The following is a 144,179-nucleotide window of genomic DNA, read 5'->3' as shown; positions in this document are numbered from 1 at the left end:
TGAGAAAAGGGAAAGAAAGTCAGAAACTGTTTGTGGCCAGATTATGAACAACCTTGAACCTCAGGCTAAAAAAGTCCAAACTTTATCACATGAGCCACGGAGAGCCATGGAAGTTTCTTCAGCAGGGGAATGATGTCTCTGTGCAATCAGAATCAGGTTCCCACAAAAGGTAGAAGGGTTGCCCTGATTTCTCATCTTTGTCACGACTACAAGATTTATGTCAGAAGAGGAAGAAACGCCAGAAAGACGCAGAAGCCTGGAATTAACTGCCCAGGCCTGTATTTTGAAACAGGTGGCTCATCTTCCTTGAAAGAGGACAGTTCTCCAATCTTTTTGAGGAATTGTTCCAAGAAAGAGGAGCAGTAAAAGACTTCCACTCCCAGAGAGCATAGCTCTGCTCACATGTTCCAGTAAGTAATGTTCTCTGTACCAAATGAACAGAAAAATGTGCGTGATGGAATGAAAATCCGCACTGCCTGGCTACCCGTGGGCAGCCTTGGTTACTATGGAAAATTCCTGATTAAAGTCAGCAGAAGAATTTCCTAGCTAACAACTATTATTAATAGGAGCTTCAGCCTTGCGTTGACATTCAAGATTGGGTTCTTTAATATGTCATTGCACAAGCCAGGTGATTAAACTCCTATGTTTTTAAAAAGCAAACAGAATGCACCCACCTTCTCTAGGCTGACTACCCTTTTTAATAACCCACGCGGTCCTGCGCAGTTAGTATGAGAACAAAACTGCAACCATGAAATTATTTTAACAAGACCATAAAAAAAACAATTTGCTTGAGTGATGTTTAGCTAGAAGGGGGGGACCCACCCTCTCTCTAAACTAATTAAACTGTACTATATGTCCTTGTGTAGTTCCTGACATTTTTCTGGTTCACTCAGTTTGAATTGCTACATGGGGATCGGTGCCAAGCTCCCAAATGGCTAACTCAAAACAAAAGCAGGGTCTCCGGAGTATTCCTAGGCATCCAGCAAATTGAGGGAAAGTTATTTTGGGTTAATCAATGTACTTCAGTTGCAATCACATCTTGCCCCATAGAAAAGACGGAAAACAAGGACTCACTGTTTGAAGTGTAACACAGGGTGAACTAGGAAGTGACATTGACCTTGTTATGTTCTTCCTGTTTCATTATTTTATTTTCTTCTGAAAAATTACACCCTGCTTTGGATGAAGCCAAAAACAGTAGCCCCTCATGTTTCATTTCTCCCCCAACCCACTAGTTAAGTCTTTCCCACTCATACTGGCGATTACCAGAAGCCACTGGCAGCTTCCTTGAATGTCTTTACAGGCATGGAGTCTATTCTCAGCCTGGTAGGGACTAGACATTGATTAATGGCTGGGAGCTTTGGTTTCTGGCAAGACAGGCCTTCGTTTAAGCTGAGGAGGCCTTTGGGTGTTGGTCAGACTCTTGTCAAAGTCAAACTGGGAGGCACAATATGTGCCTTGGACACAGCACTGTCAGGCGTGTCTTAGTCTCTTGAGAAATGTGCCCCTGTGTATTGGGACCAATATCATGGCCTTACACTCCTTGAAACTAATGTTTACCAACCCCTTCAGGGTGTAGAGAAAATGTTTGCTTTTGAAAAGCTCTTTAACATTGATGAGGCAATCCTTTAAATTCCGAAGAACTGTGGAGCACAGATAAAACGCATAATTCAATTCATTTCCATTTAAAACAATATACAATGAACAACTGCCATGTGTGAGGTACTGATGGGGTACCATCCTTTGGGTGAACAAGATGAAACTGATAGAGGTGCTTCCTGACTTCAAAGAAATTAGACGGTCCTAATTTAAGGGAGGAATCAGTATGATAAATGGTAGAACTGCTCATAGTGATAAGCCCTAACATTTTCATTACGTTCTGCAATATGCAAAGTGCATGCATATAAGTGTATACACAGCTACAAGGCCATTCTTATCTCCTGGCAATGGATGCCAGTGGTCTCTGATTGTTCTCCCACTGGTTCATCCAACCTAGTAGGAAAAATATCGGCTGGACGCATGAGGTATTATGCAGGTGAAAACAATCAGGTTGTTGACTAAGAAAGTCTGGGGCTTTGGAGCCAAACTGAGATGTGAATCCTGGCTGTTCTAACTTAAAGCCCGTCAAATGAGAGACAGAATGCCCACCTCTAGGACCACTGAGAGATAGTTCCAAGATAAAATATTGTGGCCTCAATCCCTGGGACATGGACAGTTCTCAATGCCAGTCACGTCCCTCTCCATACTCGCTTTATCAATTCCAGGTGTGCCTTGTACAGAGGTGCTGGGCCATGCTTCAGCCCTGCCATGCTGTCGTCTACCTGGGCGCCCTGTCCTGTGCCATTGTACATCTTGTCTCCTGCCCCAGAGCTCCATGAAGAGTGTCATCTTGCCCTTTGCAAAACATATGCCTCTTTCTTTGTCTGGAGAAGGAGCTGCCGGGAAGGGAAGCTGCCGGCAAGAACAGCAACTCAAGTTGGGCTACTTCCTGTTTTGAAATCCAGGGACTTGCTTGCAGTCAAGGAAGCATTGTAGAGGCTTGAGGAAGATAGTTCCCAGCACCCCATGCAAAAAGGGCTGGTTGTGGCCTGTGGTTCGCAGGGCTGGAAGTGTGCTCTTGAGCCTACTTCTGGCTTAACAATATGCCCTCCCTTCATGGGGCTGCATTTTCTTAGAAATCCAAGATGCCAACAAGGGCAATGTTGGTGGCCTGATCTGGTACAGGAAAGCTAGCCTGATGGTATGTGTTCCTCTACCTTTGCTACTTAGTGTTTTCCTCCTTCCTTGTTCCCATGGAGAAAAAGAAGCAGAGCTTCTGGTGCACCTGGGGAGAACTCATGACTTACTCCCTGCAGCTTTCCAGAAGCACAGTGCCTGGCCCTCACCTCTGGCACCACAGTCGCTGCCCTCTTTCAAGCTGCATCATCTCTTATTTGAATGCCTACAATATCTCCTAGTCACTGTCCACATTCTTGCCTTCCTACAATACCTAGTCCATGCAACAGTATCATCTTTTCAGAATGCAGCTGTGACCCAGAGCTACCCAGAGCATGACACCGCCTGGCCGGCATGGCTGGTTGTGGGATGGCCTGTAATCTTAGCTAGTGAATAATTATAACTCTCACCTTTTAAGCACTTGCTGTGTGCCAGACATGGAGCAAAACCCCTGACAGCCAGCATCCCACTTCACCCTCACAATAATCCTATGAGGTCAGCACTATTATTATTAGAAGGGGTGAGTAGCTTGCCACAGGAATCTAGTGAGAAAACCGTCAGAACCTGAATTCAGTACTTTCTAACTCCAGAACCCCTGCTTATGATGAAATGTGAACGAAGACATAGAGCACCCCGTGGCTGTTCTCCCAACAACACTTTTCACTATGAATTGTATGTCTTCTAGTGAGGCCAGTGCTGTGGTGCCATATAGACAAAACCAAAAACAACATACAGGGACTAGGGGGGACCTGCTGAACAGCCTGGCTACCCAGGGCTTATCAGCAAGGTTGTCCTCCCTCCTACAAGCAAGGTAAGGCATATATGCCCCCTAACAGTAGTAGGCTTTTTTTTTTTCTGAATAAAAAGCCATCGCATTGTAGTAATCTGCTACATCTTGGTGGACTGATCAGTTTCTCCTCCTGAAATTGATCTGGACATTTATTTGCATTTATCCTGGGATGGAACCTCCTGCAAGATTCCTCTTTTTTGGTTTCCTATGAAGCATAATGGGCTTTACCACCATTACCCATATCCTCAGCACACTTAGCAGGCTGTCCCAAGAGAGGAAGAGTCCCGTCGTGCACTGGGCCATGAGTCTGGCGTCAGAAGGACCAGTGTGAAGAGCTGTGTAACTCCAACACAGCACAGGAGCTAGCTAAACCCATCTCTCAATGGGACAAGAACCCTACCTTTCAGGGCTGGAGGAGGGCTGCACTCATTTCTGTCCATGCTTAGCCAAGTGCCTGGCACGTACCCTCCTAAAGACTCAGTAAATTGTAGCTCTTTTTATTCATTGTTCTACTGAGAGGAAGAGTTGATTTTAAAGTCGTGATTATTGGTTTCATTAATTTATACCCCAAAATTCAAACACATGTTGCTGATATATAGGTAGCCCAGTCCTTCCACTTTTTGTCTCCCTTTCTTAATAAAAAAAAATTACTCCTCCTACAAAATGATCTCTAACACCACTGATAGGGTTTGGCTGTGTCCCCACCCAAATCTAATCTCACACTGTAGCTCCCATAATTCCCATGTGTTGTGGGAGGGAATCAGTGGGAGATAACTGAATCATGGGGGCAGTTACCCCCCTACAGTTCTCGTGGTAGTGAATAAGTCTCACGAGATCTGATGGTTTTATAAGGAGTTTCCACTTTCACTCGGCTCTCATTCTCTCTGCCTGCTGCCATGTAAGACCTGCCTTCTGCCTTCCGCCATGATTGTGAGGCCTTCCCAGCCACCTGGAACCTTAAACCTCTGAGTCCATTAAACCTCTTTTCTTTATAAATTACTCAGTCTTGGGAATGTCTTTGTTACCACTGATTTCTATTTTTTAAATTGGAAAATGCACATGACATCAGTAATTTCTCCCTATATAAAATCCCATGATGAGGTACTTAGAGGCACCAGAAATCACAGAGACAGAAAGCAGAATGGTGGTTGTCAGCGGCTGGAGGGAGGTGGAAATGGGGAGTTCTAGTTTAATGGGTACATAGTTTCAGTTTTACGGAATGAAAAGAATTATGGACATGGATGGTGGCGATGGTTGCACAATACTATGAATATATTCAATGGCACTAAACTGTATATATTAAACACAGTTAAGGTAGTAACATTTTATGTTATGTATATTTACCACAAATTTAAAAATTGGAAAAAATTCATTGTAGTTTTCTGATTATAAATTCAACATCCGGTCCAGGCACAGCAGCTCACATCTGTAATCCCAGTGCTTTGGGAGGCCAAGGGAGGAGGATCACTTGAGGCCAGAAGTTCAAGACCTGGTCGACATAGCAAGACTCTACAAAAAAAAAAAAAAAAAAAAAATTCAGCTTAGCCGGGCATGATGACATGTGCCCGTAGTCCCAGCTATTTGGTAAGCTAAAGAAGGAAGATTGCTTGAGCCCAGGAGTTCAAGGCTGCAGTGAGCTCTGATCATGCCATTGCACTCCAGCCTGAATATATAAAATACAAAATAAAGCATAATTCAATAACCATGTATTCCAGAAAATTTAGAAAAATCATAAGATCACTGAGAAAGTAATATGTCACTAACATTCTCATCCTACTACCTAAATAGTTACAATCAATGATTTGGTGTATTTCCTCAAAATTTTCTGTCTATGTATATTTATGTTTTTAAAAATAAATAGGATTATCTCATGTTAAAAAAAAGTAAGTCATTTCCAATTTAGGTGACAAAGAAAGTTTTACTTCTGAGCAGGGCACGGTGGCTCATGCCTGTAATCCCAGCACTTTGGGAGGCCGAGGCTGGTGGATCACAAGGTCAGGAGTTCAAGACTAGCCTGGCCAAGATGGTGAAATCCCATCTCTACTAAAAATACAAAAATTAGCTGGGTGTGGTCGTGGGCACCTGTAATCCCAGTTACTCAGGAGACTGAGGCAGAGAATTGCTTGAACACAGGAGGCGGAGGTTGCAGTACAGCTTGAGCGACGGAGCGAGACTCTGTCTCAAAAAAAAAAAAAAAGAAGGAAGGAAGTTTTATTTCTGAGACACAGTATACTTTTTCCTTATACAGTACAAATAATTTAGCACCATTTTTTTTTTCATATTTAAAGCATCATCATGTTTTCCTTTTTGTTGTGGCCACTGGGAAGCTCAATCTAAATGTGTGGCCAACTTTGATAAATGCCTAGAATCCTTTGTCTACTTGTTTGTGTCCTAACTGTGTCCTAACTTCCTTCCTGGTCTTAATCTAGTAAATCAATCTTTCCCTAATCCTGATTTGTTCTGTATGTATAGCTTTCTAGTTTATTGTTGTATTGTATTGTGCTATTGTACATACATAATATTATAGCTACTATTGTAAGCTCCACATGGAAAAGGGTCGATGATATATAAGTAGTCACTGGGAAGAAGATTCATCAACATTAAATATTCTTGTAATCTGTCACAATCACCTGATTAACCTGTCATCATCTGGTAAGCCCCAGGTGACAATGAAGCAGGGGAGGGGATGGCCAGTGTTTATATGTGTGTGGGGAACAGATAGAGACAGAGAGGCTTCAACCACCCTGTATAGAACTCCAGAGTCTGCTTGGGTTCCTGGTGGCAGTTTGTCACTTGAGAGAGTGTTTGCGAGCTTTATCTGCTGTCTCCTGATAAGCCTGGGTGACTCATTTGTCTCTGGCCTGTGCGTCTGTCACAGCTCCTGACCACTCCCTGGACTCCAGAATGGGCACCTTCGATCCACTTTCTACTGGGTCCCAGGGTCACTTTCTTTTTGTCTTCAGTACAAATGTGACCACATGACTCTCCTGCTTAAACCCTTCAGTGTTACCCACAAAGTACCCTTAAAAAATTCCTACTCTAATGCAGCCCTCTCATGTCATAATTGAGAAGAATGCAACCCAGAGATGTAAAGCAATTTAGTGGCACAGTCGGGACCAGAACTGAGGCTTCATTTCTTTGTTCATTCATTCCTCCATGCATACATTTATTTACTAAAAAAATTTAAGGACTAATAGGCATCAGGCACGTTGGAGGCTCCGGAGACACAGCAGTGAGTGACACACAGGGTCTACTGTCTTATGGCTCCCACGCGGGAGGGGCAGGATGCAGAAACAGATTGACGCAGAAATGAACAAGGTAATTTCAGATTGCTCTAAGGGTTATGAGACTTAAAAAAGGGGGCACCATGCTGGAGAGTGGGTTGGGGTGGGGAAGTGGAAGAGGCTTGAGGTAGGGTGGTCAGGGAGGCTCTCTAGTTGTGACATTTGAGCAGCGGCCAGCATTGGGAAGATCTGGGTCTGGGCATGCATATAAGGTCCTGAGGAGAGCACCCACTTGGCTCCTTCTAGCACTCTGAGGAGAAGGAGGGGGCAAGAGGGGAGTTCTGTAGCGGGGATGGCAGAGTCGAGTCTTGGAGAGCACCGGCAAGGTCTCCTGCTCTGTCATCACAACTGTGGTTTCCAAAACTCATCACAGGCTCAGGTGTGTTTTCAAGCTAAAGGCCTTTGGTTGAAAAGCAAGGAGAAAATGGAGAGCTGAGCCTTTCCTTCCATGCCCAGCCCAACCAAGTCACAGCCCTTCTCACTGGATCAAATTTACACCGAACGTTATTTTTAGTCTTCTCTCTCCAGCTCAATGAATGCACCCCACATGAAAGAGAAGATGAATTTCTCTTTGTGGTTGAGAAATGCTCACGTGTGAGAGCAGGAAAGAACACAAGCTTTGGAGAGAAGGAGAACGTGGTTGAAACCTCGGTCCTGAAACCTGGTGTGGTCTTTAAGCCAGGTTCCTCACCTTCTGCCCCACAGTGTCCCATCTGTCACTAAAATTAGTAAGGACTGGGGTTTATAGAGTGCTTCATGTTTTATAAATATTATCTCAGTTTATCTCCTAAGAACTCTCTAATGGTACTGTTATTTTCAAGCCCATTTTACTGACGGGGAAACTGAGACCCAGAGCAACGGACCTGAAGTTCAAGGCCAAGTGGTCCCACACCGAGGTCTACCCCAAAGTCTTCACCAGGATGCCGTATCATCTTGTGCATGGTACTGCCATTGGGAAGAATAAAAGAACTGGGGCTGGTAAAAGGCCCAGATTAGAGTCTGGGCCACTTCAGCAATGAATCCATCTTCTTTTTACTCTGAAGAACCAGACAGATGGGGCACAAGCAGGTGCCCCATGGCTGCAAATGTGAGGCAGTGCAGGGAGGTAAGACTGACTGGCTCACCAGGGTCCCCAACCCAGCAGCCTGATGCCCTGGTATTCCTCCTGCCTTCTGCCAAGGAAAAGAAAAATAGGTTTGACTTCTTTTCACTATAGTCGTGGTCCCCAGCCATGACCCTTTCCCCTAGATTTCACTGTTATTCAAAGACTACTCCGTCCCAGACAGAGCATGTCCCTCCTTTGGGCTCCCACTGCACCACGTACATCCTGTATCTCGGCCCTTATAAACCTGTATGGTAATTACTTTACTTGCCCAGGGCAAGAGTACAAACAGAGACCCACATATTATATGTCTAAATATTAAAAGTTATAAATCAAGCTAATGAACTGTTAAATAAAATATGTTCTAGCTGCATACCTTGACAAATATATCTGCCTAACAATCTGGAAGGCCGAGATTGAATTTAGAAATCTCAGATGCCTCAGCATTTTGTGCCTATCGGTGGTGACGTTCAAGACCCAATCTCCAGCCTCAGGCCCAACCCCTGCCCCACTCCTCTCCCCGCCTTGGTCTGTATCTGTGCTGAGATGGGCCTTGTGTAGGCAAAAACACCTGAGGGGGCCCCAGCCTCATGGCCAAGCCCCGTTGTCTAGTTCCCCTCCCAACCAACATCTACCCTTTGGCCACCAACAGGCTTCAAGTTTTGCACATGGGCAGCTTGCTCAGCCTTTGGGAGGACAGACCTGGGGAAGGAGTCCATGCAGTTTCTGGAAATAAGCTCATAGCTGTTTGGGCAAGGCATTCTAGTTCCCAGAATGTGTGCAGAGACCGTGATCGAAAACATTACTATCTAATAGAAGCATAATGTGACTCGGAAATGCAAGCCACATGTGTAATTTACATTATGGTTAATCTTTGAATAACACAGAGGTTAGTGGCAGTACCCCCCAATCACAGTCAAAACCAGCTTATAACATGACTTCCTTCAAACCTATCTACTAAGCAGGAGAATTGCTTGAGCTCAGGAGTTTGAGACCAGGCCTAGCAACGTAGCGAGACTCTGTCTCGACAAAAAAAAAAAATAAAGAAAAATTATCCGGGTGTGGTAGTGCAGCCTGTAGTTCCAGCTTTTTGGGAGGCTGAGGAGGAAGGATCACTTGAACCTGGGAGGTTGAGGCTACAGTGAGCTGTGATTACGCCACTGCACTCCAACCTGGGCCACAGAGCAAAACCCTGTCTCAAAAACAAAAAAACAAAAACGAAAACAAACTACTAATAGCCTACTGTTGACCAGAAGCCTTACCAATTAACACATATTTTGTATGTTATGCATATTATACACTGTATTCCTACAATAAAGCAAGCTAGAGAAAAGAAAATGTTATTAAAAAATCATAAAGAAGAGAAAATACATTTACTATTCATTAAGCGGAAGTGGATCAGCATAAAGGTCTCCATCCTTCTTGTCCTCAGGCTGAGTAGGCTGAGGAGGGGAGGGGGAGGAAGAGGAGGGGCTGATCTTGCTGTCTCAGGGGTGGCAGAGGTGGAAGAAAATTCATGGGTAAGTGGACCCAGGCAGTTCAACTGACACCCTGTGTTGTTCAAGGGTCAACTGTATACTAATAGCTCACTTTTTTTTTTTAAATAAAAAGAAGTGCTGGGTGCAGTGGCTCATGCCTATAATCCTAGCAATGTGAGAGGCCGAGGCGGGTGGATTGCCTGAGCTCAGGAGTTCGAGACCAGCCTGGGCAACATGGTGAAACCCCATCTCTATCAAAATACAAAAAATTAGCCGGGTGTGATGGCACATGCCTGTAGTCCCAGCTACTCAGGAGGCTGAGGCACAAGAATCGCTTGCGCCTGGAAGATGGAGATTGCAGTGAACCAAGATGGCGCCACTGGACTCCAGCCTGGGCGACAGAGGGAGGCTGTGTGTCTCAAAAAAAAAAAAAAAAAAAAAAAAGAAGAAGAAGAAAAGAAAAAAAAAGTAGGTGAATTTTAATTTTAGCAGTATATCTTATCTAACCCAATGTATCTAAAATATTAGTCCAATATGTAATCAGTGATAGAAATGTTACACTCTATTTTGTACTAATTTTGTTTTCTTTTTAAAAAACAATTTTAGGCCAGGGTGGTGGCTCACGCCTGTAATCCCGCACTCTGGGAGGCTGAGGTGGGTAGATCATTTGAAACCAGGAGTTTAAGACCAGCCTAGCCAACATGGCAAAAACCCATTTCTACTAAAACTATAAAAATTCACAGCTAGACGGCCAGGCACGGTGGCTCACACCTGTAATCCCAGCACTTTGGGAGGCCAAGGTGGCCGGATGACCTGAGGTTGGGAGTTTGAGACCAGCCTGAGCAACATGGAGAAACCTCACGTCTACTAAAAATACAAAATTAGTTGGGCATGGTGGCACATACCTGTAATCCCAGCTACTCAAGAGGTGGAGGCAGGAGAATTGCTTGAACCCGGGAGGCAGAGGTTGTGGTGAGCGGAGATCGCACCATTGCACTCCAGCCTGGGCAACAAGAACGAAACTCCGTTTCCAGAAAAAAAAAAAAAAAAAATCTAGCTGGGTATGGTGGTGCACACCTGTAATCCCAGCTCCCCAGGAGACTGAAGCAGGAGAATTGCTTGAACCCAGGAGGCAGAGGCTGCAGTGAGCCAAGATCACACTCCACTCCAGCCTGTGCGACAGAGTGAGACTCTGTCTGAAAAACAAAAACAAACAAAAAACCATAAAATTCACCGCTAACAGCACACAATGCAATGGATTTTAGTATATTCGCACAGTTGTACAACTATCACCACTACCTAATTTCAGAACCATTTCATCATCTCCAAATGAAGCTGTGTACCTGTGCGCAGTCATTCCCCATTCCCCTCAGCCCCTGACAACAACAAATTATTTTGTACTAAATCTTTTAAATCCAGTATGTGTTCTGCATTGACAGCACATCTCAGTTGGACTGGCCACATTTTGGGCGCTCAGTAGCTACCTGGGTGAGTGGCTGCCTTGTTTGGCAGTGTAGGTCTAGAACTTGCTACTGTGAGTATGATCTGTGGACAAGTAGGAGCTGTAGGATCTGCAGAATCTCAGGCCCCAACCTAGACAAAATCAGCATTTTAGCGAGGTCGCCAGGTGATGATCTGCACATTAGAGCTAAAGAGGCTGGCTGCTGTAGAAGGTTCCTGAGCACAGCCCTTTGACCTGCTGACTTGACCCAGAGAGGTCCAGAGCTGAACTGGGGGCAGGGTTGGGGTCCTCTTAAGGGTAGTTTTGCCAGACTCTTCCTACTGATCCACAATGCCTCCCCTTAAGACCCTTGACTTTGGGCAGAAAAGACCAGCACAACCTGAAAAAGGAGAATGCTGAGGGCTGGGTGAATAGGAACAGGCTTCCTAGGCAGTAGGAGTGGAGACATCTGTGAAAAGGAAAAAAGACAAGAAAGAGCATGATCACAGGGGCATAGCAGGCCAAGAGTCCCAGAGGCAGGTCTGGAACAGGAAGCTTTACAAAGGCTCTGGTTAGGATGGGAGATGGCGGTAAATAGTTTGTGCTGGTTTCTGGGCATGACCGGGTAAGTGTCTAGTCTTCGAGATAAGCACATGGGAGGCTTCTGAAGAGAGCTATATAGGGAAATTTCATACATTGAATTCTTGATCACAAGCCTTTACACTGTAAAATCAGAGCTGTGTCTCAACAGATTAAATTCACCAATGGTGTAAATTGGCATCTTGTACTGAGGGTAGAAGCCAGTCCCATAATGTGCTTTTCGCTGAGATTTCTCAGACATGCTAGAGGTGAGATCTTCTGCTAGAAGTTACTGTGTGGAAACTTCATTGTCTTTATCACTGACATCATGTATTCTTTTTGGTGGGGGAGAGAGAGAGCAGCTCTCTAGGTTCATTTCACTGTTGGCTCCAGCTAGACGAGAGTTGAATGGACAACAGCACCTTCAGGTGAAAAGGAGAGGCAGAAAGAAGCTAAAGTCTATGCAAATAAACACTATGCTTTTGCTTGATACATATATCTCCATTCATGTCCACCATGCCTCTCTCAGGTAAGTGTCATTACATCAGTCAGGAGGTGTTCAGCAGCAAGCAGTAGGACATCCGGGCTAACAAAGTGAGACCCCATCTCTACAAAAAAGTAAAATTAGCCAGGCATGGTGCATGCCTGTGGTCCTGGCTACTTGGGAGGCTGAGATGGGAGGCCTGAGCCTAGGAGGTCAAGGCTGCAGTAAGCTGAGATAGTGCCACTGCACTCCAGCCTGGGTAATAGAATGAGACCTTGCCTCAGAAAAACAAAAACAAAAACAAAAGACTATCAGCTCTCAAGTGAACTCATTACCATGGGGAAGGCACCAAGATGTTCATGAGGCATCTGACCATGACCCAAACACCTTCCCCTAGGCCCCATCTCCAATACTGGGGATTACATTTCAACATGAAATTAGGAGGGAATAAACATCCAGACCATATCATCCCCTCTTCCACTCTTTAAGTCCATGTATAAATTCATTTGGAAGGTATTGCCCCAGAAGCATGTCACTGCAAAGTAGAAGCAACAACAAGAAGAACAGTGCTGATAATACTATAGCTGAGAAGTGAAGTCATGCATGGGAAAAGCCCTATCCCAGCTCTGTGCCAGCTCTGAAGATCTAAACTCAGGGGACTCTCAGTCTGGCAGGGGAGCCATGAGAGAAACAGGTTATGACTGTGGAATCTGATCAGGGCAGCTCCGTAGTCAAACATAGGGTGCTTTTGGGTCTCGGAGGACTGGCACCTATCCTGAGATGGGGAAGTTTCTGGAGGAGGTGATGACTGAATCTTGAAATAAGAATCAGCCAAACAAAGAAAAGAAGGGCAATCCAGGCAAAAGGAATAGCGGGAGCAAAGACCTGGAAATAGGCAAGAACATGGTGTATGTGTGGACTGACATGTCCCTGGAACCAAAGAGGAAGGCTGTGGATGAGGCTGTGGGAGTAAGAAGCAAGTCAGTGAGGATGGTGGGCTTCATCCTGAAAGAATGGAGACACCGTGAAGGGCCTTAAGGAGAAATGTGACATGACCAGATGATTGGAGGGTGGATAGGAGCCCAGCGACTACTCTGTGCTATTGCCCACTAAGGAAAGAAGGAAACTCATATTTGCCCTCCTTCTCCAGGGTTTACTATCTCTGGAAATGACACTGCCATCTACCCAGTTGATCAAGTCAGGGACATCCTCCTTAACATCTGCCTCTCTCTTACCCTCAATATCACCAAGACTTACAGAGTCTGCATTCTCGGTATCTCTCCAACATGCTCATCCTACAACTTCTCCGCCATCATAATCTCCAATGGCCTCCTAATGTTCCCCTGCCTCCAACTTCTTCCTCTTCTAGCTATTCTCTACATCACAGCCATGGTCTTCCTAAAGTGCAGACTGAATCTTGGCATTTCTTAGCAGAAAAAAATTTTTTTAAAGCCCTTCAGTGTCTCCTGTGTCAGTCAGGATTCCTACTGCAATCAGAACTCTAACTATTTAAACAGAAAATAGATGTATAAAAAGGATATACAGCAGCACAGCAAATCATCAGAATTTTGTTTGTAAGCTCCTTTAGTTTGGCAAATGATGTGCCTTATGTTTCAGTCATCTGTTGTGTCATAAACCATCTCAAAATTTAGTGGCTTAAAACAACACCAATTGTATACCATGACTCAGGGCTGACAGGGCTCTGCTGGGCAGTTCTACTGGTCCTCAAGGTTTTGGCAGGAGCTGTAGCCTCCTGGAGGCTCAACTCAGCTGAGACAGCCCATTCTCATGACTGGTGGTTGGTCCTATCTGTCAGGTGGGAACTCAGCTGGGGCTGTCAACTGAGCTTCTCAGTTCTCCCTGTGGTCTTTCTATGTGGCATGTGCAGCTGGATTCTAAAAGGGAATATTCAAAGGGTGTGAAAATGAAAGCTGCAGATCTCCTATGGCCCCGCTTTGGAAGTTACATAGAAGCACTTCTGTTGCATTCTTTTAGTCAAAGCAAAGCAAGAGGGCCAGTTCAGATTCAAAATAGACTCAAGCAGCCATCTTTATATGAACCATCCCTTACTTGTATATCCTCCTAAATCACCTAGTAGGATACATAATAGGTGCTCAATAAAAATTTGATGGGGATCAATTTATTCAATTATTTATTTATTTAGAGATGGTGGCTGGAGTGCAGTGATGCAATCTCAGCTCATTGTGACCTCCACCTCCCAGGTTCAAGCAATTCTCCTGTCTCAGCCTCCCTAGTAGCTAGAACTACAGGCACCCGCCACCATGCCCAGCTAATTTTTTTGTATTTTTAGTAGAGACAGGGTTTTGCCATGTTGGCCAGGTTGGTCTGGAACCCTGACCTCAAGTGATCCACCCACCTCAGCCTCCCAAAGTGCTGGGATAACAGGCATGAGCCACCGCGTCCAGCCTGATTTAATCATTTGTTTATTCATTTATTTGGGAATAATTGACCATGAAATAGACCAGTAGTCTTGGAAAACACTATAAGGCAGCTAAATGCGCTGAAAAGAGTCCCCCAGACCTATGGTCAGACTTCATCTTAGTAAGTTGCTTAGTCTTTGGAACTCAGTTTCCTCATCAGTAAAATGGGGATAACTATGCCTACAGATGAGAGTGACAACACCCACCTCACAGGGTATTTCCAGATTTAATTGGTCATGTGTTCTAGCCCTACTTGTTCACTTTGAGGTGATATGACCCAGTAGAAGAAAAACTTACTCCCCAGAGAAACAAGTTTTATTTTGGTGGTGCCGGGGTGGGGGATCCTCTTGTGTTACTTTAGAGCATTTTCATTTGAAAGAGTTACAACACTACAAACAAACAAGACATAGACTTTTTGTTTTTTGAAGACAATTAATTGAAGAAAACGAATAATAGAGATTGCCTCTGGGGAACCAGGAATCAGAGATGGAAGGGAAACGCCTGCTTTACTCTGTACTTGTTGGCACTCTGTGAAGATTTTTCTTAAATGTCTCTCTCTCCAAACAGAGATTTCTCTTACATGTCTCTCTCTCCAAAAAGAGAGAGAGAGACAGAATTTAAACATGAGGAATTGAAATACTGTTGAAACCATTTCTTCTGGGTCACAGTAACTTCACTGAGCACATAGCTGTTTATTAATATAATTCACAGCCACAAAAAAAAGATGTAAATCACGTTTTCCCTATAACAAGGAGCCTTGAAAAGAGCACCCGGAGGGGAGCTCTGAGGCTTATCTCTCCACCCGTGTGGCAGTTTCCTCTCGGATCCTTGGGGTGCTTCTGCATTTGTTCATTAAATGCCTGCTCAGACTGGAGATGGCTCAGGCAATGTCTTGTCATTGCTGGACATGACATGTTCCATATACTGTCACAGCCTCCTTGCCACATGCCCCCTCGGTGGCCTTCACTTCTGTTTGGCTCAATCATTTAATTTGCAGATTCCAGACAGCCTAATTCCTAATCTTTCTCTAGCAAGATCGTGATATGGGATGCATTGGGAGTCAGTCAAGGACGGGAGGGGAAGTCTGGAAGAGGAATAGATGAAAGGAGGGCAGGGAGGGAGGAAAGAGGAAGGAAGAGGTGCTGATTCTTGCAATTTTCTAGAACCTCTCCAAAGTCTCTTTTCCTCCATGCCCCTTTCTCCCCTTGCCCTGGGATTCTCTAGTCCTCTCTGCCCTTGCAGTCTCCCGCTCCTGTGTACTGTACAAGCTGGTGTAGACTGAGAAATGTTACTCTGAAAGACAGAAAAGGAATTTTTTTTTAACATCTGCTTCATTCCCCAGCTCCCCACTGCCCAGCCACCAATACACACACACACACATTGAATGCCTCCACAGGTCCTCTCAGCTCTGGGAAAATGATGAACTATCCAATCATTCACTTCTCTAAGTCTCTACCACTCCATCCCTGTCACTCCAGATGAGAAATTCATATAAAGATGGCTTTGCTCAGAAAACAATGTTGCCTGTGGCCATTAAGAAAAAAAGGTCTGCCCACCCTGAAATGTTTATCATAGCTCCAGAGTTTTTCTTTTCTTAAATCTTTTTCTTTTTTGACTTAGGGCAAGGAGCGTCTGATGGCCACTTGGAGACTGGTTTAGCTCCAAGTGACAGCCAGACCCTCCTTGCCCCAAGTCAATACCGTCTTCATTGGTAGCTCTGTTATGGGTAAAACTGTGTCACCCAAAAAAATGTGTTGAAGCCCTGGCCCCCATACCTTGGAGTGTGACCTTCTTTGACAGTAGGGCTGTTGAAGATGTCCTTAGTTAAGATGAGGTCATACTGGAGGAGGGTGGGCCCTTAATCGAATATGACTGGTGCCTTCCCAGAAGTGGAGAAGAGACACATACATGCAGTCACATAAGGGAAGCACACCATATGACACCGGAGGAAGGGGCTGGAGTGATGCAGCTACAGGCCGGGGAACATCAAAGATCGCCAGCAAACCACCAGAAATGAGGAGAGGCAAGGAAGCATCTGCCCAGAGTTTCAGAGGAGCAGGGCCCTATTGCCACCATGATCTTCCAACCCTGGCCTCCAGAGCTGTGGGAGAATGCGTTGCCATTGTTTTCAGCCACCCAGTTTGTGGTACTTCGTTCTGGCAGCCCTAACAGGTTGATATAGCTTTCTGCTGTTGCCTTTGAAGCTACAGCTGGACAACAGTCTTTCAAAAGGAACTAGGGGTTTGATTTCAATGGGATGAATTTGATTTGAGTTTTGGGAGTGAAACACATGTGCTCTCACTGAATTCTAAAAAAGCCTGATTTCCTCTAAGTGTCCTATCAAAACTATAAAGACATTTGAAGATAAAACACACCTTCCTTTTCCTTATCCAAGAAAACCCCAAGTTCTCAGGATAACAGACACGGGAGGGTAGATCTCAGGAGACGGTGGACTGGTGCAGAATGTGGAATCCCGCTCCCACCGTGTGTGGTCTTGATGGAGTGTGTCAGTCAGGGTCCTGGAGGAAATGCCACTCACCGCAGACGGGTCAGGTGAAGAGAATTTAAGGAAGGGACCACATGCTGTGTGCTGTGGCTCCCACCTATCATCCCAGCTACTTGGGAGGCCAAGGTGGGAGGATCACATGAGCCCAGGAGTTCAAGGCTGTGGTGAGCTATGATTGCACCACTGCACTCCAGCCCGGGTGACAGAGTGAAACCCTATCTCTACTCTAAAATTAAAAAATAAATAAAAATAAAAAAAGAGGGAAGGGACCACACAGGTGCTGGGAGGATGAGGAAACAAACCAGGAATGATGAAGCATGCAAAGAAGAGCAACAGGGAGGAGCTGTTACCCGCTCCACAGCAGAGGGGACAGAGGGAGGAAACAGTGGGATTGCCATCTATCAGGCATTGCACTCATGGAAGGACCCAATGACTGGCAGACAGGTGGCATCTAACTAGGTGGGGGGGGGAAGAAAGACTTCAACTTCTCTCTTCTCCTGCTAGTGCCTCTCTTCTCCTGCTAGTGTCTTCTGGGCTTCCTGCTGGGTTCAGCGGGAAACCCAGAGGACAAGGAGCCCAGCACAAAGAGAGGGCAGAGAGAGCAAATTGAGAACTACTACAGCAAGCCATTCTCCATTCCGAACTAAGTATTTCCCTGACCAAATGCGAGTAAGAATACTGACTGCTAGGCTTGTGAGATGCCTATCGCTTGGTCATGAATTATAAGGGACCTAGCGCAATGCTGGGCAAAGAGGATTGTCCTGGAGAAACACCCAGTGAATAAACAATTAATGGGCTGAGTGGGTTTTCTTACAAGGCACACACATCATTCTTTTTTTCTAAAAAAAAAAAAAAAAAAAAAAAAAATTCTCCAATGATAGACTTGGATAAATTATGCCTCAACTCCATGTCATAAAAGGTACAGAGGGAATTGTACAGCATATTAGAGATAATTAACTCCAAGTTGAATCAGGGCTGCCAGAATTCAGGAAGGACTCTGAGAGTCAATCTCACCCTAAAAAGACACTGAGGCACATGTACAGAAAGGAAAATAGAAACCAATTAATTCAAAACATTTGGTACCTTGTAGCCTCAAGAGGTTTAGATGGAAGCACTTAGTGAGTGTGACTGAAATAGCAAGTACGTCCGGCTGCATGTGATAGATTGGTGAAAGCTGATTCAGCCACCATGTAGAGTACTGCGAAGTTGTGTCCATTTCTAGGAACTGTTGACTCAAGGGCAAAATGCAAGATGGAGCTTCATTAGGGCAGGTGGGTTTTGAAGGAGAGTTGACACAAAGGTTATTTTTTTCTCGGGGGAGTTGTTTTCCAATCTCTCCCCACTTTCAAGGAAGGGAATGGATAGAGCATCTACTGTGTGTTGACTATGAGCTGGAAGGCTCCTGCACACCACTTCGGCAAATCCTCACAGCAACCAGGAGAGCGAGAAGAGGCAACAGGCTCAGGGAAGGCAGGAGCCTTGCCCAAAGTCCCAGCAAAGCTAGGGGGCCCAAGAGGAATTCACACTTAGGTTGTTTTCACACGATACCATGTGATTTTTTTTCCTTTTCCTTTTCTTTTTCTTTCTTTCTTTCTTTTTTTCTTTTTTAGACAGGGTTTCACTCCATCATCCGGACTAGAGGGTAGTGTACAATCATAGCTCACTGCTGCAGCCTCAACCTCCTGGGCTCAAACAATCCTCCTGCCTCAGCATCATGAGTAGCTGGGACTACAGGCACAAACCACCAAGCCAGGGTGACTTTTAATTGTTTTTACACAGAGCAGGTCTCCTTATTTTCCCAGGCTGATCTCAAATTCCTGGGCACAAGTGATTCTCCCACCTCTGCCTCCCAAAGTGCTGAGATCACCGGTGTGAACCACCGCACCCAGCCCATGTGACTTTTTCCATCTCATCATGTGAGTCAAACCTCTTGGCTCCACTCTCAAGATATGGTCCTAACAAACTACAGAAACAATTTCACCACACTGGAAGAAAAACAAATATCAAACAACAATGGAAGAACAGAAAGAGGGATCCTGCAGGGAAATTCCAGTTCTGCCTCTGCCCCGTAGTTTGCTACCACCAGATTTCAATGGTTCTACCACACACATTTTTTGTTTTCTTTTTCACAGTTTAACATCTCAAAAATCAGAGTATATTTTACAATTGATGGCATGTCAGAGTTTAATTGACAGTTGTTATTCTTTCTTGATGGCACATTACACAATTGTGAGCTTTATCAAGTATTGTTGGTACATTTATGAAATATATTATTATCAGCTTCATTTTTTACAGATGAGGAACACAGACTGTTCACAAGCAAATCAGTGCTTCCCTGCCCATCTCTCTGACCTCACCTCCTCCTAAGACACCTGATTCTTTATTTTCTTTCTTTCTTTCTTTCCTTCCTCCCTCCCTCCCTCCCTCCCTTCCTTCCTTTCTTCCATCCTTCTTTCTTCCTTTCTTTCTTTCTTTTTTCAGTCTCACTCTGTTGCCCAGGCTCTGGGCTCACTGCAGCCTCCATCTCCTGGATTCAAGCAATTCTCCTGCCTCAGTCTTCTGAGTAGCTGGGATTACACGCACCTGCCATCATGCCCAGCTAATTTTTGTATTTTTGCGGAGACGGGGTTTCGCCATGTTGGCCAAGCTGGTCTTGAACTCCTGACCTCAGGTGATGCCCCTGCCTTGGCCTCCCAAAGTGCTGGGATTACAGGCGTGAGCCACTGCACCTGGCCAACACCTGATTCTTTCTATATTTGCCCTCTCTTCCTCCCTCTAACCACCATCTTGTTCCTATTTGTACTGGGCCCTGTGGGCTGCCTTGTTAACACTCTTTCCTTTTTCCCTCCTGGCCAACAGGATTCTGATTTGATAGAAGTGTCCACTGATCAAGATAGGTTATCTTACCCCGTATCAATTAGATACCCAATGTAATCATGGAAAATACCATTTCTCTCACTTGTGTAGTTCGGGCTGGGCTTGTGAGTCACTTGCGGTCTAAGGAAAAGTGTGCTGGGGACTCCTGGGGAAAGCTTCTTCTCTTTTAAAAAAGATACAGAAGTTTTCTTTGTTCCGCTAGGCACTGTTGTGTCTGGATGTGCCTGGCACTACAGGCACCATGAAGGGACCCAGTCTTGGGATGGGCAGAGACACAGAAGGAACCCAGGCCCTGATGATGTGGTGGAGCAGTGCTGTGTTCCCCATTTTCCACCCTTTTACTTGAGAACTCCCAGCTCAGTGAGATAAAAATGTGCTTATCGTAGAAGCCACCTTGAGTCTGCCTTCTCTGTGACTTTCAGCTGAAGGCCTCCCTCATTTACGGAAGGCCTCCTTATTTACAGGCAGCCTCAAGGCTTTCCACTCACTGTTTTTCTGCTTGACCCACTCCCCCTGGCTGGCTCCACCTCATTCTTTAAGTCCAACTCAGAGGTCACTCCTGTCACCTCCCTGTTGGATGTGCTCCCACCAGTCACTCCATCTCATTCTGTTCTGTTTCCCGCAGAGTCCATGGGACTAATTAAACTCATCTTGTTTAGGGACAGCACTTGACTCCCTCACACTAGAACATAGGCCCCAAGACAGCAGGGACACGTCTGTCTTATTCACTCCAGGACTCCAGGACTTAGTTTAGTGCCTGCCATGTAGTAGGCGCTCAATAAATCATCTCTGAGTGATCAAGAAGTGGACAGCTGGCATTATAAACCCAGACATTTTACATCTTGCTAGATACCACCTTTCAGAACTCTTTACCTCCCTGTTTTAGGATTCAGGCTCCTTGTTTCCCTAGCGAGGCCCTGCTCCTTAGCTCACAGATGCAACTTCCAGTGAATTCACCTCCCTGCCATTTCCCCATCAGCATCAGCATTCTCTCTTTGCAGGTGAACTCTTAAAAAAGAGACAACCAACACATAAGCAGCTGCCTGCCCTGCACTCCATTTCTCAGCTCAGGATTGATGGCTGTTTCCTCTAGACCAGAATCCTGGGCCCAGAATTGGAATGGCCTTATCATCCCTCTACTCCACCTTCTCGCTTTCTCTGCCAGTAGCCCCCACCTAATCTGCTGCGGAATTGGGGATGGGGGGCAATAGTTATGATGTGATGGCACCATGGATCCCAATAATTCCTCAGAAATTAGAAATTTAGGCTCAGGCAGGGGAAGTGATCTGGTCATAGGCAGTAGTTGGAAGACATGGGAAGAGAACCCAACTTTCCTCTCTCTCCAGGTTCCAGGATCTTTCCAGTAACCCGTTACTTCTTTTTAGATAGAGACACAGTAAACTGAAAGTTGTCATTACGTCCAAGGTGACCTACAGCATCTGCCTATGTTGCCCAGGCATGTCTTGGACTCCTGGGCTCAGTCCATCCTCCCACCTCTACTTCCCAAAGTGTTGGGATTACAGGCATGAGTCACCACGTCCAGCCCATGCGACTTCTCTCATCCCTTCATGTTAGTCAAACCTGTCAGCTGTTTCAATTCTGTGAGCCTCAACTTACTAATCTGCAGATTGAGGCACACAGCCATTTTCTTCACAGGGTGTGTGTGTGTTTGTGTGTGTGTAGGCGTGTGTATGTTTCTTAGAAGATCATGCAAGGGCTGATATAAAGGCCATAAAAACACTAAAGCAGCCTTTCCCCTAAGTTCAGGTTTGAGGGCCCATCTAAATCCAGCATTTTAAAATTTGACCCCTTATAAACACACGGCTTCATCCTTACCAAGATGCTTGGCCTGAGCATCTATCGTCTGCCGGCTTCCTCCTCCAGCCCATCTATCCCCATCCCCTGGACATCTGGTGCCTACAGCTGATCCATTAGCTGCCTTGCCTGCCCCAGAGCAGAGCGATCCAGGCCGCCATGAAATATTTAAGCAGCCCTGACAGCAGATAACTTACTCTGACTGGATTCTGCTTTGGCTGTGGGTTGGGTTACAGATGAGAAGCCCGACCAGCTAAGGCAGAGAAGTTAAAGGCCTGGTGCAGGGCTGCCCTTAAAATGGGAAATGGACACTGGAAAATAAATTGCAGCTAAGGATGCCACTTTTTTTTTTTTTTTTTTTTTTTTGAGACGGAGTCTCGCTCTGTCACCAGGCTGGAGGCCAGTGGCGCGATCTCGGTTCACTGCAACCTCCGCCTCTCTGGTTCAAGCAATTCTCCTGCTTCAGCCTCCCGAGTAGCTGAGACTACAGGCACGTGTCACCACGCCCAGCTTATTTTTGTATTTTTAGTAGAGATGGGGTTTCACCATGCTGGCCAGGACTAAGGATGCCACTTTTTAAACAAATACAAACTTTGCAAGCTCAAACTTGTTCCTGGCTTATAAAGAAGTAGCCAAGGTGTGAGAATCCATTCCTGACAGTAGGGAATTTCAGCCTTTAAAGGCATCAAAACATGAGTTCAAGTCAGCCTGGCTGCTTTCTAGCTATAGTCCTCTTGTGAGTAACTAAATTGTGCTGAGGGTCAGTTTCTTTATCTGTAAGTTGAGGAAAACCGCCGTTCTCCTCCAGCTTGCCATGAGACTTAAATGCAATAAGGTGTTTGGAGGTAGCTGACAGGTGTTTACATTATGTGAGTTCCCTCCTTCCACTCAATCAGGAGTTTCTTATCTGGGTCAGCCTTAGGAATGAGAGATAACTAGGTATCTGGATGGATATAGGATGACAGTTTAAGGGTCACCTGCACTGGAACCAAATTCACTTCATCTGGGCTGTTAGAACACACTCCAGACTCCTAGAATTTCTTTAACAGTGACTTCATTCCAAAAAAGGATCTGAGGCTCCAGAGTGCACTTACACATATCACTGTTAATAAAACAGGAGTCGGAGTAATAGCAGCTAATGTTTATAGGGCTTACTGTATAGCAGGTACTGTGGAAAGTGCCCTACCTCACATTGTTTTTCTTAAATACAGCACCCTGGCAAGCAGGCAGAAGGCTATCTGCTAAGCATTGATGGCCCTTTCTGGTTTTACTGCCAGAGCAACCCTGACTTCTAAGTCACGGTTGTAAAATGAATTGTTGCGATGGGGCCGAAAAAGGGGAAGTTTATACTAGAGAACTCTATAGTCCCAATAACAAAAATAATTTTTCCTGTAGGAGTCCCAACAGTAGAGGTGTTTTTAGAGCTGAGAGTTCATAACCACAAAACCTAAAGTCACCAGCTCCTACAGTGTAAGATCACGTGGCACCTTCCTTATCACCACCAGCTCTGACATTGGTGCAACGCATCTTACGCATTTTCTAATCCTTTTTATCATCTTTTCCAGCCAGTGTTATGATAAAGTCTCGCAAACAAAGCAAATGTTACCACGGCAAAGCCATTTGACCTATTGTCCTTGTGGCTCTCTCAGCAGGGGGACCCAGTAAGGCCAATTGTATCCCATAATAATCCATCAGGTTATCCAGTTGGCATGATGGGCACTCCCACTGCAGAAGAAAAGCATGTGGTTGAGTGTCCAAGGTCTCTCTGAGCTCCTTGGCAGTCCCTTCCCAAAGGGAAATACAGTGAAATTTAGAGGGAGCCCTCCTTCCCTGAAAGGAGGAAGGAAACACTCTGGGTGCTGTTGCTTTGGCTTGCTTCCTTTGAAGTGAGGTGCTGTCTAACCAGGCTCTTGGCTGGATGTTTGCTTTTCAGCCTCTTTGGCTGTGACTTCTGCGGGGTGAACATAGGATCTGTCTGTCCCACTTAGCGCAAGAAGCTGGTAGGATTTGGCAGACCCCAAAATGTGCCAGATTCCATCTACAAGGATGGATTCCACATTCTTCATCTCATGGAATCTTGACAGCTCTTCTGTGAGGCAGGCAGTACAATCCTCATTTGACAGATGAGGAATAAAGGAGGCTCAGAGAGATAGGTTGAGCTGCCCAAGCTCACACAGCAGGGAAGTGGCAGAGTCTGACTAGACCCAAGATCCCCTGACTCCAGCTGCAAGTTTCAGAGAGTAATGATGATGAAGTGCCTCACTGCACATAGGGAACGGGTGACAGAGCTGGGGAACCAAGTCCAGCACTCACCCCACTCCGCCCAGCACTCACCCTACTCCACCACACAACCTCCCCGCTTGCATTTGCCCGACGAATAAATATTTGCTGCCCACCTGCCACACACCAGGGGCTATTGGATGTCCTGAGGATGTAGCTATGAGCAAGTCAGGCAGGATCTGTGTGTCCCCAAGGAGCTCACCTTCTAGTGCGAGAGACAGACGATAAATAAGAAAGCTGGTAGGTTGACAAGGTTATTCTTGTTGGGATTATCTCATGGTGGAAATATGCAAGGGCTGGAGCAGGGGAAAAGGGCGGGGTATGTGGTCACTGCTTTAGACAGGAGGATCAGGAAAAGCTTCTATGAGGAGGTGACATTATCTGAGAACTGCAGGATATGTAGGAGCCAGTCATGGTAGGGAGAACAAGAAGGGCAAGAGCCTAGAGGTGAGATGTAGCTCACCCAGGACAGGGAATAACACAGGGCAATGTGGCCAGAAGGTCACAAATGAAGACCAGAAGGGCTCAAGATGAAGTTGGACAGAGGCTGGCAACAGATCTTGAGGATCACATAAAGGGGTTGAATATATTTTCCTAAGGGCATCACAGAGGCATTGAAGGGTTTAGGTATGGAGGTGACATGACCGGATTTGCATTTTAGAAAGATTATTCACTCTCTCTCTCTCTCTCTCTGTGTGTGTGTGTGTGTGTGTGTGTGTGTGTGTGTGTGTGTGTGTGTGTGTTGTATGTGTTTTAGAAAGAGGGGAGTGGGGAAGGGTTGCAGGATGGGGACCTGGGAAGCCAGTGGGGTGCTGTAGAAGCCCAGACACAGCTGAATGAGGGCAGTGGCAATGAGAAAGGAAGAATGGAGCAAATTTGGATCATGTTTAAAAGTAAAATAATGCAGACTTGTCAGCAGCTTAAAAGTGAGTAGCAAGGGAGGGGAGGTGTTCAGAATGACTTCCAGGCTCCTGGCTTGAGCAAACTGGGTGAAGAATAGGGCTAGTCTAAGGTCTACTGGAACAGGACTGTGTGGGAGGGCCTGGGTGAAGATTAAGAACGCTGTCCCAGGCTTGAGTCTTGAGTCCCACCCTCCAGCAGAAGCCCTGCCACCAGCAGCAAGATCCCTTCCCCCACAGAGCAGGCAGGACCAGCACCAAGATAACAATCCCCTCTGCCCAGAGGCTTCCGGGAACGCCAGCCAGCCAGGCCCTGCTGCAGCCAGGGCACTGCATGCTCTAGATTGGGTTCCTGGAAAAACTGTTCAATTATTGATAAGGAACTCTCCTGACATCACTGAAAGACAACAACCCTCTCTCCTTGCTGCCCTGCAGATCTGGGTTCCCGGCTTGGCAGCTGGAATATGACGGGGGCAGGGGCCAAAGCAACCCTTGAAATGCAGCCACAAGAAAACACTCAGCACACAAAAATAATAACAACGCTGTAATAACTTACATTTTCTGAACCCTTGCTATGTGCCAGGCAGGGTTCCAAGAAAGCTTGGAACCCCGGAATCTTGGAACTCTCCTTAAGAACTCTAAGATGGAGGTCCTATAATTATTCCCATGTTACACGTGGAAAAATTGAGGCAAAGGGAGGTTAAATAAATTGCCTCCTTAGGTCACCCAGCTTGGAAATGGTGCAGCAGTCTGGCTCCAAAGTCTGCGGTGTCCTCCGCTTCTCTGAACTGCTTCCAGGTAATAACCCAGGTGGGGAGGGGGAGCTAGTAGCAGAGAGGCCTATTTTACCTTTCTGCATTTGAAATAAATAAGTTAGATATTAGAATGCTGTGGGCAACATTGAACTAAACCCCTATTCAGTGCAAATATTCACCACTTTACTAACCCTCTGTGCAGTGAGGAATCTGCTCATACCTATTTTATAGAGGAGAAAACTAAGGTTAAGAGAGATGAGAGGTTTCACCAAAGACTGGGCAGCTTGGAAATAACTAACCTGAAATTTGAACCTTGGTCATTTAACACCAAGGGCAGTGAGTTCTGACTTTACTCCACATATAGGTATATGTATATACTGTGTATATAAATTACGCACATTCCCTGAAAAGAACACTGATGTTCCCACAGAGAGCACACATGCTACACGGTCCAACCTCATGTTATGATGACCATGTGAGTATTTCCATCCTCACAGAAAGCCCAGTGAAGGATCCACTCTGTAGCTAACACTCCAGCTGCTGACACCTTGCTTGTTTTCTGATCTTGGGTGGGTGCCTTTCTTTCTGTGACCTTAGAAGAGAGGAAGTTACACCCTAAACCTATTTCTCTAATCTTCCACCAATTTACTGCTTTGAAATATTCAATTACTTCCTTTTATTTTCTTGTCTTTGAAATTTGTTCAGTAGTCTGCCTTCTTCTCTTCCTTGCTGTCTTCCTTCTTCAGACAACCAACTTTTGCTGAGCACCTACTTAGCAGTACTGTGTTGCAGAAAGACCATCACAGTGGAGCAAAATAGGCCTATGATCAGATACCAGCTCTGTGGCCTTAGGCAAGTTCTTTCGCTCCTGCCAGCCTCAGCATCCTCATCTGTAAAATGGGCAGATCCTACAGTCTACTCCTCACGAGTTGCCACAAATAGAAAACAAAGCCACAGTTGTGCAAGTATCCGACCTGAAGCTTGGCGCATAATTGGTGCTCAGTACATGTTTGATGAACATTGAGACTTCAGGTGGGAAGGAAGAGAAGAAGAGTCAGACACAGGCCCTGCCCTTGAATAGGTTCCTGCCTACAAAGGGAGAGAGGCAGAAATAAATGAGGCAACCCGTGACAAGGTCATACAAAGGGGCAGATAAAGAGTCCTGAGGACTAACAGGAAGGAGAAATCCTTGTCATGAAAGTACCTTAGGTTCTACAGAACAACCTAGAAACACATTCCTGTGTCTCTCCCTCTCTCTGAGGGGTCAGGAGGATGTTTTTCTAGGCCAGATCTGAATCTGCCCTGAATCCTCAGCAAAATGGGGCACAAGGTGATGAGAAAAAGTGGAGATGACACTATCTGTGATTGAGGCCAGTGGCTTAGAAGCAGTAGAAAGCAACCCTTGGCTAGTTCCATCCGTGGGCAAGAGCCAGACATTCGGGTCTGCCTTGCGTCCTGGTTTTGCCACTTCCAAGCTATGTAACTTTTGGAAAAATGTCCCCCAACACCCCGAAGCCTCAGGCCCATCACCTGTAAAATACAACTAAGGACCGGTGCGGTGGCTCAGGCCTGTAATCCCAGCACTTTGGGAGACCGAAGCGGGTGGATCACCTAAGGTCGGAGTTCGAGAACAGCCTGGCCAACATGGTGAAACCCTATCTCTACTGAAATACACAACTCAGCGGGGTGTGGTGGCAGGTGCCTGTAATCCCAGCTACATGGGAGGCTGAGGCATGAGAATCGCTTGAACCCAGGAGGCAGAGGTTGCAGTGAGCTGAGATTGCACCACTGTACTCCAGCCTGGGTGACAGAGTGAGACTGTCTCAAAAACAAACAAACAAACAAACAAACAAACAAAAACTCACAATAGCTTCTATCTTCAGAGCCGTTATGAGGATTGATGGAAAGCACCGTATGCAAGCTCAGGGCATATGGAATCTATATAATAAGGACCAACTTTTAGCTTTTGTTCTCTTTTTGCTAAGTGGGGTGTGTTTGGGGCTCTTCTATGGCAGGTGCATTTTATTGGCCAATTAGAATTTTGGCAGCTCCATTTTAGAACAACGAAAGGGTAGGCCCTTGACAATTTTATGTTTTTACTGTTCAACAGAGGAAACTGTTTGAAATATATGTATTGAATTAATAGAGACAAGCAGGAGCCAGATCCCTGCATCCAATTTAGACGTGAGTTCAGCACAGCATCCATCTGACCCCATCTCATATTGAACAATGGGTTTAACGTAGACTTGAAGGGAGAATATCCATGAGTACTTGGCAGCAACCATCAAAGTGGGACGAGCCCTATGAGCAGGCCAGCACCATCAATTGATAGGTTCAGAGATTCACAAAGCATACACACACATACAGAGGCTCTGCTGGGCTCATTCATGCAGCCAGTTCATGCATATGGATAAAGTAACTGTTCAGCGGCCAATCAAGGGACAGCTCCTGAGCAGAAAAGGAAAGAGCATTATACAAGGGAAGCAGAACTCTATTTCAAATTCTCATCTGCCTCTTTCATCTCTCTGAGCCTCAGTTTCCTTATTTGTAAAAATGAGTAAAATATAACCAGGGTTGTCAGGAATATTAAATGATATGAAAATGGCCTGATACAGTACTTGGAATGTAGCGGGGGCTTAATAAATGCCCGCTAAATTGGAATCTGCTAAGGACTACAGAGACATAAAGATTTAACAAGTATTTATTGGTATTCTACAATATGTCAGCCTTGTGTCAGGTTCCGGGCATGTGGAAATGAGTAAAACATACCATTGTCGGGAGTCTACATCTTAGATCTGTATTTTCATTTTATTTGTGTATGTGGAACAGGCATACAGAAACATCAGGGAAGACACTACAGAAGAAATGAAGCAGGATTTGAAGGACGTGAAGGAATTTGCAATCAGAGTCACTCCTGATCTTGGAAGGTTCCCTTTGGCTATCTGTGGCATTTAAGAGTATAGCCATAGAGAAAACCTAGGTTGAGTACTAACTTCATTCTGAATAGGTAAAGAGCCCACATCCCTAGTATAGAGGGTTAGAGGTCATGCCAGCCTTCCAGCTCAGCCAGCACAAACCTAGTCTTAGCCCTGCCACCCGTCTCCACAATCCCAGAAACAGGTCACTATCACTGGGATTCCAAACTTGACTTTTCCTCTAAATCTGCAGTCCTGAGGGACAACAGCCTCTCTACGGTTCCAGTTGAGAAACAGGGTTTCAGAAATCTTCCCTTTGCCTCTCTAGACCCACAGTCTAGCCTCTTGCAAACAGCTCTGTGATTCTGGGAGCTCATTTCAGTGACCAGAATCAATGGTGCCCATTTGCTCTCTGGTTCTTGGTTGGGCTCAAACAACAGGGGGTGGGGCAGGAGATAGAAAGTGAGGTTGGAGTATTTATTCCCCTGCCTCCACTTGCTGGGCCACTATTGGTTGGCTGAGTCCCTCCACCAAAAGCTACAGATCCTGCACACCGGGCTCTCTATCTCAGGGTCCAGGTCAGCACTCTGTCTCTTGTCCCCTCAGGCCTAGGAGACTTGACAGCACTCAGCTATTACCAGCCCCAGGAAACTGCACCGTATCTTGTGGGTTGCCCATACCTTTGTAAATAGCTCCTTTATTAAACATTCCTCAAATCGCCTAATTTGAGCACGCCATCTGTTTCCTCCCAGCCCCTGACTGACACCTCCAGGTTCTCAGCCTGGAGACTGCTTTGCACTGTGCATATATTTTTCTGGACCAGTGGAAAATAAGGCTGCAAATTTGGCTGTGACAAGGTTGTCCTTCCAAATCTTTGCACATCCTGTTTGCTTTTCAATTTGGGCTGCTAATAAGAGTCACTTTTCCTCCCAGTCCTTAGGAAAAGTGATTTTTCTGGAGTAATCTGAAATCAGGAAGCTCAGAGATATGTGTGGACAAAATTCACATTAACTAAAGGAACCTATTCATCTACCACACACCATGATCTCAGGATGAATTTGAATTACACAATGCCAATCTTCCAGGACAAAGTCTGGCACAGAGTAGGTCCTCTTAACTTCATTAGATCGTATCATTGGCTTGACTTTACTCCCCAGTGATTCCCATGGATATTATCCCAAACATACACTCTGCTCTGTAGCCTTCTCATTTATACACCTGCAATGTATAGAAATGTAATTCACATTTTTGGAACTCCTAGTAGGTGCCAGGCACTTCAGGCAGTAAGGTAGAGGGTGGCAATTGGTACAGTGAATAGGCAGGCTTACCCTCCCCACTGCTTCCTTTATTCACTTACTAGCTTGTAGCCTGAACCCGTTACTTAGCACCCTCGTTAATGTCTTAGTTTCCCTATATGTAAAATACACATAATAATATTACCTACATCTTAGAGTCGCTGGGAGGATTAAGTGAATAAGATGTGTAAAGTGCTTATATACATGTATTATGATTATACCCATTATTTCATTTAATTCTCATAACCCTAGAGGTATGTGTGATTGTCACAAATGTGCAGGTCTATCTGACTACAAAGCCTGGTTTCAGCACACTGTCATTATGGCCAGAAGCAGCTGCCGTTACCAAAGCCGATCACAGTGCCCATGAAACAGGAAGCAGGCAAGGACCCTGTCTGTCCGGGCCCTCCACAATCCCAGCTAGTGGGAGATTATGTTGGGGAGCAGAATTCAAGGAGGGCTGTAACAAGTATATTAACAATGGCTGCTGTGTGTTGGGTGGGTACTCTGTGCCAGGAATCATGGGAAGCATTTTGTGTGTATTATCCCAATTTCAACTCACAATGATGCAGAGAGGAAACCATTATCAACTTCATTTTACGTGAGAAACTGGGGCACCAAGGTTTAAGTTACATGCCTAGGGTCACACATACAGAAAGTGGCCCTGGCAGGATTGAATCTTGGTCTCTCCACTCAGAATTTCATACTCTTAACCACCAAGAAAAGACAGAGTAGCCTGCTGCTCAACTGACAAAACAAGGATCCCACAGAAACCCGTCTAGGGATTCTGCACCGTGAACTCCATCCTAACATACACCTGGTTTGCATCCTTGCTGCAGCAGTGAGGAGTGCAGCGCGGTGCTGAGGCTGGCAAACGCAGCATCTGATGTAATCGATTGCATTACTGAATGTGCAGTAGCTCATGTTTTAAAAAGAGAAGAAAAAAGGAACGAAAAAAAGAAAAAAAAAAAAAACCTCTGTAGAAATGGTTGGAAGGCGGGGAGGCCCAGAACCCGGCCAGTTGAAAAGCAGCAGCTGGCATTACCAACGGCGATGGCAGTGCCCATCAAACAGGAAGCAGGCGAGGACCCTGGCTGCCCAGGTCCTCGCCAATCCCAGCCAGCCGGACAAGGAAGGCTGAGGGCACTCTGACAAGGCCCTTTCAGCCAGCTCCCTCAGCCAGGCCCAGCTGTACAAAGCAGGGTCACTGCCTCAGCGGAGACCATCTGGGGGACAACAGTTCCGGGATAGTCTGTCCTCTCTCTGTGTGCTCTGTCACCCCCAGGCTCCGCCTCAGCTGCTGCCCGCACCAGGCCAGCGGGAGACTTCCCCATTTCCTCCTTTAAAAGACTCACTCAGGAAGGAAAGAAGAGCAAAAAGCAACGGGTAAAATAAGGTTTAGCTTCAGGCAACACAAAAGGCAGTGAAATAAAGACAATTGTGTGTCACACCCAGTATGAAAGATACTGGGGCAAGGCTAATGAGTGGTGGCCCACACGAGAGAGAACGTCAATAAGATCTAGCAGCCGGTCGCCCCCACTGTTCAACGGCTTTTGCTAGGACCAACTGGACTGTGCCTGCAGTCTTCTGACAGTTTCAGGGACAAGCAGCCCAGGACGCCAATCCCAGCTCAGTCCCAGGTACCGGCATGCAGCCACCTCCGCCATACCCTGTGGCTCCGGCCCTGGGCACGGATGATTGAGCTAGAAGAGGTCAGCTGACCAAGAAAGACCAATCAGAAACCCACTCTTCCAGTGGGAACACCTGCCTCTCAACACCTCGAGGGGAGGACTCTTTTGTTTTGATGTTTGTTCCTCCCCGCCCTTTTTATCTATTTTGTGCACTGCTATATCTTAAATGCCTAAAATAAAACCCAGAACCTAGTAGTTGCTCAGTATATATTTAACTGAATGATGCTCTACACTTCAAGTCAGGATTCAGCCAACTGGTCTCCCTCGAACTGGAACTGAAATTCCCTTAACTGGGAAACTGGGGTAGTCCTGCTCTGCAAAATGGACTTCAGGGTGTGCAATGGGAAAAGAAGGAGGAGAATGAGCAAGAAGAATGGAGGCAGAGAGAGTGGTGACAGGCTTTCCAAATACATCCCAGTATCCTTATGATAATGTTCTTCCTTAAGTTAGCTGGAGTGGGTCTTCATATTTAAAACCAAGTCATTCTAGCCCAAACAGCATGTCTCCCTGAAATCCTTTCCCAAAAGGATTGGTGAAAAGTCCTGTGAACTCCTGAAATATTTTTAGCTTAGTGCACTTGGAGGCATGAGGCCCAACTTTAGTCCTTCCTCAAATACTTTGTCTGATTTGCCAACTGAGACACCTCAGAGGGAAAGTGATAGGGTGCCCAGTTCTGGGGCCTCACTGCCTGACCCCAATGCTGGCTCCTGCCCATCCTCCCTGAAACCCAACTCAGGTTATCTAACCCTTCTGAATTTCTTCCTTTGCAAAATGAAATTAGAATAGCATCCATCTCCATGACTTATTTTGAAAATATAAAGTGCTTTGTACAGTGTTTAGCACATGGTTAGTGCTAGATAAGTAATCATGTATCCAATACATTGAATAAGCAGGACTCATTAAAGCAACTTAATTTTTGTCTCCCATTTCTCTTTAAAACTCTTCATTGTGTTCAGTCCATTCTTTGCCCTAGAATGAGAATATGGACAGATCCTTGAGTTTTCTAATCATTGTTAAGTAATAAAACATCCTGTGGTCGCTTTAAATCAGGGATGTTGCTTCAATTCATTATTTACATTTTCTTCCCTCTTTCCCCTAAGGCCTGCTGCCAACAGAAACCTGTGGGTCTGGCTTTTCTGCTCCTCCACTAGCTTGCTAACCTATTTTCTGGTCCTTCCAAGAATCACATGGGGATAGAGAAAGGAGGCAAAGGGGATGGGGAAGTTCTTAATTGGATGGGACTATCAAAGACTGGCTTTGTCCTCTCTGAGTCTGATAGATGTTTTAAGTTGACAGTTTCCCCCCTGAATGCTCTAAAGGTTATTTGGGGAAAGCCCTGCTGCCCCACCAATGATTATAACTCCCTCGATGCAGGTGAGCTTTTTGTTTGCCCAGTAACTCGCCATTCCCCTTCCTGGCCTCTCTAGGTACTTCCTTCTGGACAGAATCCCTTTCCCAATGACCCCAGGCTGACATTCCTACTAGGAATGTAACACCCCCTTCCCCTGCCCTCCGCCTCATCTATCATTGCCCAACCATTGTAGGTCATGTCCCTACTTCCTCTCCTCTGCTGCCACCAATTATAGCTTCCTTAAGCCTGAGTCAGACCCCAGCCCACCACAATCCCCCAGTTACAAGGCACACAAAACAAGCTCTCTGGGAGTCACTAGGAACTAGGGCTAAGAGTGAAGGCACAAACTCCTTTTCCAAAGAAGTCTTCACAAAATCTTTCCGAAATTTCCACAACCCAATCCTTTTCTGTCTTCCAAAGAGGTGGCAAGCTTTGATAAATGTGCAACTGGTTTTTGCATTTTACTTTTGTAAATCCTGCACTCTTTGGCTGGCCTCAGCCCACCTGTGGCTTGCAGCAGCTGTCATACCTTGGTTCCTCAGCTAAAACTTCAATTTTAACTTCCCGTTACATTAATAATAAATCAACATGTGCACTTAACCTTTCAGAGCCCCAAATGTGGTCATATGCATTATCTTACCTATTCTGCACTGCAGCTCTATTGAGGTGGCAATTCTGCTCTCTCCATTTTTCAGATGAGGAAACTGAGGCATAGAGAGGTCAAGGAGCTTGTTCAAGATCACACGTCTGGGAGCTGAGAGTCAGATTTGCACCCATGTCTACCTGACTTCTTTTCACTGCCACAGATAACCTCTCAAGGGGAAAGATATATAAGGGCCCTGTACCCTTGCTCTGTGAGGCCTGGCACTTGGGCCTTGAGACTTCCATGGCCCCCAGGCCCTCCTGATTCAGGGGATGTCCCAGGAGATTCCCTGGAAAGGCAGCGGCCTCCTCAATACAGAGCTAAAATACAAACGTGAGACTTCCTTGAAGCGGATCGAGGCAGCCAGCCCTGTGACAGGCAGCTGAGTTCAGAGAACCAGCCAAAGAAAAGCCGTGTTTCCTTTGCACATAAAGCATCCATTCTCAGCCATGCACACTGGCACAGACACTCACAGACCAGAGCCTCAAAGGGCCGGACAAAGAAACAGACACAGGCAAGAGCAAAAGATTTTTTTTTCTTTTCTAAATGCAAAGCCCAGATAATACTCAACACATATATATAATTTTCATATGAGCTGAATTTTTTATAGAAAAGGCAGAGATTTCTTGTGCCAAAGTTTTGGGGGCAGATGGCTGGGGGGGTGTTTATAAAGACAGATTTATAGCCTATGGCCACTTCTTCACAGGCTGAAAATACCCCAGCTCTGTTTCCCCCATATTTCTCATTTTCCACCCATCTTCTCCTTTTCCCCTTTTCGTTTTTGATACCTTGCAGTGGCCAGCCCTGGCCAGCTACCTTTCAGTAACCACAGAGATGAGCTATTCAAACCTGCCTCAGGGCCCTATGGTCAGGTAGGGGAGACAGACAAGAAAAGCCAACAATGAAAATACAGAAGAGGGCTGGGCATGATGGCTCACGCCTGTAATCCCAGCACTTTGGGAGGCCAAGGCAGGTGGATCACCTGAGTGATCAGGAGTTCGAGACCAGCCTGACCAACATGGTGAAATCCTGTCTCTACTAAAAATGTAAAAATTAGCTGGACATGGTGGCAGACACTTGTAATCCCAGCTATGTGGGAGGCTGAGGTGGGAGAATCACTTGAACCCTGGAGGCGGAGGTTGCAGTGAGTGGAGATCACGTCATTGCACTCCAGCCTGGGTGACAGAGCAAGACTCTGTCTCAAAAAAAAAAAAAAAAAAAAAAAAGGAAAAGAAAAGAAAAAGAAAAAGACAAGACACGAATAGAGCAAAGGAAATATATAGAGAGTGGGGAGGGGGCAGGTGGGATCACAGGGGATTTTCACAATATGTTACCAATGGTACTAACTGACCAGAGAGAATGATTGCCTGACCCACTGGCATGGACTCCAGCCTTTACATGGGATTTGGTGACTATCAGCTCATGGTAGAATAAGAGAAAGCTTCATGGAGGAGGTGAAGACTGAGCTGAGTTGCAAAGGACACGTTTGTGAGGCAGGCATATTTGAGATGTGGCAGTTTCAGGCCAAGGGAAGAGTAAAGGCAGAGAGGCAGGAGAGAAAGTCCATTAGGGGATCTATCAGGACCTCTCCATCTCTGATCCCTCGGAGGCCCAGAGTGGTCAGTAGATATCTGTTGAATTAATAAAAGAATAATGCGTGAATGAATGAAGTGGAGAAAGTGTGGTTGGGAGGCATGGAGGGTGAGGCTGAAGGGCAGCAGGGAGGCAGTAAGATAGCTACCATTTATTGCAGTCTGAGATGTGCCAGAACTTTATACAAATTATATTATTCCCTCCTTCCCGTTGGGGCTAGCTAAATTGTTTATGTTGGATGAGTGAAGAACCTAGAGCAGTCCCAGGCACAGAGAGAGTGTTAGATAGGTATTAGTATTACCTCAGAGTTACAGATATGCGCGTTGAAACTCAGAGAAATAAGGTAACAGTTTGTACAGCCAGGTCTTTCTGACCCCAAATCTCATTCTTTTATCCCAAATCCTAGAGGAGAGTAGGGCCATTTAACTTACGTGAATTTCACTATACACATTTGGGGGTTTGGCGGGAAAGGAAATTTTAAGAATATGGGCCATTCTTCTCATCATGATTTATGCCATGGAGTAAATGTGGGGCAGAGTCTGAATCTAAAAAGGTTGCCTTCATTCCTCTCTGTTCCTTTGGGCTTCTCATGGCCAATGTGTGTAGGTGCCCACATGATTTCCATACAACAAGGTTCCTAAATGCAAGCCCACTACGTTATTGGGGCTCAATGAAAGAAATAGTGATGTATCTCGGCCAACCATGGACATTAAACAATCACTCTTCCTATATCATGCACAGTGATAGACAAGTTAAGAAATTTTCGAAGGTGATTTTTACACTATCAATGCGGTCCATGTTGTCTTTGGAATGTACTGGCCCCAGTGCAATTATGCCCAGGGCAGCCTCCAGGTTAGGAATGGCCAGCTAGTCTGTGGGTTAAAGACCCTTACCTCAGCAGCCATCTTCATGCTCTTTTGTGCTTGGAGTGCCAAGTGTCTTCTGATTCTCAATGGCCAAAGCATCCAGATTTTATCTGAAACCCAAGAGTGGTTTTCTCAGCTATGGGAACATGATGAAGACCAAATAGACCACACTCTGGTATTGTGGATGCCATCCCTTGGCTTTCCACCACCGTGGTCTTTCTGTAATTAATTTTTGGCTCCCAGAAATGAAGGCTCCATAACGGAGCTGGAAAGTTCTCTTCTGGGCAAGAAGGAGCTGCTGAGATGAGACCTTTCTCTTGACATCTGAACATCAGAACCTAATCAAGTATGAGGACCGCTGCTTGGACCCATATTTCTAAGGTGACTCAGCCTGACAAGGCGCTAAATAACATCCAAATATTATCCCACAGAGGGAGAAAGAAAGAAAAATAAAATCAGGCTACTTCATCATTTGTCTCTCATGAATGCATCTTATGAATATTTTCCTTTAAAAGACTAATCTGCTGAGGACTTGGAAGAACGTATTTGTGTGCATTCATTAAGTCTCCAACTTAGAGGCACATTCTGGGACTAATTATTTTTTAACTAACTAATCAGCATGTTTCATTCATAAATTGGGATTTATCAGTATAGCACATGAAAGGAGAGAACATATTATTATTTTAATTTGGTTAATATGCAAAAACGTGCTGTGTTTGTAATGACCTGCTTTCACTGAATAGACACAGCCTGGAAATAGTAGCAGCTTCCTCTAATGAGGGTTCTGGCTCCTGGCCCCAGCTGCTCGGCACTAGAAACTCAGTTTGCTCGCTGACCCGTCAGCGTTTGCGCTTCTCTGGTGAGGAGGCAGGAGTGATTTCCTCACAAGCAGAAAAACCAAAGGCCTTGTGTTTGTTCTGCTGATAGAACCAGTTACACCCGCTTTGTTAGTGGGAAGAAAAAGCATGGGGGTGGGGCGGAGAGTGGTGGTTGGAAGGGGTTATCACAAACACACACACACACGCACACACACACACACACACGCTCCCAGAGGCCCAACTCCATTAATGAGAGATTCCACCATAATCTAGTGATTCTTGTGTCTTCTTACTCTGTTGCGCCCATCATCCATGTACAGCTTGTCTACCATGCAAATAAGTCCTCTGTTCTGAAGTCCCTTGATAAAGGGATTTATTTACCAGCCTAAACTGGTTATCCCATTTGCTCGTGCAAATGTGTGGTTCCTCCTTGCCTCTGAGCTGTCACACACGCTGGTTTAGGGCCACCAAGCCAGGGCCTCAGGTTCACCCAGCCTGTCGGGAGCCTGGGTTATCTCCCAGACCCCTGCAAACATTCGGCCCAGCTGTGAACCTGAATCTTCTTGCCCCCCTGGCCGATGGCATTGCTCTGGCCTCACCTAGAAGGGCAATTGGGGCAGGAGTCGCCGCTGGCCTTTCTGTGACACACTGGAGCAGGGTCCAGCTGTATGTTTTCTGTCCAGCCCTGGTGCCAGCCTGCTGAGGTCTCCACCCAGATACATCCTGATGCGGCACATTTTAGAGCCAGGCACTGCTTTTGTGTTTTAAAGGAGGACATTTCCTCTTCTGTTTTTGTTTTGTTTTGTTTTGTTTTGTTTCACTGTAGAAGCTCTTTTTACATTCTGAAAGAAATACACATGCTCATTGTAGAAGATTTAGAAAAAGCAGAAAGCTATCCTTTAAATTAAATCTACAATCCCACTAGCAAGAGACTACTTGCATGCACACCGACATTTGGGGTGTTTGCTTCTGGCCCCTTGCGCCTGCAGCAGAACAGGTCTTCTCCAAGAGGGACAGTGACCTGGGCTTCCTCTATTTGTGAATCTCTGGGTGTGACGCAATGCTAAAACAGAATGAAAACCATTGTGCTGTATTTTAAATGTGTATACTCTTGATATATTGTGCACAGATATACTCTTGCCATTTATCATGTGACTCTTACAACAGTATATCTGTGACTGTGTGAAACAGTGTTTAGAGTATTCCTGTGATTATTGTATAACTGCATTTACAGGTCACATCCTAAGTCTCAATTAGTGAACATGAGACCTGGTCAAATGGCTCTCCTGGATTCCTTCCCATAACCCCGTGGGCATTTGTACTTACATCATATTGGAGATCATACTGCCTTCATATTTTTATATTCTCACTTAATATTATTTTGTTAACCTTTTTACAAGTTAATAAAAATTCTTCCACAACAAACTTTTAGTGGGTACTCAGCATTCTACTATGTAAACTTACTACCTGAGCTTTCACCCATTATTGAACATTTCAAATGGTTCCATTTTTTCACCATTATAAATAATACTGCATTAAACATCTTTCTGTGAAAATCTTTGCAACCTCTGGAGTTATTTCCTTTGGATGGACTCCTAAAAGGACAACTAATGGACCACAGGGTAGGAACATCTAAGAGTATCTTGTTTGATGTTGCTCGATTTGTTTCCAAATAGGTGCTACTGATTTATCCTGAAAGTTAGAACATTTACACTGTTTTAATTAGTCTCTAATTGCACAAGCAATTCACAGGAATACACTCTCCTTGTACAAAATTTAAGAAAGTAAGGCCTAAGTCTCTTTTAACCACCCCCTCCAATCTCTGAGGTAGCCACGGTTTTCAGCTTAGCAACAGTCCTCTAACAATGCATTTATTTAGTTATCTGTGTTCTTTTATAAAATTGCATTATCTATAAAGTATTAAAACCTCGCATACTTCTATAACCATAGAAAACAGTATTTTGTTATGACACACATAAATGGTGTTATAATGTATAAGTATTATGTGACTTGTTTATTGCCTTCTGCTCTCTGTCTTGGATCTCTTCCTTTGTACATATAAATCTACCTCATGCTGTCTAACTTTCCATATGTTTCCATGGACTACATGTAGCCTACATATTTGGATCCTCCCAATTTTTTCATGTTTACAAACAGTGATGCAATATTTACACTTTTACACAAGCGATTTGAATAAGATTTTTCTCTACTTGAAACCAAATGGTAGAATTTCTGGGTCATGGGATATGCACACTTTTAATTTTAATAGATGCCAAATTAGGCTGGGCATGGTGGCTCACACCTGTAATCCCAGCACTTTGGGAGGCTGAGGCGGGCAGATCACTTCAGGTCAGGAGTTTGAGACCTGCCTGGCCAACATGGGGAAACCCCACCTCTACTAAAAATGCAAAAATTAGCCAGGCATGGTGGTGCGCACCTGTAATCCCAGCTGCTCAGGAGGCTGAGGCAAGAGGATCACTTGAACCCAGGAGGAGGAGATTGCAGTGAGCTGAGATCGCGCCACTGCAGCCTGCGCAACAGAGCGAAATTCCATCAAAAAAAAAAAAAAAAAAAAAAAAAAAAAACCATAGAGGACATTTTAAATTACTTTTATTAGGAATATTCTAGAATGCGGTGGATTTGGGCCTAATTATCAAGGATGTAGTTCTAAAGTGTTCTATTATGTAGGACGTCACCCAAAGGTCTTTTCATGTCTTCATTCATTCCCTCCATCTCCATCTGCTCCAGGCCCAGGGTGGCCACTTACCTGGAGTACACAGTCAATGAATGTGGGTTAGGCACTTTCCCCTTCACCCAGCCCCACCCTTTCAGAGCCCCAACCTGACATCTGATTCCCTTCAGCACCTGCCAAGACCTTGCTCATCTTTCTAGATAGAGCTCACATGTCCCATCTTCTTGGAAGCCCTCCCTAGAGTGCAGGCTGTGTAAAGCAACCTCTCTTCAGTGTCCCCATGGCACCCTTATTTATTGGCTTGTCATGCTTATTGCAATTTGGAATTTAGTCATCTCTATTCTGTTAAAATGGACAGTCTTGGGCTTTCAATGGTGCAGCATTCGGGTGTCAGTCGATGAATGTGGACCACTGACTGAATGACAAATGTGCTTGAATGGCAGTTTGTCGGTTTCCAAAGGGAAGGGACCGAGCACATGCAGCTTTTTTTCATAGAGAGCTTAACAGAAAAAAGTCTGCAAAAACATTAGATGGCTAATAATGGACCCTTCGCGGTGACCATGATCTTAATAAAAATGATAAACAGTTGGTGAGTAAAGTAAATCACAAACTCTCACACGTACAAAAATTGAGAACCATATTCTCCTCTCTGGAACGTGTTTATACCACTTCTTGCTTCAATATTTCTTCATGAAATCTAGAAGCTTTTTATGCAACTTATTTTTTAAAATTCATCACAGGGAATGATAAACCGCAGCAAGAAAGCCACTCAAATAGTTGGAATATGGTGATTGTATTGTCATAAATCTCTGGGTAGTATCTCAATTATTAAAGCAAATGTATGAAAAAAAGACTGGAAATAAATATAACAAAATGTTAATGATGGTTGCTCCAGTGGGACTGGGTTGCTGTGCAAATTTCTTTTCTTCTTTTTATTTTTTTAAACTTTTGTGATTATTTTACCATGAACATAAATTCATTTTGTATTAATTTTCTATTTTTTTGGAGACAAGGTGTCACTGTGTCACTCAGCCTGGAGTGCAGGGGTGTAATCATGGCTCACTGCAGACTCAACCTCCAGGGTGCAAATGATCCTCCCACTTCAGCCACCTGAGTAGCTGGAACTACAGGCACACCACCATGCCCAGCTAATTTTTGTATTTTTCACAGAGACTGGGTTTTGCTGTGTTGTTCAAGCTGGTCTCGAACTCCTGGGCTCAAGCGATTCACCTGCCTTGGCCTCCCAAAGTGCTAGGATTTATAGGCTCGAGCCACCATGCCCAGCCATAAATAGAAATAACCAAAAATTTTTTCAGCAATTAATCAAGCTTCTAAGGAGAAAAGTTTACATACTCTGATTTGCATACATATATGACAGGATAAAATAATTCTAAGAGAACTAGTCAAAAATATCAACTTTCAGATTAGATAGTCACTCATTCAGGATTTACTGGGTACCCTGTGATGTGCCAGGGACTATACTGGGGGAAGGGGATATAGCACTAAACAAGTCAAGTGTTCTTCTCACCCTCAGGAAGCTCATAATTTAGTAAAAGCCACAAACTCAAATATCAACAGATGCTAGGCAGCAAGGGGAAAGCAGTGAAATCCACCAACAGGCCCATTCTCAGTATTTCCTAATATTTGCAGGTCCAGGGAAAGAATATAAATGGAAGCCCACTCAACATAGTCTAAATACTTACAAGCTCTAAATCAAGTTATCAAATTTAATTTAACTTTTTTTTTTTTTTTGAGATGAAGTTTTGCTCTTGTTGCCCAGGCTGGAGTGCAATGGTGTGATTTCGGCTCACTGCAACCTCCGCCTCCCGGGTTCAAGCGATTCTCCTGCCTCAGCCTCCCAAGTAGCTGGGATTACAGGCATGTACCACCATGCCCAGCTAGTTTTATGTTTTCAGTAGAGACAGGGTTTCTCCATGTTGGTCAGGCTGGTCTCAAACTCCCGACCTCAGGTGATCTGCCCACCTCGGCCTCTAAAAGTGCTGGGATTACAGGTGTGAGCCGTTGTGCCTGGCCAAATTGAAGTAATCTCTTATCTTGACAAATATACCTTTATAAGCACCCGGAAGGTCAAGTGCAAATTTAGAATTCTCCCTTGCCTGAAGATGATGACTTAGGAAAAACTGGTCCCCAGTCTAGGGTGCTCCCTCTTCAACACGCCATCTGCTCTTCTTCTCTTCTCATGTTTGACTCCATTTCACACAGCAGGGGGCTTTGCGCAGGTGGGTGGACACTCTGGCCCGCACATCCAAGCATCATCCTCTTCCTCACCAAATAATAATAATAATAATAATAATAATAATAATAATAAAACAGCTTTTCATTGCCACCCCTTGGGTCCCAGGGTGTGCACCCTGGCAGTGCTGGGTGAATTAACCAAGAAAATAGGTCTCTGCAGGCTCCAGAAGCAGGCTCGGCTAATTTGGGCTGGGCATTCAGGGTCTCTTGGTACCTGTAGTATAGTGTAGAGAGGCAATGCAGGCCTCTATTGGCTCCTCAGACTTCTTGCAGCATGGAGAAGGTCCAGGGTGGACCCTCTAAAGCAGGCCAAGGGCAGGGGCCCCACTTCTCTGGGCCTTTGGTCAACACCAAAGACTGGATAGAGACTATGGAGAACTGGAGAGCAAATGCCCCTTCTTACAACAGCAGCAGCTGCTCAACTCCAGACCCAAATTATCATACGTAGGAACATGTATCCAGATGGCCACATCTTATACTTTTTGAAGAAAAGACACAAATCTGGGTTTTCTTACGAAATTGCATAATTTTTATATGTTAGCAGGTAATAAGAATAAAAATGTAAATTACTCTGCAGGCCAAACTAAAAATATCTGTGAACCACCTGTCTGTGACTTCTATGGAAGGAAAGCAAATCAAAATTCTGTTTACATGTTGCTTGACCACCAGTTAGTTTTGAAAATGATATTCTCCAACTCATTAATGTCATTTGAGCCCATAAGTAAATGATGATGTCTCCATGGCTGTATATAGGTTTGAATTTCATGCATATCTTGTTCCCCAGCAGAAATCCAATTTACCTGGCACCTTCCAGTACTGATGTATGTCCCCATGAGCCATCAGAAAAGATCTGATGTATGGATCTACACATTTTTCTTCCCTGATGCTGACTTTGATCATGCTCTCCTCTCTAACCTTCCATGTTAACCTGCGCACAAAGCTCTCACTGCGCTGCACGTATCCTTTTACATGGTTGCTTAAATACCATTATCTCCTTACATGGCTGTTACTTTGAAAATTATCTCCATGTCCCCAGGGCCTACCACAGAGCCTGTCATGTGGTAGACACCTAGTACATTTTGTTTGCTCTGGAACTGAATTCATTGGTGTTTTGTTCTCCACGATGACCCACATCTCCCCAATCACAAATGAATAATAATTATAACTGATAGTTCTTGGACATTTGTTGTAGGCTAGGTGCTATGCTAAGAGCTTTGTACGTATTACCTCATATAATCCTTTCAACTAACTGCTCAAAAAATTTTATCCTCATTTTCCAGATGCTGAATCTGAGGTTCAGAAAGACAAAAAGACCTGCTCACAAGTCTCTCAGCTGGCAAATGGGAGAGGTGGGACTTGAGCCAACACTGCCTGCTCTGAAAGGTCTGTGTTCTTAACCAGGAAGTCAATGCTTCCCTAAATGTCCTTGAGCTCTTTTGGATAGTACACAGAGGAACTGTCTCTTATTTTGATTTCTAGACATTTGTTCCACTCAATATGCATTTATTTCAGTGTATATTAGGAAAAATAAATAACAGTAACTTCTTATGGCATATATTGATTTTTCATTTACATTAGTAATACAGAATTTTCCTCTTAACATTTACATAAGTTCTAAAATATTGAGTCCATTTATAAACAATGTTGGATGAATAATAAATATGATATGTAGTACAATAATACAATACAAATTATGTATCTAAGTATATACAAAGGACTAGGATTTGAAAAACACTGCCTCAGAAACCACCATATATGGGTTTAAAAGAAACACACACACAATGAAACTAATATTTAAACTCTCACCACTCTCACCTGGAACTTGCATTTCCAAGTTTGCAGAATGTTGCTTAAAAAAAATATTCCAGACCCTGCCTAATGAAGACTCCAAGCAGTCTCTAAATTTCTAACTTTGAAGCGTGTTTATTTCTTTTTCCTGTTTCTATTTCTGGAACTTAAATGGCTGAATGGATTTTTAAAAATTGCCTCTAAATAAAAAATGAGCCAGGGGCCTGGAGCTCTCTTCTGTCTCATTTGAACTCTGAGCAAATCGTGAATTACAACACCCCTGGTCATAGTGGTTTCTAACTACCGAGCTGCCAGCCTTTTAAATAACAGCAGCACAGAATTGTGGCCATAATGCTACCTATTTCCCTTGCTAAATTATTTATGCATTTATTATATTTTACATGGACTGCTGAACCTGAAGGTACTTCTTCGGGGGCCAGGTCATTTCAAGAAGCCCATTACTAAGAATCAACTCAACAACATTAGAAACCAGCACATCCAATTGTACGTGATATTGCTCATTAATATTCTATCATTACTGCCTCAGCAGTTGTTTTGGGTGGTGATAACTTTATGTGTGTGTGTGTGCATGCACTATACAAAAGCTTCAAGGCAATCCACTTCATTAAGAAGCTGTTTAACATTGAGGGTACATCAATAAAAACTAGCTTAATGCAATCGTGGAACTGTACCTAAGATGACTCGGCCAAATGAAGCTATTACCCGTATAATGTGTTTTACACAAGATGGAAATGGTTTACTAAGTTTATAAAATCACTCTCCAGGATTTACAGTGACTGATTTGCTGTAAGATCAGCAGTGTGATAGAAGTTTTATTTTAACAGTAACTTCACATATGCTCTTAGGAAATTGCTATATTTTCTTCCAAAAAAACACAAAACAGCAATGAAATAGAGAGCACTGTTTATCGAATGTTCCAAAGCATGCTTGTAATTCAACCTAACATTTAGTATTTGGACTTTTTTTGTGACTCGCATAGAAGAAGAAACACATTAATTAATTCAGCCTTAATTCAACAAACACTCATTAAAGACTTACTATGTGCTGGACACAATGCCGGGCCCAGGGAACACCAAAGAGAAAAGAAAAGAGTTCCTGACCTGATGGAGGAGCAACTCCAGTAGGTGGGAGCTAAATGGTCAATTCCATAATTGCCAATTATGCAGCTAAGTGTCTGTGCCAACCTAGGAGAACCTTCTGTTTGAAGGGCAGAGAAGGCCATGCATGCTTAAGTAGGAGCTCCCTGGGCAAACAAAGCAGGTGAGACCTACGGTAATTTTATGGTGGGCATACGATACACTTGTTGATTCCTCCAGAGCCTTTCCCTCCTCCTTTGCTAGCTGAGTCCTGATTTCGTTTATGTTTTAGGTTGAGCTCCTTTGATCTCAGGGAAGGTGGGTCCATGTCTGATCTAGATCAAGGAATGTGACCCAGCTCTGACCAAAAAGATGTAACAGGGAGTGAGCAAGTGGAAAAGGCCTTTCCTATTTCATCAGAGGAATGTTCATGATGAGAAACTCTAGGCTCTTTGCAGCCCTTTCCCTCTAGCTTCTGAATGCCTGTATGATGACAGGCACTGTGGCAGATTTCTTAAGACCTTGGAGGGAAGACCAAAAACCTCTACAGATTCCAACCCAGATCCCTGACATCACTGGCCTGCCAGCACCAGCAACCACACACCTCCAGCCTTCTTGGTGTGTGAGGGAAGTAACCTCCCATTGTTTAAGGCACTGTGTTACTTGCTGCAAATAGCATTCATGACTTACTGCAAGTTTGTGGAAACGCATGTTTTTCAGTGTGCTTGGAGCAATACACTTAAAGGGTTGCAAGAGATGATGCTGAGACGTCAAGCAGGTACCAGGCTGTTGAGGGCCCTGAGGCCACATTAAAGGAGTTTAGCAGTGCTTTCCAGGCAATGGGTCCTTTCCCAGTGGGATACATGAGATGACTGGAGGCAGCACACATATAAGGCAATGCACAGTCTTGAATCATACAACCAGACATTTAGCTCTGTCCCCATTCTCTTTCAGTCCTTCTAATTACATAAAGAAGATCTTTCAAAATTGGCCTAGGGTCTGGCCATGGTGGCTCACGTCTTAATCCCAACAGTTTGGGAGGCCAAGGTGGAAGGATCACTTGAGCCCAGGAGTTCAAGACCAGCCTGCGCAATATGGTGAGACTCTGCCTCTACAAAAAATTTAAAAAATTATTAGCCGGGCATGGTGATGCACACCTGTGGTTCCAGCTACTCGGGAGGTTGAGGTGAGAGGATGGCTTGAGCCTAGGAAGGGGAGGCTGCAGTGAGACAAGATGGGAGAGCCGTTGTACTCTCTCTGGGTGACAGAGACCCTGTCTGTTAAAAAACGGAAAAAAAAAATTGACTTAGGAAGTCTTTACTCTCTCCAACCTTATTAATCTTCCTTTTCAACAAAGAGAAATAATTTTGATAATTACCTTTTGGTTATAGCAAGTGGTAGTTGTTTTTCATTTTGGTTGGTGAATTAAGTTTCCTTGAATGTTTACTTATTCAAATTTTTTTAAAAGTGAGTCAACTTACTGAAAAATATTGAATAGGTGATAGTGCAGGAGCTACACCTACATGGCAAAACCGGCAACGCTGTAATGAAAAACACTGAAATTTGACAAATACAGTTGAGTACATCAGGGAGCCACTCAAAGTGTTTAAGCAATGGAGTGATGTAATTAGACTCCCCATTTACAAAGATTCAGTGGACGAGGCCAGACATTAAGCCTGAAAATGACTTTTGAAAAAAAAAAACCAAACAAATTTCAGATGAGAAATGACCAGACTTGAAGCAAAGCACGAGACAGGGAGAAAAGGAGATGCTAAAGCAGGAAAAGGAGGAAAACTTAGGGACCAACAGTAAAAGGATGGAGAGGGAGAGGGAGGAGTTTGGGATGATTCCACAGTTTGGCTTAGGTAACTGAAAGAATGAATCATGGCACCATTAAATGAGCTAGAGAAAATGGGAGGAGGACTAGGGCTGGAGGGAGGGTGATGGGTGCAGTGGGCCACATTGAATTGATGGCCTCTCATTAAACCCATATGGTGCTGTAGACCAATGGTTCTCAAAGTGTGTTCACCAAACCATCAGCATAGCCTGGAAACTTGCTAGAAATGCAAATTCTTGGCACCACCCATACTTATTGAATGAGAAATTCTAGTCTGGTTTCACTAGCTCTCTAGGTGATTCTGATGCATGATTAAATTCAAGGACCACTGAGCAGGAGACAGAAATCTGAGTCAAGATACCTGGAAAAATCAATCCTGGATTATTTCAGACAAGGCCTTTCCTTGGGCCTCAGTTTCCTCAGTTGCAAAATGAGGGATTGACTGCGCTATAAGATCTCCAGTAAGTCACCAAACCTCACTGGGTCTCAGTACTTTACACCTAAATTACCATCTCCCCCTTCTTCTTTAGTAATAGAACTCCAATTTTTAACTAAGTACTTGGGAGTCCAGAATAAATACTTTCCAATCTCTTTTGCCACCAGTTATGTGACTAAGTTATGACCGATGTGCAGAGAATGGAAGTAATGTGTGTGTCATCTGAAACGTTTCCTCAAAGAGAAGAGTTCTGTCCTTTTTCATCTTTTCCTCTGTCCTTTGGTCTGGAATGCAGACATGATGGCTGGAGCTTGATCAGCCATCTTGTATCATGAGGGAGAAATCATACTTGGAGGAGAGAAAAGCAATGAGTTAGAAGGAAGCTGGGTTTCTGATGACTCACTGAAACCACCCAATGGCTCTATGTTAACTCTTCGAAACTTCTTTAAAGTGTGAAAGGAAACATTTTATTCTAGCCATTTTTATTTTTTACTTTCTCTGCTCTTACATTATTGCTAGAAAATCCCTTGTACCTTATACTTTTATTTAAAAATACTATGAGAAAGCTGAATCAGACTATTTGGGGGCAGCGCCTAGGAATCTGCATTTGATGACCTCCCTGGGGAACTGATGAACTCTAAAGTTTGAGGTTGGGTGCCTAGGAATTAACTCATATTATTGTTTTATAGTAACATATATACACTCCAAGAACAAGGGAGTAAGAAATTTGGATATTAAAAAGATTATTTTGGTTTTTGTTTTTGCACATATTGATGACTTTCTTTGCACTTCTTTTGCTTAGGGGTTCAGAATTGAAACTCTTTGTAGTACAAATTCTGGCCATAAGGAAACCATCAGACAAACTGGACCAGTGCCTGTGAGCTTATGGCTATGTTAGGGCTAGGATTTTGATCCCTGACTCCCAACTATCCGACCTCTGGACCCTGCAGCTTCCCTGCAATCTCTGAAAAGTTACTTTTTTCCCAGTATTGCAGGTGAAAATCCTCCAGCCTAGCCACAAACTGTTACAGGGCAGCTGTTCAGCATCACGGCCACAGTTTTGATAGAGCAAGCGAAGTGTGTCCAGTCAAAACAGCAAAGGGTATTCTAGGCCCGCAGCCCGGCCACATAGGTGGCTGGAGCCACAAAAGAATCCAGCTCATCCCAAAGTGATGCGTGTCACAATCTGGAAGGTCAACTCCCTGCTCTAGCTCACCTAAATCTTTGCCAGCATACGACAATTTCAAGTAAGCATATCTGTGTCCTGGACCTTTCCAAACCATTTATTCAATAACAATGCATTGGAGGGACTGGCTTCACAACTCACTATCAAAATGGCTTGTTAACTATTCACTCTGTGTTAATAATACCTCAAATGGGAAGGTAGGAAGAAAATCACGTTTAAAATGCAGAGGGCTTAAACAGGTTGCAAAGCAACAAACAAAAGAAGAAAACACGACCCAGCATTAGTTGTAAAAAAAAAATTGGTTATTTCTAAGTAAATATGCATACTTTCCAATACTGAAAGAGAGTGAAGATCAGAAGTGGGGTTTAATAAAACCTGCTTTCACGACTTGGTTTTGTTTCTATCAAGCTTGCCTTATGGTAGTGAGCTTCCAGGTACTCTTGGAGAAGAGGATATTCCAAAGGTAATTTCACCTTTCTTTCTTCCCCTACCTTCAGAGGCCCTGCCTTTGAATATTATTATTATTTTTTTTAGTTTCATTAAAACATATATTCCACCACTACATCAGAATGCTTATTAACGTTGCCAGGCAAAGTAACTGCTGGGTATTAATCTCTTGGAGGCCTGGACTATATGCTTGTCCAGACTTGTTTTCTCAGTACAGCTCACTAACCAAAACCAACACCAAGGACACAGTGTCCTTCAATTCAATTACAAAAAGTTCCTGGGCCGCTAATTCTAAAAGGATCAAGTGCTTTACATATTTCTGCGTGCAATAAGCAGGGCTCATGTAATGAGCCTTTTTTGTATGCGTGTCATATTTGTATAATGTGCCCCTGTGTCTGATGTAAAGGAACTAAACAGGGCCACTGCCTTGTACAACTCCACTGGATGCATACACATACTAGTCTGTGGTGCCTTACGGAGTTGTACAGTGCACAACCAGGGCAACCTTGGGTAGTGGTTCTGATTGTTGGTCATTAGGTCTCTGGGGAGCTTGGGTGTGGGCTATTGGGAGAAGGCTGACAATGTATGCTTCAAGGAAAGTAGGGGGGACATTAGAGCTGGATTGGGGCAGAGTTCACCCTGTGTAATGATGGAGTGAGATTTATACTGCTTGCCAAGTTTAAAAAAGTCTGGTGAAGGAGATATTAATGCCCTGCTTCCTGGGAGGCTGTAGGTTCTGGGTGTGGTTGACCTCAACCCCCAGAGGGGGCTGGGCAGTAGCCAGCAGGTTACAGGCATTCCCCAGCCTACAATTTCTCTGAAGGTGTGTTAGCCCTCACTGTACTAGATAGGGATGGAGCTGTTTAATTTTTTTTTTTTTTTTTTTTTTAACTAGTAGCACCTTAACGTTTGGGCAGAACTTGCTTTCCCTGCAACCCAAAAACTTTCTGGTGAGCACACCTCATGAGAAGGGCTTTCTTCTGCCAGCAGAGTGCTCAAGCCAGCACTCACCTACATCTATACATCTATAGATCCTTTTGGAGATCCTAAATGGAGCTGCTGAATTGTTGTCATAGTTACCATGGGAAGTTTCTGAGGTCAGAATGTTTAAAAGGAGTGCAGCCCTGGGCTCTGGGTATCCTGGGTTCCTGAGTAGGCAACTGATGCAAAAAAAAAAAAAAAAAAAAAAAAACAGAAAGAAAGAAAATAATAGGTTTCCCCTTCCTTCTTCCATATTTCCAGTCCCTAAGCAAAAGTGTGATGTCTCAGTGGTCATCCTCGCTCCAAACCATCCCAAATCTACTGCCCACACCTGACTTAGCCTTAAAAGATTAGCCTGACCTGGCAGCACCTGACTGTGGCCCTGGGTGTCTCCACCTTTTATCAACCAAGACAAGTTCCTGGATTCCCTTGTGCAGGCAGCTGCTTCTAGGCAAAAGACACTTGCGAAGGAATTCCCTGCATTTAATGTGTTACAAAGGAAGTGACATTTTTGAACACCTCTGATATGGTTTGGCTCTGTGTCCCCACCCAAACCTTATCTCAAATTGTAATCCCTACGTGTAGAGAGAGGGAAGTGATTGGATCAAGGGGGCAGTTTCCCCATGCTGTTCTCTTGATAGTGAGTTCTCATGAGATCTGATGGTTTTACAAGTGTTTGACAGTTCTTCTTTCATTCTGGTCTCTCCTGCCGCCTTGTGAAGAAAGTGCTTGCTTCCCCTTCGCCTTCCGGCATGATTGTAAGTTTCCTGAGGCTTCCCCAGTCATGTGGAACTGTGAGTGAATTAAACCTCTTTCCTTTATAAATTACCCAGTCTTGAGTATTTCTTTATAGCAGTGTGAAAATGGACTAAGAAAACTTTTTAGGAGTCCAGCACTTCACATGTATCTCATGTAATTTACAAACTTAGCAAGAGAGGAAATATCATTCACATTTTATCTAGGAGGAACCAAGGGCTTATAGAGGTGATGCCCAGGTCTGCACATCTAGGAAGCAGCAGAGCTAGGATTCAAATTCAGGGCTGTTTGGTTCCAAAGGTGCTCTTTTTTCCAAGTCATGGCTGCCATTTTAGCCACTGATAATTAGTAGCTCTGAGGGACCCTCAACCATCTACTGGGCATGGAACATTCATTTGTTCATTCGATAAATGTGTTTTGAGTCTGCTCTGTGCCAGACGCTCTTCTGGCCACTGGGGACATAAAGATAAATCAGACACAACATCTGCCCTTAAGAAACTAACCTACTGACAACCAGCAGGAATTAAAAGAGAGGAATCTACAAGATATTAGAGAGAGGGCCAGTCAAGGAAACCATTCCGGAGGAAATGACACCTGACGGAACCAGCTAAGTTTCCAGGCATGTCCAGTTGTAGGGAATAAACAGCAGGTAAGACCCAATCTCTATGCTCAAAGAATCCATGGAAGAGTTACAGAGACACGACTCATGCTCATGATACAATGAAAGAGAATAAAATCACCAATTGAAGGCCCTCAGGTGTTCTACATGGAAGTGATGGAGGATTGACAGACTGAGGCAGAAGTTGAGACCATTAGAGGAAGGCTATGGAAATGAAATGGAAGTCACCTTTGTTCACACTATTCTTCATTAATCTTGGTATCTTATTTTTCCCTCTAGTTTTGCCAGTTACTTCTGGCTCTACCCTGATTTCTTTGTTCATTTTCCTTCCTGCTAAAGGAAAATACTCACTTATTTAACATCTTTAAAGCTGTGCTGAAAGCAAAGCATTATCCTAAGCCCTGATGGTGGTCATAGCATTGGAAATGTACAAAGATAAACAAGACATTAAAGCCCTCGAGTAGCAAACAAATAATGAAAAGTCTGATATGTGAGCTCCAAACCAAATGGCAAAAGGAAGAAAATAATTAATTCAGACTTGGAAACAGGGGTGAGGGGTGGGGGATGGGTGGTGGGTGGAAGGCGTGGTGGTGGGGTGGGGGACTGTCACCAGGAAAGACTTCATTGTTGCTGGTTTGTTCATTCACATTTTCAGGATTCATTCACTGATGTCTCCTATCTACAGTGTCTGCTCCTCAAAGAGCCCACAGTCCAGCACAGGTCTGGAAGACATAAACCATCACAATATAGTGTGAGAAATAAGCACGAGACCTAAACAGGGCTGTGGACGCTTATAAGAGAGAATTCAGAAGATACTGTTGGTGGCTTTTGAACTGATTCCTAAAAATAAATAGGAAATTACCAAAGGAGAAGAGTGGAAAAGGCATGTAAAAAGGCATTGAGAGTGTGTTTGGAGGGGACTGAGGCACTAAGATATATTACCCATTAGGTAGAAAGACTTGAATACCAGACTAACAAGTTTGGCCTTTATTTGGTATTGCGTGTAAGGTGTCCTAGAACGGGATGGTACGGGGGCTTAGCCGCAGACGCCTCAGCTGCATCTCTGTGCCTGTGAGACTGCACCACATGCGAGCCTAGCTGAATGGGAGAGTGGGAGGTGCGGGTGAGTGCTTGGAAGGTTAAGGGAGAGTCCCTCGTGAGGTCTACATTCTGGGCAAGGGCAAACGCAGTTCTAGGCATCGCACAGCTGCTGGGAAGACCCGCCTCCCCTTCCAGATCCCTCTGGGGCGGAGCTCAGGCCAGAGCACGTGACGCTTGGAGCACCACCTTTACTGTGGGCACTCTTCTCATTCATCCGCGGTTTCACGGGCCACCACTTCGATCTCCAACACCTTGACCGTATGCCTTCGTGAGCGAGGAATCCGTTCTCCTTGACACATCCCTATTGCTCCTCCTGCAAAGCCCAGTTAGGGAAGAGAAATATCAAAGGTGTCCCTTGCCCACACAAAAGATGGCGACCTGCTGCGCTCACTCTGGGTGGGGAGAGCGGGTTCCAGGAGCCCGGCCTCACTGGGCGAGGCGCAGACGGAAGAGGCGTCTCTGGAGGTAACTTTTCGACCTTCCTGGGAGTAGCTCTGAAGCAAGGGGGCGTGGTCTAGCCTGAGTTCTAACAGATGATTGGTCTTCCGGCAGGTAGGTGGGGTATGCGCGCTACCCCACCCCTCTCTCTTCGAACCGGAAGTGTCTCTGGGTCTTTCCAGCTGGTTGTCATTTCACTCGGCTCGGTCCTGAGGAGAAGGACTCAGCCGCGGCTGCGGGACCCGGGCACCGGGAGGCGGTGGCGGCGGCGGCGGCGGTAGCAGCAGCGGCGACAGCAGAGGAGGAAGAGAAGGAAGAAGGAAAGAAAAAGAAGAACCAGGAGGAGTCAACAACGACAGCGGGGACTGCGGGACCAGGGTAAAGCGGCGACGGCGGCGACGGCCCAGCAACCGTGAGGAGAAACAAAAGCCTTCTAAATTATAGTTTAAAAAAAATTCTGGGAGAAAGAGAGAGAAAGCCGAGGGGGGAGGCCCTTCTCCTTTAAAATAGCTACGGTAGTGGGTTTTTCCTTTTTTTCCTCTTTTTTCCCTCTCTGCGGAGAATCGAACTGAGGGAACTGAACAAACCGCCCCTGGGTCCCATGAGGGAAAAAAACCCCGGAGCCGCAGAGAGGGGAAGAGGCAGAAACCGCAGGACCTTCCAGGTCGCCCCCTCGGTCCCCGCACCCCCGGGCCGCCCGCTCACCCTCGTCGAGTCTCGCTAACCCCTCCTGATCGCGACCCCCACAAGAGGGAGAAACGGGTGTTTCCAACCCCTTTCATGGGGGAGAGGAAGCCGCGGGGAGCCCAGGAACAGCGACCGCAGCAAGATCTGCACCCGGAGCCTCAGGAACAGCCCCAGAGGCCAAAACTGCACCCTGTGAAAGAGCAGAAAACAGGACCAGGAACAGCAGAAACCTCCCTGCAATCATCTTTCCATTAGTCAATGCTGATTTCCTCTCCCGAAACCAGGAATTCACTTCCCACCCCAGATAACCTAATATAATCTATATATATAAATATATAATATATAATGTTCTTAAATTATTCCTGATTTTTTTTAACCAAGCTGCCAAGAAAAGAACGTATTCCCCTCTTAGCCCTATTCTAATTTTTATGTGAGTGAATCTAAACTGCTGAGGAAAACCATATGTGATTGTTAAATTATATATATCTATATTTTTACTCCGCGCAAGGCTTATTCTTCTACATCCATAGATGCTTGAGAAGCTCTGTTTTTGTCATTCATGTACATTTTCCTTTGGAAAAAGAAAGCGCCTATTTTACTAACCAAAGACTTGATTTTTACCCTCTTCATTTTTATTCCCTCCTAAAAATAAGCCCAATTGGATCCATGTCAATGTTTTAAGAGATTTTTTTAAGAGTTGTTTTTTTCTGTCAGAGACCAGAATTCCAAATCAGAACAATTTAAGGTGATAAGCTGCGATCTTTGAGCTAGCTATAAATAAGACATTTCAAGCAGGCAAGCAAACAACTTAAATTTTGGGTAGAGGAAAAAAAGGCGTGAGGCATCAGGTTGTCATTTTTTATTGTGAGATTCTGCTCCTAAAAATAATAAATGGGGGATTACGGGTTTGGAGTGCTAGTGCAAAGCAATACTGGGAATAAATCTGCTTTTCCAGTCAGATTCCATCCACATCTGCAGCCTCCACACCATCACCAAAATGCCACCCCCAGCCCTGCTGCTTTTATAAATAATAACACAGCTGCCAATGGCAGCAGTGCTGGGTCAGCTTGGCTTTTTCCTGCTCCAGCTACCCATAACATTCAGGATGAGATCTTGGGGTCAGAAAAAGCAAAAAGTCAGCAACAGGAACAGCAAGACCCTTTAGAAAAGCAGCAGCTTTCCCCAAGTCCAGGTCAGGAAGCTGGAATACTGCCTGAAACAGAGAAGGCAAAATCAGAAGAAAATCAAGGGGACAATTCTTCGGAAAATGGCAATGGGAAGGAGAAAATAAGAATCGAATCTCCAGTGTTGACAGGGTTTGACTATCAAGAAGCCACTGGGCTGGGTACTTCAACCCAACCCTTGACATCTAGTGCATCGTCTCTTACTGGTTTCAGTAACTGGTCAGCAGCGATAGCGCCTTCCTCCTCTACAATAATCAATGAAGATGCAAGTTTCTTTCACCAGGGAGGGGTCCCTGCTGCTTCGGCTAATAACGGTGCTCTGTTGTTTCAAAATTTTCCCCATCATGTCAGCCCTGGCTTTGGAGGCAGCTTCTCTCCTCAGATCGGGCCTCTCTCACAGCACCACCCACATCACCCTCATTTCCAGCATCATCACAGCCAGCATCAGCAGCAAAGGAGGTCTCCTGCCAGTCCCCATCCCCCACCCTTCACACATAGAAATGCTGCTTTTAACCAGCTGCCTCATTTGGCGAATAATCTTAACAAACCCCCCTCTCCATGGAGCAGCTACCAGAGTCCGTCACCAACACCCTCTTCTTCCTGGAGCCCGGGCGGTGGTGGATATGGTGGCTGGGGAGGTTCCCAAGGCCGAGATCACCGCAGAGGGCTGAATGGTGGAATAACGCCCCTGAACTCCATCTCGCCTTTGAAGAAAAATTTTGCAAGCAATCATATTCAACTCCAGAAGTATGCTCGCCCCAGCTCTGCCTTTGCACCTAAATCCTGGATGGAAGATAGCTTGAACAGGGCTGACAACATTTTTCCTTTTCCGGTAAGATTATGTTCCATTAATAGATTAGGATGAATAAGGAAATAGCATGGTGTGATATCTGTGTAACTAGAGTTTGAAGTGCCCGTATTCACATCAGAGCTTTTCTTAGATTGAAAATGATTCAATAACCAGACTTTATTTTAGCAGGAGTGTAATTGGAACAAAATATTCAGCTGTTTCTTTGGCAGTTTTCTAAATTGTAGCCTTAATCTTGTCATAGATAATTATGAATACCTAGTAGCTGGTGATGTAATAATTATTAACTCTAATACCTTTCTTGCCTGACATGAGAATCAGGGTCAGTTTTTTTCCCTACTTATTTAGATGAGAATAAATAATATATAGATATAAATGTATTTCATTGCAGAAACTAATGAATGTTCTCTGAAGTAACTATATAACTAAACAAATTTCTTTTGACACTGTAAGGTAGTGACTCACGGACAACCAGCTATTGAATTACAGTTTTCTCTCTGGTTGGTTGCATTTTAAAACTGGAAACTCTCTGAACCTTGTAGGTCTGAACAGCCTGAATTGATGGATTTGCCAATTCCTCTTAAACCTCTTCAAATTTTGGCCTACCTTGCATGAGTAAGGACAATCTAGTGAGAGAAATGATCTAAATGTTTTCTTCATCCCCATTTATTTTTGAACACTGTGAAACTGTTCATCTCAGAGTGACTCTTTATGCCTTTCACCCATTTGCTTATTTTCCAGTGTTAACATTGGAGGTATAGATAATTAAACCATTCCTAAAAATAGATCCAGGCAAAGATCATTTGTCTTTCTTGCTACCAGAATATCTTTATTCTGGCAAGAGTCATTGATGTTTTTGAATTAATGAGCAGCAAGTTAGGTTGATATGAACAAGATAAAGGGAATTTCATAGGTGGTTGAACATCAGATGCTCCACTAAATGTGTATACTTTGAGGGTATGATTGTATGTGTTTAGGAAATTTATAAGGGGTAAGAATCTAGCATTGAATCTAGTTTTCCCAGCAACCTCACAGGGTGAATTCTGTTATTATCCCGATTTTACGGATGCAGAAATTGAATATGAGAAATATATAATAACTTAGCCAAGGGTACACAGCTGGTCAGAGTACAAATTCTAAGTTAAAAAAAAAGACAAGGATTGAAAATATGTATACATACATGTGTGCACATACACATGTGCTATATAGCTAGAGGGTTACTTTAGAAATATTTCTGCAAAGGCTAAAACAGATTACAGAATTATTGCACTGTTCCCAAATATGATGTTAGCCCTAGCAGAATTATTTGTTTTAATTAATAATTGGCTGAGAGAGAGGGGAAGTTTGCTAAGAGAACCCTATGTCATTCCTTCCCTGAGGATTCAGGTGCAGTGCATCTTAAAATATGTGGGTATATTTAGTTTTTGACTTTTTAAAAATGATTTTTTTTTTCCTATCAAAAAGCTGTTGGCATTTGCTTTAAAGGGTTTCAGTTGTTAAAACCAAAGATCAGTTACTGTGCTTTAGTGGTCAGGTAAAAAGGCTGTTTAAGACATTGACAGTCCCATGAAGTCCGTTTTTAAAAAGTTGCCTTTGATATTCCTTTGAACATCAATTTAAAGAAAATGTAATGCAAAGATAAGTTTTATGAATTATTCTTATATTTGCTAATTTTAAAAAATGTAAGTTAACATTCAATACATTTTAACTGGATTAAGATTTGGCTCAAAATCAAAATAAGAAAAAATACACCTTTTTTTCTTATTTTGCTGCCATATGCTGGCACAATGAATTTATGTGGCCTCACGGTTTGGTTCCCATTCTCAGCTTACTGACTTTTGATAAAGATTGCTTTAGGAAAAATGAAAGGTTCAGACAATGAATAAAATATACATATATGCACATTAATATTTTTTGCCATTGGGCTAATAGAGTGTGTGTTATGTGTGAAGTCTTTTTGAACAGTTTCTTTGGAGATTAAGTTGATTTATGAAATAATAGACTAAGATTGATACTAAATACATTGTTAGAAACTAACTCTTCCCTTAGAATTGCTGTCTTTTATGTTGATTATGGGAAAAGGATGGGTCAGTGTACCTGACTTTCAAATATGGTAAGATTCAAAAATAAATTGTTAATTCTGCTCCCCATCCCCACCATTTGTAGCTCTGTGTGTGTGTGTGTGTGTGTGTGTGTGTGAGAGAGAGAGAGAGAGAGAGAGAGCACGCACACATGTTTGAGGAGAGAGAGCTAGCAGTGGGGTGATCTGAAAGTCACAAGAGAAATAAGTGGTTTGAAAAAAATATGACAAGAAACTCCTAATTGGGTTTTGAAAAAGTCTAAAGAAGTAAGTAAACTGACTACTGTTATTCTTACTTAAATGAATGCTGTTCTTTTTGCTTTTTAAAAACCAATAATTCTTGTGAATTAGTTATTTTTGAGAAAAAGTATCATTTTAAATTGGTATGAGTAACTTGGTTAAATTTGTCTTATTTAAATTTATAACTTATAGGCACATGCCTGTAAGTAATCCCAGCTACTTGGGAGGCTGAGGCAGGAGGATTGCATGAGCCCAGGAGTTTGGGACCAACCTGGGCAACATAGTGAGACCCCCGTCTCAAAAAAATAAATAATTTATAACTTAAACACTACTAATTTTAGGAAAGAAATTTTATAGATATTACCACTTCAATTTAATTACTATTAAAAAGAATTCCTTTCTTCTGCAATATTTCTCATAGGGACAAAAATAAAATAAAAAGAATTCCTTAGGTGTGATAGAGAGATCTTGAAACTTACCACAGACATTAAAGGATAGTGCTTATGTGAGTACATTATAATAATGGTATTCAATCAGAGGCCAGCACGTTATTGTTACATTAAAAGGAAATAATTTACCTGAAGTGTAACCGATAGTAGGCAATGTTTATTTTAATTTGAAATAAACCAGAATGATTTTTACATTTGTTTACTGCAGGTTTGGGTATATATAATGAATTAAAATTAATAACTTTTTAAATTCATAATCCCCCCCTCCCAATAACTGATAGGGGAAGACATTTTATTTGGAGGATTTTTGTATATTAAAATGTGTTTCTAAGTTATTTTTGCTTAGCTTAAAGCTTCATTACATGAATTCAGAGGGCATCCCTCAAATCCTGATTTTGTTTGTTTGTTTTTTTGAGACAGGGTCTCGCTTTGTCACTCAGGCTAGAGTGCAGTGGCATAATCACAGCTCACTGCAGCCTTGACCTCCCTGGGCTCAAGAGATCCTCCCACCTCAGCTTCCCCAGTAGCTAGGACTATAGGCACACACTACTATGTCCAGCTAATTTTTGTATTTAGAGACAGGGTTTCACCATGTTGTCCAGGCTGGTTTCAAACTCCTGGGCTCAAGCAATCCACTTGCCATGCTGAGACTACAGGTGTGAGCCACTGCACCTGGCCGAAATCCTGTTTTTAGACACAGCTAAAGTAATATGTATATAATAATAGCTAACATGTGGCTGGGTGTGGTAGCTCACGCCTGTAATCCCAGCACTTTGGGAGGCTGAGGTGGGCAGACCACTTGAGGTGAAGAGTTCAAGACCGGGTTGGCCAACATGGTGAAACCCTGTCTCTACTGAAAATACAAAAGTTAGCTGGGCGTCGTGGTGGGTGCCTGTAATCCCAGCTACTCCAGATGCTGAGGCAGAATGTCTTGATCCCCGGAGGCAGAGGTTGCAGTGAGCTGAGATCATGCCACTGCTTCCTAGCCTGGGGGACAGAGACTCCGTCTCAAAAAAAAAAAAAATCTAACATGCCTCCTGTGTTCTAAATGTTTTATGTGTATTGATTCATTTAATTCGTTCAACAATCCTATGAAGCAGAAATTATTATTTTTATTCACAGACAAGATTTGGCTGTTAATCATTAGACTACAGTGCCTCTTCACGTAATGATAATATGCCAGGGGGATAGTGGGTGCAGCTGGGACCGGAAGGGAGAGTGCCTCCCAGACGCATGTAAGATGAGAGGAAAAATTTTACAGTAATACATGATAATCAAAGGCTGATTGTAGATAGAGTATTGAAAGGGGAAAATAATTGAGTATACTTGTTTATCAACTTTAAATGTTAAACTTAGATAATATTTAGATCAATGCTTTTGTTTTACATTTTGAGCACATGTTATATACCAGGCACTGGGCTAGGTGCTTTCAAATATGTTATTTCGCTTCGTATGTAGGGTTTCTCAGCCCTGTGACGTCTGGTTTTATTGTCCCAATTTCAAAATGAAGGTCCATATTCATGTGACTACAGGCATGATTTGACCCTTACTGTAAGCGGAAAAAAAAATCCTGTCTTACCAAACATATCTTGGAATTCTGACATCCAAAGCAGATAATATATTGGGGCGCCTGCCAGTAATTATATTTGAATATAGCATTTCTTTGGAGGAGTGCCTAGATCTTCTGTCCTTACAGGAAAGTAAAGGAGAATTACTTAGTATATGTGCTGACATCCTCTTAACTGCAGCTCAATTATGTTGCCACTTTCATTAGCTAAGAGTCAGGTAGGAAGGAAAAAGACAAAATCTGTATGTCACAAAGACCATCCTAAAACTTGTTTGATAGGGAAACAAGTGTATAGATCTATAGATCCTCAAACTTATATACTGCATCTTATATTTGCAAACGGAACACCGCTGCAGTGCTTCAGTTCTGAAAGTCATGGTGGATTATTAAAATTGTCTAATGTGCAACCTCATTACATTTTCTTGTTTCTTAATACAGTATCGTTCCAAGAGAGATCTTTGCATAGGAAACATTTTTTTTGACTTAGAAAGGGAGAAACCAATTTTTTCACAGTAAAGTATGGGTCGGATGTTCTAGATCTAGCAGAATTGACATATTGGAAAAATCTTCCTCTTTGTAGAAGGCTGTTTAACTAGGTTAGATAGCTTTTCTGATGAAATTAAAACTAATTCCAGGGTAGAGTTTTTTTATTTTTTTTATATTCAGAGAAGCATGGCATATGATCAGCACATTGTTCCAGCACCTTTCAGGAAAAACCTGTTTATTGCAAGCCTAATGAATGTGGTTGTTGCTAATTGCAACTAGAAAGATGCTACTTACTTCATGAGTTTAAGTTTTTGAAAGTCATCCTTGTTGGTGTTCATAAGAAAGAAATGGGGAACGTAGTTTTTAAATTAATATATGCCTTGGTTTGGATTTGACAGTCTCAGTTTATTTTCCTTATGACTTTTTCTCTGTTTTGCTAGGAGGAAAATAAGCTTGATAATTCACTGTCATATTTTTTCAGTGCTGTATTGTACCTCAGTTTTTGGTCTCATTACACATAAGATAATGTGAATAATGTGTTTCTCTTTAAGGCAGAGAACCTATAATGTGAACGTTTTAACTTTTTGTGACAAAATTCATTTTATCTTATGTTTAATTGTTCAAAACTGCCTTGCAGAAATTAAAAGTACATTTTACCATGATAAATTTAGAGCAGTATATTTTTTAAAATTCGATTTTATTGTAGATTCCCATCCATTTTTTTCTCATCACATTTTATCTTACTGAAACAGAATGAGTTCCACCTTTAAGTTTTTAAAAAATACTTAGTAGATAGAAAGATAAAGGTCAACACCTTTATCTTTTCAATCAATTTCTGAAGGTGAAAAGTGAATAATTATTGAGAAAGGCAATTTTGTGAGCCCAAAAATGTAGAGTGAAGCATAGGCTGTGGACTCAGACTTAAGTTTGACTCTGAATTTGAATATAATTATTTACTATATGAAGCTGTTGTAAAAATAAGCAAAATGCCTATATAAAGCTTTAAAAATTTGTCTCTGAACTCTAATGAGCAGTGTGACCTTGAGTAAATCTTTTAAATTCCAGAAGAAAATACGGTATCAAGAAAATAATACCTGACCGGGCATGGTGGCTCACACCTGTAATCCTAGCACTTTGGGAGGCTGAGGCGGGTGGATCACTTGAGCCCAGGAATTTGAGACCAGGCCTGGGCAACATGGTCAGACCCCGTCTCTACAATAAATACAAAAACTTTTTCTAAAATATAATAATACCTAACAGTGAAGGGTAATGTGAAGCCCCTTATGTATGTGGCCATATTAGGTTGGTTAACTTTTTAAATTTAAAATATGGCTTTCTAAAATTGAATAAAGTTATGAAATTAGTTACAAATATAGCTGTGTTACTGTGAAATATTTTAGTCATGCTTATCTTGCTGTATATGCTTTATTGAATAAGCTATAGATGCAACCCCAGACAGATAAAATATTTAGCAGAATTGTCGATTTTCTTGAAGAGAAAGAGAAGTTTTCTAATTCAATATAAGCTTAAACTTTGATTAGCATTGACAGCCTGTTTCTTTCAGTATTTTGAAAGATTTTGGCTACAGTTGTTTTATTAAGAACTTTAGAACATGTGATTGCTTTTGCATACATTAGAGGAGACTACATTTTAATGGAGAATTTATGATTTTTCAGTAAGAGATATGAAAGGGTGCCATAGATTTGAATCGAGAATAGTTTGGCTTTTATCCTGGAATCAAGAGTTTTTAAAAAAAATATTGTAATATATTTAGCACACATTTATTGGAGCACCTACTATGTTATAGACTAGGCACAGGACTGTCGTAAAAAATAAATCAGTAACATGGTTTGTAATGTATTTTTGACCTGTGCTAATCTTTGAGTAAGACTGAACATGCATTTTTTTCTCTTAAACATTATAAACAAATTATCAGCTAGCCCAATAGTTTCATTTCATTTTAATCTATAAGTTGTTTAATCTTTAAGGTAAACTAACAGATTCAGTTTTAGCTATAACAAAAAATTGTATAAATGGCATTTCCAAACACTTTTATTAACATAGTCATTAATGTGTTTATAAATGTATGCTTATATTTGGAAATTTTAAATTTTTAGAAAATTTATGATTTTTTTGGAAAAATATTTGGAAAATGTAATTATCAATTATAAATACACACTTGTATAAGTTACCTGTATATTTATATATAACATGTGCTTATTTACATTCTATGACAAAATGGTACCACAAAAGGCAAACTTTAACTTGGATAGCAGAATTCTGGTCCCGTTACATGCCAAAGAAAAACTCCATCAGCTATCTGTAGGTGCTTATTCATGTTTACAAATGGAATTATTCAAGTTCAAAGCTCTAAGCTGTACAAGCACATTTTATATTGTAGGTATTTTGGTTGGGCAATTTCTATTTGCTGAAGATTTATCAGATGTATTCCAATCATTTTTTTGTAGACCAAAACTAAGTTATAATTAGTTCCTCAGTGTTATATATTTTAAGTCTATATTTATTTAAAAATACTGTGTAACAATTTAAATAATAATTCTTCCAGGTATTCTTGAGGAATGCATCTAGTCAATAGGATCATGGTACTAGTCAGTAAAATAGTTGCTGCCATTTTATTGTCTATGAGACCTTAAAACAATAAAACTCAATATAAGAATGTGACTCAGAATGTTCATATACTCTGAAAAAATGCTATTAGAAAAATATCTTAGTTAATGGAAGTCAGATCTGGGTTCCAGATATGGCTCGGCCACTCATTAGCTATGTGACCTAGGCAAGCTACACCACCTTCTGGGTCCTTTATTTTCTCATTTCTTTTGTCTGGTATTTTTGAGGATAAAATGAGATATGTCTAATGTTTGACTTCTAGAAGATTCTATTGTTTTAAGAAAGCAAGTCGTCAAACAGAAATATTAAGTCACAGTTTTATTCAAAGTATAGCACAATTTCTTAAAATCTGAAAACCCATGTATAACTGGTGTGTGATAATTTGAACTTAATTTTATTTTTTGAGACAAGGTTTCACTCTGTCGCTCAGACTGGAGTGCAGTAGTGCGATCTTGGTTCACTGCAACCACCACCTCCCAGGTTCAAGCAATTCTCGTTCCTCAGCCTCTCCAGTAGCTGGAACTACAGGCATGTGCCACCAGGCCCATCTAATTTTTGTACTTTTTAGTTCACCATGTTGGCCAGGCTGGTCTCGAACTCTTGACCTCAGGTGATCCACTCGCTTTGGCCTCTGGAAGTGCTAGGATTATAGGCGTGAGCCACCGCACCTGGCCTGAACTTAATTTAAAAAAAATAAAATACAATTCCTAAAGTCACTACACTTAAATAATGGTGGGACTGAGGCTAGATGACACACTGATTTTCTTGAACACTGCTGAAAGTGACCAACTGGTGATATCTTTTTTTCTCTGTTGGTAAAGCACCCCCTGACCCATGTCTTCTTAAATTTTTATTATGGAAAAATTTAAACATATTCCATGGTAGACAGAATAGTCTAGTGAACTCCCATGTACATGTCACCTGGCTTCAACAATTATCAGCTCCTGGACAATCCTGTTTCATCTATACCCTTAACCTTCTCTCTCCCCTTTTGTATTATTTTGAAGCAGTTGCCTCATATATTATTTCATCTGTAAATGATTTAGTATATGTCTCTAGAAGGAGTCTTTAAAAGAAAACATTAACAATTTTTTCAAGTTGTTTTTTTAAAGAAGGGTAGTGAGAAAATGAAGCAAGGCCCACGTTTCTGTTGTACCTGCTCAGCCTGTTTCACTGCTCAACCTGCTGCCAACAGTGGTGGACCACTATTGGCTTCATCTCCTCCTTCTGTAACATAGAAAAATAAGAGATCCAGTTAAAGCACCCAAATACCAGCTGGTGATTCGAAATTTGGGAGGAGAGTATACCATTTTCCTCCCTTCATCTTACCCTTTCTCTAGGTTCACACTTCTGTGGACTTGTGGGTAAGACCTCTGAAAGGAAAGATGAGAGAGAGAACAGGACAGGACTGACCTTTTATGGTTGTTGTCTTTTTTGTTTTTCTGTTTTTTAAGAGGAATGTAGAGGTTTGGGGTCCCTTGCAGACTTTTAGACTGAGTCAACTTTTTAAATTTCTTGTTTGCTTTCAGTGCACAAATGTTTGATGCTTTTGAAGGGCCATGGGCTGAGGATACTTAACTATGGCAAACGTGATCCTTCTGCTCCTGAAGTGTACTGGCCGGTGACCTCCTCTCTGTGCCTGAGTGTTGGGGAGTGCCTTCTGCCCAGGAGATTCTGGAGAACTATGGATGGGGGTCGGAGGGGGGGGGGCGTTGTGAGAGTCTGGAAATGTGGAGGCTGGGCACAGGCTGCTTTTTGAGATCACTGTCAAGGCTCACAAAAGGGAAGAGATGCCGAGGGTTACAAGACATAAGCTTCAGTTTAGGAATACAGATTGTGCATTGGCCAGGTGTGGCTCACGCCTGTCATCCCAGCACTTCAAGAGGCCAAGGTGGGTGGATCACCTGAGGTCGGGAGTTAGAGACCAGCCTGACCAAAATGGAGAAACCCCGTCTCTACTAAAAATACAAAATTAGCCTGGTGTGGTGGCGGGTGCCTGTAGTTCCAGCTACTCAGGAGGCTGAGGCAGAAGAATCACTTGAATCCGGGAGACAGAGGTTGCGGTCAGCTGAGATTGCGCCACTGCACTCCAGCCTTGACAACAGCAGCAAAACTCTGTCTCAAAAAAAAAAAAATAAATAAATAATAATAATAAAAGTTGTGCATTAGGGTGGACTCCTCTGCCTACTGACTCTGTACCTTGCTCAGGCCTAGCAGACATGGAGAAGAGGAACTCTAACAGCCAGTCGAGGTCAAATGACTTCATTCCTCAAGGCTGAGTGTTAGTATTGTTTACCTGCTTGCCTGCTTTCCTTGAACGAATGACTTCTTGCCCTGAATAGCTTATTAGAGAGAAGAAGTCTTATGCTGATAGTTTTGGGGTCAGAGGTTTGAACTTATTTTGATTATCTCTATGAAAACAGGTTATAGAAAATAGCACAGAATGACTGACTTATTCGGATACAACTGATATCTAATTTAAAATATGAGTTTCATGCTTTTTTCATTGCACCATAGAGAGAAGGGGCAGAGAAATGTTTATTGAATGAGTTCACCAACTGCCATGCCTTGTGCTTCTGCTGCCCATATACCTTATCTCATTGGCTTTTCACCACAGTTTCATAAGGGAGGTGCTATTATCCTCATTTTGCTGATGAAATTAAGGTTCAATGATATTGCAGCATCAAGATCACTTGCTTAGTATGTTTGATACTTAGTATCACAAGTATCAAAGCTTGTGATAGATTTTAATTATTTCTCTGCTAGGCAAGATTAGTATGAACAAATTGTCAAGAAGAAGAAAAGGTCTATTGATTCAGGAACTGACTAATCAAGCCTAGAATGGTCATTTGGTGTTTTAATACAAATAAGTGATGACAAGAAATGTTTATCATTTTAAGGATTTATAATGCTCAAAATGAATGTGATTTATTTAGTGAAGGTGCAATAAAAAATGTTCTCAGAGGCTTTCTGGAGAGAGCTTATTTGTCAATTCACATGGCAACCAAATGGAGCTGTTGATCCAAGGTAATACACTGAAGACATTCATTCATTTAGTTATAGATTATAATTCTATTAGGGAACATGTGGTAACCCAAGATCTGTTAGACTCTACGTTCATTACAGGAGTCATAATGAAAAAGTACTGATTGAAGAGGGAACTTGATAAGAAATATGAGATGCTGTTAAATGTGGTCCCTCCTGCTTCAGATAATTACTGCTTTAACTTTAATCTCTGATGCTCGTTGTCTTCATTCAGGCCACGTATATATAGTGAAGGATTTCATACCTTGCAGGTAACAATAGAGCAAAAATTCTAGGCCCAAACAAAACTTCACTTAAACCACTTTTCCTGAGCATCTGCTCTGAAGTCAGACTCTACCACTTACTGTGTGACTTTGTAGGGCAATTAGTTAACTTCTCCTAGCTTCATTTGCCTACAATGGGGATAATAAATGACAGTACTGACTTCACATGATGGTTGTGAGGAATGAATATATGTAAATGTTATGTAATTCATGTAAGATGCACAACACAGAGCTAGGAGGAACATGGTAGCCGCTTTCTATGTCGGTGGCGATGGGTTTATGGCATGCTGCAAGCTGTGGATATGAAAATGAGTGAAGCTCATGGTGCATGGTGATAGCGATAAGCTCTATATAACAGAGCTTATCACTATCTTGTGGGATGTCAGAATGCTAGGGAGACATAAGGGAAAAGGGATTTGCTGCCTGTGTAGGGATGTGAGGGTCATTTGGAAGTGGAAACTTGAAAGTTGACTGGATAGTCCACTCTTGATAATCTGTGAATTTACATATTATTTAATTCAAGAGGAATATTTACATTTTGACAAATCTTGAATTGAAACTCCCATAGTTACCTTTGATTAATTATGGTCTCTACTGGCATCTCAAAATTTCTATTTATTTTGGCAGCTGACACACTGGCGTACACTTTCCTTTCAAACCAAAATATTTTCCCTCCCTTCTTTACCAGGGAAAGTTTAAGCCAGAAAGAGAAACTTCCATAGCCTGGTACAGATATGTAGCAGTCTGAGAAGTGATGATCACAGTAATAGATGTTTTTATAGAAATAGAATGAGTCAAGGGATAGCTGAATTTTGGCTTCGGTTCTTAATAATGTGGTTACATTCAGTTAATTACATTTTGTGTTTTAGACGCAGTCTAGTAATGCCAAAACATACTAGCTCAAGTATAAAAAGAAGCAATAATAGGGTGGTGGTGGTGGTGGGTAGCATGAGTTATATTTAGATGAGAACATTTAAGCTCAGTACAATTATTGCCTCTGAGCACATAACCTAACTGTGAACATTCCAGCATCCAAGAGAAAAATGTAACATGATGGGTGATGTAAATCTCATTCTCTAATGAAAATAAGCATACTTTTAAACAAGAGTGAAATAGTTTTGAGAGAAATTTGCCTTGCAGGTTTCTAATCATGGGGCATTGACAGACAATGAATTTTTCCGTTGCTGACAAATTTTACAAGAAAATTCATAGATGTTTAACAAATGGCAGTTACTAATGTTTTCTGCTTATTAAAATCTGAGATCACGCTGTTAAGCCATAGTTCTATAAAAGCAAGTCAAAAGGGACCAGTGTATACTATGTATTTTCTGATGATGTGACTTGATAAATAGTTTGAATCTGAAGGAATGAGTAATTAGCATATCCTTTGTTTAGACTGTTTATCTTGGCTTATAGGGCATTTGACCAGTTGTTAGAGAGAGAAGATGCGTCAGTAGTAAATACCTGAAGGGCACGTATTCCATGTCGCTGAATGAAAAATAAAAAGGCTATATTCTTAAGATATGGGGTATATGAATGCCAGATACCCCATTATTGTGAAAATTCAAGCACCGAATTTGTATTTTGTTTGTTCTTAATGGTGAGCCACTCACCTCTTGATGCTTTTTCTCAAGGAATTTTGTTTTGGTGAAATTGAACTTTATTTTAATCTTTCCAAAGGTATGGACCTCAGAACTTGAAAGACAGAGCTGTTTCAGGTTTTGAGAGCAAAGCCCTTCTCTTCATAAGGAGATCTTAAAATAGTTCTGTAGAATATTTAAACTGGACTACATCATAGTTGGCCAACTAGGATATAAGCTATAAAGCACACCCCTAAGGATCTAATGAAGTTAACCTGTTGAATGGATTTGCTTAACTCAGTGGTTCTCAAAGAGTAATCCCTGGTGTCATTTGGAAACTTGTCAGAAATGCGAATCCTTGAACCCGACCCATGCTGAATGAGACTGTGGGGATGGACCCAGTAATCTGTATTTTAACAAGACCTCCAGGTGATTCTGACGTACTCTCAAGTATGAGAAACGCTGGCTTAGATCAACCATCTGGATGTTAAAAAAAAAAAAAAAAAAAAAAGGGCCACAAATGATTATTTTGGTCTGTGGTATAATTACAATTTAGTTGTTTTTCCTGATAGGACAGACCAGCAGGTTCACGTGCTGCTTGTGGCAGCTTCTGGAATGTTATGAAAAGTGTTGTCATTAGCTATATACTGATGTAGGTCTTCCCATTTTGCCCTGGCAGGCGGTATTATTCAGGTGTATACTAAAAACAAGGATCCTCTCTGAAACATTCATTTTGTTTTGTCAGAAGTTTATTTTTATCAACTTTGATTTTCATAGTGGTATCATAAGGCTTTTCTTTTAGAAATTGTCCTGTGAAGTAGGGATGACAGAAACTGGAACTAACCAGTTACTGACATTCAACTCAGTGTATTAAATATACTAATTAAGACTACAAAATAAGATAAGGTTTAAGCATTGTGATAAAGTTTGCTTTGCTTAGCTTTGAAAATCATTGGTGATCTTATATTTTCCTTCACGATTACTAAGCTCACATGTTCTAGAGTCAGAAGGCCTGGGTGCACATTCTGCTTCCACTTACCTGACACTGATGGAATTATTTAATTACTCGAAGCTTCAGTTTCTTCATCTGTGAAGTGGGATAATAACTGAACATACCTAATTGTATCAGGGTTTTGTAAGGAATAAATGAGCTTATGAATGTAACCTATAATGTTAGTTGCTGATAGCAATCCTATTATTACTGTTACCAGTAATACCACGACCACCAGTACTCCTGTGGTTAATAGATAACCCAGAGATGCATTTATGATAGAATTCTAATTTGTGTGCCACTCTGTCATCTCAGTGGGGAGAAGGAAGATAAGATTTCTCTTTCTCTTACGGTTTTAGTACCTCTGATATATATCATTTGTATAGGTAAAATATGAAAGGTAACATTTGTATAAGTAAAATATAAGTAACATTTGAGTGCCTACTGTTTGCCAGGCACTAGCCAGCATGTTCATACCCTCAGAACCCTTAGAGTGCCTCCTTTATTCAAATGTATGTCTTAATTAGTGTGGTTCTTTGACTGCCATGATCATTACCCTACCCAAGGAAGGATCACTTGGTTTATAGTAAGACTTGGGTTTGAATCCCGACTGTGCCACTAAACTATGCAGTAACCAATCTGTGTAGTAAATTGTGTGAGTTTTCTTTAGTCTCAGTTTTTATTATTAAAACAGGAATAATAGGCTGGGTGCAGTAGCTCATGCCTGTCGTGCCAGCTACTTGGGAGGCTGAGGCCAGAGGATCACTGGAGCCCAGGAGTTTGATGCTGTGGTGAGCTGTGATTGTGCCGCTGCACTCCAGCTTGGGCGAAAGAGTGAGAACCTGTCTCAAAAAAAAAAAAAAAAAAAAAAAAGAAGAAGAAGAAGAATAAAATGTAACTTAGGTGGTTTGAGGATTAATTAAGACAGTATTTTAAAAGTGCTTAGTAGGTGCTCAATAAAAGGTGGATCTGCTTTTCTAATTTCTCCCTTTAGGGTGCCAAGAGAAACTGGCAGTGAGGTTGAAGCAAACTGAGTTGTCAGTATCTTTTGTTTTATAAGAGATTCTTTAATCATCTATCTGAAACCACACTTAACTTTCCCTCAGCAAATTTTTTAAGCAGATTTTTTGAGAGAAGCTTATTTTATGTTTTGTGTAGCATAATTAAAATGCCATGATTGTCCTTTTTTTTTTTGAGACAAAATCTTGCTCTGTCACCAGGCTGGAGTGCAACGGTGCGATCTCAGCTCACTACAACCTCCGCCTCCCGGGTTCAAATGATTCTCCTGTCTCAGCCTCCCAAGTAGCTGGGATTACAGGCGCCTGCCACCAAGCCCAGCTAATTTTTGTATTTTTTCACCATGTTAGGCAGGCTGGTCTCGAACTCCAGACCTCATGATCTGCCCTCCTCGGCCTCCCAAAGTGCTGGGATTACAGGTGTGAGCCACCGTGCCTGGCCATGATTGTCCTTTTAAGACTCTAAGTGATCATTTTCTTGCTAATTGATCACTGACCCTTGCCTTTTTGTAGACAAAAGTGATGGACTTTGATTAATAAATTATCATCCTTATTTTTGGTTCCTGCCATAATTGTCATAATTTAAATTGTAAATCTTGAAAGAGCAAGATACGTTAGGATATCAAAAAGCTAGAATACAAATGTATTTTGGAGTTAGGACAGGAACATTTGAGATCCAATCAAACCACTCCTTTTATGGACCAGGAAAGACGTCTAAAGGATGACAGTGCCCAAGCTCGTATAATACGACAGGCAGAGTTGAAGCTTCCTAGTGTCCAATGCCCATTCCAGTCATTTATGCTAATGTTCATGTTTTGGTCATTAGCTCACGTTCAATCAAGAAGAGCATCACCTAACAAGGTTTCTATTTTACAGTTAGTTTAATCTTTGGGAAATGGAGCCTAGAAAATAGATTAGTGGTTATATTTGATCCAATTAACAATTTAAAAAGGCAAAATTGAAGAATGAAATATGGAAATCAAAGCACTCTTACACTTTTGATTTGACTCATTGTTACGTAGGAAAACCAGCATTGTTTGTATTGTTCTTATACTTTGGGTTTATTTATCTGTGTCCCCCTTACCTATTTCCTAATGGTATGAACACATTTTAGGATTTTTAAAATTAGATGTTAAAAATGGACAGAAAAGATCAGTGAGGGAGTAAATCAAGAATGACAACCTTAAAACCTGCTCTGAGAACAGAATGCTTACTTGACAAAATATGTGGCTTTTGAACTCTTTGAATTACCAAAGCGTCATAAACAAAATGTTCATAGTAACTATACTTGCTAATAAGTTTGGGTTGTGGGGAAGAATACATATTAGACTAGATTTGGCAAGAATGAAGTACTTATGCCATTGGACCTTCTACCTTGTAGCAGTCTGTGGAGGCAGTTTCCTTCTGAGTCCCTGTGGAGTCTGAGAATCTTTCTCAAAACACCTTGCATCTAATAGTCAGTACCAATTGAACAAACTTTATGTATTTGTATTTACTTGTCATCCCTGTATTGTAACAAATTATAGGAAAAAATTAGTATCATTACTAAAAGTTAGTGTAAAAAGGGTGAATAAATTTTTTTTTCATTTCATGAAACATTACTGAAAATTTAAAATTTAATTTAGGATTTTAGTTTTAATGTACTTTACCAGTTAGAGGTCAGCAAAAATCTTTGTTTCCTGAAATATGCTTGGGGTGCCCATGGGGCAGGCTAGTGGGAGGAAGGTGTGGAATAGTTTACTAAATTCCATTCATAATACCACGTTTAAAAACCTGTAGGTTGCTAGGTGCGGTGGCTTACGCCTGTAATCCCAGCACTTTGGGAGGCCGAGGTGGGCGGATCACGAGGTCAAGAGATCAAGACCATGCTGGCCAACATAGTGAAACCCCATCTCTACTAAGAAATACAGAGTCCCAGCTACTCAGGAGGCTGAGGCAGGAGAATCGCTTGAACCCGGGAGACGGAAGTTGCAGTGAGCGAGATCATGTCACTGCACTCCAGCCTGGCGACAGAGCGAGACTCTGTCTCAAAAAAAAAAAAAAAAAAAAAACCAATAGGTAAAAAACAAAAACAACAACAAAAACTTATGGGTAAAAAGGAGGCTTCTTGACTTACTGGAAATAGTTTTTATAAAGCAAATCAAACAAAAACAATCTGTGTTATATTTTTTATCAATTGCTTCTTTTCAGTGCTCTTGTCATTCAGTGATTGACAAAATGCATGTTCCAGAAATTCGTAAGGTTGCTTACTCTGTTAGTTGCATGAAGAACAACACTAAACTTAATTCCTCCCCTCCCCCAAAAGAAAACATACAGCTCTTTAGAGGGAAAGGAGGAAATATAAAGATAAACCTTAAGGAAGTAGCGGAGAATAAAGATTTTAAATGTTTAGAAATTACATGAAGGAATACATCCATTCATTGATTTAGCGAACATTTGCGTGCTTTCTACCTGCCAAGACCTATGTGAGGCAGAGTGATATAGAAATATAGGACAGTGCTTCTTAACCTGTTTTACAGCATGACACCCATAGAAAATGATAATTTTTAAACAGAGATCATCTGCCAGGAAGCCCCTGCCACCTCAGGATCTTTTGGATAGTCTCGTGGGCTTAGGACATGACTGACTTGGCACACCATCACCCCGCTGTGGTAGGCACACTGGAAATATTTGATGTGAGACATAGTTCCTGTTCTTGGGAAGCTCACAGTCAGTGAACAGACACCAGGAATTATTGCCTCCAAGACCGGTTTGTATTGGAGATGCAAATGGATGGCCCTTTTAAAGGTGTGGTTCATTGCTGAAAGAGAACATATCCAGCAACTACAGAATGAAATAGTGTAATTTTAACTTCTAAACCTCAAATTATGCCTCAAGTCTACTTGGCTTCTGAAAGAATATGCAGGTTTTGATTTAATTTAGTGCTTGAGATGGGGAAGTGTAAACACAGAACAGTTTCTCTCTTTTGGGAATACTAACCCTTAGTCTGATCCTGGCCATGTGTACTCCTGCCTCTTGTTAGATAGATCTTGTTCAGGAGATGAGGATAATGAGGAAGGAATCTGGTGGAAGAGGTGAGGCAAAGATGTTCTGGAGGGAGTCATACCAGTTTAGAGCGGTATAGAATGGTAAGGCACCTGTTCACTCTTCCCCATCCTCATCTTCACCCTAACCTTCCAACCCCTAGGGGAGAACTTGAAATACTGTCTCTTACCTGTAATATTGGATTCTACCTAAATATACTGTCCTTGGACTCCTCAAGTTGCAGTGGTATTATAAAACCACTCAGTGCACATTACTGAATATCTGCATGATGAGATGGGGTCAGGAGGACTGGTCCCTACTTCAGGGAAGCAGAATAATCCTGTGGGTAAGATGTGTTATAAAAGCACAGAGGAGAAATGTTAGATCCATCCAAAAAGAGTAAAAATGCTCTCAAGTGGAGGACATCCTCTGTCAGCTTAGAGGTTCTAGAAGTTAGCTAGCAAAGTAGAAAAATGAAGGGGATACAATTAGGAGGTGATTTAAAAAAAAAAAAGTCAAAGCTTTGAATTTAAATAGTAATGTAAAAGGAAACATAATTGAATAGAAGGTTTTGGAAATCTCCTTGTAGATTCCTTTGGGATCCCCTTTTTCTTTAATATTCTTGCAGTAGCCTTTGTGTGTTTATGTACAGTATCCTTAAGGTGGGTCAGAACATGTATTATTGCTTCGTCTCAGTTTAATTTTAAAATGTTTTCATCTCCTACTTCTAATTTATCAAGCTAAACCTTAATTTTAGTTGTCTCTAGTACTCTTCATCCTGAGGAATGTCAGAGCACTTGGGATGTTGTATATTTTAGGATTCCGTACCCACTCTCAAAATGCACTTAGTTAAGCCAGGGGTTTAGGTCAGCAATGTACCCCACACTCTTCCTTCCTTTTAATTTTAATGGCAACAAAATCAAGCCTAATTTTGCAAGTTGAGAGTAAATAAGAATTGAGATTTTGTTTTGTTTTGTTTTGCTTTCTCATCCAGATTCTAACTCTTATTCTAACTCTGATCCTTTTATCCTTTATTTACCAGAAGTAATGACTGGGTTGTTTGGGAACCTAATAACATGTTGCATTGGGGGCAGGGAGGGACAGAACATGCTTCAGCAGTTCTCTATTGCTATTCTCATCCTTCTCCTTAGAGAAAGCCTCGTGACAGTAATGAGAGCAGCTTCTGTGCTTCATTATTCCAGATTTGTTTTTATGTTGGGGGAAGGGAGAATCTACCAAAAATTTTTTTTACATGTTTTTTAGAAGGAAGGAGATTTTTTTCAACTTTCTGTATACATTATTAGTTTTAAAAACAAATCTTTAGAGAAGGCAAATCATTAACAGTTAAGAACAACCTTGATAATAGAGATGGATAAATCAATATTTTTATTTTCATAAAATAAGTATATAATTTATCTTGGCTCGATCCAGTGGCTCATGCCTGTAATCCTAGCACTTTGGGAGGCTGAGGCAGGTGGATCCCTTGAGGTCAGGAGTTCAAGACCAGCCTGGCCAACATGGTGAAACCCTATCTCTACTAAAAATATAAAAAATTAGTTGGGCATGGTGGCAGGTGCCGGTAATCCCAGCTGCTCTGGAGGCTGAGGCAGAAGAATCACTCGAACCTGGGAGGCAGAGGTTGTAGTGAGCTGAGATCGCACCACAATACTCCAGCGCAGAACAGTGTGAAACTCTGTCTCAAAAAAAAAAAAAGGATTTCTCTCATTTGTTTTTGTATACTTTACCATTTAGTAGTCTTACAATCATTTGATGACTATTTTTAAACCTTGCCTTATAAGAAAATATAGCTATTTTGATGGCACATGTAGATACCAGTCTAGCAGATAACTAATGGGACAAGTTTGGAAAGCTTTGCCACGTTTTTGCAATCTTAAGCGATGGGAAAGAATAATGATTTTTTTTTACATTTATGTAGTGTTCTTAACTAATACAGAAAATAGTTTTAATGGTTTTGGCTTTCTGAATAAACTTGATGCTTTTGTTGAAATTATTGTTAGAAATCAAATCACTCTTTGCTGAGCCCTGTGCATGCACTTTTGTGGTTTTTGATGTTTGGTGTTAATAATAACATTTAGTAATAATGTACCTTATATAGAGAGTAAAATTGCTACTTTGTGATCTGTGTCCCATCTAATGAAACTTACTGTCCTCTTTTATATTTAAATGCTATTTTAAAAAGTGGTTTGTGGCTGTTTGTGTCTACAGGATCGCCCCAGGACATTCGACATGCACTCACTGGAGAGTTCACTCATTGACATAATGAGAGCTGAAAATGATACCATTAAAGGTAAGTTTAGAAATATACCCAACTGATTTTAGACGGTAGTTTTAAATGTGTATTAACTATTTAATCTGATACACAATATGGCAAATATTATGGAGTCACTTTGTATGCAGTAAGTTCTATCAATTTTACACATATACCTCTTTTTGTTAAAATATTCAACATATTTGATGAACCTCTACAGTGGAGCCATCGTGATACCAGTTAAGAGTACTACATGCGTACTAATTGCCAAGAATGGGCAATTAGCTCAAAGATACCAACCACATCCCTTATTATTATTATTTTTTTAAAATCTGAGGCAATAACTTCTCAGTGCCTCAGTTGTTTACGTCTACCTACTTATGACAGTGATTATGTCCCAGGAAGAGTTCACATGTTGGTAGAATTTTTGCCTAGTTTCATATTTTAAAAAATAACCAATAGTTTCAAAGTTAAAATGAAGTTTCGTAGTTCTCAGAATTTTTTTCTACGTATTATGTTAAAAAAAAAAAGTACTATTTCTGCGTAGATTCTGGTCTCATGTTACTGACAAGTTGTATTACCTTGAATAAGACATTCTGTTTGACTAGGCCTCAATTTCTTCATCTTTATAAAGACATAGAGTTACCTGGGGTACTTTAAAAATAAAATGTAGATGTCTGGACCCCATTCCATACATGGGGTGTGGGCTTGGCATGGTATTTTTTTAATATCTTAGGTGATGCTAATGTGTAGCCAGGAATGAAAATTACAAGACTAGATATTTCCTAAGGGCCTTTCCTCTGACTTTGGGGAAAGTATCTCACAAAATAAAACATTTTTCTGGATAAAAATATGTTTATTAGAAAGAGGTGTTTTTGTTTTTTTTTAAGAAACTGAGAATGTTTGGTTTATTTGGTCATCCCACTTAAGTTGTTGGCTCATTCATTCATTCATTCATTCATTCAGTGATTCAATGGTTATGACACTGCTTTGTGTGAGACATAGAACTTTGCACTGAGGTCAAAGGTGACAAGGCAGCCTGTTGTTTCAACTGGTGACCCGCTTAGCCTAGTTTCCCTTTGAGTTTGGCTTGTCATGTTACTGATGCAGAAAAACATTTTATGTATTTTTCAGTAGACCAATAGTGGCAATTTTTTTTTTTTTTTTTTTAATGAGGAAACTTTTAAGTGTCTGGAGAGAGGGAAAAAAAAATAATGTGTAAAAAATAGGCATCTATCTGATGTGATACCTTTGAAATAAGAATATTTGGAAGGTCTTTACTGAATTGCTCATGGAATTCTGGTGGATGACTCTAGTGAAGATGCATGCTAAATAGCTGTGGAAAGATGATCTCTCACTCAGAATTGGCTTTATTTTTGCTACTTTTTACCACTCTGACTTTGGGTAGTCTTCAGCCTCTTGGACCCTTTGTTTTCTCTTCAGAAAAATGGAGAGTCTAAGGTGCTATTTCTAGCACCAGAAAAATTGTACACTCTTAAAAAATAGCTAAAGAAAAAATATGAATAAGGTCTGTGGGTTGTACCAATGTCAATTTCCTGGTTTTGTATTATAGTTATGTAAAATGTTACCATTTGAGAACACTGGATGAAGGGTACATGAGGCTCTGTACTACTTTTCCAACTTGCTGTGAATCTATAATTAGCACTTTGGGAGGAAAAGGAGGGAGAATCACTTGAGCCCAGGAGTTCGAGACCAGCCTGGGCAACATGACAATACCCTGTCTCTATATAATAAAGTAATTTGAAAAAGGAGAAAACACGGTGAGACCCTGTCTTTATATAATAAAGTAATTTTTTTTTTTTTTTAAAAAGTTAAGGTCTGGTGTGGTGGCCCACACTTGTAATCCCAGCACTTTGGGAGGCCAAGGTGGAGGGTGGCTGGAGCCCAGGAGTTCAAGACAAGCCTGGGCAAGATGGTGAGACCTGGTTGCTACAAACATTAAAAAAAAAAAAAAAAAAAAAAAATTAGCCAGTTGTGGCAACCCACATCTATGTTCCCAGTTACATATGCTGAGGCAGGAGGATCACTTGGGCCCAGAAGGTTGAGGCTGCAGTGAGCTGTGTTCATGCTCTTCAAGACCCTGTCTCAAAAAAAAAAAAAAAAAAAAGTATGGAAAAAGTGGTTAAAGAACATTTGTATATTCTTAATGTGTTTAATTCTTTCAGCAAATTTTAAAAGAGCTTCCCATACACTAGATACTACAGATAATAAGTAATTAGAAATCATTTTCTAAGTGTCTATGGTTTTTATCACAGAAAACATAGGCTACAAACAGCAGTGGATAGAAACAGCTTATTATGTGACATTTTAAGAAGCAAGCCTCTAACTAATACTTAGGTTAGATAAAAGAGTTGGCACACATTATAATTATCATTATTATTTTATTTTATTTTATTTTTTTGAGACAGAGTCTTGGTCTGTTGCGCAGGCTGGAGTGCAGTGGCGTGATCTCAGCTCACTGCAACCTCTGCCTCATGGGTTTAAGCAATTCTCCTGTCTCAGCCTCCTGAGTAGCTGGGACTACAGGCGCCTGCCACCACGCCTGGCTAATTTTTGTATTTTTAGTAGAGATGGGGTTTCACCTTGTTGGTTGGGCTGGTCTTGAACTCCTAACTTCAGGTGATCCACCCGCCTTGGCCTCCCAAAGTGCTGGGATTACAGGCGTGAGCCACTGTGCCCAGCCAGCACACAGTATTCTGATACGATTGACAATAGAATTTCCTTGGCCATCAGTTTTGGCCAGGACATCTCTATCAGATTTTTTTTCTTCTAGTTTGCTCAACGGGTAATTGTTTAAAGTTCTGCCTTTATTCTATATTCTCTTTATAAGTTCTCCTTACCAATTTTTACTAAATTAAGTTTCTTTAAGCTGATATTATAGGGATAATCAAAAGTTAGGTCTGATGACAGAATAAATTAAGTCTGATTGATCTAATCTGGGAACATACAGATTTTGTAAAATAGTGATTTATAGACTGCAGCATGACGGAATAGAAAGACAGTGGGTTTTGGAATCAGATCTGGTTAAACTGCCACTCTGTCACTACAGTCTCTGGTGGCTATGAGGATGACATGATATGATGCAGCTATAGATTTCAGCATATTGCCTAGTTCATAGAAGACACTAAAGAAATTACATGTATTATTACTAAACATCTAAGTCTGCTTTCATGTTCATCAAAAAAGCCAGCTTCAGTTTAAGTTTAGGTGCCAGTCTGACTTGAGTATATTACAGGAGCCTTGTGTGTTTTTTCCTACAAAGAGCAGTGAAGAATTCACAGATGAGTGCATGGACCTAAAATGCCAAGATTATAGTTATGCTTGTTTTCTTTTTCAAACAAGATCATGACCTTTGTATCACCGTAGCCTATCACTGCCAAGACATTGTTTTTGCTCAGGGCAGCATTTCATTTCTTGTCAAACTACCTTCTGATTTAGATAGTTATTTTAGGAATATTATGCTTGATTTTAACAGTGGTTCATTCTATTGTGAAATTTTGTTTAAAGGTAATAAAAATAATAAAATTTGAATAACAAAAAAATGTCATTTTGAAATAGGTGTCTAACACCTACCAATTCATTTTGAAAATAAATAAAATACTTTTCCAGTGGTCTGCTTCCTTAGAAACAGAAAATAGAAAATTGACATTAGCCAGGTGTGGTAGCGCACACCTGTAACCCTAGCACTTTGGGAGACTGAGGTAGGTGGATCACCTGAGGTCAGGAGTTCGAGACCAGCCTGGCCAATATGGCAAAACCCCATCTCTACTAAAAATAGAAAAATTATCCGGGTGTAGTGGTGTGCACCTGTAGTCTCAGCTACTCCAGAGGCTGAGGCAGGAGAATTGCTTGAATCTGGCAGGCAGAGGTTGCAATAAGTAGAGATCAGGCCACTGCACTCCAACCTGGGTGACAGAAGAGAGAGACTCTGTCACTGCCCCCCCAAAAGAAAAGAAAAGAAAATTCGTATTAATTCTGAGATTAGTAAAGAACAATATACCTCTCAGGAAAAAAAAAAAAAAGATTTGATTGTTTTAAAGACTTCACAATTCAAAGACAATTTTAATAATCTTAAAAATGATTTCATAAATTATGAATGACCTCATTTGTTTTTCTCTTTCATTTCTAGTTCCTCATAGGTATGCAGTTTGTGTGTATATGTTTAAATAATAACGCCTAAAATTGCTACGGAAACTGCAAGTTGAATCTATTGGTGTGGCTATTACTAACTTAAAATTTCAAAATAGCTAGAAAACTTAATTTGTATTTTTCATTTGGGAACAAAAAATCTCCCTTGCTGTAATGGAGTTAAAAAAATTTATTTTTACTATCAACAAAATGCTTAATAGGCCTAGGAACCTTCAAGTAAAGCTTTTGAATTTCTTTATGAATGTGTTATTGATTCCAACTGCTTTGTTGGAAAACTTATGTTTTTTTAAACAAATGTTCAAAGGAGTACATAGCTTTCATAATTCAATTAGATTTTCTTATAATTTATTTTTAATTGCTTTTCTAAGAATTTTGAGGCTACTACAATTTTTTCTATGTACAGGGATTTAGCTCTTTGTGCTGGGGGAAAGGGTTCTCCTCATTCCTTATCTCCCTGTTCTTTCTCTGGTCAGCTGGCAAGTCTGGATGTTATTTTTATCCACGAAATTGTGTATTGCCTTCTCCATAACCAACACCAGTGACAATCCTCTTCCCTAGAGACCGAATTCATTTTCTTTGCTGCACACCCAGTCTCATAAGCCTAGAGCCTGAGCTACAGGCTGATTTTGAATTTTGATCCCCCAGGTGGCAGCTTGTGCATTGCTACAATATTATTAGGCTTATCAAGTTTTTTCTTCACCTGGACAGAAAATCTTTTTACTACTGTAGATGCCTAGATGATTGTTTGGGGAATATTGTATCTTATTGTTCTTCGTGTTTTTTCTCGCTTGTGAAATTGGTACTTGTTACTTAGAAATGGAGCAGCATGAAACAGATTAAAACCACATGCGAGTACATCTGTTTTCAGCCTTCTGAAGCATAGGTTGGATATAGTGAAATAAAGATTCACGAGGCAGTGTTACATTCAGTGTATAGAGAGACCTCTGAAAATTAGGGAACCTTTTTTTCTTTTCTGTGTGTGAAGGGAATAAAGAGACAAAAATAGTGCTTTAAAATTATCAGATGTCACACAGAATATAACAATCCACAGTTTCATGATAGTGGTTGAGTATTTTACATCCAATATATGAACAACATAATATTCAATTTACTTCATTTCACTAGAAAGCCAAAACGAGACAGCAAAATTATTGAGGAACAAAGGCAATCTACAGACTGTCAAAACATTATAGTTGTTCTTCAGATATTAAATTATGACTTAGATATCATATTATTCCTTTGAATAGTGTGAAAATGGAGTCTTTTTCTCTTCATATTGTTGTAGAATGTATCTTGCTTTCCGTTTTTGAAAGGGAAGGTTCAACATATCCACTGCAATTCCTCTGAGTTTCAGACATTTCAAGTACTTCATTTGAATGTAAGCAGTAATGATTGCATTCAGAAATGCAAGTTGTTTAAAGTGCCAGTCTTTTACATATCCCCATGGTGCCCAGGAAACCTATTGCATATGTAGAGTAAGTAGTGGAAGCATGTTATCCATCACTGCCTCATGTGTTTCATGCATTGCTTTAAGAGCTGTGGATCTACTCCAGAAATGCTATGTATTTAATTCCTGACTGCCAAAGGTGTTGTGACCTTGCATTTTAAAACACTTTCATATTTTTTCTTGCTTTATCTACATGTTAAATTTAGAGACCCTTCCCTGACTATTTTTCATTGCTGTAAATTTGTTTGAAACAAATGCTTAAATGAGTGGGCAAGTGATGATTCCATCTGTGCTTCTTTTCTTTGTTGCTAAGCAAAAGAATTTATAATAGCCTTTCTAGAAGAAGATCATGAAAACTCAAGTTGAAAGTTTAGTACACAAAGCTTGTTTCATAAGTTTTATAAAAGTTTTTTTTTTTTATATCATTGTAAGAGAGTGGCTGTTGGGATTATTTAAGTTCTGTATCTTTACAGTTGGGGTAGAATTAATTTAGTGCTACTTTAAAATATGTAATAAATAATAGGAAACCTTAACTTTTCTTTTGATACGCCATTTTACTAATATTCCTATATTCCAAATTGCAGTCACTTAGTTGACTTAGAGAACACATGTTGTACACTAGTACAGAGACATTAGAACAAGTATTTTATACAGATACTGACTCGACGCAGGCTGAAATAGCTCTAGAAACCTGCTATGAGAGTTGCTAAATGTTGTCACTTATTTATTTCATATGTTATAAATTTGAAGTAATTTGGGAATAAGTACAATTTTTTCAAAATGAAAGGAAGTCCTACTAAAATAGGTTCTGTTGCTTTAATATTAGAGTGATTTATTTCAGGTAGGAATGGTGGGGAGGGTCTATAATTTCTTACAGTATTTAACCTTTTTCTATTTAAATTGGTTTGCCTATGGCAAAATAAGAACAGATTACTGGTACCCTAACCTCCAACTTTTTTAAAGGATTAGATGGACATTTTCCTTTAAGGGACATTTAATGGGGCATGATTCAAAGTACCATAAGGAAGAAATGGATAGGCCAGGCATGGTGGCTTACACCTGTAATCCCAGGGCTTTGGGAGGCCAAGGCAGGTGGATCACCTGAGGTCAGGAGTTCAAGACCAGCCTGGCCAACATGGTGAAGCCCGTCTCTACTAAAAATGTAAAAATTAGCTGGGCACAGTGGCGGGCGCCTGTAATCCCAGCTCCTTGGGAGGCTGAGGCAGGAGAACCGCTTGAACCTGGCAGGCGGAGGTTGCAGTGAGCCAAGATCAAGCCATTGCACTCCTGCCTGGGCGACAAGAGTGAAACTCCATCTCAAAGAAATGAAGAAATGGATAATGCAAACCGGTTAATTTTACTTGGATTTATAATCAAATTTCTCCTTCCAAGTAAATTATTAGTATGTGGTACCAAATGTATCTGGCGAATCGAGGGATCTTTAAATATCATTAAGTCTTTAGGATTCAGAGTGGGCCGGCAGCTGCCAGGGTGTCTGGCTGAAGCCTTCCTGAACCAGACTGGCTCTTTCTTGCTCGGTTTGGATGATACCAAGTAATTCAAAGTAGCATAACAGGGGAGTGACTTAAGTCTCCTAAGAATTAAAAAGTTGCCTTACTTCTCAAAGCCTCATAAGTAATGTAGGATGTTAAATAGCAAAGAGTATAATTTACACTGGGCTACAATTAATTGCGTGTGTGGCTATATAGGAATGAAGTGTGTTTCCTCTCCTCCTGTACTCTCCCTCTCTTGACTGCGGAAATGGAACATCCTAAACAGTCTTTCTCTTGCCTTGGCTTAGCTGTGCTGTAGGATGGGACCTGGGCTTCTGTGTTGAGGTAACTTCTATTGTGAGGAAGAAGAGGGCGAAGTTGTGTGGCATGATTTTTTTGTATGAAAAGTGAACGGTCTATGCTTAATTTTGAACAACTACCTGCTTTCTGTTTTACTTTTGATCTGGATTTGTTGGATTCCTCACTGTACTGTGTAGGTTGAGCTTACAAAGATGTGGATTTTGAGCAGTGTGCTTACTCCCTTTCAGATTTGGGGTTGCTGATGTTTTTGTCTTTTGGGTTTTTATAAGTGGGGGAGGGGAAGGGGAAATGCCTAGGAAAGAAAATCATGTGATGTATGTGAATGCCGACATGGTCATAGGATCGGACTGCAGTCTTCCTCGCTGTAGCCTCTGAATGGAAACCAACTCAGTTCAAACTAAATGCATCTTGTGTGTGGGCCAGATCCTCATCTGCCCTGTTTACATACATAACACATACTAGTCCATCGAAAATGGTGATCCTCTGCCCTCTACCTGCTACACATTTGTGACTGAATATTTAACCCTTGTTTTTATTTGGTCTGAAAATCAAATAAGCAGTTGCCACAAAGGGGGAGTTTGTCTTATGTCATCCATGATGTGGGTCCGTAATTACTTAAGCAGCCCCTTTATCTTAATCCTGAACATTGAACATAAGGAATCCTATCTTGAGGCCATGACAATTGGTTATCGTTTTATTCTTTGTTACCTGAGTGAGAGGTGAGGGTAGCGGTGAGTGGGTGGGGGAAGTATTATAGTAAACTTTTTATGTTATTAGAAGGTTAAACACGCATTTAAAATATTTTTAAACCCATTAACATCATTTTTTCTTTTCAGTTGTAGTAAAGCTCTCTTATTCTATGGTTATTATGACTTAATGTTGTTTGACATCCATTCAGGACAGAGATTTAACTACGCGTGGTAGTTAAAAACTTAGAGATAAATCAGAAAACAAGCAACAATCAGGTAACAAATTAACAAGTACTTTTCTTTAATGTTTTACTTTGTCATGTTAAGTTTTGTATACAATTTAAGCTTATGTTTTACCATCTGGACAGGCAAAAATAGTAATCTCCACTCAGAAATGAAATCAGAATGACAATTAAGTAGTAAGATTATCAGACTTTGTCCACAGTTTGTCAATGATAAATATTAGGGACCTTCCTACTGTAAAAAAGAGAAGGGGGCCCACAACATTTATGGGGATCCATGTCATTCATGTGCCACATCTCAATTAATAGAGTGTATTGTGCACCTTTAATAATGTCACTTTGTTTTTCTATGTTTTCCTTCTATAGTAAAATTCTATAGAGGTGACTCTTGCTGTCTCATTTCCTGACAGCTACAAAAACAGCCCAAATATCTGCTTAATAAAAAGGCCCTTCGTTTTCTATGAAGGTCTTAAGGCTTTCCTTGATCCTGTTATATAATCCATGACTATGTTATTTGCTGACTTTGGGGGAGGGGAAGAAATGCCGCCTGATTCATAGTTGTCATAAAAATATCCAAGATTCTCTGCATTTAGTTTAGCAACAGGAAGGAGGGAACAGTTCACAATTGTGCCACAGAATTATTACTTCCCAAAACTCCTGCATGGACTTTCTACCTGAATATTGTATGCAGTTGATTCATTTATCAGCTGCATGTGCCTGAATTGTGAATTTCTTGTTTTCCCCCTCACATTCCCATTATCCTCACTACCAAAACTAAAAAGGGGGAGAGAGAAAACTCTGAAATTGTTCTTGCTAGCCCTGTACAATTAGTCATACAATTTGTAAAAGGAATACTTTTTAAGAAGGTTTAAACTAGTTACTACTTTTCGAATCAGACATTGAGATGGTCAGGCTGCCTCTGGGCTTCATTATTTTGTCTAAGTCGCTGATTCTAAATTCAGTCCTACACCAGTGCACTCAGTTCTAAAAGCAAGGCTTTGTTTTATTCTGGGTATTACCTGGTAACCAGTCAATTAAGAACATTAGTGGAACTCTGAAGGGAAAGCAGTTCCATAATCTCTTTGGAATCCAGTTGGGCTGATGCCAGTTGCTGTATATTGGAAAAGAGAAGGAGGAATCAACCAATTAGGGCCCCCTTTTAGTACCTTGAGAAACCAACGATAAAGAGCAAGTCTTAATTCTGAAGAGCAGCCGTGATTAATTGAAATATAAATAACTTTTAAAAAATCTAACTTCTGCCGGCTGTAATATTCCAAATAATAAATGTCTGGCATGGTTGACTAAATAGAGGTATTTAAACCAGCTGCCTGATTTCTTTATTGTAAAGATCCGAAGTTGTTATCATATAACAGACTTTTCCAAATGTTAGGAAATAAAAGGAGAAGTGTTTAGGGTTGTATTCAAACCTGGTTTGGCCACTAGTAGTGCCTTAGGTTGGTCACTTCTCTCTAGACCTCAGTTTCCTCACCTGTAAATGGAGGGGTTGAACTTAATGATCTTTTCATTACCATCAGCAATTCAGTCTTACATTACAAAACTGAAGGTACAGTTTTACATTTTAAAACTGAAGGTTTTTATGGTGTAATGACTGAAAGTAGCCCATGAATATCATGTGAGTCTGGGTGTGGCAGTATTTCATATGGAGTAGTTTGTGTAAGGGATATAATCAGAAATTAGATTTAGTTGGTTGTGTGAAGGCTTTGGGTCTAAACTACATCTTTTCTTTTTGAGATAGGCCTAAAAATATTATGTTTAGAAAACAGTTGTTTAAACTTGGCCTCATGAAATGTTTTTGTTCTCCATTTGTGAACCATGGGCCTCTTCAGCCATGGGAATTATTTGATAGAGCCTGTGAACCCATTAGTGACCAGGCATTCCAGTTAGATGATAGATGTCACTTATGTATGCCTGATTATCTTCCAAAAGCATGTGGATGCTGATGTAATGCAATTAAAATACATTTAAAGGTGTTGCTGAATTCATAGTAGCCTTCTGATATTAAGATTTTTGTTGTTGTTCTGTTTTACTTGTAGCATTCATTAGGGTAGAGGTAGGGGTAGGAGTCTTCAGTTATTATTATGGAGGAAAGCCTCTCTGAAATATTTTGATCAAAGTAGATCTTAATAGTTATTATAACAGATTATGAAATACTGCTCTAGAGAACTTCCCTAATTTTTCTGCTTTATACTCCTTCCATTAGAATGCTCCTTTTTACAAAAAAGAACATAACATAAAAAAGGAATTTAACAAAGGAAATGGTGAGGAGGAGGACAGGGAGGAGTGAGGAGGCTACTTACCCGCTCCCAGATTGTCCTCTTCACCAAGTAGCATTTTGGAGCTTCCTGACATCTGAAGCCATCTTTATTCCTTTGTGGCAGGGTTAAGAATATGGGCTGCTGAGGCTATATCCTCCATGATGCCGGGGGTAGAGGGAGCCGTCTGACGAGATGGGTGCGCTTCACGTAGTATAACATGGCAGCTCTTGTTAGGCGGGGAAAGCAGGTGCTCCTAAAGCCTCTTTAAGCCACGTGGTTTGGAAGAGTCTTATATTTTAGCTTCTGCTTATACTCCGCCTGCACAAATATTTGAATATATTCGATGTGCCAGGTGGATTGAAGGATAGTTTTGATGCTGGGCTGCGTTTTTCCTTTTCAAGGTAGACCTGGACTTTCTGTATGGGAAGCAACGTTAACAACCAGTATCAAGTGAAAGGCTGCTTACCTCTGATACCATTTCTCTTTTATTCAGTGTCCCTTCTGAGAATGATTTCTTACCCAGATCCTTATAGTAAACTTTTATGTGAGTTTTGTGGTCTTCATTTTATAGTTGAAAAAATTGGAGATCCCAAAGATGCAACAGCTTCTGTAAAGTCACTCAGATTCCGGGTACCTCCAAGGGGTCAATATAGGAGGAACACACAGCTTCTGGCTCCTGGTTCAATGGCCTGAGTATTTATTGTGTAGTCTCTGAGAAGGAAACAAAAATAAGAAAACGTAAACGTTTTTGTCTAGTATGCTTCGACAGAAGGTAGGCATTCAATTTTTTTTTCCCCTCTTTTTCTTTCTTTCTTTTTTGAGACAGGGTCTAGCTCTGTTGTCCATCCTGGAGTGCAATGGCACAATCTTGGCTCACTGCAGCCTCCGCCTCCTGGCTCAAATGCTCCTCCCACTTCAGCCTCCCAAGTAGCTGGTACTACAGGTGCCTGCCAGCACCTGGATAATTTTTGTATTTTTTGCAGAAATGGGGCTTTGCCATGTTGCCTAGGCTGGTCTCAAACTCCTGGGCTCAAGCAGTTCACCCACCTTGGCCTCCCAAAGTGCTGGGATTACAGACATGAGATGAGCCATCATGCCTGGCCAAGATTTCTTAATTTCAATTTAGGAGATTGTACAAAATTTAAAAATCTGTATTTTATCATAATCTATGAAAGATTCAGACTTCACATTTGGCTGGTTTCATACTGAAGTGCACCTTATTGGGAGTGGAAACTTTTCCAAGTTGACTTGTTCTCTTCCCTGATTCTGATTCACCAGATTTGCCATGGGACTTAAGCATGTGTGTTCTTCATGTGATTCAGATACACTTCTTCCCTTCCCACCCCCACTTTTGCGCCACTTTGGATGTATACGTAATGTCAAAAGCTGTCTGAGGTCATTCGTATAACAAATATACATCAGGCATCTACTGTGCACCAGGCACTATGGTTGTTGGGATATATCAGGGACTAACTAAAAACAAAGGTTCCTGGCTTCATGCAGCTTGTTTTCCAATTAATTACCAGACATCTTTGAATATCCTGTTTATTATTTAATTTAGAAGATTAATAAGAGGAAAAGTAAAAACCCTGAGTATTGATAGGACAAAATACGTAGTGGGCCTTCTGAGAAATAACAAAAGGTGAAATTCTTGTATCAAATATAAAATGCAAGTCCATTCTTCATTAAGATTCAGAAAAGTTGTCAGAATTCCTGTTAAGTAAGTGACTAGAGTTAATGATGGATAGGTCTGTATGCAAAAAGCCAACTAGTGACTTTACAGATTGCTTTTTGGGGTTTGGACTTCAGTAAGCAGTTTTAAGGCAGCTTTTTATCAATATAGTAGTATTCTATTTTATAAAATAATGGTTATAAATAAGAAACTCAGTCTTAATTCTTTTTAGTTTCTGTAGTCAGAGAAAAGTCTAATTAGATTTCTTGTGGTTTCTCTCTCTTATCTCTAAAGTTCTCAGTCATTTACACTGACTTAGCTTGTGGTCCCTAGAGACTTTGTAAGTTTATCTTGGTGTTTTTTTATGTTCATGTCAGTACAGAGAGCCATTTGTTAAAATTATTTTCACCTTGGGGCCAGTTCTTTATGTTTATTCATTGGTTCTTTTAATATATGTATCTGGTAACATGTGCTTCTTTTAATCAAACTTTTTGCAAGGTAGGAGAATTTTAATTTACTGCTTTTTTTCTCGATTGCTTTAATTTTTTCTACTACTCTGTCTGTTTTTCCACTTTTCTTTCCATTATATTTTTTTCACCCTTTTTTTCCAACTGACTTTGGCTGGCTTAGTTTGGACAAAAACTACACCTCATTTTGCTGAGTTTTTTAGAGCTTAAAAAATTGCCATTAATCACTGGTATCATAACATCCTCTTAAGGCAAGTTATCTTGTTGCTCTGTCCTCTAAATGTAGCATCTAGAGTCAGAAGGCTTCTGGCAAGGATAAAAATAGCCTTCCTGCTTGCTGGTTTGTTGTTAGCTTTACTGGCAGTAGGAAATCTTTTGAATTCCTTAATTGGGTCAGCTTCTTACTAGTTTCTCTCTAGACATTCCCTCCTGCCTGAAATTCTTAGATGCTTTTAGATCTTGCAGCTTCACACCTGCCCCGAGTTGTAGTCAAAGCAGTCCTTCCTTCATATGAAACCTTCCTCCCATCTGTAGAAACATACTCCATTGACCTCACCCATCTTACACACAAGTGTTATTTTATTTTGCCACTATTACGATCATCATATCACAGCCGAAACATTAAATTTGGGGTTTTGGTTCAAAATGAAGATCCTTCCTGGTTTTATTGCAAAGAAAAAATTTAGGTTGAATTTGTGAAATTTTTATTAACATTCTTTTGTATCTTTGCCAGTTTGCTTTGATAAAAGTAAGGGGTTAGGTTTTGTTCTTTTCTCTCTTCCTGATAAGACTTATATCCCTGTTTTTAACCAAGGATACTAGCAAATTCTCATTTTTCTGAAGCTGAAATATCCCATAGATTTGCCACTCCCTTCTCCAAGGTTCCAGTTTGGAACTTTTTGGCCAAAAGAAATCCTCCCTGTCCTTTCTCTTACAAGTGGAAAACTGTTGGTTATCTTTGGCTTATTACTGGGGAAGGGAAAGGAATTAATTTGGTTAAGTATCTACCGCATATTGAGAGACTTTTCTTGGCATTCTGGAAACATTATGTCAAGACTATCTCACAAAAGCTTTGTGAAGTCGATGGAATTACCTCTGTTTTCCTGAGGTTCAACAAAGCTAAATAATTTGACCTCGGTCACAAGATGATACAGCTTGACTCTACCCATTACACTGCATCTTCCGTGGCAGAGAGACCATCAACTACTGACTTTGCTTCATTCATTTTCTACAACTGTTTATTGAGCACCTTTCTCTGCTCCAGGCTCTGGGATATCAGACCCAAAATCCATAAAGACAGCAAGAGATTAAAACAAGTAATGTAAATACAGTGTAATAAGTGTAAAGAATACTGAAAGGAGTACAGAGGGTTATCTGAATCACAGCAAGGATGATGTAGGGCAGGGAAGGCTTCTCATAAGATGTGAGGCCTAATAGGGGAACTGCCTGGACAAAAGTGTGGAGGCTTTGAGTGGTAAGACATTGAGGGGCAGAGAGAGAGAGGAGGGCATTCTAGGTAGAGGGAGTAACCCAGAAGTTGAAGTTACAGGCCAGCAGTTCTGAATGGCTGGAGTGCCTGATGTGAGAAGCGAAATGGCAGTGTGGAGAGTTAGGAAAGCCATTAATTCAAAGATTTTTGTAAGCACTGGCTTTTGAGCTGAAAGCCAAATCTGTAGCAGAGAAGGGTTTTGTTTAGCCTAAACTCTGTGTGTTTAGTGAATTTTAAGTGGCTCTTTGGGAGGGGACAAGACTTCAGTTGATAACAGTTTCAGCCAGTTCCTTCTTTGTGATTTTGCATGGGAATGTCTTTGTTGAAGTTGGTTGTAGCACAGATAGATAAGGGGGTAGAATAAGCTTACTGATTTTGATTTGGGGAGTTATTTTTGTGTCAATAGACTAAATTATTAAAAATTAAATTTATACCATTAAATTATAGAACATATTGAATGCTGTTTTGTTCATATTGATATGTCTTTTGCATTTGTGTAAGTATAAAGTTGGCATTCATAACCAGTGGATTTATTACACATTTCTTGAGCTTTGCTGTCCAGTGTCCAGGTCCCCATAGTGCCATCTTGCTTCAAGCCTCAAGTGGGGTTTGTAAAAACAGAAGATGTGCAGGGCTAGGAGGACTACCTCCTTTAAAATATTACTTATGGCAGTATAGTTTTGAGTCACTTAGATGTGAGCTAAACAAAAGTAGCAGGAGCAGAGGCGGGAGCAGCACTTCTAGTTAGGTTATCAACAACAACACATGTATGTGTGTGTATATTTGTGTGTGTATTAGAAATTTTTAATGGTGCTCACTGAAGACTCCTCTGCAAACACCCTGCTTTTCTTTGGAGTATCCACATCTTTATAGGGTGAATCAATCAAAAGTTGATCCTTAAAATTTTTATGCTACTTGTCACTTTATAGGACTGTCTGTATGTTTTGGAGAACCTTGCAGAGTTATTTCCTATTATCATTCCTTGGCCTGTACCATGTTGTCAACATTGTTGTCATGACTGTGGAAAAGAAAAGGTTATAGATAGCGTGAAATCTAATTGCGCTGCAGATACATTTGATACTTTTCGGTGTTTGTGTGTTTGAAATGGCAGCATTTATTTTATCATTTCCTGTTGAATTATCGGTAGTAGTAATATCTGGATTATTCTTTAGAAAATAACTTATTTTACCCAATTAATTAAAGTAATACTTATATATACTGCTAATGTAAAGGAAGATTTCCTTTAGTCTTTTCTCTTTTTATTTTTTGACTTGGTTACTTTAGTTAGTGTCTCAAAAGGATGTGATACTACATACTGTTCTTTTTAGCACCTCCTCCCCCCACCTATTCTCAGTCAGTCTGTTGGTAAATATTGGTTCTTCCAACTGGCAAATGCTTAGCATAGAATTGCCTAGTTGACGTATGGATCTTTTCTAGGTTGTAGGATTTGGTAGTGTAGATCCCCAGAGTCACTCTGTATCTGTTGCCTATATTTGGCTAGGTTGAGTCATGTCACCAAATATAGCCTATGCCTTCGGCATGATGTATGCCACGCTTCTGGTTCCAAATTCTGCAGCTGGCCTCCAGAGACTACTACTTTTCCTGTCATAATGTTCCTTAAGATTAGGGCTGCTGACCAGGCGGTATTTTTTATATTTATAACACAGTCAATACCAAGAGCCTTCAAAGATTGAATTTTGCCCATCAAATAGGTTCACATGCTGAAATCTGAATGCTTTCCTTCTCCCTTAAGAAATTAATTCTGAATGTGCCCAAACCTGGATAATGATTAAAGATAGATAAGTTCTTGGCCAGGTATCATGGCTCATGCCTGTAATCTCAGCACTTTGGGAGGCCGAAGCAGGGGCATCACCTGAGGTCAGAAGGTCAAGATCAGCCTGGCCAACATGGTGAAATCCCATCTCTACAAAAATACAAAAAAAATTACCCAGGCATGATGGTGGGTGCCAGTAATCCCAGCTACTCAGGAGGCTGGGGTGGGAGAATCACTTGAACCTGGGAGGCGGAGGTTGCAGTGAGCCAAGATCACGCCATTGCATTGCAGCCTGGGAGACAGAACGAGACTCCGTCTGAAAAAATGAAATAAAATAAAGATAAGTTCTCAAAAATCCAACCAAACAAAACAGCAGACAGGTACTGGGTTATATTAATATTCAGACATCTCAATTTTTATTTTATTATATTTTATTTATGAAATACTGATGTTTTGAGTTCAGTGGAATTAACTCATCAAATGCTCACCTGGTACCCAAACAGGAAACTCAAGATGCCTAGGTATTAAAAGCTCTAATTCCAAAGGGGGCTTTAATGTAAAAGAGGTAAGAAGGTTAGCCAGAAGCTGAAATGATTAGGTAAGAAAGTTAGTTGTTGCTTTGTAGCTACAAATAAAATTTGGTGAGTTCGTTAAAAATATGTTTCCGGCCAGGCATGGTGGCTCACACCTTTAATCCTAGCACTTTGGGAGGCCGAGGCGGGAGGATCACAAGGTCAGGAGTTCAAGACCAGCCTGGCCAATATGGTGAAACCCTATCTCTACTGAAAATACAAAAATTAGCTGGGTGTGGTGGCGCGTGCCTGTAGTTCCAGCTACTCAGGAGGCTGAGGCAGAAGAATCGCTTGAACCCAGGAGGCAGTGGTTGCAGTAAGCTGAGATTGCACTACTGCACTGCAGCCTAGGCAACAGAGTGAGACTCTGTCTCAAAAAAAAAAAAAAAAAAAAAGATGTTTCCTCGCTGGGAAAGGTGTTTTGGAAAAAGGTGAATCTGAAAAAAAAATACATTTGAAAAAATCCTTGAGAAAATTTATGCGCCTGCATGCCCGTAGATGTTTACGGAAGCTTTATTCATAGTTGTGAAAACTTGGAAAAACCAAGATACCCTTCAGTAGGTGCATATAGATTAGTAAACTGTGATCCATCCAAACAATGGACTGTTATCAAGCACTAAAAAGAAATGAGCTATGAAACCATGAAAAGATGTGGAGGAACCTTAAATGCATATGACTAAGTGAAAGATGGCAATCTGGAAGGCTGCATACTTTATGATTCCAACTGCATGATAGTCTGGAAAAGGCAAGTCTGTGAGACAATAAAAAGGCCAGGGGTTGGGGGCTGGCAAAGAGGGATGAAACTACTTTGTGTGATACCATAATGGGTGGACACATGTCATTATACATTTGTCCAAACCCACAGAATGAACACCAAGAGTGAACCCTCATGTAAACTATGAACTTTGGGTGTAACAAATGTATAGATTGGTGCAAAAGTAATTGCAGTTTTTGCCATCAACCTATACCACTCTGGTGGGGATGTTGATAATGGGGTAAAGCTATGCATATGTGGGGGCAGGGGGATATCAGAAATCTCTGTATCTTCCTCTCCATTCTTCTGTGAACCTAAAATGCTCTAAAAAATAACATTTATATATTTATTTATAAGTATGCAAATATGCTTATATATAAGCACACATTTATATATCAACATAAAAATATATATTTATATATAAACTACACACACACCCTTCATTGGGAACATGGAGTGAGGGCCACTGTCTCAGGCATGGGAGGGGATTATCAACTAGCTAGCGGTGGAATAGAAAATCTATAGAAATTTACACCAATGCAGCAGAAAGGATATTAGAACAGAAATAAAGGAAAGAGTACAAGGAGAGTGCAAAAAGGTTGTAGATAACCAAATTCCCGTGGCACTTTTAATAGGAGCTTTTGGAAGATATCCAGAAAGGAAATGATATGTGTTATCCATAATAGATTATGGACAGCTCTGTAGATATTTTAGTTGTGGAGAGAATTTACAGAGTAGGGCACACAGGTTAGGGAAGCATTATGAAAGTTAAAAAAAGAAACAATTTCTTAATGTCACTGCCTATATGTTAAAATTTAAGTGGAAAGAATAGCTGATTGTTTAACAGAATGTCACAGGTGTGTTTGCTACTAGAGACCACAGTTGATTCTAACCTGACAACAGGAATCATATCACCAGGCCGGATCAAAAAAATTAAAAACAAGTATCACTTTCAGAGTTCAGCTATGAACTTTGCCAGTAATTCTTCATTGTCGCATTGTGTCTTAGCTGGAGGGTAGAATGACTGTAACTTATAAGGCCAAGGGACAGCGAAAGTGTTAAAGGTCACTACTTTGGTTGCAGGAGGTCTCTCCAGGAGATATGTGATGAGTTAATCTCATAATTGAGTTAAAGGACCGTTTTGTTACTGTCAAGTTGAAATTTTCTCTTTAGAAGGTACCCAAAACATGAGTTTGTGATAAAGTGGAACTTCATTTGTGAAACTTCATTGTGAAACCAGCCTGTTTAGTAATTGTTCATTATCCTCCCTTAGGGCTGGGTGAGGTGGCTCATTCCTGTAAACCCAGCACTTTAAGAGGCTGAGGTGGGAGGATTGCTTGAGCCCAAAAGTTCAAGACCAGCCTGGGTAACCATCTCTACAAAAAATAAAAAATTAGCCAGGCATGGTGGCATGCATCTGTCGTCCCAGTTACTTGGGAGACTCGAGATGGTAGGATCACTTGAGCCTGGGAGGTCAAGGCTGGAACTGAGATAGCACCACTCTGCACTCCAGCCTGGGCGACAGAGTAAGACCCTGTCTCAAAAATTAAAATAATAATAATAATAATAATCCTTTCTTGGCATCAAATAAGAGGCATTATCGTTCATATAGAACAGCCGTGGTTTCTATTGCAATGTTAGCATTAAATAATTAGAATATCTTTTTGGAGATAGTAGGACATTTCCTCTTAATATTTCAACTAATGTTATCAAATATTTTTGTCTCTATATTGATTTAGTCTTTCTTCTGAAAATGATTTATGATAAATAAAAGTGTGTGATAGCTCTTATTCATTTACTAGAGAGTTTTAGAAGTATAAAATCTGTATATATGTTCCATTACAGAAAATCAGCTGCTACTTTTAGTTGTAATTCAGAAACAGTACTCTGTTCCCACCTCCTAAGTTTTTTGTTTGTTTGTTTTGAGACGGAGTTTTGTCTTTGTCACCCAGGCTGGAGAGCAATAGCAGGATCTCGGCGCACTGCAACCCCCACCTCCCGGGTTCAAGCAATTCTCCTGCCTCAGCCTCCCCAGTAGCTGGGAATGATTACAAACATGGACCACCATGCCTGGCTAATTTTTGTATTTTTAGTAGAGATGGGGTTTTCAGCACATTGACCAGGCTGGTCTCGAACTCCTGACCTCAGGTGATCTGCCCACCTTGGCCTCTCAGAGTGCTGGGATTACAGGTATGAGCCACTTCATCTGGCCCTCCATCCTCCAAGTTTTTAACAGGGTCATGTTCTTGCTCCTAGCATCTCAAGTTTATTCTTTTAAAAATATATACTTGTGACAGGCCATAGATCCAGGCTTTAGTTAAAAAGTAGTCTAGATAGAATTCAGTAGATTTGGGTGCTTGGCTATGTACATTAGCATTAAAGAATGAAACCAATTTTTAGGAATAAATTGAAATATCAAAATTAATTTTTACCTTTTTTTCTTCCATCTCCATTCCTACCTCCACTCCCTATATAGGAACAAGCTGAAATTTAAATGGAACAATTACCAACTTAATTTCTTTTAAATCCTTTCATTTGGTTTTAAAATTGTAGGAAAATTATTAAGTTCAGAGTTTATCCAGACTTCAAATTTTGGATATGGATTAATTAAAGCTGTTGGCAATAGAGAATAGTTTCTTCTTTTCATTACATGAGTTCATTACTATGGAGACTATATCAAAAAAGCAGCATTTTAAAACATTGAAGACCTTAAGTTCCTTTCGAAAGAGTTGTTAATATGTAGCTGTTGGATTGATAGGACCCCATGTTAGCTCTGGTTCTCAGAGTGTTCACTCCTTGCAGGCATCCTGGAAGGTCTGCCCCAGCCGCAAGCCATCGGAGAACCTATGTTTATCCGTTTTTCCTTAGCCTTTGAGAGTCATGGTTCTGTGGGGTCAAAATTCAGACTGCTGTTTCCTAAAGGAATGTTTGTAGTTCTGAGTCACTTTAAAATTCCTATTCTAAATCCTGATTTATAGAGGGCGGGACTATCGTAGAGAACTACCAACCAGGTTCCCCTATCCATTCCTTAGATGAGGAAGACCTGTTGAGGGTTCTTCAGTCATTCTTCTCAAGGTGGGTACAGATGGCATGTGGGGTTTGGACACTTAAAAGTGTTACATGATGATTCTTATTTTATAACTTATAGTTTAGAACTAGGTCCATATGTGTACTCAGTAAGGCTTTGTAGTGTAGATAACTCAACTTACATGTTGAAACTCTTCCAAAACAGAAATGTAATTCTTTCAAGATAGAGAAATCCCAGTGCCATTCCCCCTCATGTGTTATTTGTGGCTACCAATTTGGAAGACAGTTCATCCAACAAAAATTTTAGTACCTTCACAAATTCTTTTTTGAGGGATATCTTGGGTGCCCATTTTAGTTTCAAAAGTAGATTTTGACACACTTCAAAATTCAGAGGAAGGTAACCCAGCATTTGGTGAGTGCCTACTGTGCCCTGGGCTTTTGATGTTTTTCATCATGTGTAAGTTCAGTGAAATGTTCTTCTTCCCTCTGGGAATATTTCGCCAAACCTGAAATTAAACCCCTTAGCTGTCTCTACATGTAGGCATAAGCGTGGCACTTTTCTTGTGAGTCACATAGGAAAATATTACTGCCAATTACATACTTTCAAAAGTAACAAAACACTACACAAATGGAAAATTTTCACATTTATTGGGGCAGAAAAGTGAAGATTGTCAGAATGAGTTGCTATTACATAATGGTATAAAGAAAATTACCTTGGATGGGGATTTGCAATTTCTAATTTACCTTGCAAATTAGAAGGACCTAGTTAAATATGATAAATATTTTCTTTTCCTACTTTCAAAGTTTTCCTTTTTGAATATTGATGAACATGCTGATCGGTATGTCCTCTGATTCGAATACCTTGCCTATTTGAAAGCAAGTCAATTAGCTCTGTTATTGAATAAGTTTAAACCATCTATGAAAACAGTAAATTTAGTAACGGCCTTCTTTTACCTTCAGGTCGTCTAAACTATTCATATCCAGGATCCGATAGCTCTCTGCTTATTAATGGTAAGTGATAATTGATTTACCCTAGTGAAGTGCACAAAGCTGATACAGTAGTTGTGCTTCAGCAGTGGAGAAATGACATTAGTTTGTTCCGTAATGATAACTGTAAGTTGCTGTTAAACTATCAGCTATTTTAAGAATAATTCTTTTACCTCAAAATTGTGGCAGAAACTTTTCTTTTTAATTTGAGGGCCAGCTGATTCCCTGTCCTGAACTTGGTGACAATCAGAATAAATGAAAATCCCATAATGATACCTAAAGATTGGCTTTATCTAATGTTAGCTTCTGTAGAGTGTCCTTTGAAATGTTAACATAAAAGCCATTTCCATGTGGCTGGAAAAATGTTCCAGCAGGAAAGGATAAGCAGGGATCTAAAACCAGAAAAAGGCAGCCTAAAACCACAGTACTTGACATTGCATAGGACAAGGTCATTTGCTGTTTGCTGTCTAACAAAAACAAGAAAAATGAAGTTTTGTTGGCTTTCCATTGCCTTCATTAGATTCTCCTTTCCTGTGCTAATGTTCTGTTGAGTTCTCTTTTTACGTGCATAGTGAAACAAGCTAAGTTTCACCAGGAGGAGGGAACATCCACTCACAAGAATTTTAGTGTCTGTTTTTTTAGTATCACGGTCTAAAACAATTGGATGAAATACAGAGGTCTTGTTTACTTACTTTCTACTAATTTACTTTGGAATGTGGATTTCAAATTTCTGTGTGTAGAAAATGCCTTCCATTTGTCAAAGCTCATTTTAAGTTCCACAACCCCTAACAAGTGTTATGGACTAAATAGCTGTATTCTCATCATTCCCAAAACAAATAAAAATAAAAATTCTTCCATTCCTTGATTTTAGTATGTTGTGAATAAGGAGTTAAAAAATATTTTTATCACTGGATCTCCTTTTTGACTAGTGTTTGAAATCAATATGTTGTAGAACTTAGAAATTTCTGGGTACATCAGATCTTCTGGAAACTAAATAGCTTATAAAATCTTACTTGGTCATCAGATGTAGGTCTTTTCATGCTACAGTGCCAGAAATAATACCATAATATAGTGTTCTAGCATAAATGTATTAGGCCAAAAACCAAACCCAGTGGCGACAGTGGCATCAGGATAAGGAGAACATAAGGGATATATATACATGTAGAAGAGTTTACCTTTTCCTTTGGAACTAGTTCGAGTCAGTTCCAGGTACTGGAAATTGTAGTGAAACAAGATTTGGGATATTGCTGTGTCATCTTAGGCAAAATGATCAACTCTTCTTTGTCCCAGTTTCCTTATGAAGGTGTTCCTGTTGGATTAGTTGCCTCTGGGGCCCATCTTTGTTGAGGGTTGTCAAGAAAAATAAGCTCTCTCTAGTGGGTCTTCCTTAAAGCTAAATTCACTTAACTAGGAAAAAAAGTCACCTGTAATCCCAGCACTTTGGGAGGCTGAAGCAGGAGGATTCTTTGAGCCCAGGAATTCAAGAGCAACCTGGGCAACATGGCGAAACCTTGTGTCTGCAAAAGATTTTTAAAAACTCGTGAGGGTCCCAACTACTTGGGAGGCTGAGGTGGGAGGATTGCTTGGGATGGGGAGGTCAAGGGTGCAGTGAGCCATGATTGCACCACTGCACTCCAGCCAGGGTGACAGAGTGACACCCTGTCTCAAAAAAAGAAAAAAAAGTATACTATTATGAGATTGCCTTTCCTTTTTTCTTCATTACTATCCTTTCTTTCTTAAATAGATTATTTTTAGTGATCTTACTTGTCAATGAAAAAATGAAAGTAACTTTTTCCCAGAATATTTATGTTTTCAAATTTTACTGGTCTATGAACTCTAAGAGAAGACTAAATAGTTTTTAATGCTGCATACATGGAAATTTTGTTTATATAAAGACATACTGACTTGGGTTAACATTGCCTCAAACTGAAAGACATAAAGATAAAGGACAAAGAGAGATGTCTTTCTTTTAAGAAATATCTCTTGCTGGCTCCTTAAGCAAGACCCAGGAGCGTGGGGTTACGATTGCCATGGTCTCGGGTCTAGTATTGAGCTTCATGAGGCCCCAAAACTTGATTTTGTCAGATTTGATGAAGGATTAGTTTTTTAGTAACCAACCAGTTAGGACCAGATGCCAATGTATTCATTTATAATGAAGCATAAGACTTCCAGGTAGACCAGATGCCGGGGATGACTGCTCGGCTGATGTATTCTCCCTGCAGTAGCAATGTCCAGATTAGAGCAGAAGATTGCTTGAAAGTCATGAAATTAGATCTAGGTAGGGAGGAGAGGTGTTGAGACAATCTTTTAGTGACCTTGATCAAGATATACACATTGTCCATTCTGTCAGTCATGTTTGTAAAATATCTTCTAGAGTGGATCACATCTGTAGACAAATTAATCTCATTGGTATATTCATTCTTAGTAGCTTTGCTCTCACTTTAGCTCAGGTTTTGGGGGTACCTGTATTGCAAATCTGGCATAATGAATTGTGCTTAGTGAAGATTAATTAAAGAATTACAAATGCTACCCATCACATTTTATTGTGGTGAAGATGTGTGGAAGTCACTTAGCATAGCACCTGGCACATAGTAAGTCAAATAAGAGAATTAGAATAAGCAATATTTTTGGTTAGGAATTAATCTCATTCATGTGTTGATTCTTAATAGCTGAAAATATATAAGGACAAAATATAGAACAAAGGATTAATATGAGTTTGTAAAAACTGTTGAAAGTTGAACATGCTTTCGTTGTCTGTCGTTAAGGTAGATAATCTAAAACTATGCACTTTCAAATGCATTCCCTTCATATCTTGTGTCCATACAGCCTTTTCTTAAGACTGAAAATAAAAGCCTAATATATTACGTCACTTTATAGTCATTGTTTAATTTTAAGACTGAAAGGTGCTGTAAGGAGCTGTTCTTCCTTGTCCACTATTATCTATTCAGGCTTCTAAAAACCTTTAATAAGGTGATTATATAGCCACTCTGCTTTGTTTCAATGGTAACTTTCAGAGCTTTTTCTTCCAAGTATCTGTTGAAAGCCCTTTCTTGTTTTGTTTCGATAAAAATGTAGAGCAACTGTTTATTCTCTTTCTCACATGAACGTTTGAATTTTGACTATCTGATTTTTATTTTATGCTTTATTTTGAAATTTTCAAGCAACCTCAATGCTTTTAGAAAGAGGTTTAAATCCTCAATAAATAAAAAGAAAATCCCCTAACCAGCCTCTTATTGGAAAAATAATAACAATAATTAAAAGAAAAAAAGTCAGAGTCACCAACCAGTTTTCAGTGGCTTATATTGGACTAAGGTTGTAATTTGCCTTTACAAAGATAAATAGGTTGTATTCATCCATGGATCAAATTATTTTTTTGCCCTGCTCGATCATCAATTTCCTACAGTTTCATACAGTGACTTTCATATACCACTCATGTTAAAAGGCAGTACCAATATAATTCAACAATGATTGGTAATTGTGTTAAGAATGTTACAGTTCACACTCTAGGGAATTTCCCAATTTATTGCTGTGTTAATAGTTGCAGAGATTTTTTTGAGGGGCAATCTTGGGGAGAGTTCTTGGATTTTCAGTGTATTTTTAAAACCAAACTCCCTAAAGCTACTTTTTGGGTGCTGCATTAGTTTGCTAGGGCTGCTATAATAAGTACTGCTGACTACTGGCTTAAACAGAAATTTATTTCGTCACCGTTCTGGAGGCTAAAGTACCAAAGCAAGGTGTCATCAGGGCTCATTTCTTCTGAGGCATCTCTCTGTGGCTTATAGATAGCTGTGTCACCACATGGTTTTCCCTCTGTGCACGTCTGTGTTCTAAGCTCTCCTTATAAAGACACCAGTCATATTGGATTAGGGCCCACCCCACTGACCTCATTTAACCTTAATTACCTTTGTAAAGACCCTGTCTCCAGATATAGTCACATTCTGAGGTACTGGAGGTTAGGACTTCAACAGATGAATGTGGACAGGAGGGTGGGGGTAGAGGGTGACCACACAATTCCGCCCGTAATAGATGCCTTTTACTGGTAAATTTCATGTAGTAGGGATACAGTTAAAATGCCCATTTTATGGTTATGAGAAGCAAGCCTAAAACTTAGTTTCCCAGTTAAGTGACAAGAAGTGCTCAACATAGGCCAGTTACCTCAAATTCCTCTGGAGTATCTTGGCTGAGCTCTGAGATAGACATTGGATTGAAAGATTAATTTTCCTCTTACCCAGCTTGAAGTTTTATTTTACCCAAGAAACCACCACCACCTCTGTATAAAAATGCTTGTGCGTTATACTTTTTTTTTTCTCTAACCTTTCATTCCACTGCTTTAGCCCTCAGGATTAGCTACTTCAAAAATGAACCTTGTGGTAGGAGAAAGTTATAGAGCAAAAAAAACCTGTTAAGTTTTAACAACTCATATATTTTCTTTCCTTGGAGGAAGAGATTAATAAGGAGATCTATTAAGGGTGACACAGAACAACACTTCTTTCTTTCTTTTTTTTTTTTTCTTTTAAGATGAAGTCTGCTCTGTCATCCAGGCTGGAGTGCAGTGGCTCCATCTCGGCTCACCGTAGCCTCCACTTCCCAGGTTCAAGCGATTCTCCTGCCTCACCTTCCCAAGTAGCTGAGATTACAGGCACCTGACACCATGCCCAGCTAATTTTAATATTTTTAGCAGAGATGGGGTTTCACTATATTGGCCAGGCTGGTCTCGAACTCCTGACCTCAAGTGATCGGCCTGCCTCGGCCTCCCAAAGTGCTGGGATTACAGGCGTGAGCCACCGCACCTGGCCCAACATCTCTTAATTATAGTTTTTTGGAACGAAAGGAGGAAGATTGTTTGCTTGGGAGGGGGAAGAAATCTATCAAAAAGGAAGGTATAATTTACTCAAGAGAAATGTAGATGATGATCACTTAGCGAAAATGTATGTAATATGGTTCTAGTTGCTACAATAATAAGCATGTTGAAAGATCCCTTCATTGAAAATATGAAAACAAATTGTAAACTCTAAAGTGCTCTACAATTGTTAACCTTAAAATGCTAATGAAAAGCTAATTGTTGAAGAGACCATACCATATGACTTTACTTTTTGGAAAGGGAGGAGATTATTTATTGAGTATGTGACTGACCACTACATATACACATTGTGTTTTTCGTTATTCTCTCATTTGCTCCCCATTTTTATAAATAAAGAAACTGAGGGTTAGGGACATAAGGAAACTAGAGTTGCATTCTCTGCTCTTTTCTAAGGTAGGCCTTACAAATAATAGTGTCTTTATCATGTCTTAGGAACATTCTTTGAATGTTGTTGTGCCGACAAACTAATGTAGACATAAGCCAAAGTGATAGGAATTTCTAACTATAAAGCAAATGTAAATTAATTTTGTGGCAGTGAGCCTATTAAATTAGGTATTAATTTATAAAATCATTTAAAGTGTTTCTTTGCATCTTTGTTGAATTGTATACTTTGATCTTTGTAATGATTGTGTCTGCTTTTTGGTTCTACCATCTTTATTCTTTTGTTCACAGATGAATTCCTTTTAGCTTCAAGCCTTTGATTTATATATTTTCAACTGATTTACTAATTTGGCTAATTTCCCCACCCCTCTCCCCATATATTTTCTTTTAGTTCTCCTGGAAAAGTCAGGTTGTTTTGTTTTGTTTTGTATTGTTTGGAGACTGAGTCTCACTCTGTTGCCCAGGCTGGAGTGCAGTGGTGCAATCTCAGCTCACTGCAACCTTTACCTCCCGGGTTGAAGCAGTTCTCCTGCCTTAGCCTACCAAGTAGCCACGATTACAGGCATGCACCACCACACCCAGCTAATTTTTATATTTTTAGTAGAGATGGGGTTTTACCATATTGGCCAGGATGGTCTTGAACTCCTGACCTCAAATGATCCACCCACCTCAACCTCCCAAAGTGCTGGGGTTATAGGTGTGAGCCACTGTTCCTAGCCAAAAGTCAGTTACTTGATAACATCTTATCATCTGAGTTACACCCCTCCCCTTTTTTTCCAAATAGCATTGCTATTTGTCTTCTCACCATGGGGCGTCAAGAGGTGCACAGATGGAGAGCCTAAGGTAGATCAGCGTAACCCGGATAGGATCCATTGTTTCATTGTCCACTAAAACATAGTAATATCTTATCCTTCATGGCCTAAAGTCCTATTCGTGACAGAATTGATTAGGTGCTCTCATGTAGCAAAGTATGCTTTTGTATGAAAGCAATAATGTCATTTGTTCATTTTTAATGTTAGTACCAAGGAGAAAACCAAAAAGGGTTCATTAACAAATATAGCAATGTAGCATATGCAATAATAATAAATTCAAATGGTACAGAAAATGATAAAACAAGAAGTGAATGCCTTCTTTCCTCTTTCTAGAAGTTTCTGTCTCCAAAGGTTCTTGTGGTTATTTCTAGAAAAAATATTTCATGGCCAGTCACAATGGCTCATGCCTGCAATCCTAGCACTTGGGGAGACCCAGGTGGGTGGATTGCTTGAGCCCAGGTGTTGAGACCAGCCTCGGCAACATGGCAAAACCCCATCTGTATAAAAATAAAAATAAAATAAAAAGTAAAAATTTTATGCATATTCCTACATATCTATTTATATTTTCTTTATTTTTAAATGTACACAATAAGGATTCTACAAATACACACTTAGACACTGCATGCAGGCCGACATCTTAGAGAGCTTTAGGTACATGAACATGAGCCACATTTAAAAATGCCACATGCTCAGTTAATAGGGTTGCTCCTTTGAAATAAATGCATACATACATATGTACATACATAAAATTAAAAATGCCACATACTAGGTGTTTCTTCTTTTGAATGTGTAGGTACTTTGTTTCTTTTTGATTATTACAAATGTTGCAACAAATGAGAAAAAAGTACTTTTTATGGGATAAATAATAATTTATTTTTATAATAAAGTGTGTGGGGAGGGAGAAGGTCGGGGGAGCCCTGACAAGTCTTTCTGTACCTTCTTCGTAAGTCTGGCATTACAGATTAATGGAATATTTTGCTAGAGGGAATTTGATTCTGTATATAAGGATAATAACGAAGGAAGCATTTGTAAGCAATCCTGTAAAGATGTTTTAGAAATAAAGTATATCAACAGATCTAATAGCAGGTATCCAGAAGTTATAAAAATTTATGGCCATAATATTTTGAGCCTTTTTTTTTTTTTTTAACATTCTTGAATCCTGTTAGATCTGAACATTAAATTATTGAGGACTTTATAAATCAAAACTAGGCTGGGCACGGTGGCTCACGCCTGTAATCCTAGCACTTTGGGAGGCTGAAGTGGGCAGATTGCCTGAGCTCAGGAGTTTGAGACCAGCCTGTTCAACAGGGTGAAACCACGTCTCTACTAAAATATATATTAAAAAAAAAAAAAAAAAGGCTGGGTGTGGTGACATACACTTGTAGTCCCAGGGAGACTGAGGCAGAAGAATTGCTTGAATCTGGGAGACAGAGGTTGCAGTGAGCCGAGATCGCACCACTGCACTCCAGCGTGGGTGAGACTCCATCTCCAAAAATAAAAATAAAATAAATCAAAACTAAGAAATAATAAAAGTGGATAAACATATAAATAGTATTCATTAAAACTTTGGTGGGACCGGGAGATTTTTATTGGTAGATGCATGGTAATGGCATGCATCTAAAAAATCTTTTAAGAGTCTACTTTTTGGTAACTAACAGAGTTAGTTTTCCAAAATGTAGATTTCTTTGAACATAATTAAAGTCGTTTCTTAACTTACACTTCCTCGGACATTTGAGAAACGTCAAATAACGAGCAACACTTGCTGGTCATGAAATTGGAAATCTGTCTGACATTTTCCTCAGGAAAGCAGAGAGGTTCTATGTTGCAAGAATTTCATCATAAAGTGTGTGCCAATATACTTTGAAATAAGTGAGGAAAAGTGCTTAGTACCTCTTTTTTATGTAAGATAAAGTGGCATAGTTTAGCATTATATTAATGTCTGGGTCTGGTTACATAGATGTGTTCAATTTGTAGAAAATTCATTGAACTTATTATGGTTTGTTTATTTTTGTGTATGTATCTTATGTCAAAATTTACATGAAAAATAATGTATAAGTACATATGCTCGTTTTGAATGTTCCAGAATGTCATTGTTTTTATTTCTTCAGTATTAATTTACATTAATTTCCTGATTTGATTGGGCAACTTTTATAGTTGTAAACATTGTTCACTTATAACCTGTTTTCCCTTAATATGAGAAAATGTCTACATAGCTTTCAGAATTTAATCTCAGAATTTAACCATGAATTATTTTATATTGACCAGTTTAATTTTACAGTATATAATCCAAGTTTGAGAGTATACATTGGAAGATTTCGAGAGTATTTGATTGTAACTTTTGATCCACAGCCCTTACTATTCTGGCAATTATTTATTTTTGAAATAATGGAAGCCATGAGAGTTTTCATGTTAATTTTGTAGCTATATTATAAAAGCTTATTCTTTTCAAATATCTGTTTTCTCAGAAATCCAAGCAGCATCAATCAACTTTTTAAGATTGGCAGCACTAAGATTTTCATATCATTACTTTGTTTCCCCAGACTCCCTTATCTTTGAAGCAGTTGTATGAATGTTTTTTGTTTTTTTTTTTTTGAGACGGAGTCTCGCTCTGTCTCCCAGGCTGGAGTGCAGTGGCGAGATCTCGGCTCACTGCAAGTTCCGCCTCCTGGGTTCATGCCATTCTCCTGCCTCAGCCTCCCAAGTGGTTGGGACTACAGGCGCCTGTCACCACACCTGGCTAATTTTTTGTGTTTTTAGTAGAAACGGTCTCACCATGTTAGCCAGGATGGTCTCGATCTCCTGACCTCGTGATCCACCCGCCTTGGCCTCCCAAAGTCCTGGGATTACAGGTGTGAACCACCGTGCCTGGCCGAATAGAATGTTCTTAAACAAGCATCTGTTTTTGTGATGCTGTTTGTCTTTCTAACCTCTGTCTGATTAAGTCAGAAAATACCTACCTCTCCTCAACCCCCTAAACTTAAGACCTATTAAAGTTAAAGCACTACTGCTTGTGGGAGATTGTATGTTGTGTGAATCCATTTGCTCAAATACTTTGGTGAAATCCAGGGCTATCTAAGTGTGGCAGAAATGTATTTTGGTTTGAGATATAATTTCACTTTGGAAGATAATCACATAATATTTCTGAGTTATACTTATTTAGCATTTATCTAGAAGAATAAGAATAAAAACCTTGACCAGTTTGTGAGTCTGGGTAGTGATTTCTTAAAGGAGCTATACCTTCTAACTCAAAAACCTATCCCAGGCTATAACCCCGGGACTTTGGGAGGCTGAGGTGGGCAGATCACTTAAGATCAGGAGTTCGAGACCAATCTTGCCAACATGGTGAAACCCCATCTCTGCCGAAAAAATACAAAAATTAGCTGGGCGTGGTGGCACGTCCCTGTGGTCCCAGATACTGGGGAGGCTGAGGCACGAGAATCGCTTGAACCCGGGAGGCAGAGGCTGAAGTGAGCTGAGATCACACCACTCCAGCCTGGATGAGAGCTAGATTCTGTCTCCAAAAAGAAAAAACCCATCCCAGTTTCCTGTTGAAACCTCATCCCCAGCCAAGTCCCCACTTGTTCTACATGCTTCTGTTCTGGCCACCTTTCCCTGAATGCTACAGCAGCACCCCTGCCTGTAACCCTGCTGAGCCTGGAATGCCCTTCCTCTGGTTTTCCTTTAAGGACCACCTCAAATTCCCTACCCCCACCCCCAACGTTTTCATTAGATCCAGTTCTTCCTCTATTCCTGTTATGCCTACCACGTAACTAGTATAACAATAGGCATGCTACACTGTTGTTTGCTTATGTGGCCTTCTGGCATTAAAAGCTGCTAGTTCTGGAGGTCAGGGACATGCTCTATTTACTATTTATCCACAAGATCGGGCATTCAAGAAATGTTTGTTGGATAGAAATGAGGTGTTTGGACAGGCTGGGCTTATAAGTGCCAATTTGTTTCAGGGAAGACATTTTCTCAAAGATTTTCTGATTTAAAGTTTATACTGTCGTTTCCTGAGTATTCCAGTGGATTATTAATTACCTTTACTTTGCCACTTGGCTACAACCTACTTGGCAACAAAAATACCAAACCTTTTACTTTTCAACATTTAGGACTTGGTAGAAGACTTAATTAGGCATAGGGAACTGTTGGCTAAAAGGAAGTTGATGAATTGCTTAAAGATTTCATTTGTTATGATTTTCTCTTATAAAGGATTAACTGAGGAATACTGTAAAATTGTTATTTCTCTTCTGGTGGTGAAAAAGTCATGAATTAAATATGGGTGTATCTACTAAATTGCTAGTTAGCAGGGAATTCTGAGAGAAAACATTATTAATATGGTAATAGTTGGTTCTGATCATGTTGTATACTGCCTTCGTTTCATAATAGTTTGAACCTTGGGCAACAATTACAGCAAAAAGCTTCCCCTAAAACAAATAAGATTCAATAAAGTTTTACAGTGTCCCTGAAGAAATTTTAAAAATGCACAAAATTGACCTCTTACCATCCAGTTCCTTGTTTTTTCAGGCATTTACCAGGAAATGAAGAATGTAGTCACAGTTTTTCATTTTCAAAAGCTGGTAGATGAAATCACAGTTGATTCTTTTGACAATGTTTGAAAGGTTGTTTTGTTTTTTTTGTTTTTGTTTTTTTCTCATTTGACATGCAGCAAGGACATATGGGCGAAGGAGAGGTAACATTGTTTTTAACTTTTAAATGTATCACTTGTATTTGGAGACGACCCAAGCTTGTTTAATTTCTAACCTTTGTGGGGAAGGGGAGAGGGGAAATTAAGCATAGCTTTGATAGCATAGCTTTATGTCTAACATTTTAGACATAATTTGAAGGAGTTAAGGAGCTCTAAAGAAATTTATCAGAATGGTGGGATTTGGATTTGAATTAAAATGATTTCCCTGTGTTATATTAGAAACTCAACTTATATCTAAAGATTTGCTTTTTTTCCTTTCTAAAAGGAATTTCGTAGAAAAAAATTAAGAATCTTTAAAAAGAAAAATATAGTCACACTAGTCCCAAAATACCTCGTTATCTTGGAGGTTTAATTATACTTACATACCTGATGTCGACTTCTTTTTTCTTTTTTACTAAGTAAACAATACATGTGGTTTAAAATGAGATGAGCTAAATAAATGACTAATCCTATAAATTTCAAACATTTGGGGGAAAAGCTCTAGAAATTTTAGGTAATTCTAAAGAATCATTTCCTAGAGGTACCTGAATAACTTATTCTTGGCACCTATATTTTGTCTTTTTATAAGAAGTAAGACAGTTAAATAGCTTAGATTTAAAGGATAAGTGATTTTTTAAGATCGTTCACGAAATAAGCTCCAGTTTTATAATCAGCTCGTGTCTTCACTTGACATATGCTATTATAGGATAAATTTATAAAAAATATACTGTTATTATTTGTGTTTAGTAATAGAAATTGAAGACATGTATGGCAAAACCTGGAATGTTTCTATTAAAGTAAGAGTACTTGAGATACATTTCTAGAGGATCCATTAACAAATTCCTCAAGTAGTACCTAGAAGTAAATTGGCAGCCAGAAAAGTGATAAAACAGTGCTTGGGAGATTGTGCACCTGTTTGTAGCTCTGTGTTTTCCTTATGATTGAAAGTTTATATTTTGCTGTCAGGTAAATATAGAAGGACTGTTACACATATTGGCATCTCTGGTGTTTCCTGCATATATATTCTGGATGATAAGATTTTCAAATAGCAAATTGAATGACTAGTTTTTAGAAACAGATCATACCCTTAGCAAGCTGATAATAACCCAGCTAATAATAAATATATCTTTAGCATGCCTAATAATCTGAAATTCCATAAGACTACACAATGAAGTTGGAATATAACATCAAGTGGGTTTTGATTATATCCCATTAGTTAAGGTAAACAAAAATGAGTGGTCACTTTAAAAATCTACCTGTTATGTTAGCCGACACATGTCATGGCATGTGCCTCTAGCCCCAGCTACTTGGGAGGTTGAGGTGGGAGGATCACTTGAGCACAAGAGTTTGAAGCTGCAGTGAGCTATGATTATGCCACTGTACTCCAGCCTGGGTAAAAGAGCGAGACGCTGTCTCAGAAAAAAAAAAAAAAATCTACCTGTTCATTTTAAGCACATTCATAGAGGAAATCGTGCAGGCTATATTGTTTGATTTTTTAAAGAAATGTAAGTGATTCAATGTCTTATAGCCAAATTTAATACTTAGTGTACATGTCTAGGTTGCCAATAGCCATGGGGCCCTGCCAAGGGAGTACAGTCTGCTGCCGACTGCTTGCTAAAGCGTGCTCTCTCCTCCTGCACTTCAGTTCACCTCACTGAAGTTTCTGGATCCCAGTGGGATACTTGAGTCGCTGTCTATTAATATTTAACCATGTGCTTTCTCTCTGACTCAGTTGGGACTTTAAGTTGGTGGGAATTCAAGAGTATAGCTAAGTGTTTCTATTATTCAGTGAGAAAAAAAAAAGCAGCAGTTTTATTGAATCTGCTGTTTCCTTGTTTCTTGTGCATTATAATCAGTGACAAGGAACATTTTCTGTTACCGTTTTTTCCCTGCTTTCTATTCCAGGTCAGTCTTCACTGTTTCCAATGGAAGATGGATTCTTGGATGATGGCCGTGGGGATCAACCTCTTCATAGTGGCCTGGGTTCACCTCACTGTTTCAGTCACCAGAATGGGGAAAGAGTGGAACGATATTCTCGCAAGGTGTTTGTAGGCGGATTGCCTCCAGACATTGATGAAGGTATATTTCGAACTGTTTATAGCAGGGTGCCCAGATGGTGGCACCTAGTAGGAAACTCATAGATAGTGTTACAATAACAGTCTTATCTGGTTCCAATCGTTAGCCCTGATTGCATTATTCTCTTGTCCTATCCTCCTATCATGGCATATAAGATTAATTCATAGAAGGGAGGGGAGCAGAGCTGTGCAAACCAACTAAAGCAAGGGATTGGACTATATGAAAAGGAGTAAACATCACTGGGAAAGCTTCCAAGGGATTTGATTGTTGGGTGCATACATGGGTACTAACTCCCTTTTTGTCTGTGTGTGCTAACTTTGGACAAATTCAGTGGTGTATTTTCCTTTGTTTTCCCCACCTTTTATGAGTGCTCCACAAATGTATAGCTCATTGTTTAAAATCTTAGACTAAGCATGAACTTTTGAAAAATAGAGGCTACAGTTGTACTACAAAGATAATCTTATATGAGGTAGCATACAAGATGGAAGGTCCCTGCTTACATAGAGGTTACATTTTATTGGGGGAAGGCCCATAAACAATGTATAAATATGCCAGAAAATACTAGAGAGCAAATGTTGAAAAGCATACAGCAGGATGATGTAAAATAGTGACACAGGGAGTTTTTTTTTAAATTAGGTGGATAAGAAAAGCCTCTTTGAGGAATTGATATTTAAGCTGAGACCTGAATAAGGAGCCAGCCATGCAAAGACTTAGAGGGACTTGTTCAGGAATATGCTATTCATCCATGGGTCTGAGTGACCCCGATAAAAATCAAAGTAGCAGACTTTATACCAATCACATATTCTTGGTTGCTTTCCTAATTTCTTTTGTCTTCATTTCCTGAGTGAAAATGGAAATACACTAAATCATGTTATGGAAAATAGAATAGATTTCTTTACACATGTATAAGATCTAATAAATAATAAGGTTTAATATCTTCACATTTAGATTGGGATCAAACTTATCAAGTCACTTCATTTTCTTTAAGATGATTTATCCTTTGGAAGGTTGAGACAGAAGTGGTTCTAAAAAGCTAAAGATCAAAATAAACTGAGGTTTTTGCTTTTTCTTTTTGTCTACAATAAAATGTCTTGGTGGAAGCTATGCTGAAATTTCAGAGTTATCTGAATCAGTCTCTATCCTGCTCTCAGCATAGCTTGAAAAATATTGTGTTCTGCAGAATTGTGCACTAAAAATTACAGGGTTTATGAGGGAAAATAAGGTTAAAGACAAATCATTTAAAACCTAATGAACTTTGTACCTGAAGCACTAACAAGAAGAGAATTAGTACCTTGGAGATAACTTGGACAATTCAGGCAGGTAGCTCAATATGCTTGGGGCAGCTTCAGGGAATATTGAAAATGTACAAAACCAATAAAGTAGAAATGTTGGCTTGCAAGCATGGAGACATGCAGATGGAAACTGACCTTTGAACACCTGAGGAAGCGCAAACTAAACTGTCAGGAGATAAGAGCCCTGCAAAGTTAGGGGCATAGCTCTCTGACAAGAGAATTCTGGTTGCTGCACTTATTTTTAATTTTCTTATAACAGAGCTGGGAGGGTTTGTACCTGTACATCAGACAAGTGGGGGGCTTTTTCCTTTCCTGATGAAGTTTATAGTTCTTTCCTCAAACTATGCTAGCTCACCTTGCCTAGGAAAAATCATTTATGAACCAGTACAACTTCATGTTATACTGACATTGTTCCCTGTTTACTAGACTCACACAAACTGAACTTACCGTAGAAACAGGTATCGTAGCAAAGCAGATTAGAGTGTTTCACAGTCTGGGGAAGATGAAAACAGCTCTATCAGACTGGAATTTAGACATACACCTCATCTTTCTTTTCTGTTCCTTTACCCTGCCCTATTATCAGGTCTTATCTACACATGCTTACCCACTCTTTCTAGAAGTCTCTCTTTTTTTTTTTTTTGAGACGGAGTCTCGCTCTGTCACCCAGGCTGGAGTGCAGTGGCTGGATCTCAGCTCACTGCAAGCTCCGCCTCCCAGGTTACGCCATTCTCCTGCCTCAGCCTCCGGAGTAGCTGAGACTACAGGCGCCCGCCACCTTGCCCGGCTAGTTTTTTGTATTTTTTAGTAGAGACGGGGTTTCACAGTGTTAGCCAGGATGGTCTCGATCTCCTGACCTCGTGATCCGCCCGTCTCGGCCTCCCAAAGTACTGGGATTACAGGCTTGAGCCACCGCACCCGGCCCTAGAAGTCTCTTTGAAATGTATCTTTCCGTAATCTCATTAGTGTCCAAATGTATAATGTAGCATAATTTGTATCATTTAAATTAATAGCAAAATATGGTCAGGCCTTCCTTGTCTATCATTTTTTCCCATTCATCCTTTTTTCCTCTCCCTTCCTCTAAGGCTGAGATATTGCTGTCAAGGAAGTGGCTTGGTGACAGGAAAGAGGTCTCAAGAGGAGGGATGTATATACATGTATGTGGAGGAGGCTTGCTCAGAGGCCTGAGCAGCAGCACGTGTGGTATCCAAGAAATAAGGGCGAGAAGACCCAAGGCACAAAGGTAGAAGGTAGAGGAGGCTAGCAGGGTAGGGGAATGATTGGTTACATTGAGCAAATTTATAAATGTCTTTGGGCCGGGCGTGGTGGCTCAAGCCTGTAATCTCAGCACTTTGGGAGGCCGAGATGGGCGGATCACGAGGTCAGGAGATCGAGACCATCCTGGCCAACACAGTGAAACACCGTCTCTACTAAAAAAAAAATACACACACAAAAAAACTAGCCGGGCAAGGTGGCAGTCGCCTGTAGTCCCAGCTACTCGGGAGGCTGAGGCAGGAGAATGGCATAAACCTGGGAGTGGAGCTTGCAGTGAGCTGAGATCCGGCCACTGCACTCCAGCCTGGGCGACAGAGCGAGACTCCATCTCAAAAAAAAAAATAAATTAATTAAAAAAAAATAAATGTCTTTACAGGTATTGGGAGCTAGGTTTCTCCCTGCAAAAAGAATATAAAAATAGAAAGGCGGAAGGCTCGAAAAAGCCATGAGATGTTGGAGTCATATTGAAAATATCAGTATGAACTCATTAGTTTTTGTAAGTACATACACAGATACGGAAGTAGTTATAAATGCGTGTTTGTGTGTGTATTTATTTATTTCCTAGCTTCATTCACTGTGAAGACTTAGAAATAATGAATACTCACTAGCAGTGAACATATAGAGCACCTGTATCTTAGTTTCTAAATATCTTTTGCCACTAAGATGATCAATACATCTTGAAAAAAAAAGACTGATTCTTGGGCTGGGACAGGGAAAGAATAATATGAGCCTGGAGTATAATATCTTCTTAGGCCAAAAAGCATGAAAGTGCTTAAGAATGGTGGCAAGAAGTACGAAGGACATAGGAGCCTCCCACGCCTATGGGACAAGCGGGGACAAATTGTCCCTGACAGTTTGACAATTAGAGCCAAATCAGGGACAATTTTTGGGACAAATTGAGCATCAAAATAAATGAGTGAATTGGATCACAACCCATTGAATAAAATAGACCCAAACTGATATCAATAAATGAATAAATCAATGGGACAGATGGAAAACTCTTCCCTACTGCACAATACTAACTAATACGTGTAGAAGGAATGATGGAAACAGATAATCATTATTTGGCAACCATTATTGTGGTAGTTAATATAGGCAGGAGTCTTCAATGGATGTCAAGGCTCATGAAGGAACAGGATATTGGTGAGCAACACAATATACTCTTGTAAAACACTAATTGAATACAAAAGGAGAAAAGGTTTCCTTGTGGTAGAGAAACCAGGCGATCAAGATTAACACGCCCTCCAGGTGTGATGGTATGCACCTGTAGTCCCAGCTACTTGGGAAGTTGAGGCGGCAGGATCACTTAAGTTCAAGACCAGCCTGGGCAACATAGTGAGCCCTTATCTTGGGGGGGAAAAAAGATTAACATGCATATGGTAGGACAGGGTGGCATTGCACCATTAGGGTGATATTCCAGTTTGGAATACATAGCATGCTATAGGAGGCAGAGCACAGACCCAGGTTGAGGGTCACTATCTTAAATCTGTTCAGATTGCTATAAAAAAATACCATAGACTTAGTGGTTTATAAACAACTGAAATTTATTTCTTACCATTCTGGAGGCTGGGAATTCCAAGATCAAGGCGCCAGCAAATTCAGTGTCTGCTGAGGGCCTGCTTCCTATTAGAGAATAATCTTCTCATTGTACCCTCACATGGCAGAAGGAGTAAAGGGTCTCTCCGGAGCCTCTTTTATAAGGGCACTAACCCCACTGAAAGATTCCACCCCCATGACCTAATCACCTACCAAAGACCCCAGCTCCAAATACCCTCACATTGGGGAACAGGTTTCAACATATGAATTTTGAGGGAACATAAATGTTTAGACCATAGCAGTCATTCTATAGAATGACTATGAAAGACAAGAAAGCACATGGAGCTGTTCCAAATTGGAAAAAGACGGATGCTCTGAGGATATGATAATTAAGTACAACCTATGTTCTGGATAGCAGTGTGGATCAGAAAGGATTTTGAAATTTAAATGAAGTCTATGAATCACTAATAGTGTGATATCAAAATCGTTATATAAGGGAGTGGCCTTGCTTTGAACAGATACCAGTAGTTATGTTTGGGATTACAGGGCACCATTTCAGAAAAAGATGCTGGCTGGATGGCTTGGCTGGATGGCAAGATGGATTTATATGTACAGATAGAGGGAGAAAGAGGAAGAGACAAGAAAGAGGGTGAAGGCAGATGTGCAAATTATTAACAGTTGGGGAATCTAGATGAAGGGGATAAAGGAGTTCTTTTTACTGTTCTTGTAAATAGTAGATTTGAAACTTAAAAAAAAACTTTCAAAAAATGGTCATAAAAACATTTAAATCTACTGTTTTGCTTTGTTGTTAGATGAGATCACAGCTAGTTTTCGTCGCTTTGGCCCTTTGATTGTGGATTGGCCTCATAAAGCCGAGAGCAAATCATATTTTCCTCCTAAAGGTAATTCTCAAGATTCATTATACTTATGTAATTTATTCTTACATTGTTTAATGTGTAGCCTTTTCATAAATGTTCACCTTCACTGTGAAATGTTTCGGTGTTAAACTTGCATTTTCTTAAATGCTCTTTAAAATTTCAACCTAATATTCTTTTAATTCAAATTTAATTTTACTCTAAAAGATGTTTCAAGATACTACCAAAAGGAACTGTATGTTGATGTTATCAGAATTTTGGTATAAATATTGTTTTAATTTTTTTTCCTATTCCCTTTTCCTTTCTTTAGTTTTAGTGCATGATTCCTTTCCCCTGAAGAATTACCAAAAAATAGGAAAACATCTAAGCCTTCTTTCCCCCTTTTTTTCAGGCTATGCATTTCTGCTTTTTCAAGATGAAAGCTCTGTGCAGGCTCTCATTGATGCATGCATTGAAGAAGATGGAAAACTCTACCTTTGTGTATCAAGTCCCACCATCAAGGATAAGCCAGTAAGTATAGTTTAGCATAAAATAGCTTCTTGTTTTTGCCTCCATTCATCTATTCTGTTTGAAAAACCCATAGACAACTTGATGTGTTTCGGGTACTTAATTGACACGTTTGTAAGCAGACTAAGTAAAGTCTTGTGAAATTCTTAACATTGACATTCTATATATTTGCACATATCAAATTGACATTTAAATTTTGGTTAGTTGAAATATAATTGGTAAATCTTTATTTTTAAAAGACTTCACGGCTGGGTGTGGTGGCTCACACCTGTTATCCCAGCACTTTGGGAGGCCAAAGCAGGTGGATCACGTGGGGTCAGGAGTTCAAGACCAGCCTGGCTAACATGGTGACATGCAGTCTCCAGTGAAAATACAAAAATTAGCCAGACTTGGTGGTGCGCACCTGTAGTCCCAGCTAATTGGGAGGCTGAGGCACAACAATCACCTGAACCCAGGAGGCAGAGATTGCAGTGAGCAGAGATCACACCGCTGCACTCCAGCCTGAGTGAAGAGTGAGACTCTTTCTGAAAAAAAATAAAATAAAATAAAATAAAGACTTTACTTGATAATGCATTTAATAAAATAGCTGAATTGCCTCTGAATAACAGAACTCAAATCACAAATACTATATGTGTGTCTTTCTAGCTTTTTCCTCACTTTGATAAAGATTTTACCCAATATTGTCCTTAACTTTATATATGGTACTCTCCAAAGTAGAGTGAATCGTGTATATATGTGTACAGGTACATTGCATAGCATACTGTTTTTTCTTTTTGGAAAAGTTTATCATAAAATTTAGCCTTCAGGAAGAGGAGCAACTGGCATGTTTTGATGAATCTGGCAAAGCGGCAGATTATTATCACTCAGCCAGCACCCAATGAATGATGCGATATAATGCAGAAAGGAGTTGTCAGTGGGCCCAGCTTAAGCAAATAACATTTATGGAGCTTCTCTTGATGTCTTGTGGTTGTCTAGGTCAGAAACTTTCTAAGAGTTCCTGTGGTCTGGACTCTTGATGCTTGACTTGTTTATGTTCCCTGCCAATCCCCATCCGTATTTGAATTTGGGACGTTTGACCTAGGACTCTATTGGTGTGTGTATTTGGGTACACACCACTGTCAACCCATAGCCGTTGGCGTGGGCATTTGTGATAGTTAGAAAATGTGAACAGTTTTAAATGAGGTACATGATTCTTGATTTACCAATCTAATGGATACACTGAAGTATTTGTCATATAAAAAAAAATTGCAAATATCAGTATTTTTACTTTCAAAACCATTTTGAAATAATGCATCAGTTTTGATAGTATCAGGAGTAGTTTGCATTTCCTGGACATACACTGATTGAACACACAATTCTAGTTTACTTAGCATTGTATATTGATTGGCATTGGATACCATGCTAAAAATTTAAATTATGTAGATATTGGGGCACTGGACAGACTAAAGGCCCAAATAAGCTGAAAAACAGTGATTTAACTTACAAATAATTATGGACATGTTAAGTAATTTGGCTTATAATAGAGAATCAAGTTGAACTTTCCACCTTGGTTTAGTTTACTCCTAAAAATAAAATGATGGGTTGGGATACACGATTTTTAAATCTTCTAGTTTCCCAGCTTTATTGACTTGTAATGATAGGATTATTGCTTTTAGAAATAAAATACTTTGTAATAATTTTTAACATTTTTGCCCATGAATTGTCTGTATTGAGAATGAGACGCTTTGGTTTGCACATTCCCTAGGTCCAGATTCGGCCTTGGAATCTCAGTGACAGTGACTTTGTGATGGATGGTTCACAGCCACTTGACCCACGAAAAACTATATTTGTTGGTGGTGTTCCTCGGCCATTACGAGCTGGTATGATGAAACAGACAACAAACTCTCTATCCCATAGCACAGAAATATAAAGATCTTCAGGAGAAATTTTTCCTAAGAATTTGAGTTAACATCCAAAAGTGAGAGTTCTAGAATCAAAGTATCTGGGTTTGAATTCATGTGCTCTAATAGTTAAGTGACCTTGGACAAATTCCATGAATTTTCTAATACCCAATTTCCCTATCTATCAAGTAGGGATGAAACACTTTTCATCCCCAGGATGAAATAACACTAGGAAACACACTTTTCCTAGTGTTATTTTGAGGGTTGAATGAGATGACCAGTGCAAAGTACTTAGTCTAGTGCTGTATAATGCTAATTATTACTCTCATCATTGTCTGAAAAGAAAAAAAGCCCTTCAAGAATAGACTCTGTATTGAGATTGTCAGTATTTGTTTCCCACATCCTCATTTGCTCAGCAGCCACTGACTGAGCTCTGGAATATAACAGACTTCTCAGCAATGCGTCGTATTTTTAGAGTAGTACTTACAGAACAAATTAAATTCCTAACTTTAAGTAATTTGAGGTTTAATAGCATAAATGAGATTTAAAAAATCATAACATGAACAGGAATGTAGCTGCATGATTTTAACACTTCATAAAGAAGAAAATGCAGTCATTACTTCAAGGTTTTTTTAAATGAAAAATTGGTGAACCGACTGTGGGGAAAAGGGTTGTGATGGAAATAAGCCAGGAGGGCTCCCAAAGAATCTACCAGTTAGTTTTCTCGTGTTCAAGTAATTATTACATTAATCAATCCATTATTAACTGGTAAATCTATGGCAGCAACATGGCATAGAGCAGGCAAACATGAAGAGCAGGCAAACATGAGAGTACTATCACTTAATGACCTGTGACCTTGGACAGATGGATCGCCCCTCAGTGCCTCAATTTCCTCGGGAAATTACTGCCTACTTCATAGAGTTGTGAGAATAATAAAGAGAACATACTAGAAAACACCTAGCAACCCCTTGCCCACAATTAAAAGATTAAGGCTTAACACAATGAATGACTGGTTGTAGTAATGTTTCATTTTAATAATTATTATAATGATGTGAGCTGAGAGTATAGATGAATTGCTTTTGATGAAACCGTTGGTGAGCCAGATGAATTTTCCTGATTTTAAATATCCTCTTTGCTCCTTTCTTAATTAGTGGAGCTTGCGATGATAATGGATCGGCTATATGGAGGTGTGTGCTACGCTGGGATTGATACTGACCCTGAGCTAAAATACCCAAAAGGAGCTGGGAGAGTTGCGTTCTCTAATCAACAGAGTTACATAGCTGCTATCAGTGCCCGCTTTGTTCAGCTGCAGCATGGAGAGATAGATAAACGGGTAAGCCTTACACTACATTTTGGAAAATTCTAGAAATGGTCCTCTAAATGTGCGATTACCAATATTAGAATGAGAGAGTTTTATGACAATAAAGTGACAGCTGACAATTTTGCCTATAGAGTTAGTTATGCTCTATAATACATGAAAGAATTTCCTATGAATTTCTTTTATCTTTTAGTTTTTTGAGTAGCCTAATGAGAACACTGTAATTTACCTGAGTTAATTTAATCTTCTCTAAACTGTAGCTTCCATTCAGTCTCAATCCATGCATCTATTCATTCACTTAGTTTGTCATTCATTCAATAAATATTTAGGGAATCCTTTGTACTGTGTTATATCAGGTATACAAACAGGAATGCCCTTGAGGTTTCCTGCCCTTTTTTTGTTTGTTTTTTAATCCTGGGACATAGCGAAGACCTCAGCAAGCCCCTATTTCTCAATGAATTGCACTCACAGATTTCTCTCTTTTTTTTTTTTTTCTTTTTTCCACAGCCATCGCCTCTCACTGATTTATTTCTTAGCTTGGTGTTTCATGCATTCAACAAATGTTTTAGTGCTTAGGGCAAGAAGTTCCTGTCCTCATGAGTTTATTTCCTAGAGGATAGAACTATATCACTTGCCCTTACTACTCAAAGTGTGGCCTGTGGACTGAACGCCAGTCTGCAAACTTAGTTTGTAGTGAGATAGGAATTTAGACCAGAATGTGTAATCAGCTACATTACTGGGTACAATGTTTGGTCCAGCTGGCAATTTTTTTTCATAGAAAGCCTTTATTGATGAGGGAAGCAATATATTGCTTTATATTTTGGTGTCTCCTTTTTATTTCATGGCACACTGGCACTTTCATGCGCACTGACTTTGATATCCAACACTCTGAGGCATTGTGCTAAAATAGATTGATTTGATTGTGTTGTTCTCAATTCCAGATGTAAAAATGATCAAGTCAGTAGTGGTTTCTGCTTTTTATGTTTCATGTCATGTACAGTCTACTTCATTGGCAGTAAAAAAATTTAAGATAGTGGTGGTCATCCTAAAAACTGTGAATATATTAAAGAGAAAAGTACCTATTCTGTTATAAGCACTGGGGAGGGACAAGATTAGTATGTTAACATACCAACTTTGTTTGTTTGTTTTTTGAGATGGAATCTCTCTCCGTCATCCAGGCTGGAGTGGAGTGGTACAGTCTCGGCTCACTCCAACCTCTGCCTCCCAGGTTCAAGTGATTCTCCTGTCTTAGCCTTCTGAGTAGATGGGATTACAGGCACACGCCACCATGCCCACCAAATTTTTGTATTTTTAGTAGAGATAGGGTTTCACCATGTTGGTCAGGCTGGTTTCGAACTCCTGACCTCAAGGGATCTGCCTGCCTCGGTTTCCCAAAGTGCTGGGATTACAGGCATGAGCCACCCGCCACTCCCGGCCTACTTGGTTTTTTATGCACACTAAAAAATACCTACATCTCACTGCCTCATTCCAACATAAGTTTCAGAGCTGTGGGGGTGGTCATTAGAAATTCAGACTGAATTTGTGTTCCTCTGCAATGAAATCCTTTGCCAAGGATTCTTGTCCCTCTGTAGACATTATGGAGCAGCCTGGAGGCCAGAAGCCCAGTGCTGTCCTTATGCCTGCCCTTCCTGGACTTCATGGCACTCTTCTTCTCCTTTTGTACTTTTATTTTTTTAGTTAAAAATATTTTTTTAGAGGCAGGGTCTCACTCTGTCACCCAGGCTGGAGCACAGAGGCACACTCATGACTCACTGCATGTTCTTCTCCTTTTGTTCATGGCTAATCTTGGTCGGGATTCCTTGTCAGAGCTGGATGCCACCAGTGGTGGTGACAGCCTGCTGTAAGGGAGTTTCAGCCATGAATCTCTCCAGACTAAAAATAACCAGCTCTTTTCTAGCTGATGAATTAATAACCAGGTGACTGTTAATGCTTGAAAGGTTCACATGACAGGTTGGCCGACAGAACGCTGGAACAGGCCCAGTTTTAGAAATTGACCTCTGACTTTTAGACTCAGGTGAACCATATTCTTACTGAGAAAGAACAAAGCAAGGTTTTAGACTGTGAATCCTATGGCTGCATCTTTTTTTTTTTTTTATTTTAACAGAGTTCCAGGTTTGTGATTATAACCCAACATGTGTACACTATAAATAGAAACCACGAGCCAGGCTTTACGACAGCTCAGAATCTTGTGACGCAGTAGTCAGGCATCTTCCCACCAACTTGAATATTGAAGTGCAATTGTGTGGAACTTGGATCCTCTTAGTTGATTTTGTTTAAATTATGATTCCACATATGACAAAAATCCAGATCCACTAATTAAAATGAGGGTTTGTGTCTATGAAAAATCTCCTGTGGGTTTAATCTCATAACGTTCTAGTCTCAACAGTTGGCTTCACTTCATGATGTCTGCTGAAATCCTTTTTCCTTTGAAGGATGTTTATTTAATAAGAAAAAAATATAAAATGATAGATAATAAAAGCCTTACTAGGTTCTTAAAAGATGAACTATCCATATTTCAGTAAATGGATAATTGGTCCTTCCTCTTTGGGCACCTTGCAACAGACTCATTCAAATCGTGGGTGGAAATGTACATGTGTGGTAAGCATTGCTGGTTTCGTCACTGAAAAATGTAAACTCCTATTTTTGATTGCAGGTGGAAGTTAAGCCATATGTCTTGGATGATCAGCTGTGTGATGAATGTCAGGGGGCCCGTTGTGGGGGAAAATTTGCTCCATTTTTCTGTGCTAATGTTACCTGTCTGCAGTATTACTGTGAATATTGCTGGGCTGCTATCCATTCTCGCGCTGGCAGGGAATTCCACAAGCCCCTGGTGAAGGAAGGAGGTGACCGCCCTCGGCATATTTCATTCCGCTGGAACTAAAGGATAACTACAGTGCTCATTTTCAGGCCTCAGAATAAGTGCACTCTTCTGTTAATTCTGACCCCTTCCTCAACCTCTTCACGCTGGCATGTCCTTTTGTAGCAGTCTGTAACTTAACTATAGTATAATGAAAAGAATGACCTATAATATAGGTGTTTTGTAGATTCTTGTGTCACTGCAAACAATATGAACTCCTTTTTCGTATTGCCATCGAGTTGCATGGAAGTTTTATTCTCTTGTTTTGCTGGAGACCAAGAGTATCCAAACTTCCTGCAACATTTTCTTAGAGGAGAGAGAGAAATATTAAAAGAGAAATGAAACAATAGAGTATTTTGGGTTTTTAATTAAATTATTGTTAATAATATAACATATAAGAATACTTTTATTAAAATAACCATGCAACAATAACACTATCGGTGTATCTGACAGTTTTTCCCCCAGGGAAGTGCTTTTGCCTTTTTCTTTTTTTTTCTTTTTTTCATCTTTTTTGTCTCTCTCTTTTTTCCATCCCTTCTTAATTTTTTTTAACAGCAATGGAGGAAGTTAACAATTTTTAATGGAAAGAGCATGTTAGAGCAAACAAATGCATAAGCAAGATTGAGCAGCATTATAATTAATTTTCAGGGTTTTGAGGCTGAACATAGTTTCATTATCCCTCAAAAAATTACCACCACATCAGAAAAAATAAAAAACAACAACAACAAAAAAAAGTAAAGTAGGCAGAGCTAGGTTTATTTTCTCTTAAACAATTTTTAAAATTCAGAATGTAAAAATTGGGTAAATTTACTACTGAGAGGAGTGCACTTATTTATTTAATTTACTTATCTGGTCAAAGCCCCAGGAAACCTACCAAAGCTAGAATTAATGACAACTGGTGGGAAACCTAGCATTTCCTCTCCTGAAGAACAAATGTATAAATTTTATTTTTGATGTTTATATATAAACTCTATATCCTAATTTACTAACACTCATCAGGTGTCAGCCTTTGCTCTCCATTTTGACGTTAAAAAGCAACAGATCTAGAGATACCTCAAGGATATAATTTTTGATTTTGTGTTACAGTACACTTGTAGCCAAAACTGGAAGACAAAACCAATATATAATTTGGCTGCTGATTGGCTTACTTTTAGATTTAAAGTTACTTTGGGTATCCTGTAATTTAGTTGTAACATAGAAAATGAAAAAAAAAAAAGTTAAAAAAAAGTAGTTGCAAAGTGTTTTGCACTGTTGAACTAAGTAACTGTGTAAATCTGTGCAAAGGTACGTATGTTTATCTTACTCTTCCTATAAACTAAAATAACATTACAGTTTCAGAATTTAGCATGGGACATAGTCAGTGTTTGAAGTGCCAACTTCATCAAGTAATGCATGCTTTATTATAAATAAAATTCTAGCTTTGAAAGGCGTTATGTGTTGAACAGTATGCTTCAGGGGTAAATTTAAAATAGTCTCTTGAAGCCCTAGTCATGAAAGTAAATTTTATTTTAATTGACATTCTCTTATTAAATGCCCTATCCATCATTGAAAGGATTATTATCAGTGGGCAAAACATGAAATAAAATGATCGAATGGCAATCTTGCTAGTTGTGCTACCTAACAGTACCATCTTGGATCCTTCAAAACCAAAGACTTGCCCCAGCACTGCTGTGGAACCACCTGGCTTATGACCCCTATGGACGATCTTTAGGAAAAGCAGCCCTTTATTTTTAATACAGGCTTTAATGAACTATACCTGTTAAGTTCCAAAGGTCAAAATGGAGGCATTTGCTGTCTAATATTCAAACACAGAAAGGGAGCTGCTTTTAAAGAATTCCCTGCAAATATTGAAAGCAGTCATGCGAATGGAGGGTGCTCTTGTGTAGCTGGTCAGGGACTTTTTTTTCTTTTCTCCTGAACTACATGATTCTAATTGGAATGTTCATTTGCCTCTTTTTACTCTTTTAAATGCTTGTAGGTGGCTTGGGGTGTGCTATTGTGCTGTTCCTACTCAGTAAACAGGTGTGATGAGTTAACAAGAAATAACACTGTTTGAGAACTAGCTTTGAATAATAATTTTTCCCTTTGTACATGACCTGCTGAATTTCGGTACAGTGTTTTTGTAGCTAACTTATTTTGTCATGCACATAATGTATATTTGTTATGCACTACTTTTGTATATCTTGTTTTTCCAACAGTGAACATTTTTAGGCACACTTTTCACTGACGGGATATCTCTTTATGCAATACCTCAATTTTTCATATTGCAAAGAGTAGCTTTTTGTACTTTTATTACTGAGAGATCTTCATATACTTCATTTTTTAATATAAATAATTTTAATAAATTTTATTTTCTTATATTCTGCTTTTTATACATTTCAGTGCTCTGCATACATTTTAAATTATGAATGTCGTGCACTGGCAATGCTATTTTAGAGTCTGCAGAGAAGAGAAAGCATGTTGCTTAAACATCCTTCCCCAGCACCAGCTATTGGTGTACCTATAATTTAAGAAATAGTCTATGTAAAGTCACAAATTAATGAAAAAAAATTCGCATGAAAATGACATAACACTGTAGTTCCTAAAAAAAAAAAAAAAAAAACTAAATGCATAAGCATAGGGTAGAAATTTAAAATAACAAAATTGTCTACAGCTTCTTACTAAGTTTTTAAAATTATTCATAAAACGCAGACATTTTTGGTGAATGTTTAGCCATTTTTAATATTAATAAATTGATGTTAAGTGTTTGATTCAGAGATGTCTGCTCTTTTAAATTACATATAAGGAAAAAAAAAATAGCCTGCCTTGGGACAGGTCTGTAATGTTAGTATGCATGATTAATGTAAGAAATTGTTATTCTACTAATATTTACTTGTGATTGTGTGACAAGTGTGTTTACAGATTATTTGGTTACACTTCAATTTACAGGGCATAAACAATGATTATCTATTACTCTGAACTTTATTGATTACATGTTCTTCAGATTACATGGGATTGTAGTTGGGAGTTACCATGTAACTCAAACATAATTAACATGTAATTAGTTTACAGATTTTAGGGCATCACTTCAATTCACCAAGCATGTAGTTCTAGCGCACTAGCATGGCACCAGCCATGTACTTACAATGTAGTTACAGAGTAATTACATGGTTATTTTTGCAATGTAAAATAAAGTGTTTCTGATTATTTTCTATGTAAAGGAACCCTCTCCTTTCCCCTCTGGTCCCCGCGCTTTGGTATAATATATATACTTCTCCATACACAGACCTCTGCAGAATGCAAAATAAAACTTGCAGTGAATGAATTTAGCATTTTATGAGAGTGCTGTTGGAAAGACTTGATAATTCACCCCTTTTGTTTTGAAGAGTTGAATCTTCTGTTAAAAGGTGATTTAAAACTTGAATGTGATGAATTGTGGCAAGTTAACTTCAAGTTATGTGCAATACTTATTTCAAACTTTTGAAAGATCTTTGCAGTGTAATTCTTTGTTTTTAATTGCAGACATTTAAAAATGTCATTTTCTACTGTTAAGAGTAATCCTCTTTCTTGCTGGTGTTTCTAAAGAAAAGAATCAGAAATCAATCTTTCTACTAATGTAAATTTGAGATTATTTTTAAAAATGGAATAAAAGAGGTTTTGGTCATTTGCTTTATTTTATTATTTTAAAGCTACTGTGATTGATAGCATTGTAAGAATCGGGACAATATTGTATTCAACTGTTTTATTTTTTATATTTTTAAAATTTAAAGTATAATTAGTTTTTATAATTTTCATCAGATTTTTGTTATATTTTTTGGAAGTGAAACTTTTAGCAAGTGGTTGTCTAGTTTTTACTAATCCCTAATTTTTTTTCCCAGTGTATTGCTCATATTATCAGAAGGAAAAGTTATTTAAGTATGTCAGTTAATTGTACTACTTGGCTGAATTTCCATATAGTTTTTACTGTGTATGGGGAGGTTGTAGTATTTATTATAGCATTTTAAATAAGGGTAATTCATTTTTTATTAAAGTCATTTTCACGTTAAGTTCCTATTTTTGTATGTTCTACTCTTAAGTTATATAACACAGTTCCTTTTTTAAAAGAATTCATTTGTTGAAGTGCTAGTGGAAAATTAATGTTATTAAATAGTTTGCAAATGACTATTTATACCAGTATGCATATAATTTTTAAATATTTGTAATGTGAGATGTTGAATGAATAAAACTTTTAACTCAGATTTCTTTTAATATACTTATTTCTTTTTAACACAAGTAGATTATGCTTTCTTGATTGGGAATATTAACATTTTAAAATATTAGGACTATACTGTTGAGCTAATGCAGCACAAACCAATATGAAAAAATCTTCAGTCATATAAGTACTGTGGCCACTGTGCATTCTTATGTAAGTCTATAAATGTCGGTGGATGGTTGTGTCTTTGGCCTGTACTGTTAGTGCACCTGCTGCCTGCCCTGCAGAGTTCTTTTTATTTGTAGCCTTCAATATGTATACGGGCTTTAAGCCCAGGATCTAAGCATTCAGTCGTCAGTTGAAGGCCAAATGCCCAACAAAAGTGAAAAACCCAATGTATAGTTAATAACGAAAGTCCGTATCCGGGAGGTTCAGTTTTGAGTCTTTGTCAGTGAATCTTGATTTGTGGCCAGACTACCAAAGGGCTTGAAAACACGTCTCTTTTGACTTCTAATTCCCAGTTCCTCCATAGACCTTAGTGTCATAGGATACGGTGTGTGGCATTATAATCTCTATGGCATGTCAGTTGAAAATATTATCTTTGATTTGACCCATTAATCATGTGGACTACCAAGTACTGTAATGTGTTAGTGTTTATATTTTAAACTGCATTCTCAAACTTTTAACATAAGGATTTATTGTAACAAAATATAACACTGAGAATATCCTGTTTTGTCAGATTTGGTATCTGTTCTTTTTTGAGTATAGTATTCATAGGACTAGAAGAGGTTCTTGTCCTGAGAGAAATGGACTATGAGATCTTTTGCTTCTAAATTGTCTTTCCCAACATGCAGCTCTTCTAACTATAGAGATTACTGAGGGAAAGTGCAGGCTAGACAACTTCCTCTTTCTCTTATCCAGCAATTCCCAAACCTTATGTTGAGCATTCAGTGAAGGGCCTTGAGGAAACCCCAGGGATGGGACACTGGAGATGTGGGTAGCATTTGGTTACCACGTCTATAATATTCCTAGGCATTCTGGGATGGTTTCACTATTTTAAGAAAAAAAAAAGCCCAAGCATATTTATTTTAGGAAATGTTTATTTCAGGTAAGTGAGATATCAATGATGCTTGATATAACAACTCTATCTTGAAATTATATAGGTGCATTGCGTTGGGTGTTTTAAATCACAGAATGGTGCATCCGGAAAGGGTGTAAGAGGCTTCCTGGGCTATATTTCTTTATTCACTGATTGCCTAAACCTACCCAACAAGGAAAATTCTTTTTATTTTTACCTTTTGTTTTTACTATCTAACCAGATGAATAAACAATGGAAATTCTCTACCACATTCTTAACAATCAAGTTATTTCATAACCCCTTTTGGTAATGGGTTTGTGTCCATAGCTAGGTCAGAAAGTAATTTTTCTGGGGATTTTTTTTTTTTTTTTTTTAAGTTTGGGAAATAATCAGTTTGATCAAAAGTTGTGGGGAAAGTAATCTCTGATTTTAAAAATTGAAGAATATTGAAGGTGTCAATGAAGTGAGTTAGAAATTTTTAAGGAGTAATTATTTTCTGAAATGTGTAATAACCAAATAATAAACAAGATGAAACTCTAATATTTCAGACTGTGATCTTCAGAGGACTAGGATAGGCCTTGCCACAAGAAAAAGACAAAAAATAAGAAGTTTTACCATTAAATACACTTAGAAAATGGTCACCTTGTTTCTTGCAAAGTCAAAATAATGCACATTTGCACATTAGCTTATTAAGACTTCGAGAAGTTCTATAATGAAGAAACCTTTTTTGTTTGTTTGTTTTTGTTTTTGAGATGGAGTTTCGCTCTTGTTGCCCAGGCTGGAGTTCAATGGTGCAATCTTGGCTCACTGCAACCTCTGCTTCCCGGGTTCAAGCCATTCTCCTGCCTCAGCCTCCCAAGTGGCTGGAATTACAGGCATACACCACCATGCCCAGCTAATTATTATTGTATTTGTAGTAAAGACGGGGTTTCTTCATGTTGGTCAGGCGGGTCTCAAACTCCCGACCTCAGGTGATCCACCCGCCTTGGCCTCCCAAAGTGCTGGGATTACAGGCGTGAGCCACTGCACCCAACCAGAAACCTATTTGTTGAAAGCGTCCCCCTTACCCCAATTTCTTTGACTACAAATTCTGTTTACAGGTAACACAGGATCCCCTGGAACATACTTTGGGATATACCACTGTAACATTTTAGTATGTTTCAAGAAGCTTTGAAACCCCATTTTGTTTTTTGGCATCCATACATGTGTTGTGGAAGGGTGCTTGGCCCTGCCACTTGCGAGCCACGTTCAGAGCTGTTTTCATTGCCCACACATACTTGACCAGAGTTCTAGGTATTTGCCTAGCTTCTAACCCCTGTCCTAGTTCCAGTGCATCCTCCTAACTCTGTCCTCCCTCTACTCCCATCCCAGAAGAAAGAAAAAGAAAAGCTACTTTGCACAATGAAGCTATTTTGATTATGCTTTTCCCTGGCTGAGACCAGCCCTTGTTTCTCATGAGTGCCTCAAATGCCACTTCAGACAAGCAGCTCGTGCTTTGAATCTGCCATTCTATGATCTGCTGTGCCTCCCTTTCTCATTATTCCTATATGCTCCTTCAAATTTTTCTTCTGCAAACTTCCCTCAGCACCCCTCACCCACCGATTCTCTTGAGAATAGGGGCCACTGGCTTAGAATAAATTCTAAGAATTTAGAAAATGAACATTTACGCCCCACTCGGAACTCTTATCTAGCAATACCAATTCAGTCGTTCTCATTAGAGAACATTGTATTTTGCCGTGCCTTGAGTCTTCTCAGGATATTTTGAGTTATCTTTCTCTAGTCAAGTTAGGTGTCATTGTTGGCTGTCTGGAAAAAATGTCTTATTGTGATTCAGCGTGGTGACCAGAGTTGGAAAAGTACACATTGTCTCAGGGAAGTTAAAAATGAACAGCAGCATCCCAAATCAGAATGTGAGCAAACCTCCAGCCTTTAGTATTGCGTGTAATTTGATTCAGTGTCAGGGAAAAACTGCCTGTGGGTAGCCGGGCTGGAGGTGGTGAATCAGTGCATGCAAATGCCAGCAGCTAAGCTTGAGCTTTCTTTATCCTTTTCATTGGAGTTCTATTTCAGGAAGCCCGGCTTTGATACCATAAAAATGTCAATGTGATCAAGCAAATGTCACCATTTTAAAGAGATTATTTTCAACTCTTCTCTCACCTCCCTGTGAGACCTAGGAGTGACTCCCCAGAACCCACCAAAGGCAATAGAGCATTTTAAACTCGTGAAATAAGTTACCCAGGAAAAGAACCAGGAGGGGTGGTGGTAAAATAAATGTGTGAGGCTGCAAAGAATGTTTTAGGTAGGATCCAGGAAAGACCTGGTGCTTCCTTATTTGGAGGAATGAAGGTGATACGGGAGCTGAAAGGAAATTATTTAGGCGGTGAGTGAGGGTAAGAGGGTCCTCAGTAAGCCTTCCCTTTTAACAAAACGCAGCCCCAAAATCATTTCTTTTCTAACAAAGAGCAGCCTGTAAAATCGAGCTGCAGACATAAATAAGCAAGCTGGAAGCCTGCATAGGTAAATGCCGGCAGCTGTGCCAGTAGGAAAAGGCTATCTGGGGGCCAGGCATGTTCAACGCGGAGGCTCCCTCTTCCTTTTCTTTGTCGCTATGTGTGCAGTAGAAAGGCAGGCAACATGGCGTTGGCCAGGCAGAGACCCCATCTGCATAACACAAGATTAGGGTGGGATGGCCAGGTTCTTTGTGCGTGATGCAAGTGTCACACCTGGTCCGACCAATCTCTCTGGCCCTACGTGAATCAGACACGCCTCCTCAAGCTCATGTATAAAACCCCACGCATTTCACTCGGGAGCCCTTCTCTCTTGTGAGAGAGCGAGCTATTCTCTTTTGCCTATTGAACCTCCACTGTTAAACTCACTTCTTGTACGTCTGCGTTGTTGATTTCCCTGGCATGAGATGACGAACCTCGGATATTTCCCCTAGACAATGACGCCGCTTCAAAGGCACAATTCCCCTTTCATGTTTGAGGCAAAAGTGCTGTGGGCCCTTGCGTGTTTGGTGATAGAAGGTTTGGTTCCAACAGCAGGCTGGGTGGGTTGGGGTGAGGGTGGGGTGGGGTAGGATGGAGTGAGGGTAGGGTGGGGTGGGGTGAGGGTAGGGTGGGGTGGGGTAGGATGGGGTGGGAATGTGGAATAGTCACATCCATCACATGACTCTCAGAACTCCTGACTGCAATGACGGAATGATTTGGTTCAGAAGAAACTAGTAAATGCTGATCACCTGTTATATATCAGGCCTTACATACATTAGCAGGAATAACACTTCCATGAGGTATTGAACAGATCATAGAACTGTCTCATGGAGAAGGTGGGTGATTTGACCAAGGCTGGGATGTGCCTAGGTCCCAATTCTCATCTACTAATCTCAAATCTTCTCCTTTAAACCTTCTTGCCGCTGGATTAGCAATGAACAGGATCAGGGCTTTTTATTTAAGTTGGGTTTTGTTTTTAAAACATAAGTTTCATTCCTAAACCTAATCTGGATGTAAGTGTCATATTTGAAAGTATAGAGATAGGATGATAAAACAAAAGTTGTAAGATGGCCGGGCACGGTGGCTCACGCCTGTTATCCCAACACTCCGGGAGGCCTAGGTGCGAGGATCAATTGAGCCCAGGAGTTCAAGACCAACCTGGGCAACATGGCAAAACCACGTCTCTACAAACAAACAAACAAGCAAAAAACGTAGCTGGGCATGGTGGTTTGTGCCTGTAGTTCTAGCTGCTGCAGGGGAAGGGAGCTGCTGAGATGGAGGATCTCTTGAGGCTGCAGGTTGAGGCTGCAGTGAGCTACGATCATCCCATGGCACTCCAGCCTGAGCAACAGAGTGAGACCCTGTCTTGGGGGATAAAACGAAAACATAAACACCACAAAATGAAACCAAAAAAAACCTCAAAAGTTGTACAATGAGAACAATGGCTCATGCCTGTCATCCCAGAACTTTGGGAGGTGGGAGGATCCCTTGAGGCTAGCAGTTCTAGACGAGTTTGGGCAGCATGGCAAGACCCTGTCTCTAATTTAAAAAATAAAAATAAACTTTGTAAGAGCATATGTGAGTTTTGATTGTGAGTCCTAAAATGTGGCCATTTCCTCTCAGCTAAGAGAGTTGAGCGAGGTCATGTAATTAGTTAGTAGGAAGGCGGATAAGGAGGCCAGAGAGAAGCTCTTGAGCTCTGTCAAGCTCAAGCGGCTCAGGCCTACCTCTGCAGTTCTTGTCTGCCTTACTGGCCGCCATTAAGCCCGTGAGTATGGCTCAGAGGCCAGAACTGGGTATGACATTTTAGGAGTAGGGACAAGGTAGTTGAAATGACATTTCTATTCACTTTGATGAAGTACAGTACAGACTTCTTAATACATATTCTTTCTCTTTGATCCAACCACCAAGAGAGACGCATCAGTTTGGGGTAGGAAACAAAGGAAAAGGAGGGCCCTTTTCTCTAGTACTGTAAACCCAAGAATTCCAGAAACACAATTTTAGGAGTGAGAATAATAATAATAATAATCATAATCATAATAATCATAAGGCTGGGGACAGTGGCTCACGCGTGTAATCCCAGCACTTTGAGAGGCCAAGGTGGGTGGATCACAAGGTTAGGAGTTCAAGACCAGCCTCATCAACATGGTGAAACCCCGTGTCTACTAAAAATGAAAAATTAGCTGGGCGTGGTGGCATACACCTATAATCCCAGCTACTCAGGAGGCTGAAGCAGGAGAATCTCTTGAACCCGGGAGGCAGAGGTTGCAGTGAGCTGAGATCGCACCACTGCACTCCAGCCTGGGTGACAGAGCTAGACTCCATCTCAAAATAATAATAATAATAATAATAACTACAACACTGGTGGAGTGCTTTCCAAGTGCGAGGCTTTTGATATAGGGATCTCCTTTCTACCTCCCCACAATCCTAAGTCATAGATACTGTCATTATACAGTATCTCATTTTAAGGTGACCAAGGTTCAAAAATGTTAACTCATCTGCAAAGCCAGGATTCAAATACAGGCACACAAGTCCTGCCTGTTTCGCCTCACCCCTTAGAAATTTCCAACCTAAGGAGAAATTTTATTAAAGTTTCATTTATCTCCCTGCATTAGTTAAAAACTCACCAAGGAATAATGTGACAGCTAATCTGTGTTGTAGTTATGCCATCCCCAAATTATCAAAAGACCAGGATGTGGCCCAACTAACCAAAATCACACGGGTGCCGAGGAAGGCTATCCAGCTTGCTAAATGGATGAACAGATAGATAGGTGGATGGAAGGAGATATATATACATATATATATGTACATATATATATATATATATATATATATATACACACACACACATATATATATATTTTGAGACAGGGTCTCACTTTGTCACCCAGGCTGGAGTGCAGTGGTACCATCATGGCTCACTGCAGCTTTGACCTCCTGGGCTTAAGTGATCCTCCCACCTTAGCTTCCTGAATAGCTGGGACCACAGACGAGCATCACTACACCCAGCTAATTTTTTATTTCTTGTAGAGACAGGGTCTCTATATGTGTATCTACATATCTATGTGTATATATAGATATACATATATCTCAGATATATATTTTTTAGATGCAAAGAAAAATCCCACCAAAAAGAAAGGGTTTTACTTTTTTCTATAGAACTATAATTGACCAACATGCTCTATATAGAAAGTCAAGCCTCCTCTCATGCATCTGATACTTTGATATCTGCACAGTGTATGTAATCTCACAAAAATAGTCCTGAAATCCAAAGGAATGGGGGGAGAGACTTGGGGATGTGTCCTTGTGAATTTCAAAACAGCACTTGAACGTTTTGCTTTTGGATTCGGATGTCAGAAGCATCAAAATAGATTTCTACGGAGAATGTATATTCCTGATTTTATATATATATATGTGTGTGTGTGTGTGTGTATGCATATATATGTAAAGAGAGGCAGTGTCTGCCATTTTTAGAGCACCGGAACTTTGAATTACGCATGGCTTTGATTCTTGCCGCAGCCTAAACAGCTGTTCTTGAGCAGATGTGATGCTGTAGAGCGTGGAAGAATCAACTTAGAGTTTCTGAACCTAGATTTGCAGCAAAACACCCTTCTGAGGGAGACGTTAAGACCATGGTCAAATACAGTCATCAGCAACTTCCTTTTTCTTTGCCCCTTCCCAAAGTTCAACTCCTACAAAGACCAAACATGAAATTCTAAAGCTGGAGAGGAGGCACCTGGGAAATCAGATTTCGTCTCGTAAGTGTGGTACTTAAGTCAGGATCAGCAGCTCTCCGTGAGGGGTGTTGGAGAGTGAGGAGGGGGAGTTTAAGGGAGAGAGTAGGGAGAATTAGGAGGTCAAGAAGAGAGAGGAGCAGAATTTAACTACTGCATGCAATTTTGTGTCCAGAAGGCAACAGCACCCTCTACCCACACGGCCCATAACTAGGGATCTAAGGCCTTCCACACTCCTGATCACACCCTCATCGTTCTCCCCAGGGTGGGGCAATTTTACATTAGCACAGTTATCACCCATAATGGGGAAAAACTGGAATTTTTTCTTGGCTTTCCTTATACATGTTTTGTAATATTCTTTCCTTTGAATTCTACATGGAGAGTGGAGCTCCATAATGGTTGGAAGTCAGGGTCCATCATCTGATTCTGGTAGCACATAGCACTGTGTTTAGTACAGAGTAAGCACTCAGTAAGTGTTAACTCATCATCATTGTTGTTTGCTACTATTATCTAACCACTTACAAAGTGCCAGTCCCAGTGCTGAGTTGAGGGCAGAGGTGGGTGGCAGGGTCACTGCCCAGTGCAGGGAGTAGGAACCCCGGGATGCCCCCTCCCACGTTCCTTTCCTCCTGTGGATTCTCCGGCTCCCACTCCATCCAGCCTACAACAGTTGCCATGGTGACCGAGACGGCTCTGTGACTCTAGGCCCTGCTGCTACCGCAGTGCCCAGCTCTCGCTGTCTCCCTCTTTCCATCTTAGGAACTGGTGGATTCTTCCCATGTCCGGGAGTCATGAGCAGCAGCAGAGGGGGTTGAATGTGTGCTACCAAACTGGACATAAACTCCAGAGGGGCTGTGTCCTGGGACTGGTTTTCTGGAAACTTTGGATAAGCCCCAAATCTTTCTCTTTAGGGAAAGAATCAGGAGATGGGAAGAGGAGTTGGAAATTAGGCCCTGTGTCTTTCAGCGATAACGCAATGATACTGCCTTAGAGGAAACAGAATTTTTAGTTCTGCGATTATTTCCCCTTTGTCCTTATAAACTGCAAAAGGTGGGTGGAGGGAGCCCAGACACCACGTGGGATAGTAGACCTGACTTGCATCTGGGAGTTAGGCATAGCTGGGCTCAAACGCCAAAGACAGGAAGCATTGTGGTTAGGGGCTTGGCTTTGGGGTGACACCAACGGAGTTTCTATCCTTGGACTACCACTGACTGACCGAGTGACCTAGACCACATTAGGTGACCTCTAAGAATCGGCTTTCCCATGCATTAGAAGGGACAAATAATATCTTCATCACTGGTTTGAAGTTAGGGTTCAACAAGGTATTCATGAAAAATGTGCTTCAGTCATAATCATTAGGGGCCCTCAGTATCATAAACATTATTGCCCCAGATCTGACCATTGTTGTACCTAAGGAAAGTCCCCTCACCTCTCAGAGAGATGGAGATACGACCTCCAGCCTCCACCCCCTGCAGCTAGGGTGGACGGAAACCTGACTGCCTCTGCCCTTGCCTTGCAAAACACCCCCAGCAGCGTCTCATTGCCCTGGAAATAAAATCTGCCCCAAGGCTTTGCAATATCTGGCTCTGGCTCAAAACCTGCCCTTTTTTGCTCCTTCTTGATGGTGGGTTGCTGCCACTCTGCCTGGGCCACCGTTCTGGTAACGTAGGTCCCCTTCCCTGGTGCAGGGTCTTCTCACCTGCCTCCTAGGAAAGTCTCTGCCTGCTCGTGCTCTCCCCCTTTCCTTGCTCCTCACTTCTCCTTCTGCAGTCAGCTGGTGCATTACCACCACCTCCTCCCTCTGAGAGGGCTTCCTGGGTCTCTCTGAAGTCCTCCTGGTCATCACTTTTTGTTATCAGAAGAACCCCTTCTGACTCAGCACTAAATACTATGCATAATTGTCACTGCCTATCATTTGTTTACCTTTCTTGGGGGAGGAGACACGTATTCTCCAGCTTGCCTGTGTTCTCAGGGCCCATCATGTGCCTTGCTCCTGGTAAGCGCTTACTAAATGTTTGCTGAATGAGTGACTAACAGGATCCCTATGTGAGCTCTCTTTCTTAGGCCGGCTTTCAAAATTGCCATTAAGAGGAGGGCAATTTTGTGCTTCAGGAGTAGAGGCCCACAGCTTATGGGGCCCCAAGGCTGGATGTTTCACAAGGAAAATGGAGATCAGAATACCTGATAAAGGTAGCTTAGAGCAGTCCAGAGAAGTACAGGTGAAAAGTTCACCTGGGGATCTTGTCAAAACACAGGTTCTGAGTCAGTAGCGCTGGGGGCCTGAGACTACATCTCTGACGAGCTGTCCAGTGGGCTCCATGCTACTGCTTCTCCGTAGAAGTCAGTTCTTGAGAAAGCCATGAACTTTTCAGACCTCGGAGTAACATGGTTGGTCAGAATGAGTGCAGGGGCCGGGAGAGCAGAGCCTGAGTGGGTTGTGAGTGGGCCTCCTGCCTGACCCAGGCCCTAGGGGCAGGAAAGACAAAAGCAAAGGAAGGGCTGGCTCCTCTCTATGCCTGAGCAGACCAGCCGGATGAGGCTGGAATCTGTTTTCTAGAATTTGCCTTAGTCCCAGGGAAAGAATTCCATCCAGGAGTTTGCTCATTCATTCATCTATTTATTTCTTCAATCAATATTTGTTATTCTTAGGCCCCGAGGATGCTGTGGGGACAAGACAGGCAAAGGCTCTGTCCTCTTGGCATTTCTGTCCTGGAGACAAAGGCCTGGATTTGAGCCCTGGGATTTGTGTGTGTGTGTGTGTGTGTGTTGCTGTGTCTGATTTTGGTGAGTCACTTCAGCTTCAGCAATGGAGCCTTAGTGAAATGTGACGGGTGTTATTGGGAAGATCTCAGGAAATAATGCCTTGAAAAGATAAGGCATTCGTGTTCTGCATAGAACCACCAATCTGAATGTCCAGCTTTATAACTGTTACCCAAAGTTGTTGATCTGCAAAAGAGCATTGCATCAGGGAGTTTCTTTATTCATTCAGTCATTCATCCAACAAGTATTTGCACTGTCCCAGGCTCTGGGGATGTTGTGGGGACAAATCCAGCAAAGTCCCTGTTCCCTTGGCATTTATGTCCTGGGAAAGGGGACCTATCAGATGGTCACCAAGTAAACACGTACGTAAGTAGGAAAATATTAGTGCTAAGCCTTGAGGAAATTAAAACAGCGAATATAGTGCAGACTAGGAAGAAGTGGGGCTATATTAACTGGGGGATTAGAGGAGACCTCCCTGACAGATGAGATTTAAACAGGTCTGAATAATGAGAAAACACAAGCCATGAAGTGTGAGGGGAAAGTATTCTGGACAGAGGAAACAGCATGTGCAAGTGTCCTGGGGCAAGACAGCTTGATAAATGTGCAAGGAAGAGCAGTGTGGCCCCGGCACAGTGAGCTAGGGGATGCGCCAGGAGCTGAGCTCAGAGAGGTCATGGGCGGGGGGGAGGGTGGCAGTGGGGGGTGCTGCACAAGACAAGACCTTGTTAGCCCAGTAGAGACTTAAGATTTTATTTTTAATTACATAGAGGGAGAGTCAGTGAAGAGTAGCTGCAGGGGAGGGATAGGACTGATTTGCGATCACCGAGACAACTGTGGGAAGAATAGATTGTAAAGGAGCCCGAGTGGGGCAGGAGAAGCCCTTAGGAGGGGGTAGCAGTGGCGCTGGTGTCGCTGGTGTCAATGGGGGATAGCAGCAGAACCGGGCCAAGTTAGCTCTTCCTGTCAGAGAGAACGTGGGCAGTGAGGAAGACACGTGCGCGTGACTTGAGAGTTGGCAAAGTCCCACATGCCCTACTATTTTGGGAGGAAACACGATTTACAACGCTTACTAATCTCATCCCCTGGGAACACTTCTGCAAAGGCAAAACCTTCATGAAGTTGGAAGGAAACAAGGCCAGTTCTAATCCTGCCTAGACACACAGAACCTTCAAAAGGAAGGCATCGATTACAAAGGAAGACTGTTACCCCAGTCCCCTCCCTGTCCTCTGAAGTCTCATTGAAATTCTTTGCTTATCTGAAAGGGCAGGAGATCCTGCTTCAACAAGTAAGGAGTGGTATTCACACTGAGTCGCATGAAACAGACTCTAATTCTGATCAAGCATTGCTCTAATTTGGCGGGGGCAGGGGGCGGTTCTGGAAGGAAAATGAGATAGAAATGATGATGCAGGCAATTTAATTAATTTAGAGACTGGGCACAAAACCCAGGAGCCAAGGTGTGTGTCTGTGTTGGTTTAGTGGTGTGGAGGCAGCAGGGGGAGGGAGGAAACACTCAGTTTTCCGGCTACTAGGTCTAGAGAATTGTATCTCAGTTGCCTGTTGGGGTGGGGCCCTCCCACTGCTTCAGGGCTGGGCCAGGTCCCCTGGGCCCAGGGTCCTTTCATTACAAAGGACTGAAAATGGAGACAGCTGACATTATCTGCATTAAACAATAGCCATAGAGCTCCACTGCCTGGTGTCATAGAATTGAGCCGGGAACACCTTTAAAGGCAGTACCATTATCACACCTTCTGCGGTAACCCACAAAGAATCCGGTCTTCCCCTAATTCTCAAGAAGAGCACAACGATGTTACATTGTACTTTGAGGCTTAATAGCATTTATTTATTTGTTTAACATACATATTTAAAATATATCACAATTTCTGGGTTTTTTTTTTTTTTTTTTTTTGAGATGGAGCCTTGCTCTGTCGCCCAGGTTGGAATGCAGTGGCGCCATCTCCGATCACTGCAACCTCTGCCTCCCGGGTTCAAGCGATTCTCCCGCCCCAGGCTCCTGAGCAGGTGGGATTACAGGCGTGTGCCACCGCACCTGGCTAATTTTTATATTTTTAGTTGAGACGGAGTTTCGCCATGTTGGCCAGGCTGGTCTTGAATTCTTGACCTCAGGTGATCCGCCTGCCTCGGTCTCCCAGAGTGCTGGGATTTAGAGGCGTGAGCCACCACGCCCGGCCCTCAATTTCTTTATAATAAAAAAGGAAATCTCTCTTCCCCTCAACCCATGGAATTGGCCTGGGCCTCCTTCCTTCACAGAGTAGTCCTGGGGTTAGCATTTTGCAAGTTGGGGGACTTAGGAGCAAGGTGTGTTCCAGCTCCCCACTCCCCCAGAATCAGTCCCCTTTCCACTCTTGGGAACACACTGGAAGCTGCCAGAAGCTGTGGCAGAACCAGCGGAGGGTGAAGGAACAGCATTTCAGACAGATGAGGCGGGAAGGCCCTTTCCTGACAGCCATCCCTGAGGTGTCCTCAGAGGACCATATGTCCCAGACCTGCCGCTGGCCAAATGGATTTCATGACTAGGAATATGCACCGTTTGGTTAACTCTCGGCTCCTGCAGCTGTCTGGTGAGGGGTCGGGAGGGAGGAGCCAATCACCTCATTTATGGGCTGAAATTCCATCTCACGTCATGGATCCTGGGCTCCCGGGCTGCGCATCCCCAAGCACCCCCAAGCTTCGCTTGCGCCGCGGCTCACAGGGGTTGGAGACGCACCTTCTCCAAGTGCTGTTTTCAAAAAGCTCAGGCAGGGAGCCGTATTTTGAACTGAGGCTACTCACTTCATTTCTTGGTAATAATGAAAATTCAGCGAAGCGGCGTCGGGGGAAAAAAGGGTTTGCCGCTTAAAGGGGAAGAGGGAATGAAAGAGGACGACTTTATCCGGAAGCTGTGACTGCCACCTGCTGGACGATGTCAGCTGAGCAAGACAAAGTCTCCCTCCTTCCCATCAGCCGTTCCTGCATTTCAGGAGAGGCTCGGTGGAGGGAGAGAGAGAAACCACCACAACACAGCGTCATGGATGCTGTGATAGGCGCGATCTCGAATAGGGGCTCCGGGTGTGGGTGCCGCAGCCACACACAGCTTGGGTTTGAGTCCCTGCCCCGAGACTTCCCTGCTGTGACTTTGGCTGAGCGACTTAACCTCTCCTGTGCCTCGTCCTTCTTATCTGTAAAATGAGGCTCACGGCCCCTGTCTCACAGAATGGCAGTCCCTGTCTCCTAGGTCGTAAGGACGGAATGACGCACTCCACGTACACACCGAGCACGGGTCTGGCTCAGAGACAGGGCTCAGAAGTTGGCTGGTAGCATGGCGGGAAGCCTGGAGCCACGGGAACCTCTGGATGGTGTCAGGTGCTCTGCGGCCCACGGGGGCGGGAGTGGGGGGAAGAACTAGTGAGCAGAAACATTCCTCCTCGCCTCATCAGGTGAGGGAGACAGGCATGAACACTTGAATGAAGAATAGAAAAGGCTGGTGCCTGCCCCCACGGTCTCCTTGGGGAGGGAGACCTGAACACAGGTGGTTAGAATTTGTAATAAGCATATTCTGGGATGGGATTCAGCGCCGTAGAAGCTGTCCCACCTGGGGGAGTGGGCAGACTTCGGGGAAACAGTGGAGGTGGCGCACCTGGCACTGAGGGTTGGCCCCTTGCTGTAGGTGAAGGAGATGCTGGAGATGATGTCTAAGTGTTGAGATGAGCCACGGTCCTCTCCCCCTCTTACCAGAACACTTGAGTCCCAAGAGGCTGGTGGTCGAGGGGCGGGTGCTGATATGAGGCTGAGGTGGGGGAAGGTGACAATAAAGAAGTAAACAGTAAATAAGAGAGAATTTCAGAGCATGGTAGAGACAATGTGTGAGGGAGGGTGCGAGGACAGAGCTGCTTTGGAGACGGGTTCAAGGTGGCAGCTCCCAGGAGGGGCCTTTAGGCTGAGATCTGAATCATGAGAAGGTGTGAGCTGCGTGCACCAAGCTCATAAGGCTCTCCCGTCATCCTGCTGGGCGTCCTGTTAGCAGCCCCGCATACTGACTGGAGAACAGGGAAGGCCCCAGGTGACAGGGACGGTGAGACAGCTCTGTGATTGTTCCACATGGACAGGCCAAAACAGGGTTTTAAGGCACAGTAGCCTCAGTTTCCTCTGTTCCCTATATCTCCTCCTTCCCTATTCTTCTAAAGGGAAGGAGTTATATCAGATTTGATGTCTCTCCTACCAAGATAAAAAAGAACACTAGATTAAAAAATAGATATTTTATATTTATAAAAATATATACTCAAAAGGACTGGAGAGCTACTGAGGTGGTAAAAACCGTGAGGCGGGTGGTGCACAAGTCTAGGCAGAAGACAAGCACCAGGGTGATGCAATATTCAGCATGACTTCTCCTCCAGACATTGGCTGATTGTGAGTGGCAGCCTAGAGACTAAGACGCTGAGCTGTAGGTGGCCTCATGGGGTGTAATGGACAAAAATAAGACCAGGGCCAGAGAGGGCCCTGATAAACACCCTGGACTTTAAATTGGGGCATTTAAGAGCTAGAGTCTAGAGAGTCAGACCAAACAAGATATACACTAGCCTTCGTAAAGTCTGAACCCAGCTATAAATCAGCTTGATCCCAGATAGGGAATTAAGATGAACCTCCTCTACCTCAACTGCCCACTAGAAACAAAAGTAAATTCTCTCTGGAGAACGGTAACATTATCTGGAGCTTCAAATAATCTCTACAATTTTTATTACACACCATCTGGTATTTGATTTTAAAGAATTTTCCAGCATGCCAGAATTCAAAATCCAATGACTAAAAAATAAGAGAAACAAATGGCTTCAGTTACCATAATGGTATTTTTAAAATGTCAATAGTTTTTTGGGGAACAGGTGGTGTTTGGTTACATGAATAAGTGCTTTAGTGGTGATTTCTGAGATTTTGGTGCATCCATTACCCAAGCAGTGTACACTGTTGCTGCTACCCCGGAGCAGTGTAGTAGACTACCCAATGTGTAGTATTTTATCCCTCACCCTCACTCCCACCCTTTCCCCTGAGTTGCCAAAGTGCACTGTATCATTCTTATGCCTCTGTCCTCCTAACTTAGCTCCAATTTATAAGTGAGAATATGTAATGTTTGGTTTTCCATTCCTGAGTTACTTCACTTAGACTAATGGTCTCCAACTCCATCCAGGTTGCCGTGAATGCCATTATTTTATTCCTTTTTACGGCTGAGTAGCATTCCATGGTATATATATATTCCACATTTTCTTTATCCACTCATTGTTGAATAGACATTTGGACTGGTTCCATATTTTTGCAATTGCAAATTGTATGGCTATAAACATGCATGTACAAGTGTCTTTTTCAAAATAAAATGACTTCTTTTCCTTTGGGAAAATATACAGTAGTGGGATTGCTGGATCAAATGGTAGATCTACTTTTGGTTCTTTTTTTTTTTTTTGAGACAGAGTCTTGCTCTTTATCCCGGGCTGGAGTGCAGTGGCCGGATCTCAGCTCACTGCAAGCTCCACCTCCCAGGTTTACGCCATTCTCCTGCCTCAGCCTCCGGAGTAGCTGGGACTACAGGCGCCCGCCACCTCGCCCGGCTAGTTTTTTGTATTTTTAGTAGAGATGGGGTTTCACCATGTTAGCCAGGATGGTCTCGATCTCCTGACCTCGTGATCCACCTGCCTCGGCCTCCCAAAGTGCTGGGATTACAGGCTTGAGCCACAGCGCCCGGCTACTTTTGGTTCTTTAAGAAATCGCCACACTGTTTTCCATAGTGGTTGTACTAGTTCACATTCCCATGAGCAATGTAAAAGGGTTGGTTCCCTTTTCACCACATCCACAGCAACATTATTCATTTTTAAATTATGGCCATTCTTGCAGGACTATGGTGGTATCACACTGTGGTTTTGATTTGCAGTTCCCTGATCACTAGTGATGTTGAGCATGTTTTCATGTTTGTTGGCCATTTGTGCATCTTCTTTTGACAATTGTTTCTTCATGTCCTTAGTCCACCTTTTGATGGGATTATTTGTTTTTTTTTTCTTGCTGGATTGAGTTTCTTATAGATTCCAGATATTAGTCCTTTGCTGGAAGTATAGATTGTAAATATTTTCTCCCACTCTGTGGGTTGTCTGTGTACTCTGCTGATTATTTCTTTCTTTTTAGTTTACTTAAGTACCATCTATTGATCTTTGATGCATTTGCTTTAGGGTTCTTGGTCATGAAGTCTTTGCTTAAGCCAATGTCTAGCAGGGTTTTTTCCAATGTTATCTTCTAGAATATTTATGGTTTTAGGACTTAGATTAAGTCCTTGATCCATCTTGAGTTGATTTTTGCATAAGGTGAGAGATGAGCATCCAATTTCCTTCTTCTACATGTGGCTTGCCAATTATCCCAGCATCATTTGTTGAATAGGGTGTCCTTTCCCCACTTTATGTTTTTGTTTGCTTTGTCAAAGATCAGCTGGGCTGTATTCGACTTTATTTCTGAGTTCTCTATTCTGTTCTGTTGGTCTATGTGCCTATTTTTATACCAGTACCATACTGTTTTGGTGACTATATGCTTATAGTATAGCTTGAAGTCGGGTAATGTGATGCCTCCAGATTTTTTTTTTTGTCCCATATGAATTTTAGGATTACTTTTTCTAGTTCTGTGAAGAATGATGATGGTATTTTGATGGGAATTGCTTTGAATTTGGCAGTATGATCATTTTCACAATATTGATTCTACTCATCCATGAGCATGTGATGTGTTTCCATTTGTTTGTGCCATCTATGATTTCTTTCAGTAGCATTTTGTAGTTTTCCTCATAGATGTCTTTCGCCTCCTTGGTGTATTCCTAAGTATTTTTTACTTATTTTTTACAGCAATTGTAAAAGGGGTTCTGATTATGTTCTGATTCTCAGCTCGGTTTCTGTTGGTGTATTGCGGTGCTATTAATTTGTGTACATTGGTTTTATATCCTTAAACTTTGCTGAATTCATTTATCAGATCTAGGTTCTTGCTGGATGAGTCTTTAGGGTTTTCTAGGTATATGATCATACCATTGGCAAACAGTGACAATTTGATTTCTTCTTTACCAATTTGGGTGCCCTTTATTTCTTTCTCTTGTCTGATTGCTCTGGCTAGGACTTCTAGTACTACGTTGAATACAAGTGGTGAAAGTGGGCATCCTTGTCTTGTTCCAGGTCTTAGGGGGAATGCTTTCAACTTTCCCCCATTCAGTATAATGTTGGCTGTAAGTTTGTCATAGATAGCTTTTATTACCTTAAGGTATGTCCCTTCTATGTCAATTTTGCTGAGGGTTTTAATCATAAAGTGATGCTGGATTTTGTCAAATGCTTTTTCTGTGTCTACTAAGATGATTGTGTGATTTTTGTTTTTAATTCTGTTTATGTAGTGCATCACATTTATTGACTTGTGTATGTTAAACTATCCCTGCATCCCTGGTATGAAACCCACTTGATCATGGTGGGTTATCCTGTTGATATGTTGTTGGATTTGGTTAGCTAGTATTTTGTTGAGGATTTTTGCATCTATGTTTATCAGGAATATTGGTCTGTAGTTTTCTTTTTTTACTATGTCCTTTTCTGGTCTTGGTGTTAGGGTAATACTGGCCTCATAGAATGATTTAGGGAGCATTCTCTCTTTCTCTATGTTTTGGAAGTGTCAATAGTATTGGTACCAATTCTTCTTTGAATGTCTGATAGAATTCAGCTGTGAAACTATCTGCTCCTGGAGTTGTTGTTGTTCTTGGCCATTTTAAAATTACCATTTCAATTTTTCTGCTTGTTATTAGTCTGTTCAGTTTTTTTTTGTTTGTTTGTTTTAGACAGTCTCACTCTGTCCCCTGGGCTGGAGTGCAGTGGTGCCATCTTGGCTCACTGCAACCTCTGCCTCCCAGGTTCAGGTGATTCTCCTGCCTCACTCTCCCAAGTAGCTAGGATTACATGCACCTGCCACCATGCCTGGCTAATTTTTGTATTTTTAGTAGAGACAGGGTTTAGCCATGTTGGCCAGGCTGGTCTTAAACTCCTGACCTCAAGTGATCCGCCTGACTTGGCCTCTCAAAGTGCAGGGATTACAGGCATGAGCCAGTGTGCCCGGCCTGTTCAGAGTTTTTATTTCCTCCTGGTTTAATCTAGTAGGGTTGTATATTCCAGGAATTTATCCATCTCCTCTAGGTTTTCTGGTTTGTGCATGTAAAGGTGTTCATAGTAGCCTTGAATGATCTTTTGTATTTCTGTGGTATAGGCTGTAATATCTTTTGCTTCTTTTCTAATTGAACTTATCTGGATCTTCTCTCTTCTTGGTTAATGTCACTAATGGTCTATCAATTTTGTTTATCTTTTCAAAGAACCAGCTTTTTGTTTCATTTATCTTTTGTATTTTTTTTGTTTCAATTTCATGTAGTTGTGCTCTGATTTTTGTTATTTCTTTTCTTCTGCTGGGTTTGGGTTTAGTTTGTTCTTGTTTCTATAGTTCCTTGAGGTGACCTTAGATTGTCTATTTGTGCTCTTTCAGACTTTTTGATGTAGGCATTTAATGCTAAGAACTTTCCTCTTAGCACCACTTTTGCTGTAGTCCCAGACAATTTCATAGGTTGTGTCACTATTATCATTCAGTGCAAAAAAATGTTTAATTTCTATCTTCATTTGACTGTTGACTCAGTGATCATTCAGGAGCAGATTATTTAATTTCCATGTATTTGCATGGTTTTGAGAGTTCCTTTTGAAGTTTCTAATTTTATTTCACTGTGGTCTGAGAGAGTACTTGATATAATTTTGACTTTCTTAAATTTATTGAGACTTGTTTTGTGGGCAATCATACGGGCTATTTTGAAGAATGTTTCATGTGCTGATGAATATAATGTATATTCTGCAGCTGTTGGAAAGAATGTTCTGTAAATATCTGTTAAGTCCATTTGTTCTACGGTATAGTTTAAGTCTGATGTTTCTTTGTTGACTTTTTGTCTTGATGACCTGTCTAGTGCTGTCAGTGGAGTACTCAAGTCCCCCACTATTGTTGTGTTGCCATCTGTCTCATTTCTTAGGTCTAGTAGTAATCGTTTATAAATCTGGGAGCTCCAGTGTTAGGTGCATATATATCTAGAATTGTGATATTTTCCTTTTGGACTAGTCCTTTTATTAGTATATAATTTCCCTCTTTGTCTTTTTTAACTGTTTAAGTCTGTTTTGTCTAAAAGAATAGCTACTCCTGCTCACTTTTGGTGTCCGTTTGCATGGAATATCTTTTTCTACTCCTTTTCCTTAGGTTTATATGAGTCCTTATATATTAGGTGAGTCTCTTGAAGACAGAAGATACTTGGTTGGTGAATTCTTACCCATGCTGCCATTCTGTATCTTTTAAGTGGAGGATTTAGGCCACTTATATTCAATGTTAATATGGGGGTGTGAGGTACTATTCTATTCATTATGCTAGTTGTTGCCTGAATACCTTGGTGTTTCTTTGTGTTACTGTTTATAGGCCCTGTGAGATTTATGCTTTAAGTAGGTTCTATTTTGGCATATTTTGAAGTTTTATTTCAAGATTTAGAATTCCTTTTTGTATTTCTTGTACTGCTGGCTTGGTAATAGCAAATTTTCTCTGCATTTGTTTGTCTGAGAAATACT

General features: G+C 40.9%; 1 protein-coding gene across 2 annotated transcripts; it reads left to right on the top strand.

The window, feature by feature from the left end:
* Positions 1–52,386: 52,386 nt before the first annotated feature.
* Positions 52,387–124,538, top strand: CPEB4 (cytoplasmic polyadenylation element binding protein 4). Of its 2 annotated transcripts, XM_023218961.2 has the most exons (9): positions 52,387–54,952; positions 74,524–74,605; positions 95,920–95,970; positions 108,593–108,766; positions 113,676–113,765; positions 114,130–114,248; positions 115,990–116,104; positions 117,277–117,458; positions 120,118–124,538. In XM_023218961.2, exons 1-9 carry the CDS (start codon positions 53,828–53,830, stop codon positions 120,343–120,345), a joined length of 2,166 nt encoding a protein of 721 aa, XP_023074729.1. In that variant the 5' UTR covers positions 52,387–53,827; the 3' UTR covers positions 120,346–124,538. The 2 variants fall into 2 exon arrangements, with proteins under 2 accessions (XP_023074729.1, XP_023074730.1); XM_023218962.2 differs by lacking the exon at positions 95,920–95,970.
* The last annotated feature ends 19,641 nt before the right edge of the window (positions 124,539–144,179 follow it).

This window comes from Piliocolobus tephrosceles, chromosome 4 (assembly GCF_002776525.5).
Source record: "Piliocolobus tephrosceles isolate RC106 chromosome 4, ASM277652v3, whole genome shotgun sequence".
NCBI classification, from domain to species: Eukaryota; Metazoa; Chordata; class Mammalia; order Primates; family Cercopithecidae; genus Piliocolobus; species Piliocolobus tephrosceles.
The sequence above is the reverse complement of the archived record's forward strand: the minus strand, read 5'-3'. Positions and strand labels throughout refer to the sequence as shown.

Coding starts and splice junctions, on each gene's coding strand:
- CPEB4 (XM_023218961.2), top strand. CDS start 53,828: ATGGGGGATTACGGGTTTGGAGTGCTAGTGCAAAGCAATACTGGGAAT. Junction 54,953..74,523: donor ACAACATTTTTCCTTTTCCG/GTAAGATTATGT, acceptor TTGTGTCTACAG/GATCGCCCCAGGACATTCGA. Junction 114,249..115,989: donor CCACCATCAAGGATAAGCCA/GTAAGTATAGTT, acceptor CACATTCCCTAG/GTCCAGATTCGGCCTTGGAA.